Here is a 141553-nt window from a genome sequence, read left to right as displayed (position 1 = left end):
TTAAGAAATCTAGAATGTTTTTATTAAGTATGTTTTTAATGTAATTCAGTGGTGTTTAGTATGTTCACAAAGTTGTACAACCATTACCCCAACTACATAACTCCGGAAACTTTTCATTGCTCCAGTTAGCCGTAACTTCCCATTCTCTCCTCCTCCCAACCCCTAGAAAACACTAATCTACTTTATGGATTTGCCTATTCTAGATATTTCATATAAGTAGAATCATATAATTTTTATCTGATTTCTGTCACTTAGCATAATTAAGGTTCATTCATATTGTAGCAGGTGTGTCTACTTCATTCCTTTTTATGTCCAAATATAATTTCATTATATGGATGAACCATATTTAATTTACCCTTTCATCTACTGATAAGTCTAATAAGTGTTTTTTTACATTTTTGTTGATTTTTAGAGAGAGGAAGGGATAAAGAGAATCATCGATCAGCTGCCTCCTGCATGCCCCCTACTGGGGATTGAGCCTGAAACCCAGGCATGTGCCCTGACTGGGAATAGAACCAGCAACCTTTTGGTACATGGGACAATGCCCAGCCAACTGAGCCATACTGGCCATGGCTCTAATAAGTTTTTAAGAGTCTTGTACTGCTAGAGAAGCCAGAAGCCTGAGCAAACACAAAACAAAACAAGTCTTTGACTATTTAAGATGTAAAACAAATCCTCTAATTTTAATTTCCAATCTTCTAAGGGCAGCTGAGAAAGCTATGTAGACTCAAGGAGCACATCTTTCAATAACTACTTCAGATATGGAAAGGAGCATAATAGAAAAGGAAAAACCTCCAGAGGGCAGATCTAGGGACTATAAAGAACAGTGGACAGTAGAGTTCCTCCCAGAGAGAAAATCAGGAGCAATTCAGAATGTCTTTCACTCTCAGCATAGGGGCCTGGAAACATCTGCAGAACAGGGTTTTAAAATTGCTACATCCGTCCAGCTGGGCGTGGCTCAGCAGTTGAGTGTCGACCTAGGATCCAGGCAATCGGGGTTCGATTCCCTGTCAGGGCACATGCCCAGGTTGCAGGCTTGATCAATGACTCTCTCATCATTGATGTTTCTATCTCTCTCTCCCTCTCCTTTCCTTTCTCTGAAATAAAGATATATTAAAAAATAAATAAATTAAAAAAAATAATAAAATTGCTACGTTCCAGTAACGTGTGTGTCTCCCTTCTTCCCCTTTCTAAGTAGGAGTGTTTCTTTCTGCCATTATATGTTTGGTGTATGTTAGTCTTCTAGACCAAAAATAACCGGGACTGGCCCTGATGTGATTACCATGCATCACCCAGAGATGCAGGATTGTGAGCTGGATTCATTGATTAGATGGGATTTTGATGGTATCCCTCAGAAAAGGGTGGAGGGTATTCTATATGTGGGAATGTTTTAGATCAGATTTCCTAGAAGTAGAGTCTAAGATTCTTGTTCAAGTGATTTGTTGGGGGCATGTTCTCAGGATAAAGAAATTTAGGAAAGGAAAACAGAACAGGGGAGGAAATCTAAGCAAAGATGTGGTATTATGTATAGAATAAATTCAGTCTAATACTATGAATAGTTCTAGAGCACTAGAATTAGTCTCGCCCTGAAGCAAGGGAGATTGGCCTTTGGAGCTCTATGTCAGTCAGTCATTGGCTGAGGTCCACTTCCCAAGGATAGAAGCATCACCTTCTCCTCAAGAAGGCTTCCCTTTGGCTAAGGACAACTTTCCAAGCAGCTGTGAGCTGTTGGCCAACACAGCAGCTGGGGATGTATGCACCTGCTTGATAAAGAAATCAAAGTGGGGCACCAATAGCATCCACTACAGGAAAGATGGAAGCAAAGGGATATTTGGTGAACAGAAGTGTGGACTGTGGAAGAGACATTTACTGCTCATTGAATGTTTCTCTACATTTCCAAGTCTTCTTTAGAGTTAAAGAAAGGACATATGGCCAAAGGGCTTGAGGAAGTAACATTTGTCAATTTTCAGCCAAAGCATTTAAAAGTCATCCTGTTCCTTTCTTTCTTTCTCTCAGCAATCATAAAACACAAGTGTTGAGATGTCAGCATCTCCATTGGCCTGTGTCCTTAAGTGACTACGAGGATCAGAGCCACCTGCAACACCTACCTTATGGACTCACATTGCATATGTGATACGGAATTTGGAATTGATAAGGATTAGACCTTCAGCAATTGTGAAGCTGGTGAGGAACTGTACGAAGAGCTGTTGTCTCTGCGTATTGTGAAGTCACTGTAGGTAGCAGGGCTAGCAGTCAGAAAAGCTGAACATGAAATGCGAGAGAGCAAGGACAAATAGGAACCCATAAGGACAAACAGAAATCCATAAGGATAAGAATCTGTGGACCCAGTTGCTGTCTTGTGCTAACAAGGTAAGCCAACATGTCATCAGCAGTGTGCACACTCTTCAGTATTGCCTAGCACCTAACACTGACCTTCAGAAGACTACCATTCACCTTTACCTTCTAAAATCTCTTGTTGCCATCCAGAAACTAGAACTACACAAGGAAGGAAATTCTGGGAAACAAAGTTCCAGGTTAGCTAAGTTGACACAGTCCGAAGCTAATGTATGTAGCCTAGTTTAATACATATCTCAAAGGAGATGACAATGTGACACCTGGAATAGGACTTACCAATAGACTAAAACAAGATAAAAATGAAGACCATTTTCTTATGCACACTTGGCTAAGAACATCTATCAATTCTTCAGACAGAAAAAAAAAAATGAATGTAGGAAATTAAACAATTACAGTGCTCTACACAATTTGAAGTGTAGTAGTTAAGAGCACAGGCTTTATAAAGTCAGAAATCCCACTAACAAGCTCTGTGTTCTTATGCAAGTTTATTTTCTTTGTGATTCATTTCTACATCTGCAAATAGGAATAATAAATTTTTTTTCATAGGCTTAGTGTGAAGATTAAATGTGTTAATAAAGAGAAAGCATTTAGACCAGTGTGTAATGCATAAATTCTTATTAAATGTTAATGTTACATATAATCATGCTTTAACCTTATAATAAAATATGTACATTTAGGATTCTCAGCAAATGTCTAGGTTGTCTTCATAAAGTTCTGAATGAAATGTTTCCTCCATATGTTATGTGTCTCTGCCTATTGGTTGTAGGCAAGATTCTGGTGTGCAGAATGGGAAAAACCAAGTCTGCTGTTTCTCTTGCTGAATGCTTCTCATTCAAGGAAGTGTCTGAATCAATATACACCTTATTATCATGAATTATTAACACTTCTATTTATTTATACATCTCAACACAGGACATCTGAACTATAAAAATGATATATTCACATTCCATGAATAATCACAGAGAAAGCAAAAACCATCTTTTTAAAAAAACTCTTCTAATTCTTCCCTGTTTAGTGAAGACCTTCTCAGGTAAATAAAGCCAAATGTTCGAGTAAGTGCTACCGTGGCTTATCAGACTTAATTCTGGATCTGGGATGACTTTCAGTAGAATGTGTGCACATTTGTGTGTGTGTGCACGTGTGTACATTTATGTTACCAAATCAGAGTTTGTATTTAGTAGATTTTCACAGCTAATTTGGCTGATTGTATTTGTTACTTTGAAACATTCAATACCTTTTTGGTGGTAGGCCTGGGGAAACTGGTTAAGGACGTTTATAATAGAACCATTTCCTTTTTGTAACCTAGGTGTGGCTGAGCCTTTCTAATTGTTGTTATCCAAATAAAGGGAAGCCTTTAATAACATATAAAAAATTGTAGACTTGCATCCTATAAAATAGATTTTACAGTATATAAAATATTATCCATAGCCATAACATGTGCACCATATGTATTAGCATATATGAGAAATTGGATGTGGTGAGTAGGATGTGGTCAGTGGGATGGACATCACAATGTACTCGAAGAAGCACATACACATGGAATATCATTTTTCCCATGCTTCACTCTCTACTTAAGTGATAGAAAATTATTCTACCCTTAATAATGCTTCAGTTTGAGAGCTACAGATCACACACACACAAAAATCTCAACTTTTAGACTCTAGTCTTTTACATTCTTACTAACTAAAGCATTGTTAATGGGTTGAATTGTGGTTTTTCTAAAAGATATTTTGGCCCGCCGGGTGTGGCTCAGTGGTTGAGCATTGACCTAACATCCTAGGCGATCGGGGTTCGATTCCCGGTCAGGGCACATGCCCGGGTTGCGGGCTGCAGCCTGTAGCCGATCAATGACTCTCTCATCATTGATGTTTCTATCTCTCTCTCTCCCCCTCTCCTTTCCTCTCTCTGAAATCAATAAAGATATATTTTAAAAATAAATAAAATAAAATAAAAGATATTTTGAAGTCCTAACCCCCAGTGCTTCAGAATGTCATGTCATATGGAAATAGCATCTTTAAAGAGGTAATTAAGTTAAAATGAGGTCATCAGAGTGGGTTCTAATCTGACTGGTGTCTTTATAAAAGAAGAAAATTTGGAAATGGAGACAGATATGCACAGAAGGAAGACAATGTGAAGAAACTGAAGGAGAATGACATGTGAGGACATAGGTTGGAGTGATATCATGTATCTATAAGCCAAGGAATGCCTGAGGCTACCAAAAGTTAGAAGAGAGGCATGGAATGTCTTGAGTGCCTTCAGAGGTAGTATGGCCCTGCCAACACCTCTATTTTGGACTTTTGGCCTCCAGAACTGTAAGACAATAAATTTCTATTGTATTTAAGCCTCCCAGTTTATGGTACTCTGATACAGAAGCCCTAGGAAACTAATATAAGCACCTTTTCAGAATTGTAGTTTCTTCTTCACAGGAAGGAGGGTCTTAGTGAGTACCAATATTTCCTTTATCTTTAAAGTTTTCACATGAAATTGAATGCTCTTTCATAATACCTTAAAATCGTATCACTACAAAAAAATCTCAATTTTTAGACTCTAGTTTTTTACATTCTTACTAAATTCTGTAAATTAATATATTTCTAATATTTGATCCATAATAATCTGAACAATATCAATGACCCCCTAATGGTTCAAGTCAAGATATTCTATTTTCAGGTACCAAAAGGTCAGTAAAAAATGTCCAAAGCAATAGTACTATAGAGAGAAAAGAGGAATTAATGGCAAAGATAATAAAGGGGAATAGTTTAGGGATTAAAATAATTATTTCACTTTTTTGTTGTTATTAATCCTCATCCAAGGATACTTTTTCCATTGATTTTTTTAGAGAGAGTGGAAGGGAGGGGGAGAGACAGAGAGAGGGAAACATCGATGTGAGAGAGACACATCAATTAGCTGCCTCCCACACGTGCCCTGACTGGGCCCGGGGATCGAGCCTGCAACCAAGGTACATGCCCTTGACTGGAAATCGAACCCAAGACTGTTCAGTCTGTGAGCTGACACTCTAACCACTTAGCCAAACCAGCTAGGGCAATCATTTCATTTTTTTTTTTTTTTTAAAAGAAGAATGTTTTTATTTATTTCAGAGAAAGGAAGGGAGAGGGAGAGAAACATCAGTAAGAGTCATTGATTGGCTGACTCCTGCACGCCCCCTACTGGGGATCGAGCCTGAAACCTGGGCATTTGCCCTGACCGGGAATCAAACTGTGACCTCCAGGTTCATGGGTCAACACTCAACCACTTGGCCACACTGGCCTGGCTCCTTTCGCCTTTTCAATGAGAAGCCAAATGACTGGTATGGCAAGTAGGCTCTAAGATGGCCCCTGTGATCCTTGCCTCCTGGTCTTCATGTCCTTGTGTCATGCCCTCATTTTGAGTGTGAGTGGGGTTTGTGACTTGCTTCTAACCAGCAGAATATGTCAAAAGTGACAGGATGTCACTTCCATGATTACGTTGTCACCCTTGTCTTGCCATCAGACTCTATTGATTCTGCCTTGTGGGCTTTGATAAAGAAAGCCGCCATATAGAGAGGCCCTTCCTCAGAATAAGACTGGTATTAACTTCTGTGGTTGCATGACAATTACCATAAACTTAGTAAATTAAAACTACATATATTTATTATCTCACAGTCTTCATGGGTTAGGAGCCCGGGCACTGCTTAACTGGGTCCTCTGCTCAAGGCCTCACAAGACTTCAGTTAAGGTATCAGCCAGTGCTGTGGTCTCATCTGAGGATCGAATTCCTCTTCAAGGCTCACTGGTTGCTGACGGAATACAGTACTTTGCAGTTGTAGGATGGAGGCCATCAGATTCTAGAGGCTCCCCACCATTCCCTGGCACATTGCCCTTTCCATAATGTGGCAGTTTGTTTCTTCAAGGCTAATAGGAAAATCATCTCTACTTCTACTTCTTCCATGTCTGAGTTCTAGAGGCTCTTCAAAAGGACTCACCTGATTAGGTCAGGCCCACCTAGGGTTATTTCCCTTTTGCTTAAAGTTAACAGATTAGGAATTTTAATTATATCTGTAAATCCTTTCACCTCTTCCATATAATGTAACCTAAGAAATAAAGTGATATCTCACTATATTTACTGGTCTCACCCACACTCAAGGGTAAAGGATTTTTCAGGGAAAGTACACTAGCAGGCAGGAACCTTGGAGGCCATCTTAGAGTTCTGCTGACCACAACTGGAATGTCCTATTCCTATTTGTGAGTTTATTTCCATTTGGCTCCTATAGTTTATACTTTGGCAAAGTATTTTTGCAATACTGTACTATTACTACAAGGGGCAATAGCAAAACTTTTAATTAAATTTACCTTTAATAAAATTAGAATTCCACTAAATATAATATTTACACAGAAGGTTACTTTGTAAGATTTCAAAATCACATCTACTCTAATCTAACATCCTTACAACCCTTGTGCATAAAGCACAAAGATGGTATTTCTTTTTCTTTGTTGAATTGGGACAATGATCACTGTAATTGAAAAAGAAAATGTTCAGAAGCTAGAATGGGGAAAATGAAGTTAGTCTGCTTCATTAAATAAGCATCATTTGTGAGCACAGGAAAGCAATGTCTCTATCAGTGTAGACTTAACAGCTTCACCCTTTCTATTCCTGTGGCAGAGCATTGTGTGTTACAGCCAACCTTGGTCACCACTGTCAATGCTAGATTCAGTTGAAATAGCAAGACTGGCTATGTTTGGTTCTCCTGTGGTGGTGATCTGTGGTCAAACACTCCAGATCACACCACATAATCTGCAATGTCTTCATGCCAAATCACCTCCCTGAAAAAAGGAGTGGGAGGCAAAGAAATTTCAACACAGTTTCTCTATAAAGATGTACTGTTTACAGTTATACTGAAATTTCCCTTACTCAGAGGTAAAAGCTTTTTATGGCTTTCAATATTTTAAAATTAGACATATTTTTTTGCCCCCGTTTTGTCAACTGATAACTACAAGTACCCCAAAATTTTATTCATAGTCATCCATTTAAACAGTGGAACTGACCAGATATAGTTTATTAAAATATGCTTATTTAAAACAATTTTGACGCAGTTTTTAAAAATTGCAAATACATTAAAAACTGTTACAGTGTCTTGAGGTTGTAAATATTGCCTTATGAAATTACAAGATGTAAAACTGTTTAGTAAAAACTGTGAAATCTTAATTCAACCTTCACATATAAAAATATATTTTTATGAAACACTGAACAGTTAAGGCCACAACACTTAGAGTTTGAGATATACATATTTTGAAATTGCTTGTCAAAAATATTAGCATAAATAAATTATCAAAACTGGTCATACTATTCAAACCAAATAAAGCATATTAACTTATACCTTCAAGTTTGTTATCAGAAACATTCCTTAAGAAGTCATGTTTTTCAAGTATAAACTACAATGTGCTTGGTGACCACATAAATATGTATTTAAAGTATTACACAGGATTTTGATGTTTTCTCAGTATTTGGGGGTGACGTATCCTGATTATTTTGCCCAATGTGGTTCTGTTTGAAATCCTTCTTATTGCTTTTTAAAGCTATTTGATCTCCTACTGATTTTATCTCTGGAAGTGGCTCATTATTATTCAGCATACTTTTCATACTCATCAATGACAGTCTTTTAAAAAGGTAAGTCTAGAAAAAACACAAAAAATTCATTTCAGTAAGTGAAATATTCACTTAATAGTATTTGGGGGGGTGTACAATTTTCAACAAGTCTTAACATTATTTCATCACATCTTTATGGGGCACCATATGTACATTCTTAGTATCTATAAGCCTTTTTTCTTTTACCAATGACAATCATGATTCCTCCTTGAGAAACTAGCTGGAACATGGCAGAGAAAAGGTAGTTGCCAGGAAGGCAAAAATCCACAGGCTTACTTTTGATAGAGAAATTCTCATCTCAGACTTTTATTTATGAGAATGACAATGAATAAGAAATCTATTGACTTCAAAGTGGCACTGGATCTTTAACCTCTGTATCTGCAGCCTCTAGCCTTGTGCCTGGGACATAAGAGATACCCAATTAATATATGCTAAGTAAATACACATATGAACTAATTCCACAATGAAAAGAAATTCTTTTCAATAGCTGAAAAGCATACTGCTTTTTAAATTAGTTTACGTGGGTGGAAGGAAATCAAGCCAATAACATGATCTTCTTAGTAGCTAACTGTGGATCCAAATAAGTATTGACTACAGTTTAGAAAAGCATATTTGGTAATTTCTAGATATAACAATCACCTACCAAAATATCTCTGCTTCCAATTAAAATCATAGGTTCTGACCTGGCTGAGAAATTTTTAAATTATCAAAACAAAATTCAGTGGCAAATGCTGTCTTGTAGACACCAAGAGTGCAATTCTTTTTTCTTTTTCTTTTTTATATTATCCTTAAAGTGTCTATTTAACTAAGGAAAGGGGATACAAAATCTCAAACACATGTTTATTTTGAAATGTGTTAATGAACTACCTTTGTCCAAGTTTTAAAAAGTTTGGTTTGTTTGGCTTGAATAATGTAAAAAGGTTAGAGATACTGTAGACAAAAATGTCACATGAGAATGATTGAAAAAAATCTCATTCAAGTTATCTATTTCCTTTTTAAAATACGTAGAATAACAGTATATTCCTTAAGTCAGGAATATACTTATTACTGCTTGATTTTTAAAATATAATTTTCATTACCTTTTCTTTCCTTTAACCAAGAAAATGTGTATTTACTGAAATATGTTTTTCTACTAGGTATAAATGAGAATTTAAGCAGAATCAAAGTTGAAGACTGAACTCTTCAGCCTGGCCCTTGTCCTGGCTTAACCTTACCTTTGTCCCATCCACTGGCACTTGGGTGCCCTGCTTGGTCTGCTCCTACAGATGCGTGATATTCTGCCTCCTGCACACCATTCCTTCCCAGGCTCAGCCTTCTCTCCTATACTGTATATCTAAGTCCTACCACTTACAGGCAATGCTGAAGACTAGAGAGGTTGAAAGTCCCTAAAACTTGACCATGTATTCTAGAATACACGTTTTCATTTGGTCAAAGGTGTGTTTTCCAATATTCTTTTTTTTTTTTTTTTTTCTGCTTTACTTCAGTTTTCCTCTCCTTAGGTTTTTATGTCTCCTCTTTCACTTTTCATCTTCCACCGTCATATTTGATTTTTTTTTCCAGGTTCTTTCCCTGAGCTTTTATAATTGGAAAAAGTATTCACAGGAATGCTATGATGCATAGTACAGTATATGTTAAACGTTCTGGTCTACTAGACAGAGAATTAAAAAAGCTCCTAAACCTTGGTCAAATGTTCTGATGATATATCTGCTATAATTCTAAAGATAATTCGAAGTGTCCTTTGACCCAGGTCACAATTATCTTTTGGGTATAATCAAATTTATAAGATAATTTTTATCAAGATAAAAACGGTCATAAGTTAATTTTTAATAAAAGATGACAATATGGGGGTCAGGGCCAAATAGCATGTGAAATTTCTAAAGTAATTCTAAAAGGAATTTCAGAGTGGCATATACCTCCAAAGATGGCAAAAGACAGGCTATTTACTACTCTAAGTGCAGCTTCTGGTTTTATACCTTCACCCTATCCTCTTTCTTACTCCCTTACATTATACAACTCATTGTCAACCAAAAATAATTACTGAGTATTTACCACGTACCAGAAACTATGATAAGTGCTGAGCACACACTGGAAAATAAGATTATCATTTCTGTTCCCATGGAGCTGAAGGCCAGTGGGGAGATAGAGGTTATAGGCTAATAGACATACAAATGACAACTATGTAATTGCAAATTGTGATGAATATTAAGAAGGATAAGAAAAGTGTTATGTGAGAGAATAATAATGGAATATAATAATTTATTTAAGTGCTGCTGGTCACAAAAGGCCTGTATATGGAAATGACATTTAAGATGAGACCTGAAGGTTGAATAGGGACTAACAAGGCCTTTCATTTTTCTTTTCTTCCATGTTTCCTCTTCTACCCTGACATATGGTCTCATGATTATAGAAAGCTCTGAAAAGAGTAAGTGAAAAGAGCAACTTACTTTCAAGGAGAAGAAACATATTCCTCACTTTCAACAACTCCAAAGCAGGTATTAGTCATCTCCTAAGAGACTGAAGTAGCATGTTGTAATGTTTTCTAAACACAACCATCTTTTAGTTTTTCATTCATCTTTTCTATTTCATGGCTTTGCCTTACTCATTTCTAGGCTCTCATGATTATTATACTCTTATAATTTAAGCAATAAAGTTCTTTTATGAATCTTTTTTTGTATGATGAATCAGCATGGATGAGATGATTGAAAAAATATGCTATTATATTTTGGAAGAACTACCTGACTAATAATCTAAAGTCCAATAAATAAATATGCATGTTAAACATGTGAAACATCACCTGAAATTCTTCATGTTTTGGGGCATAAAAACTCATATTAAGAGTTAAATTATGTGGATCATCATATAAAAAGTAGAAAGAGCAATTCAATACTCTGGTATTAATATTAAAATGAGAAGTTCATTTCACTTACCTTCTTTGATACTTTCACGTCTTTACCTGGTGTGGATACACTTTCTTCCAGGACTTTTGAAGAACTGCTCTTTGCGAGCTCACGTATGCTGCCTACAATAGAATATATTTAGAAAATTTTTTCCTAACTAATGAGAAAAAGAAAAGTCCTGATGCTTTCAGTGAAACTCTATGAACTCTGAATTATGGAGTAATAATAAAAGACTGTACCACTGGAATAACGGAAAAGATCCACATTGCATATTTCCTGAAAAGTTAAGGCAAAAAGCCGAGAATGACCTGACCAATGCTATGAAAGTTAGGCGGCCAGTACCCAAATATGGCTACAAAATTAACAGTAAATGCTAGGAAAGGTTTCTGTAAAATATAAATTACTTTTAAAAATTAACCTAGTTATAATTAAATTCTTTTTACTCAAATGGACATGTTATTTTTTGTGTTCCAAATTAATCCACGTTATATAGTTAAATAATGATCTTTAAAGTATACTCATGAAGCGTTCTTTTAATTTATATTATCAACTACTTAAATGTTACATTTAACTTCTTTTTAACATTTTAGGCTATACGCTACGAATACTTAGAGATGATAAATATTTTAACATTTTTCTTAAAATAGTCTAAAACTTACTAGTCTTTCCACAGAAGTTAGAAGGGAAAAAGTATTAAGGGAACTATTTCTTCTCTGCTTAAGTTCAGATCAAATATCTACTATTATGACAGGTATTTTTAATGAGAACACAGTAAAAAGCACACTGTGATGTGATGGTGTGGAAACATAATATAGGGGTCGTACAGCAAAAACACAGATGATTTGGGTGTAGAAAATGTTGGTTTCCTCTGTTCTGTGACACTTGTTCTCTGACATCAACAGCTGGATCTGGGAAAGGATTCCTCTTAAATGTCTGTGGTAAGATCAAAGACTCAGGTCTGAGGTCTGAGGGAAATAACTAGATGGCTTGCTGTGGCTCTAGGCCAGCCTGGTCATTGGTAATAGGGTCTGGCAGTGCTCACCAGAGATACGAATTGAAATGTGCGGCAAAAGCTTAATTTAATAATACTGATTTAAAAGGAAAAAAAGTAGTGAAAAGGCTGTCCTAAACCACTTGAAAATGACATATCAGCAGCTAGGAGTAGTGTTAATATTTTTATGTGAAGAAGCTGTGATGGCTATCAATGAGAACAATTAAGTTCCTGTAACATATTGCATAGCTTGTTATGAGTCATGTGATAGTAAAAAGTATAAAATAGAGTTCATGTGTGTAAACTATACTTACTCGTTAAAGGCACATATATGCATATATATATGTAGATATATATGTATGTTATATATCTAGCCTTTCTAAAGGTATACTTTTGAAGTGAAATGTGCTCACACCTTTTGGATTTTCATTGTATTCAGAAATGGCCGGTTCCTCTTGGTTGTTTTTTTTGTCCTATAAACAATAAAGAAACAATATAATAAAAAACATATTTGTGCTGTGCTAGAAAACCTAGTCTTGCTTTTTAAGCAGAGTTCCAGAGTCGGCCTCTAGCTATTAACATAAACGTGACAATTAATTCGCTTTGCTGGGCTCTTGCCTTAGATGCTGAGTGATTGCTAAGGTCACTCCTAGCTTAAAATTGCATGATTCAAAAAAATTTGTATGATTCAAGAATTCTACTAAAAGAATATTCAGGAATATCAATCGGTATATGATTTCGCTCAGCATCTTACAATGTCAAATTGTAGTTTAATGAGTTCTATGTTAAAGAATTTTAGGGACCACCCTAACTGTAACTCATAAATGTTCCTTATAAACAGAATCCTTCCTTCCCTCTTTAAAAAACAACAACAGGGAAAAAAAAGCAGTAACTAATAGAACGTTTTTCTCTCAGTAAGAGTAAGGAGTCTTGGAAAATAAAATCAAGGAAGAAAATGACCTCTATAATACAATACCATCTTGTAAATTAAAAATACATGCACACAAAACAACAAACAACGTGTTTTACAGGTACACATTCATATAAAAGGACAAGCATGTTTCAATGGTTGTCTATGTTAGGGTGAAGGGAAATAGGGCTAAAAGGGGACTGATTTCAATAAAGAGAGAGGAGACTTGCCAAGACCAATGATAACAGTGTGTCATAAATGAGAAGGCATGACTAATTTAGTGTTTTGCACAAGAGGTCCAAAAAATGAAAACAAAAATGAATCAGTACAGGGTCATTCAGTTTGGGTTTCTGAATTCCGTATCTCTGAAATTAATCCAGAGTTAGCAAATGAATGATTTCAAACCTACCAACTATCTCCTAGCAGGGTCACTATTATTCAAAACTGCCAAATGGAAGAGATGTTTTTGACATCCCTAGCTCTGCCTTTAGGATGGCTTACCTCCTCCTCTTTCTCCCATAAATAATTCCTTCTAGACTGCATCTCTCCAGAGCTGATCACCACCTCAAATACTGCCATGAACAACTTTAGCTTGTCCCTATACATGTAAACGCACACATGTATGCAGGAACCCACACATTCCATTTCTGCCACCAGTACAGTGCTCCTAACTTTGTATTCTTCATTATTTCAGGGACCCAGTGCTGAACTTCATTGTTAATTTCCCAACAGTACACTGTGCTATACTGGCCCACATAAGTTGGTTTCCATTCATGCAGGGAACAGAAGCTACCAAGAAGTATGGAAAGAGGGTTAGAAACAAAGTGTACGTCATTCATAAATTTGCATGAAGAAAATTATTCATATAAATATTTTTGTTCCCAAAGGAAGTTGGAATCTGCCCTCTGCAGAGACCAGGGAACCCATGTTTTCTCTTAGGCAGGATCTCAGGATTTAAACACATATCATCATACCTTTTCAATAGTTGTCAATACCTTTTCAACTGAGCTGTCGCTGGTTTCACTCTGGTCATCTGCAGGAACATTTTTATTGTCTCCCACAGCTTTCTTCTCATCTTCCAGATGTTCACTAATTTCATCTTCTTCGTCTTCTGGTTCTTCATTTTCTGAAAGTGTGCGACCCTGTGGCAAATTTGATAATCGGGGAAGAGTTAGATTTTCTATTTTAAAAAAACAGAGATTTGCACTCCTATCATAAATAGCTCATACCATCTCAAAGAACATGTGGATATGAATTCAAATACTGAAGTAAAAAAAAAAAAAATGCTGCATAACCCATGCTGCATATCAAGTTACTATATTACCAAGGATTTTGTGCCTGTTGCTCTACTTCATTTTTAATGACTAGAATTCCCAAAATTCTATTAGCAGCAATGAAAAGGTTAAAACGGAAAAAAAATTAAATATGCTATCAGAGCTGTCTCAAAAGAATGCTTTTAAACTTTAAAGAAGTTAAAAAGCTTCCTATCTACTATCACATTGTAACATAATTATATCTATATATTATTTTCATTTTCCAAAACATAGGGATTTAAAATCATTTCAGAAGTACAATTCATTTACAAGAAGTAAGTATAATTACTTACATTCCAGGAAAAAGATAAAGGGACATAAACAGTTTAAATGATTTGCTCTTAGCTATTTTCAGCAAAGGGAAAATCAAACTGAGGCAGAACTTACTCTGACTCCAGCTAATCCAAATTATAAAACAGCCTATCTATGAATTTGATAGACTGAGAATAAATCATGTGATCCTTATTAAGTACAGGCAGAAAATATTAGGTTTATCTTTATTTCTATATTGAGATCTTAGTTTTTTGTAGTTTCTTATTTGGGGTGGAATACTCTTTATTTTTTGTCATTAAGTGATTATGCTCCTCATTGGATTTTTTTTCCTATGCTTTTTTCATTTTGCACTTCACTAAAGGTAAAATGACCCCTAAAATAGGCAAAGCAGTAAGTAATCAGTGCCATTCACTCCCTCAAAGAACATATTTACAAAGTTCATCTTGGCCCTATTTGTATCAAACCATGTATGTCCTTTATATGCCTTCAACACTAACTACCTTCTCCTGGTCAACTTCCTAGTGGCTGTTTGGCTAAGGATAAGCCTGACACCCAACAGAATCTTTAGTGGGTGGTTTGAAAACAATGCCTCTAATAATTAATTCATCTTTCTTCTGGTAAAAATAAAACCGTGAGAGAATTAAGGCTAGGGAGAGGATATGTGTATATTTGGCACCTTAGTAACAGATCTAAGTGGCATCCCCAGGCCAGCAGCACTACATGGTCTAAAAGCATTCCCACTAAGGACAAGCAATACAGAAGTGAAGCCTTGAGATTTAAAAAAGCTTCAGAAGTTACTCTGGGAAGGCTTGACTTAGGTTAATCAAAAATCATGAGGCAGTGCATACAAGAGGGGAACACAGGAGAGGGGAACAGGGTACCAGGGTAGACATGTTTAGGTTGGATAGGGTTAACTATAAGATAGATACTATTTACCAAGAACGTTTAAGACTTTTTTTTCTGCATGATTTCCCCTCTGAGTGACTTATATTATGTATTAGGCCTAGCCAGGTGCACATTATGGGTAGCTAAAATGGTCAGAGACAGCTTGACTTTGGAAGGGAATAGGAAGCAAGATTACTAGATTTAAGACTTCTGCTGATAAACAGATGTATTCATAAACGTAGATAAATGAAGGCCAACTAGAAATAACAGTGCTCCTGACACCGAGAATTTCAGACTCAGCCCTACTATCTCCCAGTGGGAGAGTCAGTGAGTTGTGTTCCAGCAAAGTCCTCACTGCTTACAGAGTTTGGTAATCTGGCACCTGCGTCAATTCCAATTGTGCTAGTTAACTAAGGCATTGATGTAACCTCAGGATATCATGCTATTATGACAGAAAACATGGAATTTTACATTATTTTAGAAGTACGCAAAAGACTCATTTCTTTAATAATGAACTATAATTTTACTCATTAACTTTATGAAAATCTATAACAATGAAGAACTGTTAGAACTACATCATTTGCTAAATTTGATAAATTTCTTAGAAAATGGCATTTTCACTAAAAATCACATCAATTTTAGCACTTTGCACATATTAAGCACATTTAAAATGAATCTATACACATCTGCTCAACTACTTTAAATCACATACAGCACTTACCTTCAAACTGAAACAACTTAGCAGAGATTGGCAGAATACTGTCATTTTATAAAAGAAAGGATAAAGTTTAAATACATTCTTATCACCAGAACCACATAAGAAGTAAAGAGCTAGTCTTGAGCGGTCAGTGGAAATGCATCTTGTGTTAAGACCACAGTAAAGAAGTGAATGGGCCTGGCTCCCACAAAAGGATCCTTGTTTCATTGTTCAGACAGAGCATCGGGAGCTGCAGCCTTCGGTCTGGCCCAGGGCACTGCTTTTTACATTTCTTATGGGAAATATCAGGAAACCAAACATTCTTCCTAAGGTTTCAGTTTCCTTAAGAATACGATCACATTGCACGCTTTAAAACCTAGATTGCTATCAAAAGTCAGCCTAGTGGTCACCCTGGGAGGGGGGATGGGAAATGGTGGAAGGGGGTTGAAGGGAAGCTGACACTGTCCTTTTCCTTGATCTGAATGTTAACTATATGGCTGTGTTCAGTTTGTGGGATAGACACTGCACTATATGTGTATGACATATAGACTTTCCCATGTATTAACTTCAAAAGAATTGTTTTAAACTTTAAAAAAAACTATAAAGCATAGAATTTTATGCTAATGTCATATAGGATAGAAAACGTTTTCCAAACAGGCTAACAGCATAAAACTTTATATCTAAGTCATATCATGCGGGAAAGTGCATATTTTTTAATCTTAATTTCAAGGTTTCTTTAGGACAAAAAGAGTTAACATGGAAATTCATGTTTTAATTACACTAGAAATCACTGAGGTAGTAGAGAGGGGGAAGGGCATTAAATACAAAGACCTAAGCACTGCTTTCCAAGCCTTTCTCCATTAGTTATGGCCTGAACAAGAGACCTAATTAATGTACTTTACAGTCTACCTGTAAAATGGGAAAATGACATTAGCAATGAAAAACATTATTGACAGAGAAAAAACCATGAGCAAACTATTTGTATGTAAATATAAGAAATTTTGTAAAGGCCCCTCCATAGAAAGATAGGATCCCTAGTGTTGACACTTTTTTGCCCTAATATCCCAGATCTTATCACTAGAAAACAGTTCACTTAAAAGTTCACTCATTTGTTCTACTCCCTTGCACACATCCCTTTATTCTCTGCCAGGAGCCAGAGCAAGCAAGGGAAGAGGGTGCTGTGCCTGTCAGGAGCAACCTAGGAAGGCAGTGAAGTGGAGGAAAGGCCTTGCCTGGGCTGCAGGTCAATGTTGTTATAGGACACGATGCTCCCAGACACTCAGGTTTTCCAACAGAAGTCCACAATACATTTTTAAATGTGAAATCTGTTATTTCCATGTTGGCAACAGAACCACATGCTTAAAAAAAATCATGATGTATACCAAAAATAAATCTGCAGGCCAGATTGTACCTGTGGGCTACCAGTTGTGACTTCTGAATTGTTGGCTTCCAATGACACTACTTTATAATTGCTAAACTTTTCCTTCTATGTACCAATCCCTCACTTCTTTCCTAATCCCATATTTTCACCACCAAATACATTACAGTTTGACTCTCATTAGCAGGACTGTAAAAATAAATGTAATGCTCAGGGTATAGAACATCTTGCTGATATAGTTTTATTCTCATTTTTACTTTTACTCTTTATTATTTCCCCTTTTCCTTAGAAAACTTATTTTCTTCTTCACCTTAAACAAATGTATGAAACCTGTTTACACTTTATGTGTGAATTATTTTTAACAATTTTGATAAAAACATTAGGACACAGAGAACTCTATGGTACCCATAACAGCACTAACATCTAAATTTTAGGCATGTGAGTGAGGTCAGGCTTTGCTCATGCTTCAAATGTTGAGGGGCAGTATTTGATCCATGTATGCTGTGTAATGGTAGAATTCCACTCTACCTCATATTTAAGGGTTATAATTATTGTAATCCATTTCATTTCCGCAGATCTGTTTCCATAAGCCACTTTTTTGGGAGTTGCTATGTTATATCTAAACAAAAATGAGGTTCAACAAAAAAAACTCATGCATATCAGTCAGTGACTTGGAGATTCAGGAGGGTATGTTGCGTACCCCCAACATGTTTCATGTATTGACTAATTATCAAAAGACTCCCCTTCCTTTACTAGATGAGGAAATAAGACTCAGAAAGGTTTAAAAAAAATGTGTCCAAGTGTTCACACGGCTAATCAATGAAGGGCTGAGATTTGAACTTAGGTTTACTGGACTCCAGAGCCCATGCTCTTCCCCAACTCTGCTGAAATAAATTGAAGACCATAATGCCTGCCCTCAAAGTCCATCCCTCTCACACACATACACACTCACACACTGATATTTAAAGCATTGCAGAATCTTATGTTATGACAGCTCACTTCAATAACATCCTACTCTTAATATACCATTGTATATAGTATAACAACTGAACATTTAGGATTTTCTTTTCCCAGAGCACCAAAGTCTCTCAAATATACATCTCCCTTCCTAAATTGAGATATACGCCAGTAGCACTCTTTGATATTTACTTTTCAAAGTCTAGCTCTGATTCTATTTCTCTGCAAACAGACCTCCTGGAGCTCACTCTTTGCTGGCAATGTGGGTTCTGCCCAACTCTCCACTAGGGCTCTCACAGGCCATCTCTACAGCCCCCCACTTCTCCTTCTTCCTTGACTTGGGCAGCAACTCTTTCCTGAAAAGTGTTCCCACCCCACCTCCTTCTCAGACTTCCCTTTCTCACCCTCACCTTACCTACTGACTTTACCCTGAATTTTGTCTTCAGTTCTCTTTTCACACTATGAAAATTCAACTCCACTGTTTTGACTACATATACGTGCTGGTGATACTCAGCAATCTCCCCTGAGCTCCAGATGCAGATGTGCATTTTACTGCTGAACATCTCCTGGGTCAACAAACCCCAAGCGGTCTCTCAAACCTGGCCCTGCTCCTCTGTTCTCAGCCGTGGTGAACGGCACTCTTTCCACCTAGTTCTCCAGGCCAGAAACAAGAAAAGTTTGGTCTTTTCCCATCCTCCAAGCTACATCTCTTTACTAAGCCTTCCAATTCTATCTCTATATCTCTCTCAATAATATGTCCCAAACTATCCATCCCCACTGTTCCAGTCCAGCCACACTTCAGTCTCTGCCTCGTCTATTCTAACTGCCTCCAAACTGGCATCCCTGCCTCTAGTCCTGCTCCCTTCCAATCCACCCTCCATACTGCTGCATAATGATGTTACAAAAGCCCGAGTGTTAGCACTTACTCTTGTTTAACATCTTTTACAAACACATAAGGCCCTTTGCCTCTCTATCCAGAACCAAAGGACACTCTAAGCTGCACTGACACCAAAACACTCTCATGGCTCCCAACAGCCTGGAAAGCCCCCTCTCCACACTCCCCTTTTCCTGGTTAGGTTTTACTTTTCATGACTCAGTTCACATTTCACCACTGCTCCTTGGAAGCCCTTTCCTAGCCTTTCTTTATGGCAGCCACTAGTGCTACTCCTGAAGCACTCTATTATACTTGTAAATTTTCCGGTCAGCCTGTAAAAATAACCAAGAGTTCCCTGAGATCAGGAGCCACATCTTATTCTATGCATAAGCAAGGCACAAAACCATTTTCTTCTTATTAAGGGATTTGATGTAGAAAAGCCATAAATCTCTTTTAAGATCCCATTTTTATCTTTGGGCAATCCTGGCTAAGAACATGGGAGCAAAGGTAAACAAAAGGACACTGTTAAACAATAGTTAAGGGAGAGTCCAGGAACTCCTTTTACCTGCTATTCTTTCAAGAAATCTATACTTACCTAACATCCCTGACAGAGAAGAGGGCCACAGGAAGTTGACTGTAAGCAGCCCTCACTTCTTGAGATCCACCTGATTTGGGGAAGCTACTGTTCTATTTTTGGTGCTTGGTATATAAATATTTGTTGAATGAATAATATGTAACAAATATTAAGTTATGTGTCAGGCACTGGGCATATAGTATCACATTTAATTTTCACAATGGAAAGAATGAAGGAATTACAGCACCTTCCTCCACGGTAGCATTTTCTTTTTAACATGTGTACAGCAAATGTATCTCTATGCGAAATAATAACAAACATTTCAATTGCACTCACCTCAAATGCTGATGTTCAGCAGCAGTAGATCCTTTGTTGTACTCCTTTATAGCTTACCTTACAGTATTTTTCTGCCAGTCATTTTAAACTGTAACTCAATGGATTCTATACACACTACTCACACTTGCCTCAGAAATGATCACTGATAAACTACAGTAAAAGCTTGATTGACCAGCAGATAGGGACCATAAAGAAGGAATCAATTACTCCAATCTATTTAACTAAGTATTAATTCAGGTCTGAAAACGACCAGGCTAGTATCTTAATGAGAACACTATGTCACACAAATTACTGCTTCTAAAACAGCACAAAAAGTTTTTGGCAAAGGAAATGTGAAGAAATGGGTAAGAAGTGATCATTTAAAAATGGTTAGCTAGACCAGTTCAAATACTGAGTTGGACACAGTTTAAAAACATCATTTCATTATTGCTGGCTGATTATCTCTTCAGTAGAAGATGAATGCCTATACTTTTAACTTTAATAACTTGAATTTAAGAGTTTCTCACTGCCCTGGCCAGGTGGCTTGGTTGGCTGGAGCATCATCCCGTACACCAAAAGGTGGCAGGTTCAATTCCTGGTCAGGGCACATACCTAGGTTGTGGGTTTGATCCCTAGTTGAGGCGCTTATGGGAGGCAACCAATTGATGTTTCTTTCACATCAATGTTTCCTCTCTCTCTCTCCCTCTCCCTCCCTCCCTCTCTCTAAAATCAATAAACATATCCTAGGGTGAGGATTTTAAATAGTTTCTCATCTCCATGGAGGTCTTCCTTATGATCTCCACTCTGTCACCCATCTTATTTAATCATCTTAAGTCTAATTTTTAAGTAACCAATTCTAGCTTTTCACTAGAATTAACAGAGCACATACACCTTTATCAAAATATTAATTATATTCTACTAACACTTAGTGAATATGGTAGAATTTGGAAGAACTCTGTAATTCCAAATCAGCACATTTGGTTAGTTAGGGGAAGCTACCAGAGATCCTTGCAGCTAAAACAAAATTTATAGTTGCTCCTAGGAATTTCTTCATTTCATATTCTGGTGTTTCTTCTCATATTCTTTCTCACTCAAGGAGAATCAAATGTGCAAAGAACTCAACTACACAAAATTCAAAGGAAGTTTACCACCCAAAACTCCTTGATAAAAGAATGTATAAGAAATAGTCATGTCCAAGACATAGGAGGGACTGTGGAAGGAAATTAGTTGAAAAGGGAGCTATGAATAAAAGACAATCAAACAAACTAGCTGCATTATATACATTGAAAACGGTAAGGGAAGATTGAAATTACACTAGTAGAAATCTAGCCTCTCTAAAATTCAATATCTAAGATTAGTTTCTCTTTTCACAAACAATTAGTGACTGTATACATTTAAATTTTATTTTACTTGAAACATTTGACAAGCAACAAACAGAATTACAGAACAGTCAATGAAGAATACATTGAGGGTACATAAAAATATATACTGAGAATGAAGTTACTCACAGTATAGTTAAAGCATGGAAATTATAGAAGTTTAGAAATACAGAATTACAGAAGACAAAAGACATTAAACCTGTCATAACTTTTTAAGAGAAAAGAATAGTTTATAGAAAACTAGATTAATTTTAAAGTGCAATTCTTCCTTAAAAATTTCTTATGCAAATAACGAATATGATAGAGTAAACCAGCCTAAGAATGAAAGAATTTAAGAGTTAGAAGTATAGTTATATCATCCAATCCACTCCGTTTTACAGATGAGAAAGCTGAGGCCTAATGAGTAGCTTTGCGAGGCTAAGAAATACTTAAAGTTTTACATACTTCCAAATTACAAGTTTAAGTTAATCTCCATTTCATTATATATGCTGCTATTTGCCTAGACAGTAACTAAAAGAGACTACATTATTAAGATCTGAGCTCTGAATCCAACTGTCACTTGGTAGATTATAGTAAAAAGGACACATAAGAGGTAGAAAAGACAGCAATATTTCTTTAAAATGTAAATTCCTCATGTTAGCTTTCGAATATCATCCATTCTTATAAAATTATTCTATGTGGTAGGTAAACTATAATCAGACTGAACATAACTGTGCTAACATATTTATAAGAAATCAGATGCCTTTATAGCCCTTAAGGATCTGTGCCATTTCTGTATACACAAACAAAATATTCTTATAAGTGTACTCCTATTTCCTAACTCTATCTTTAATGAGGAATATATAATGTTAATTATCTGCTATGACTTTTTGATATTTTCTAGTTATAGAATAATAATTTTGGTGGAGAATACACCAAGATATTAGTTTAAGAGAAGCTAAAATTTACCAGTGCCTGTGTTGTCCTTATCAGTTGTTATTGTACCACATGTAACGTAACCATGACATAAAATCAACTTAATAAAATGTACTGAGTGGCTATTACATGTAAGGCAATCAAATTGTTTGGTTAGACATAATCAGGTTAAATTTAGTTTGTTACTTCAGTTCCAAATATTGTGGTAACACATTATTCCAGAATTTTTTGGAACTTGGTGGCTTCAGAAAAATTTTAGAACCATTTTCTAAAACTTGCTTTGACTGCACTGGCATTCTAAACCTCTGTACTTGATGTTCTTTCCCCTTTCCCTCTGTGTTAGTAATAAACTTTTTTTGATATGTTTTATCTTTGTCATATTTCACAGATCCTTTGATTCTGCTCACTTTTCTGGACTCTTTTCCTTCACCCTGTCTTCCCAGCCTTTCACTCTCTTCATCACCTGTCTCCCGGTATTTCCCCTCCTCTACCTCAATGTCCTCTTCTTCCTCCTCTTTTCTCCTCCTGTTTTCTTCCTCTTCCCTCTTCACTTCCCCCTCCTTCCTTTCCCTTTTCTGGCCTTCATTCTTTCCTTCTTCCCCCTCTCCTTCCTCCCCTTCTCCCTCTCCTTCTTCCCACTCTCCTTCCTTCTCTTCCCCCTCTCCTTCTTCCCCTTCTCCCTCTCCTTCCTCCTCTCCTTCCTCCCCTTCTCCCTCTCCTTCCTCCCCTTCTCCCTCTCCTTCTTCCCACTCTCCTTCCTCCCCTTCTCCCTCTCCTTCTTCCCACTCTCCTTCCTCCCCTTCTCCCTCTCCTTCCTCCTCTCCTTCCTCCCCTTCTCCCTCTCCTTCCTCCCCTTCTCCCTCTCCTTCTTCCCCCTCTCCTTCCTCCCCTTCTCCCTCTCCTTCCTCCTCTCCTTCCTCCCCCTCTCCTTCTTCCCACTCTTCTTCCTCCCCTTCTCCCTCTCCTTCTTCCCACTCTCCTTCCTCCCCTTCTCCCTCTCCTTCTTCCCACTCTCCTTCCTCCCCTTCTCCCTCTCCTTCCTCCTCTCCTTCCTCCCCTTCTCCCTCTCTTTCCTCCCCTTCCCCCTCTCCTTCTTCTCCTTCCCTCTCTACCTCCTCTTCACCTTCCTCCTCTTCCTCCTCCTCTCCCTTCTCCCCCTCTCCCTCTTCTTCCCCTTTTTCCTCCTCTTCTCCCTCTTCTCTGTCTTCCTCCCCTTCCTTATCCTCTTCCTCCTCCTCCTCCCCTTCCCCCTCTCCTTGCTCCTCCCCTTCCCCTTTCTCCATCACTTTGTTCGTTTTCTCCTGATGGCCTAGTTCCCTCTCTTCTAAATCGTTCTCTCTCTTACCCTGGCTCTCAATTTCTCCTTCCCCTTTGTCTTCCTCCTCCTCTGCCTCCTCACTTTGCCCTTGTTCTACTTGTGAATTACCCTCCTTCTGGATTCCCTCACATTCACCTTCAGGCACATCCTCTGTCTCTCCCCCTAACTTTCCATTGCCTTCACTCACCTCTGCTCTGTCTGTAAAGTCATCTGACAGGATCTCTGCTTCCTCATCCTCCTTTCCTCCAGGCATCTCCACATTTTCCTCTACCTCTTGCTCCTCTATTCCACTTCCTTCTAAATCCTCTGCTCCTTCCTCTTCCTCTGGAATTTCTGGCAAGTGGTCAGACTTAAAATCATATTTTGCCATGAATTCGGATATTTTGAGTTCAGTATCTTCATGTTCTTGTTCAATAAATTTTCTGCTATACCATAACTTTTGATAAGTATCCATTTCATCATCATCTTTTTCTCCACTACTACATTCTACTGACTCAGGCAGCTCGAAGCCATCAGTTGTACTGTGCTGACTTGCACTTTCAATTTCCTCTACAGATTCTCTTTCATTGTCAGAGATCCCATCTTGCTTGTTCCTTTTCCTTTCCTTAACAAAATCATTTTCATCAAAATCCTCATCAATAGTCATGACCCTATTTGGTAATTCATCAAAGAATCTGTTAATATCTTTCATATTCTCTTCACTTTTTCTTATATCCTTCAGACCTGACATTTCTGCCAGCTTAGTTTCCTTCTCAGAGACTATTTCTTCTTCTTCTTCTGAATCTTTCTGACTGCATTCTCCATCACTTTTATTTTCTATTTCCTTATCATCAAGTGGATAAGTACTATGTTTATTTTTAAGTCTAGATGTCTTTTTTTGCAAGCCCTTCTCCTTGGTGTTGGCCTGAGGCACAGGTTGGCCTGAATCGTCACCTACATCCTCATCTGAACATGCTTCCACCTTCCCAGCTGTTGGTATCATGTATATTCCTGTAGCCAAAATTTGTTTATATGCTTTCCCTTCTTTCATTTTTTGGGACATCTCTTCACTTTCATATTCACTGCTATCATCATTTTCAGTATGAGCTGTGTGCTGCTTCAGTTTCTCAATTGATTGTTGTTTCTGTAAATTTTTTGAAGTAATCGTCATACTACTATTAGTTAAAAAAGTTAACTTATTTACTATAAAAACTGCCAAAATTTTGCATTGTTATCAGTTTCACTAACAGAACAAAAATGTCCAGTTTTACCATTTTGCCCAGATTTTGTTTTCTTTGGGGATAATTTATGCTTCTCTCTAAGTCTATGGTACATCTAATTTTGATTTAGTAACGTGTCTGTATTTAACTTTCAAATTCTTACTACTTGCCTTAATTTTGCCATTATTCACAGTACCATCAATATCTCTTCTCTGACCCTATTCTAAATCTGAATGAATTCTTAAGTATAATACATTTTCAGAGTGACTTTGCAAAATACTGTTTAAAATGTATACTTCTCTTGCATACAGTGCAGTTCAGTTTTTTCCTACCTTTCTTATCGTTTGAATTGTCAAATTTTGACTGGTCTTTCAATTCCATAAAATTCACAAAATTAAAGAAAATAAATGAAAACGTGAAATTTCTAAAAATTGAAAATTAGAAATAGAAGAAAATAGCTGAAATAAAAACTGAAAATGAAATCTTTATCAATATACTAAATAATAATGAATATATTTTCTTTTCAAAACAAAATCTTGGGTTTTCAAAATTTTGAGCCTCTTACATATTGTATTCTTTAATTACAATAATTTACATACATAAAAAACCTCTACAAGGAAAATACTTAAGGTAAAATATAAGATTTTTATAAAAACTATGAAGTTAAACACTGATATTTGAATGATACATTAAGAATTGAAATTAATTTCCTGCTGGATAACATAAGGCAAAAATTAAATTGTTGACCTAAATTTTATAAGCTAATAGGCCGAAATATTTGATGAATTTGGATCTCTGGGTAGCAAAAACCTCACTAAATCAAGTTTTATAAATTGTGATGAGTGTTAGGCTTAGGAAAAAGTCATTTTTTTTCTTTTCTTTTTTAAGACATTTTAAAAGCACAAGTTAATATATAGAAATACTATAATAAACCTTTTTTTATTCACCAAAGTAGGCCTGGTAGGGCTTCTACTTAAAAGGAGTATGTGAAGTATAAAATATATTATCAGTTCAAAAGGAAATGCTTTCTTTTTCTGTTTGTTCTAGGTCCTATTCTTTAGAAAGTCATAATTCTTTCATAAGCCCTAAGATAGACAAAGGCCCAGGTGCCAGGAATGATTCCTAAATGTGTGTGCCTTTATTTTCCCAGTGCAATAAAGCAGCATAGAAGAGGCAGAGCCCAAAGTCTAAGACACGAGGAAGGAAAGACACAGAAAAGCTGTCTGCTTGGAAGTCAATACTCAGTCAACATTCACCAAGCTTCCACAACTGTGTTAGAACAGCCCTCCCATATTAAAAAAAAAAAAAAAATGCTGTGATTCACCATGCCTCTCTCAGTAAAGACTAATAAGGATTGACATTAAATTTTTATAATTTAACAAGATTCTCTTGCATTTCAGTTACTTTCATTTTAACAATTTTTAGCTTAATGTGTAAAAGGCAATAGAAATATAAATTAAATGTTTTCTATAGCCTTCCTTCAATTTACATTTCTCCAATTTATTCTTCTAATCCCCAAACTCCTTTCAGCCCACTGATCCTTAGAACTAGGAAAAGCAAAGGATTTTAGGGGAGTACTTTATCTCTCCAGCGTGTGAAAACCAGACTATTCCTTCCTCTTGCTATTCATTTGTTATTCATTATAGGTCTGTTTTTATCAATCATGCACAGTTTCTGACTAATGTCCAAATGTATAACCTTGTTTTTATGCAACCAATTCCTTGATAAACTAAGACCCGTTCCAAACATTGGAAAAGCAATTATTAAATATTTTTACTAAAACTACAAAATTTTACAGCTAGAAAAGATGTTAATATAATTCTGTAAGGTCAGCACAGTTACTCATCCAAAGTAATACTCAAGTAAAGTCTGAGAGCCACTCTGATAAACAGTAGGCTCTTCCAATGCTTAAAAACTACAACAATAATCTTTGGTCTTAATGACAACAAACTATGGCTATTCCAACTTTTTAAGTGACTGCAAAGAGCAAATTTCAGCATTGGAATTCTGTTAATCTTGTTGCATCATAGAAAATACACACCAACAGAACAAGCCAAAATTGAGGCGATCTACATTGTATTCTTGTCCTTTCAATTCTGAAGTGAATGCTTACCTTTCTTATGTTCTTCCAGAAACCTTTCAAAGAGAAAAAATGTCAACTGTTCTTACCCACCATAATAAAAATAACTCTGTATATTATACCTTTTGTTTTTGAATTGGTGATAATTTTAAAGACTTTTCATTGGAATTTAGGCTCATCATATGTGTCTGAAATAAATAAAAAAAAGTAAATGTTCTAAAAATAATAAAGGCGACACATATACATATACATAATTATATATTTATACATTCTAAAAATATACATAAATAATGCAAAACAGTTCAGATAGTAATGTAATCAACTCACAATTGCATACTTATAATGTGAGGGTTGGAATTAATTTTATTGCATGTATCCTATACCTCAATAAGCCTGATTTAAAAATAACAAAATGAAACCAAAATAAAAAGAATTCTATGCATGTAACAGCATAGGAAGTACACACATACATACAAATACTTGATGAACTAAAATTCAAACTTATAGCTAGATACATAAATAAGAAAACCATTACCATATTTAAGACATCAGTAGTTTCTCCAAGGCTTTTTGAATCCGCTGATGAAGAACTGTCTGTATCCTTCGCTTTGGTCATTTTATCTTGAAAATAATCTGAATGATTAAAAGGGAAAAGAGAAAAACAGATTTCAAAGGAAAAGTGAAAGGCAGCTGGACAATAAACAGAAATTATTCTGTAATATAAAGTGCAGATATAATTTTATTGACGGTCCTTTAACCACATGTTAAGGGAATTGAACAGCATTCATTCACAGTGATAACAGGTTATAAAATTTATTTTTGAAAATTTGAAGATTTTGACACTGATGAGATAAATGCTTCATTCATATGAACAGGAAAACACTATTCCTTTGGAATAAATACTACCCAGGTATCAAGCACTGTAGGAGCCAGTCCACAAAAAGGGGCCCAATGACCCACATCCTCCTGGTATGTATAACCCAGTGTAGTTTCTTTCCACATTTGACCAGATTGGTATGTATGGGCAATAAAATAAAGCTGACATAATTGTGATGTTATTGTGGTTTGTGTCTTGGTCCCACATGTTCTCTCTCTTTCTTGAATCACTTGCTCTGGGGGAAGCCATGCTGTGAACATCCCTAGGGAGAAGCCCATGTGCTGAGGGAGTGAAGCCCCCTGACAATGGCCATATGAGTGAGCATGGAAAAGGATCCTCCAGGCCCAGTCCAGCCTTCAGATGACTGCAGCCCCATCTTACAGCCTGTCTGCAACTTCATGAAATGCCCTGAGCCAGAACTACTCAGCTAGGCTGCTCCTGGATTCCTAATCCTCAGAAACTGTGTAAAATAATAAATATTTGTTGATTTAACCCTGTCAGTTTTAGGGTCATTTGTTATGTAGCAACAGATAACTAGTACAAGCACCCAGAAAATTTCATGGAAAACTGCAAGGTTATTATATCATAAATAGAAATTATAAGTTTTAATTATCTTTATCTTACAACTTTCTCAATTATTATACCTCCATTTAGCACTTGTATATTTATTTGAGAGGAGCTCCTTAAGGAAGTCTTCACTAAAAATGCCAGTCCACACTGATCTCTCTTGTAAATTCATTCAATTCCAATGATTAAATAATCAGTTTGTGTTTGTTCCATGTGCAGTAATATGCGGAAGATATCAACTTAACTATTCTTTTTTGGGGAGTGCTATACTTTTAATTTTTCAATTACAGTTTACATTCAATATTATTCTGTATTAATTTCAAGTGTACAGCATAGTGGTTAGACGATCATATACTTTACAAAGTGCCCTCCCCCAATATTTCAAGTACCCACCTGACCCCATACTTAATGAACCTGTAGTTTAGAAGGGAATATAAAATATATGACATAGGGGAATGAGAAATTACATCTGAATGTTGGGAATCAGGAAATGTTTCACTAAGGAGGTACAGAGAATGGTGAGTAGAACTGTGAGAGACAGAGATGAAGGTGGACAAGGAAGAAAATGAAGCCTAGTGCTAACAGAAGCAGAGATGCTTGTATTAAAGGGTTACCATGTGCTGGGAACATATGTTTTTATATATGTCGGGTTAATTTCTTGACAACAAGAGAGGTAAGTATTATATGTCCATTTCACAAATGAATAAATGAAGGTTCAGTGACCCTTTTGGAACCAAGTGTCAATCTCAGGTCTGCCTTTCCACTGAGTTTGACTAAAGAGATCAGTTTGATCAAAATCAAGGGTTGGCAAACTTCTGTAAAAGGCCATAAAGTAAACATTTTAGGTTTTGTAGCCATACAGTCTCTGTCCTAACTAATCAAACTCTGCCACAGTAGTGTGAAAGCAGTCATAAACAATACATTAAAGGAATGGACATGACTGAGTTCCAATAAAACTTTACAAAAACGGAGCTGTCCAGATTTGGGTCATGGGCTATAGTTTGTAGACTTGTGACCTCAATTATGGTTATAGAAAAAGACAACTGAGAGATGAATCTAGAAAAGCAGGTGGGAGTCATATGGGAAAATTTACACTTATTTTAAAAAATATTAGGGAACTTTTCAACACACTAGAACAGAAAGGAACTAAACTGCAACTGAGGAAGATTAATATATAAAGTGCCAAGAAGATAGACTGGAGGGCAGAGAATGGGTCTGAAAAATCAACAGTAGGTCATTTGAGCTCATGGCCTTGCCTTACACTTGACTGAGAAACTAGAACTCATCAGACCTGATCGACTTTATCTTCTCACCAGAAAATGTACACATTTACCTATATTTTCCTATTAAAATGTAGGATGTCTTTCTTCTTACCAAAGGCTGTTCTGAATGTCAGTCCCTCCTGTCTTCTCAGGAGCTCTGCACCTTTGGTTATACCCTCTCTCTCATGTGCTACCAATCTCTCTGGGACTACTGGCTTATGTCCATTAGCACACGAAGATGCTCTAATATTTCCCATTGACCCCACATCTCCTTCTAGCTGCCAGTCCACTCCTTTGCTCCTCTTCATTACTCAAATATGCAAAAGAATTTATCTACACACCCTATCTACACTTCACTTCTTCATTTCTCATTCATACCTCAATTCTTAACATTCTGGATTCTGCCCTGATCTTTCCCTGGAACTACTCTTGTCAAGGCTACCAGTAATCTCCATGACATTAAGTCCATGGGATATTCCTTTGAGCTCTGTTTCCTTGACTTTTGCACAGTACTTTGAATTCATGACCTTACTCTATCCTAATTTCCCTCCTCCTACCCAACAGGCAGAGTAGGCTGAGGAAGGCTTCTTTGCTGGCTATTCCTCCTCTACCCTCTAAGTGTTAGATGTCCTCAGGACTAAGCCCTGGCCTCTCTTCTCTTCCTACTCTACCCTCTAACAGGTGATTTCACCAACTTTCATGGGTTGTAAATCCATTCTATGTTGATGGTTTCCAAATTTGTATCTCTAGCCCAGACCTCTTTCCTGAATTTTAGGCTTGCATTTCCAACTGCCTGCTTGATATTTTTGCTTGGATGTCTCACAGATATCTCAAGCTCAATTTTAATTTTTCCATTCAAACTTGTCAACCACCCTCCTGTCTAGGAATCATCCTTGACTCTTCCCTTTCCTTCACATCTATATGTAATCCATTAACAGGTACTTTCAATCTGCCCCCTTCTCTTCATCTCTACTGTAAACACCTTGGTCCATACATCATTATCTCTTACAAAAAGCACCTAAGTATTCTTCCTACCTCCAGTCTGGCTGCCCTACAGTTCACACAGAAGCAAGTGATCCTCTTAAAATTAAATTGGATTGGAACACCTCACTTTACTATTTAAAATCCTTTAATGACTTTCAATTGAACTTAAAAAAAACACTCAAATAAAACTGGCTTGTCATGGCATATAAAACCATGAACAATTTGTCACTGTCTTTCTCCAACATCATTTTGTCCTGCCTTTAAACCTCATTCTCTAGCCCCAATGGCTATCTTTCCTTTCCTTATAACTGCCGCTGAATCTTCATGTATATTATTTTCTTTGCCTGGAATACAAATACCATTTCTCTTTGTGTGGTTATCTTTCCTATCCTTTGTTTTACCTTAATTGTCACCTTCTCAACAAGGTCTTCCATGACCACCTTTCCTCTATGATAAACACTGAAGTCTGCAAATAACTAAGAAAAAGTCGTATATGTTGGATACAACTTTCAAAATACTTTTCATTATGACAGTTTTAGCAAACAGTCACAAAAAGATGAGGAATGGCTTTTCCTTTTGATCTAGCTACAAAATTCTGTATATCTTCACATTCAAATCTTAAAATGGGAAACAACTTCCCCAAACCATAAACTTCTCTTTTCCTTGTCCACACTGTTGTCAGAATCTACTTTTCTTGTGTACAGGACTAAAGAGTGTCAGTGATTTTTTTTTTAATCTTGAAAAGAAACATCCAAAAGTTCTGGGTGAGATGTGGGAAACCGGATCATTATCAAGGTCCTAGATTTAGATAATATCCCATTACCATGGCTCACAAATCTTACCTGAGTTCCTGATCTTTTATTACCTCAACTTTCTGTTAAGGTTCCTGATCCCTAAAATACTAAAAATTTATCTGTGCCATAGTCCTTAATCCCAGATGCTCAGATTATCTTCTTAATTCCAATGCTACTGCTTACTCTGATCTCCTGGTCTTGGCTTTTTGTCCTGCCCCATCATCCAAGCACATGCCCTAAAGTAACATATACATACTCCTAAGATACACAAATGTCTGTAAACAAAATTATTAAGAAGAGGTGTATAATAATTTAAGAGATGGAGTTACAATTTAAAACATGAAAGCTATATCTAATAAGTAGTAAGGTAGAGGTATTAATAATAGCCATGAATATATTTACTAAGGGGTTCCTAGATACAAGGCTCAATGCTAAGTATTTTATATGCCTTATTTAACTGTCACAATCACTCTCTAAAGTAGGTATTATTAAACTCATTTCAAAGATAGGGAAACTGATATTTAGAAAAATTAAGCAACTTTTCTGAAGTTAGTCACATAGTTAATAAATGTCAGTGCTGTCATCTGGTCCCAGATCAATTTAACTCCATACAACAGGCTCTTAACCACTATGCTATACTGGCCAAATGCGGAACTTCACATAGGTCCAGAAGACCTGCATTCAAACCCATTCACTTCATTTATAAGCTGAGCAACCTTGGACAAGACACTCAATCTCTTCAAGCCTTGCTTTTCTCATCTATAAAAATAAAGAATATAACTCCTTCCTGATTCATGGAGTTGCTCCAGGGTTTAAACGAGATAATGTAAGCTAAGGTACTACGTATGCTAAACATTGCTTGCTATTTGTAAGAGCATTCTAGGATTTGAGTTCAAATAAGAGATGTCAATCTTTAGAAAGAAAACAATTTAACTAGAGAAAACATCTTGGGGTTAACATGAAAACAGGAATAAAATGTATATTTTTTCTGAGATCAGGCAGAGTATCTATCAAATATTACCTGGTTCCATGAGCTTCATGGGGTCCTCCCTTTCAGTCATAATTTTCTCTAGCAGATTACTTGTAGATACACAAAAAGGAACTGAACTTGGGGAAAAATCAACAGGTGAACCAAGAGTCCCTCTAATTGGAGGTAGCGACTGTGTCATTTGAAGAGAATCTGGGGATCTCTCCTTTAAAATAAGAAGTTAAATAAACTGTTAAATGATGTTATATATTTAATACAGACATCAAATACCCTGTTGTTGCTAAAAATATTTAAGAGAAAGAGTTCAAAGTTGGCCAACATCCCACACCATTCACTTTATATAATCCCCAATGGCTCAAAACTGTTCTGTTCTTTTGTCCCTGTGTCAAAGTTGCTCTAAATTGTTAATATGAAAGCCTGTTTTTCACATGATGAGGAAAAGTATGTGTTTGTTTTCTCTGCCTTTATTAAGAAACAAAAAATTACTCATGAGACATAAACAACAACTACAAAATGCTTACGGGATATTTCTCAATCTTTCCATAGATACTTTTTCATAACAAAAAGTCAAACTTGCCCAGCTGGTGTTGCTCAGGGGTTGAGCTTTGACCCATTAACCAAGAGGTCACTGGATCAATTCCTGGTCAGGGACAAGCCCAGGTTGCAGGCTCTATCCCAAGTAGGAAGCATGCAGGAGGCAGCCGATCTACATATGCTGTTTCTATCTCTCTCCCTTCCTCCCTCTCTAAAATCAATAAAAACATTAAAAAGATCTAACCCTAAAAAAAGGTCAAACTTAACCTTTTACCTCAAAAGGAATACATTTTGCAACTTAAACAAATTTTTTTAAAAAGGAATGTCTCCTGTAAAAATTATTTGGCATTTTAATTTTTTAAAAATAATACTATCATTGAAATAATTTTAAAGCCCAGAATAAGACACTTTAAATTTAATTGAGAAAAAATATCCCCTCTCTCAAACTGAAGTCCTGATTCTTTGATTTCCATGTTTCATTGTTTACAGGTTATAACCTTCCACTGCTCATGAGGTAAAACTAGAAGATAAAAGCAAAGTAAAAGTCAATCCACATACAGTTGAGAAAACAACACAGTATTCAATCTGAGGTGATTAAGAGAGTGATAAGTATCACTGTCTATAAGCCAAGGTTATTCAGAATTATTTGAATTTTCTAATTTATATGTTTAACAGCTTAACTGAGTTCCCTTTAAAAGCTTATAAGCCCTCAACTCTAATAATTTTATTTAGTAACTGTATCTAACAAGACCCTTCATAGATTAAAAAACGAATTTTTTTCTTCTAGTTTTCTTTGCAGTACTAGAAAATACTATTACATAGATTACGCCACAAGTGTACCCTCTCTCTTCGACGCACTCGTGCTGATAAAGTCCTATGCAGTACATTTCCTGAGGTCAGGTCGCTGATGGGCAAAGAAGTTGCTTCAGGTATGCAGGAATCACTAATTTCCCCAAGTTCAATTCTTTCTAGAACAAGTCGTGGAGTGGCAAAAACTACCATGTGACATCCACCACAGGCAACCTGCAGTATAAATCCACAGATAAATTAATTGACACTGGTTTCTAACACAAATAAGTTTTTAACAGTTTTTAGCTACAAAACATTTACTTTTAGTAGACGACTATACTGAATATCTACAGACATACATACACACACACACACACATATACACATACATATATATGAATTGTAATATACAGTTCACCCTTGAACAACACAGGTTTGAACTACACAGGTCCACTTCTATGTTGATTTTTTAAAATAAATAGACATTAAAACAGTATGTATACATTGACAGTTGGCCCTCCATATCCCTGGGTTTCACATCCATGGATTCAGCCAATTGGGGATTGAAAACAGTATTTCTGATCCACAGCTAGGAATCTGAAGATGGAGAGGGCCAACTGCATGCATTGTTATAGCCATTTTATATAAGGTACTTGAATATTTGTGGATTTTGGTATCTGTGACAGGTACTGGAACCAATCCCCTGCGGATACCAGAGGATGATTGTAGTTAAGTTTTCGGGAAGTCAAAAGTTATACATGGGTTTTCTAATTTGTGGGTTCAGCACCCGTAACCTCTGAGTTGTTCAAGGGTCAAACACATATTCTTTAAACACTATGATTGAAGATTAGAACAAGTTTAACACACCATTTTACTTCCAATTTGATACCAAATAGAGAAAAAACTATTTGATATAGTATAGAGAAATAAACGAAATGTAATGTTACAATTCTCCTTACAAGTTAGAAAATGTTATTTTAATCTGAGAGCAACACGTTAATTACTTGAAAAAATTACTCAGAGAAATTCTACTTGGAAAAAGGTAATCCAAGAATAAATCAGTCTCTTGGGCTAATTATGTCTCCAAGCCTTTTTCTCTATATGAACATTTTTTAAAAGTCCTTAAAACAAAATGCAAGCATGCACAATGATGGAACAATGAAAAATAAAATCAACATTCAAAGAATTTTGAGAAATAACTGATTTCCAATAAAGTCCTTAAAAACCCACTGTGTAGTATTTGAAATATATATATTTTTAGCAACTTTATAGTGTACATGGTAGCATAATCTGAACCTTTCCTTTATAATATTTTCAAAGTTAAAATTTATATATTTTTATAACACTTTAAAAAATGATCTTCTCTATAAGACTATAAGCTTAGTAAATGAGGATTTGATTCTTTTCTTCATCACTATATGCTTTGTACTATTCATAGTCAGTATCTTGTTCAGAGCAGGGGTTCATTAAGTGGGTATCAAATTAAAGAATGGAAATATTCTATAGTATAAGGCACAGAGTTTTTGGAGAACAAATTTCAAATGATATAATCATCACTCAAGAAACAGAATTTTCAAGTCTGTAGTTCTTAATTGGCAAAAGTTTTAGAAACAACAGATACAAAATGCCTGCTGATGATAATACGGAAACAATACCTTCTTATCCAAATAACAGTTAGCCAACAAAACATGCTTTCAAAACTATTAATTATCAGATTTTCTCTTGTGCAGAATTTGAGTCTTAGTAATATCTAATTCAACAAATATTTATAGATGACTACTATGAGTAAGGTACCCTGCTGGAGCTATAGTAGTCACAAAGCTTTCAGGTATGGCACAATCCTGGCTTTAAAGAGACATATGAAAATAAAATAGAAGAGTCAAGACTAGGGCAAAAAGGAAGATGGTAAAGGAAGAAAATTAGACCTAGCCAGTTTTGCTCAGTGGTTAGAGCATTGGCCTGCAGACTGAAGGGTCCCAGGTTTGATTCTGGCCAAGGGCACGTACCTCCGTTGCAGGCTGGATCCCTGGCCCTGGTCAGGGTATATGTGGGAGGCAACCAATTTATGTCTTTGTCTCTCTGTCTCTCTTTCTCTGTGTCTCTTTCTCTCTCCCCTTTCCACTCTCTCTGAAAAGCAATGGAAAAAATATCCTTGTGTAAGGATTTAAAAAAATAATAAAAAGAAGAGAGAGAGAGAGAGAGAGAGAGGAGGAAGAAGGAGGAAGGAGGAAGGAGGAAGGAGGAAGGAGGAAGGAGGAAGGAGGAGGAAGGAGGAGGAAGGAGGAGGAAGGAGGAGGAAGGAGGAGGAAGGAGGAGGAAGGAGGAGGAAGGAGGAGGAAGGAAGGAAGGAAGGAAGGAAGGAAGGAAGGAGGAAGGAGGAAGGAGGAAGGAGGAAGGAGGAAGGAGGAAGGAGGAAGGAGGAAGGAGGAAGGAGGAGGAAGGAGGAGGAAGGAGGAGGAAGGAGGAGGAAGGAGGAGGAAGGAGGAGGAAGGAGGAGGAAGGAGGAGGAAGGAGGAGGAAGGAAGGAAGGAAGGAAGGGAGGAAGGAGGAGGAAGGAAGGAAGGAAGGAAGGAAATTATCAATCAGTGACATGATGTCTGACATTTGCTTATTTAGGAAACAAATATATTTATTAGATATAGCCATGATATTCTTTCATATAAACATAAAAGTAATTATTTTCTATAAAATATTAAAAGGCTCAAATAAAGGAATATGAAAATAGAAACAGCAAAATGCAGTACCCTTACCAAATAAACTTTAAATCTCAAAAAATTAGGGCACAAAGTAGGAACAAACTGATTGGTAAAATTCTCCATTCCAAGTCCTAATTTTCCATATCGACCATCTCCAAAAGTATACATACGGCCTATATCTAAAATGCAAAGAAGAGTTATTTAAGTGTTATTTGTATGAATATATTTGTAGATAGACTAATATATTAATTTGCATTGCAATTTTAATTTTCCCCTCACATTCTGCATTGAATTTATCCTGATCCACTGATGTTTCCATACTGTCTATGGTCTCTGTGGTCCTACATATAACATTAGACAATAGATACTCTGAGAATAAATCACTAAGCCCTTGGGGGTTTATGAAGTTAAAACCCAGTTGTGTGAGCAGCAGCAATCCAGCATGAGATTTCATGATAGACACCATCTTCTCAAGAGGAAGGAGATTTTGTATTCTGACCCCCTACATCCCAATACAATCTATTTTCTTTTTTCCTCAGTTCATTGACAAGATCAGGATTTCTCAACCTTGGCACTGCTGACATTTAGGGCAGGATAATTCTTGATTGTGTGGGTTTGTCCTATGCACTGTAGGATGCTTAGCAGCATCCCTGACCTCTGCTTACGAAATGCCCATAGAATACCCCACCTCTGCAGTTGTGACAATCAAAAATGTCTCTAGACATTGCCATGTGCCCCTAGGGGGACAAAATCACCATTTGTGGAAAACTACTGCTTAGATCAATCCAGCCATCTCTTTTACTAGTTCTGCTCTTGGACTGTGGAATGCTGCTAATGGAAATCCCATAAACCAACCATGTCGACTGATCCCTATACCAATACTGGGTGTCCCCTATATAGGTGGGCCCACAATGATGAAGTAATCTTGTTGCTTCTCCCACTGCCGTAGTAGCTATTCTGAACCTTCACTCCTCAAGCCCTTACTTCATAACCTCCATCTCAAGTGGGGTAAGTGCCATGGAAGCAAAAGTAAAGGAAAAGGTGCCAGTATGGGTGCAGAGGAGGGGGATCTCCCATTAGTCTGGGGATTAGGGAAGGCTTTCAAACTGGAGCATAGAGTTTAGCTGCAAGAAGAAGGGAGCAGAGAATCTTCCAGGCAGAGTCAACAGTATAAAGGCTCTAAATCAAAATTAAAAATGGAACTTCCTTTTGACCCAGTGATCCCACTTCTAGGAATATATCCTAAGAATCCTGAAACAATCAGAAAGAATATATGCACCCCTATATTCACAGCAGCACAATTTACAATAGCTAAGATCTGGAAACAGCCCAAGTGCCCATCAGTAGATGAGTGGATAAAAAAGCTGTGGGACATTTATACCATGGAATACTATGCAGCTGTAAAGAAGAAGGATCTCGTACCCTTTATGACAGCATGGATGGACCTGGAGAATATTATGCTAAGTGAAATAAGTCAGGCAGAGAAAGACAGACATCACATGATCTCACTTATATGTCGAATCTAAAGAACTTAATAAACTGATGAACAAAATAGATTCAATGACATGGAAGTATGGATCAGACTGACGAATTTCAGAGGGAAGGAAGGGGGCTGGGTGGGGGAGGAAATTAACCAAAGAATTTATATGCATTTATGCAAAACCCAAGGATACAGACAATGGTGTGGTGAGGTACTGGGGAGGGGCGTGGGGAGGGGTGGAATGGGTCAATGGGAAGAAAAAAGTACATCTCTAATATTTTGAACAATAAAAATAAATAAATAAAAATAAAATAAATTTAAAAAAGGAAAAAACAGCATAGCCAAGAAGCTGAAAGGCAACCAAAGCACCTGTAGCACAAAGGGAGAGTGGTATGAGATGAAAAGGTAAGAAAGAACCACAACACAGAGGATCCTATTAGTTCATCTTAAGAATTTCTGAACTCTATCCTAAGGGCAATAATAAGCTCAATGAATGGTTTTAAGCTCTAGAATAATAAGATCACATTAGGGACTTCTAGGTTAAGATGGCAAAGTAAAATTGCATACTAAGAAAATCCAAGAGAACTGACTGAAAAATGACTAGAAATAACATAATTCAGTCAAGTTGGAAGTTCAAAAATATACAAAAATAAATAGATTCCCTGCATATCAGCAATAACCAGTGTTTAGACTCTAAATTTACACTCATAATTCTTACTATTATTTATTTCCTTTCTTTATATATATTCCTTATCATCTTTTTGCCTTCCTCATCTTTCCTTTGACCCTGATTTCTTTATCCAAAATATTTTTTAAGGTTTGCCCTTTTAATTTGATTATCTTTAGCCAGGAAAAAAATAAACTCTGATCCAAGCTGCCTGAATCCACTTCCAACCTCAAAGAGCTTTTTAAAACATAAGCCACTGGCTATAATGAGGAACTGGGAACTCACTACATACCTCTCATTAATCCTGGAGAAAAAAATATTTATAACACATGTGCCCTGGGGAGGAGTCATGAGCAAAAAGGCAAACAAAGTTAATGTTCAATCATTTGTGCTATAACTTCTTTCATCAGGAGGAAAGGTATTGTGAAAGTTTAACCAAGTAATCTCATTGTATGTTAGATGATTCATAATGTGTGTATTTACCATCAATGGCAATTTAGAATTGATGAAAAATGGCAGTAAGGGCAGAGAAACTAAGATTAAGATCCTGCAGTAAGGAATATATACATATCAACAACAATCCTAGGACTATGAATGGTGATTCTCTACATTGTATATACATATTCTATTTCATGCTATATTAACAAAGATCAATACTTGAAAATGGGCAGGTAGGTCTCTTTGAAAGGTTCGTTGGGGAAGAAAAGACAGTGAATGGTAGACCTCGTATTTACTGACTCCTAGTTCCCCTAACCAGACACCATTAGATGAGCTCCACTGTAGCAGTAGCTTTTTTGAAAGGAAAAAAATGTAGAAATACTGATATCTGAATTATTCTAAAATACTATATGATTTTTAACTTTTTAATGCTTTACTTCATTTTTAGATAGAAATGTGAGCTGGAAGTAGTGAAATTACAGAGCCTTTTGTTCTAAAGCAATTAAAATTGTGGAGTATATCAACTACCTATAAGTAACTGAGTTAGTCATTTTAGGGAAGGATCTTTATTGAGTCCTACATTAGCAGCACCTAGTTTCTGAAGTTGATAAGTCGGCCCAATGTAGCATCTCCCTGGATAAAGAAGAAAGTACAGAGTGGAAGAACATCTAAAGGATGCAGGTATTCACTTAATCATCTTGGAGGCGCCTTTCTCTCTATCACTGTGGAGCAAGTAGGAAAGGGTCACTCCTGAAAACGCCTCCTAGTAGCAAAAGCATCATAAGAATTTACTGGCAAGGATGTGGAGAAAAAGGAACCCTAGTACCTTCCTGGTGGAAATGCAGACTGGTACAGCCGCTAGGGAACACAGTGTGGAGTTTCCTCAAAAAATTAAAAATGGAATTTCCATTTGACCCAGTGATCATGCACTTCTAGGAATATATCCTAAGAATCCCAAAACAACAATCAGAAAGAATATATGCCCCCCTATGTTCATAGCAGTACTATTTACAATAGCTAGGATCTGGAAACAGCCCAAGTGCCCATCAGTAGATGAGTGGATAAAAAAGCTGTGGGACATTTACACGACGGGATACTATGCAGCTGTAAAAAAGAAGAATCTCGTACCCTTTGAGACAGTATGGAAGCACCTGGAGATTATTATGCTAAGTGAAATAAGTCAGAGAAACACAAATATCACATGATCTCACTTATATATGGGACCTAATGAACAAAAACTGATAAACTAAATAGATCCAGAGGCATGGGAGCATGGAACAGATTGACAAATCTCAGAGGGAAAGGGAAGGGGGAGTGGGAAGAGATTAACCAAAGAATTTATATGCATATACGCATTGCCCATGGTCACAGACAATAGTGCGGTAAAGGTCTGGGCTGGGGTGGGAATCAGGTGGAGGGGGGCAATATGGGAAAAGAGGGGAAAGTTTTACAGGATACTCTCAAAAATAAAGATTAAAAAAAGAATTTACTCAGTCTGAATGTAGCTCTTTCAGACTGAACAGGGAGAATGTTGTTGTTTTTTTACTCCCATTTTATTTTACTTTTTAAATTTATCTTTATTGTTGAAAGTATTACAGATGTCCCCATTTTTCCCCCCATTGACCTTTTCCTTCCCACTCCACCCCTTCCCTAGGATTCACCTCACTATTGTCTGTGTCCATGGGTTATGCATGTACGCATATAAATTCTTTGGTTAACCTCTTGCAGCCTCCTCCTTCCCTCTGAGAATCCTCAGTCTGTTGCATGCTTTCATGTCTCTGGCTCTATTTAATTTGTGAGTTTATTTAAAATAAGTTTTTTTCTAGTGAACAGAGCTGGGAAATGTAAATTATACACCTGAAACCCACATAATTTTATTAATCAATTTCACCCCAAAAATTTAATAAAAATTAAAATAATAATAATAGTAATAGGTATGTGGATACACACAAAATAAGTTTTTTCTTGTAAGACTTTTCCCTCTGGCCTGAGAAGAGTTAAGAACCTCCAGGCTAATACAATTTCAAAACAATTCCAGCTTTCTGCCAAAGTATAATGCTATGGTCTTATCTCTGACACTGTTGACATATTCTGAAGTTCTAAATCTTTCAATCATTTACATTGAAATTAAATTGAATTAAAATCTAAAAGGAGTTTACAACTTTATATTTTGGCATATTAAACAAGGAATTCAATTTCTGTTACTAATTCCTTTGTTTAAGTTAGATACATTAATTCCATATGGTATTTATTTTGTAATAAAATATACCCAGTTCTATAAATATATACCAGAAATCTGATCTTACCTGTTATCAAAGCTGTATGATTTTCTCCACAGGAAATATAAGTTATTTTGTGGTCCTTAACAGATTCAATGATTTTTGGTTCCGCAGTTTCAAACACAAAAGTGCCAAGACCCAGCTGGCCAAACTGTCCCAGCCCAAAGGTGTACACAGCTTTCTCTGAAAGGGAAGGGGAAAATACAAGAAAAGGGTTTGAGGGAAGTGGACACTGTCAACATTAGATCTAGAAAAACTGATATTCAACCTTTCACAATGAAGGTTAAGTATCTCTGAAAGAATGCCCATACAATACCCAATACTTAGGTATACATTTTTCAGTGATGAAGGAAGAAGAAAAACGACAAGGTACAGAATTATAAAAATAAAAATAAAAACAAAAACAAAAAACTCTTTCATTTAAGAACATTACATATAACAACTAATATAATTTTTGGTCATATCACCTTTGTAACATTTAACAATGTAATTCAATGTCAATAAATAATACTATAGCAGAAAAACAGATTTCTTAGTTCACTTCAGGTCAATGCTACTCTAATTTCATAAAATACATTTTGATTTCATGACTAGTAACTTGTTGCCTTGTAGAGATCTTAAGTTTGTCCAAGCATAATCTGTAGAAGTTAAGTTCTTATTTTTCTTGAGATCCAGATTTAACTGAAGAACCCATCATATAATCAGGCCTTTCTTGTCTTTTAGTAACTGACATACAAGATAACATCTATCACGCTGCCTTACTGTCTCCAAGTTCCAGTCTGACACTTTCTCAATAGCAGTCTATTGTTTCTCTGATTCTAAGGAAAAACGAATCATACCATCACTACAACCAGTAGCTGTATTCTCTAATCTACCACACCCACATTTAAATATTATGTTTTTAAAAAAATCATCAGCAATGAACTAATTTAAATTATCTTTGAAGTATTTTAATGAATGATAACTAACTAGATTTTAAGATCAGAGTTATAGACAAAAGGAAAATCAAAGCTGGGGAAGACCCCCATAGAATCACCTAATTCAAGCCCTTTCCTGAAGGGAATAATTTAGAACAAATGGTTTGCTCTTCTTTCCTTAAAGGTCTTGCAAAGTATTCTATAACTGTTGGGTATTCAATTTAGTACTTAGTAAAACTAATGGTCAATATATTCTTCAGGGCCATTTCTTCATTGGGACTAAATATTTAACCTTTCTGTCCACACTGCTCCAGAACACAGGTTTCTCATCAGGGCTATCTCATAATAAAGCTCTCACAGGTCCATGGAGAAATGTCAAAAATAGGTATAGGCAGACTTCAGAGTGCTTTGAGTCTTTGTCTGATCTGCTTCTGGACCTAGGCCTGAAAAAGCAGACTTTAGTGTACATCTAGGTCCTCTCCAAACACACTCAGCCCCAACAGAGGTCACCTCAAGCCATGGATTGTTGATAGCTCCAAATAGGGTACTCAAAGCCAGTCACAAACAGTGTCTGACATTGGCCTGCACCAGAGACCGTCCAAAAATACTGATAGTCCTAACAGGCCTACCTAACACATAAAAACAAACCCAAATAGGGAGGCGAAATGGGGAGATAAAAAACCAAGCCCCAAATGAAAGAACAAGAGAAGTCTCCAGAAAAAGAGCTAAATGAAATGGAGATAAGCAATAACTCAGATACAGACTTCACAATACTGATTGTAAGGATGCTCAACAGAAGGAAAAAAGATATGGAAACTATGAAGGAAATGAAAAATGGCATAGCAGAAATAAAGAATACATTGGGAGGAATAAACAGCAGATTACAGGAAGCTGAGGATTGGATCAGTGAATTAGAAGACTGGGTAGAAAAAAATCATTCAGAGATCCAAAAAGAAGAAACAATTAAAAAACAGGAGGACAGTCTAAGGGAGCTGTGGGACAACATGAAACGTAACAAATTTCGAATCATAGGAATGCCAGAGGAGGTCGAAAGTAAGCAAGGATTAGAGAATCTGTTTAAAGAAATAATGGCAGAAAACTTCCCTAATCTGGTCAAGAAAAAAGTAACACAAGTTCAGGAGGCACAGAGAGTCCCAAGCAAGAAGAATCCAAAGAGGCCCATGACAAGATACATCATAATTAAAATGCAAAAAATTTAAGACAGAGAATATTAAAGGCAGAAAGAGAAAAGCAATCTGTTACCTACAAAGGAGCCCCCATAAGGCTGTCAACTGACTTCTCATCAGAAACTCTACAGGCCAGAAGGGAATGGTATGAAGTATTCAAGGTAATGCAAAACAAGGATCTGAAACCAAGACTACTCTATCCAGCAAGGCTATCATTCGAAATAGATAGTGAAATTAAGAGCTTCCCAGACCAAAAAAAAAAAAAGGCTAAAGGAGTTCATCACCACAAAACCAGCATTGCAAGAAATATTAAAGGGTCTGCTATAATAATAATAATAAATAGAGAAACAGGCATAAAGAATTAAACAGCAATAAAGAAAGACCTATCAATGATAACCTCAAGGATTTTAAGGGAGAGATCAACAGCAATACAGTCATAGTTGGGGACTTTAACACCTCACTGACTTCACTTGATAGATCTTCCAGACAAAAAGTCAACACAGAAACAGTGACTCTAAATGGCACACTAGATCAGATGGATTTAACTGATATTTACAGAACATTACACCCCAAAGCTGCATAATATACATTCCTCTCAAGTGCACATGGGTCACTCTCAAACATAGACCATATGTTAGGACACAAAACCAATCTCTACAAGTTCAAGAAGACTGAAATCATGTCAAGCATCTCAGATCACAATGGTATGAAATTAGAAATCAACTACAGTAAAAACAGTCAAAAACAGTCAAACACATGGAGGCTAAATAACAGGTTATTAAACAATGGAATGGGTTACCAATAAGATCAAGAAATAAATAAAAAACTTCCTGGAAACAAGTGAAAATGAACACACAACAACCCAAAATCTATGGGACACAGTGAAAGCAGTCCTAAGAGGGAAGTTCATAGCACTGCAGGCCTACCTCAAAAAGCAAGAAAAATTTTAATAAACTATCTAACCCTACAACTTAAAGAATTAGAAAGCTCCCCAGTGAAACCGTCCAGACAAGGGTTTTTGTTTGCTGGGAGTTTTTTTTATTGCTGCTTCAATTTCATCACTTGTTATTGGCCTATTCAGGTTTTCTGATTCTTCCTGATTCAGTTTTACGTGATCTCACTCATATGTGGAATCTAATAAAACAAAATAGACTGAGAAACAAAATAGATCCAGAGACACAGAAGCATGCAACAGACTGATGAATCTCAGTGGGAAGGCAGGGGTGGGGGAGTGGGTGCGGAGAGATTAATCAAAGAATTTATATGCATATATGCATAAGCCATGGACACAGACAATAGTGTGGTGAAGGCCTGGGGGGTGGCGGATGCAGGGTGGATGGGATCAATGGGGGGGAAAAGGGGGGTATTTGTAATACTTTCAACAATAAAGATAAATTTTTAAAAATATATTTCTAAATTTAGAGTGAAAGCTTTAAACAAATTATTTCTAACTTTGAAAAAGATTCCATCTGGAAATTGTAATTCTAGTAAATCATAGCTTAATAAGCATGACAGAGGCTAGAAAAAGAAGTTAAGGAAAAGCTATGTAAGAGAGGAAAATCTAAAGATAAAATATTGCTCCATCACCTTGCAATATTAAGCATATCATCTGAGAATTGGATATTATTTAAAACTTGTCTAGAATACTTCTAACTTATGGTTACTGAAGATTAACGGTGATTTCAGAAACTGTGCATTTCTTTTTAACTAAAAAAATGATAATTCACAAATTTAGGAACAGCAATTTAGTAAACATATTATTAAGTAGTAAGCATATCTTAATATATTAACTAGAATCCTGAGAAATGTCATGTCATACCAAATACAAAATTCAGAAGCCCAAAACAATATTACTATGAAGGTTCTAACTTTCTTTTATTATCTGTAATTGAAAATCTTAACACTTTTTAATGAATTACTATAACAGAACATAAAAATCATAAAGAAATCACCAAGTTATACATGGTGTATGCCACAAAGAAAACAAGTATCAATGACTGTAGAAAATAACATGAAAAGGGAGCTTCTCCAAAAGAAAATATTTCAGAAAAAGTATCAATTTTAGAAAAATATGGAATATATATACACGTATATATGCAAAATATATATATTTCCATACACATATGGAAAACAGTTTGTCCTGAAAAATGAGCTAAATACAGTGTCATTTCCTGCCATTAAAGGTGTTAAGACCATGAAAATATCAATTATGTAGGCAAAAACAATTCAACAAGATTCATTTTTTTCTCCTTAAGAAATTCTTCCATAGGCCAGAAATGTATACAGGAATAAAAGGTGAAAATCTTAATAGAAAAAGACTCAAGGTCAATTTATATAAGCTATCTAAAATAGCAGAAACTAGCGTGGTGGTTGCCAGGAGCTGGGAGGGGTGGGAAGAGAGCTGCTAATCAATGGTATAAAAGTTTCAGCCTTGCTGCCCAGCCGGGCATGGCTCAGCAGTTGAGCATTGACCTAGGATACAGGAGATCCAGGTTTGATTCCCAGTCAGGGCACATGCCTGGGTTGTGGGCTCGATCACCAGTCCCCCAGTCCGGAGCAGGCAGGAGGCAGCCGATCAATGATGACTCTATCATCACTGATGTTTCAACTCTCTCTCCCTCTCTCTTCTCTCTGAAACCAATAAAGATACATTAAAAAAAAAAAAGTTTCAGCCATGCAAGGTAAGTTCAAGTGACTCACCATGCAACATTGTGCCTATAGATAATACTGTATTGTACAATTAAAAATCACTTAAGAGGGTAAAACAAATGATAAGTGATCTTACCACAATAAAAAAAGGAATATAATTTTTTTTTTCATTAGCCACCAAAGAAAGCAAGAAACAGAGCAATACGGTCCACACTTACCTGTGAGAACCACTGTGTGCCCTCCACCACAAGCTACTTGGATCACTTTCTCGGGAATTCCAGGCACCAGCTGGGGCACTTTGTGATTTATCAGTAGCTGTTTGGGAAGACCTAACTTCCCATACTCAGGTTCTCCAAATGTATACAGTTCTCCCTCCACTATTAAAGGAAAAGAACAGTGATCAATGATGACATAAATATGGACAAGATACTGGTCTTTTTAGTACATGTTCTCATGTTCAATTAAAAATTTAGAAAATGGCAACTTAATAAATTTGATATTAAATTATGATATTTTTACTATATGGTGAGGAAATAAAGCCAGATTATCCCTTCGATTATTCTAGTCCAAAATCTTCACGAAAAATTCACAACCATCACTCCTAAGAAACAACTAGAAAATTATTTTAGCTGTTTAATAAAAAAAAGACTATCTTGCTTCTATTTCCTTTTAATAAAGCAGGACTAGCCATTAAGCCCCCATAAGAACACAGATTTTGTTTTGCTCATTAAGGTATTCCAAAAACCTAGCAGTGTCTAGTATACTGAGCATTTATTGAATAGTTGTTGAATAAATGAATAACTGCTCTTATGAAATTTGTTTCAGAAAACTCATTTATGTGAGTAAATATGTTGTATGAATCTTAAGATAACAGATTTTACTGTTAGATGGTACTTCCTCCAGACTCTTATCAAGGAGCACCTTACACTTAATCACTGCCTTGTCAATACCAACACTGCTGACGTGCTTCTGTTGTTATACTTACTGCACTATGACTATGAACTTATTGAAAGTAAGAATTTATTTTGTTCATGTCTATGAACTGAACTGAGTTTTATAAAGTAGGAATTTTAAAACCTTAGTAAATATATACTCTAATCTAAAGAATGACACAGGACATATCACCATTTGTGTGAGGAAAGAGGTAATAGCAGGTTTTGTTGCTTATTAATTGCATTTCTCCAAGAAAACCATGATTGACTACTGACCAACCCCCCCCCAGGGAATACAGCCCTTGAAGAGTTCTTTATGTCAGTGATTGATTTGTTATGTACACTGGTCTTGCATGCACATCCTGCTAGCAACTGGCCACAGCATTTGAAACTCAGGTCCCCTGCCTGGCTGGCGTGGCTCAGCAGTTGAGCATCAACCTAGGATCCAGGAGATCGAGATTCGATTCCTGGTCAGGGCACATGCCCAGGTTGCAGGCTCGATCCCCAGTTGGGGGCATGCAGGAGGCAGCCTATCAATGACTCTCTCATCATTGATGTTTCTATCTCTCTCTCTCTCCCTCTCCTTTCCTCTCTCTAAGATCAATAAAGATATATCTTTTTAAAAAAGTTAACAAGTTAGAGAGAGTTTGAAATTATAAATTCTCATTATGGAAATGAAGAAACAGTTTTAAAATGGATCAAGCCCGGCTTGTGTGGCTCAGCGATTGAGCACTGACTTACGATCCAGGAGATTGTGGTTCGATTCCCAGTCAGGGCACATGCCCGGGCTGCCGGCTCAATCCCCAGCAAGGGGGGCATGCAGGAGGCAGCTGATCAATGACTCTCATCATTGATGTTTCTATCTCTCTCCCTCTCCCTTCCTCTCTCTGAAATCAATAAAAATATATTTTAAAATATATATAAAATAAAACAGACCAAAATTATTTCATTACATGGACTACCATGGCATTATTTCTATGGAACTGTAGAATGCTATATCATTTTATTATTAACTATTAACTTAAAAATGGGAGATAACATGAATTCAAAATGTTCTGTCTTACTTGTTACAAAAGCTGAATGGTAATATCCACAAGAGATCCAGGCAATAGGTTTTCCAACAGTCACTTCATGAGGAATATACACATTAGATACATTATTTAAGCCAATCTGCCCTTCAGAATTTTCTCCCCACATAAAAAGTTTTCCATCATCTATAAAGAACACACAAGGAGGAAAAAAGTTTTTAAAAAGTGGCAGGTCTATGAAGTTGTTGTATTTCCAACAGCCCGTTTATTTTTTAATTTAGAAAAATTATGTATCTTGAAATAAAAGTACTCCTAAGACATTTAGACTAGTTAGCTACTTAACAGTTCAATTTCTAGTATACAATGCTCCTATAATGATAAAGGACAGAGAATAACCTGATGTAAATCACTTCAGTCATGTCCATATTTTTATCTTTTTTTTTTTTTTGCAATATGAATAGGCTGAAAATTTTCCAAAATTTTAAGTTCTGTTTCCCTTTTGATTAAGCATTTCATCGTTTATTTTTTAATATTTATATATATATATATATTTATTTTATTTTAAATTTTTATCTTAATAGCAAAGACAGAATGTCCTTTCCTATAATAACCTTTTCTTATTTTAATGTCTCTAAACACAAAATAGTTTCCTTTTGAGCAGCCTACCTACAAGTGAACTAAATGACAGCACGAGTCACACTGGACATCATCTCCTGGGCAAGTCCCAGGTCAAAAAAGCCTAGAAGACCTGGCTCTGAAAACACTGTGGAAATGACACTTTAAAGAAAGAAAAAAATAAAATAAATATATTTCTCTAACTACTTTTTCAATTTACACTTGAAAACATATAATCCAGCTTCAAAGAATCAGGAGATATATTAGCATACATAGCATCTCAAATACAGGTTAACTTACATTCCTTCTGATAAGGGATTTGATGTCAGGAAAAGCTAAACTAGGAACATATTTTATTTTTATTATTATTAATTAATTAATTAATTAATTTTAAATTTTATTATTGTTTAAAATATTACAGATGTCCCTTTTTCTCCCCAATGACCCGCTCCACCCCGTTCCCTCCCCCTCCCCAGTTCCCCTCCCCACCACTGTCCATGTCCCTGGGTTGTGCATATATGCACACAAATTCTTTGGTTACTCTCTCCCCCTCCACCCACCCGCCCTCCTCCATCCCTCTGACATTCATCAGTCTCATCTATGCTTCCATGTCATTGAATCTATTCTGTTCATCAGTTTATTAAGTTCTTTAGATTCCACGTATAAGTGAGATCATGTGATATTTGTCTTTCGCTGCCTGGTTTATTTCACTTAGCATAATATTCTCCAGGTCCATCCATACTGTAGACACTTCTCCAAAGAGGACATACAAATGGCCAAGAGACACATGAGAAAATGCTCAACGTCGCTAATCATCAGGGAGACGCAAATTAAAACCACAATGAGGTATCACTTCACACCTGTCAGAATGGCTCCATCAACAAATCAACAAACGACATGTGCTGGCGAGGGTGTGGAGAAAGGGGAACCCTAGTACACTGCTGGTGGGAATGCAGACTTGTGCAACCACTATGGGAAACAGTATGGATGTTCCTCAAAAAACTAAAAATGGAGCTGCCTTTTGACCCAGTGATTCCACTCCTAGGAATGTATCCTAAGAATCCTGAAACATTCATCAGAAAGGATATATGTACCCCGATGTTCATAGCAGCACAGTGAATAATAGCTAAGATCTGGAAACAGCCCAAGTGCCCATCAGTAGATGAGTGGATAAAAAACCTGTGGGACATTTACACCATGGAATACTATGCAGCTGTAAAGAAGAGGAACATATTTTAGAAAGAAATCATCAAGACTTATTTAACTCTTAATTAATTTAAAAATTAATCTTTGAAGTGATTTAATAATAAGGCAAATAAAAGAAAAATTGAAAATAAGAATCAAGAGAAGGATGTCAAAATGCTAACTGTACTGCTGACAGAACTGAAGAATGGAGCCTCAGGGCTGACTCTGGCTCTCCTGACAGCCAGAGCAACACCATAAGTTACAGAGTTCTCCAGACTGTGACAAAGAAGCACACCAGCAGCTTCTTCAGTGAACCAGGTTTATCTTGGCTCCAAATTTTAAAGAAGTTCCTCATACAGGCTTTTGATAAGGAGGCAGAGATACTATGACCATTACAAACTGTATTTTAACAACATATATCAAACAGACTATGATGTTTCTGATAGCAACTTCATTAAATCTGTAAGTATAATTTTCAGAACCTATAATAAAGATAATATTTAAAAATGTCACATGAATAAAAGGACAACATAGCTAAAATTGTGTTTAACAATTATCTTCAAAATGTATGTTGACATCTAATGCTAAATAAGCATAAAATTGTAACATATGTCAAGGTTTAAAGTTCTATTTTAAATGCCTTCTGAAAACACATCATCAATGAAAGAAAATGTCAACGCTGTCTTCAGTTTACTGAGTTGGTATATCCTAGCCTAAAGGAAAGGGATGTGCCCCAGCTTGAAATGGAAAAACGTCTCACCAGTTAGTGCAGCTGAAGTGTTAGATCCAGCAGAGAGCTGTTTAAGCTGATACTGGGATGTAAAAAACTCAATTAGATGAAAAGTGTTTCTATCTTCAGCGTCACCAAGTCCTAGCTGGCCTTCATTATTTCCTCCAACTGCATATACTTTGCCCCCTTCTGCACATAGAAAAGAAAACATCAGTATACTACAGCCATCATCTTTCTGAAACAGGCTAGTGTATACCAGAGAGTTTCTCGATTAATAGTGAAGAAAACTGAGAGCTGATATTATCCTGTAATTTGGTGCACAACTACATTTCATTGTCAAAAATGAAGCAAAACAAGTAAGGCTATACATTTTTGTGAGATTTTACAAATCATTCCAGAGTCCCAGTAGCAACTGAAATGCATAGAATGTGTGGAATGTATTTTCTTACTAATGCAGGACTTTATTAACTCAGAGCAGAAAAGAGGAATTTCCAAATTAGTTTACAACCTAAATCAAACTATTTAAAAAATATATGGTTCATTAATTTTAACTTCCATACCCATTAAAGCTAAGATTTAATAGGTAACAAATAAGTAAAATGTGGCAAATCCAAGAAGAATATAATTAGAAACCTAAAAAGTCTATGTTGTATATTTCTTTTAATTTTATAGCTAACTAGAAAGGCAGTATATAGCATTGTGTTTAGGAGAAAGGACCCAAGAGCCATATTTCCTGGGTGCAAATTCTGAGTTGCTTATCAGCTGTGAGCCCTTGGGCAAGCTGTACTTAACCTATCCGTGTCTCCTTTTCCTCATCTGTAAAACAGGGATAGTAACAGCGCCTACTTCATAGAGCTGTTATAAAGTTTAAATTAATTAACATTTATAAAATTCTTAGAACAGCATTTGGCTCATCAGAAGCACTATAAACATTTTTTAGTTACTTTATTAATTAAATAAGAAGTATATCATGCCTACATAATAAACATTGCCAATAAGCTCTGAAGTAATAAAGATTTTTTGAAACATATACATATTAAAAATTAGTGATATCCATCATAAAAATGCACATGAAGTTAAAGCCTCACTAAATAATAGGGGAAACTGAGGGCAAAATCAGCCCGAATCAGTAAAAATTGAGACTTTTTAAAATGAAATGTAATTGAGGAGACAAGACTGGCCCTCAAATGGAAGATACTACAAGGCCACATGGAATTAGACCACACAATTTACATGTATGGAGTGAACCAGAGTTGGTGAAATGCTTAGCATAGTTCAGAGAACCACATGAGTAAAAAGTTGAATAGTCACCAAAAGCTCCACGGAAGAAGTAAAACTAATACTGCATCTTAAAAGAATCTGAGAAAGAAAAGACATTTCAGCAAGGGAAAAGTATGAATAGGGCAGAGAGGTGAGCAGCCAAGGTAGTGAGAATAGCCTAAAGACAGAAGCTGTGTGGAAGGGAAAGGAGGTAGGAAGGACTGAATGGCCAAGGCCTGTATGTCTAAGTGTTCCAGCAGCATTTGTTGAGAAGACTACCTTTTCTTCATTGAATTGCCTTGGCACCTCTGGCAAACATTAGTTGGGCATATTCATGTGGATCTATTTCTGGATTATGTTCCATTAATTTTTGTCTATCTTTTGGCTAATAGCACACTCTCTTGATTACTGTAGCTTTGCAGTAGGTCCTGAAATCAGGTAGTGCTAGTCCTCCAATTTTGTTCTTTTCAAAATTGTTTTGACAATTCTAGACACACACACACACACACACACACACACACACACACAGAGTCTGTTTGGATTTTGATAGAAATTGTTCTGACTCACATCAATAGGGGTTGATGTGAGGGTGCGGATGGCTCCCACTCACCTGAGAAAATAATAGGAGCAAGAACAGGAACAAGCAGCCCCTGAGATGTGCACACGGATAAGGAGGTGCTGCCCCTTGACATAATCCAAGGAAACAATCTTTTTCTTCAGCCATTTACCCCTTATTTGCATATTTTCAAAGGCAAACAAGTGTACTAACCACTTACATTTTAAAAAATCCTAATCTTACTGTTTGTTGCCAAGGTATCAATTCTATTAATTTTACAAACTCACAAATGTACTGGAACAAGACCTCATTCCTCAAATTGGGCAGGAAGTCATACAGATTGAATACCATACCTGTTGAAACTAGGGTGTGGTTCCGTCCACAGGCAACAAGTTTCACCTTTTCAGGTTTTAAAGCTAAAAATATGACAATTAAAATATGAAATGATTATGAAAATGATAAATAATATAGGTCAAATGGTAAATAAAGTAGTAGAACAGACATTTAAACCCAGGCCTATCTGATGGCAAGGTCAATGTTCTTAATTACTAAACTAAAAGTTTTCAGAACTAGCTGTGCATCAAAATGACCAGGGGATCTCTGAGAAAAATACACAGAGCTCAGCACTACCCCTGAATACTCTGAGTTAGTAAGTCTGAGCTAAGGTGTAGGCGTCTATATATTTTTAAAAACTCCACAGGTAAGTAATATGTGCTGAGATCCACTGCATTCTGTTATGCTGCCTTGATACCAACCTGATCCTTTACCTAATCTGCCATCACCATCAATTTCACCTTCTACCTCACTCAATGAAACACTGTAAGTCCACTATTCATAGGTATATACCTTTGTTAAAGTTCTTCATTCATTCACACATTCAAAAAAACCTTTATAGAACATATCTTAAATGCAAAATGGCTGCAAAGATCACTAAGATAGAGTCCCTAATATCAAGGATCTAAAAATCTAGATCAGGGGTGGGGACCATCTGGCCGTAGCGCAGTATACAGCCAGGAAAATCATTAGGTCTGGCCATGCCAAGCCAACTGAAGGAGGAACTCTAAATTTAATAAATCTAGGAGCTTTTTTTCATAGCTAATTTTTAAATTGATAATTTTGTATGGCCCGCAAATTATGTTATAAATATCCAAATGGCCCTTGGCAGAAAAAAGGTTCCCCACTCCTGGTCTAGACACTACTGTTAGCTTGTCTATTAGATAGTAAGAGCCATAGGCACCGTGAATATACCCAAAGGTTTAGCAGATTGTGCCCAGTAAATACTTTTTGACCAAGTGGAATACTTTAAAAGTTCTATAACACCATCTATAAATTGCACTGAAATTTTGAGCTAAAATTAAAAATTTGGCTGAGAAGATAAAGAATGCTCCTCCTGTCACATCTCAAGGAATCTCCATCACCATTCAAGTTTAGTTGATGTTCCCAGGTTATACCTCAACAGAAGTTTTGCACATACAGTGAAAAACTTTGTAAAGGTACTATAAGCCCCCTATTTTCTGCAACAGTCCTGATTGAAAATATTTTGTCCTGTTCTTGTAAGAACATTAGTACTAATCAACCCCTAGTCTTGATGTTTTGTTTAGTACATCTGTTCACTAAATACAGCAGAGTAAAGTGTGTTTTATAAAACCAGAAACTACATGATGTCCTCAAATCTAATAAATGAGACAGAGCCCAAAATTCTAACATTACATTTTTGCTCTTTGTATATAAAATAGTAATATTTAAGTACATTTAAAAATAAGTGGGGAAAGGATGTTCAAATGCAATATAGTAGAATCATTACTTTCTTTGTGACATCTGGGTTTAAAATCACTGTCATTTTTAGACCCTAACATATAAAAATGAAGTTAAATGTCAATAATGCTCAAGTAGCTATCAGAAAATAAAGAACTAAAGGCTTTATTATTTATAATATATTAAAGGACTACACAATCAATATAAAAGTACTTTGGTTTGTTAAGTATTTAAAGTGATAAAGAAGAAAAGACCCCAAACCTTTGACACATGTTGGTTTGCAAACAGCTGACTTTGATCCTAATCCTAACTGGCCCCAGTTGTTACTGCCAAACATGTAAAGTTTATTATTTCCTAGTGGAAAGGAAAGAAGAAATAATAAATTGAAGCATTTTCAACATCAAGTAGTGTGAGATGAAGTCATAGCAAATAAATAAAAATGCTACACTTAAAAGGTTGTCATTGTTTTCCATGTTGAAACAGGTTACCTTGTCCATATACGTATAGCCAGATTCTGTTGGGTGTAAAAGAGTTTCTAAGATTACATGCTAACAGTTTTTTATTTTATATAAATAGATTTACTATTTCTTATTCTAAGAAAGTTGTGTGTATTGAAAATCATATTTCAATATACTAAGGGAACTTAAAATTTAAAAGACAATTGATGAATCAACTTGTCAAGAATTATCTGGCAAAATAAAAAAACAACACTTTCTATACAATTTCAAAATATTTAAAACAGCGCATCTATATATAATATTTAGGATTTTAATACTAACCAGTAATAACAGCAGTATGTTCATCTCCACATGCAAGATATGTAGGTATATCATTTTTAAACCAGAATTTGCTGGGAATATTTTCAGCAAACTTAGTTTTTCCAAATGTAAATACAGCACCCGAATCTGCAAATATATGATAGTTTCTATTTTACAACTTTTTCTATGTTGCCTGTTACTAAAATATTTTTTCAATAATTTATTCAAATTCCTTGTCTCATGATAACTTTGCCTCTGCTATAGCACTGTTTACACCCTCCTTCCTCCACCTTAATTCGGTATTACTCCTCAGACTTCATTCTAATTTTACTTATGAAATCTACTAAATTAAATACGTATTATTCATTTACTGGTATAAAGTAAGACATATACTATCACAAGGAGGGCAGTCCTCAATAACGTATAGGCCTGGTGTCACCAGGTGGACCCACTCACTCTGGTTAACACCTCATGGTTTAGCCCTTGACTGAGGGCTTTTCTCCACACAGAAACAGGACAATATTGAGTTCACCATTAGCATCACCAGGATGCAGGATGTTTGATCCAGTACCATTTTGAAGAACAAAAACCTCTACTGGTTACCAATAATCATTTAAAGACACATGGACACCCCAAATAAGAGACCAGATCCAGCTTTTGAGTAAATCTCAAGGAAGATGATCACACATAAAGAAACTAATGGGTACCAGAAAGGAAAACGTAGTAAACATAAGTATTAATAAATATTAATGCACAAGAGACTACACAATTGGAAAACTTGAGAACGATTATGAGGCGTGTCATTTCTAACTGACAATTGAGATGTGGTAGGCCAGTTTCTAGAATAGGCTCTGAGTTTCCCTAGAATGAATAATTTTAGCAGTTTTTTCCTGCTCTGGCTTCCCAGGAAAACTTCCACCATACCCTGGCCCCAAGTCAGAGTTTGGTGGTTCTGCTCTGGCGCCCTGGCCATCTACTGCCAAACAGTATAGCTATTGTCATTTTGTTTACTTTCTTGTATCCCTCACTAAGCTGTGAACCCCGAGAGGACAGGAATCAAATTATATTAGTCAAGAGCATGGCAGAAAACACAATACTTATTTCAGTGAATGCATGATTCTGCTCCAATCCAGTGTGTTTTCCTTCAAACTGTTGGTCATGAATAATTAGTGGTCAGAAAAATCAGTTTATTGGGTCACGATGAGCATTTTAAAAGTATTATAGAAAAGATCTGAGTGCATCACAAGTGGTTAAAGTACTGCTCTTCATGAAATGCCTATTTCTGTTATCCAGTATGTATGAGGTAACGTATGTGTGTCGTCACAATGTCAAACGTGCTTTAAGGCTCAGCGGGAAAAGTCTTAAAAAACACACCACTCGCTAAGGGCTCCCCCTTCACCCCTTTCTAAGTCATTTTCCCATCCTCTTTTACCTCGCGCCCCCTCACCACCTACTCTCCGAGGTATTCAATACATAAACTAGATCCTGGGGACCTAGAAGGAGGTACTCTGGGAAGTTTACAGTGAGGTAAAAACTGCCCTTAACTTCGAGAAACTCACAGAAAGCGTATTTAAACAGAACAAAAAGGACAGACACCCCTAATCCGTGGTTTCCCCTCAGTCCCTCCCTTCCTTTCCTCGCTCCTCTGCCGCTCTAGGGGGCGCGGCTGCAGCTCCGGCCCCAGCCAGGCGGCCGCGGCTCCGAACAGTTGCCAGACTGGGCCGGTCCGGAGGCGGGGCCTAGCCTCCCGCCCGCCCGCGGACCCTCCCCCTGGGCCCGTCGCCACCAAGGCGGACTCGACTCACCGGGCACGACGTCCTCAGGTTCCCCCATGCCGAGAGCGCTTCGGGGAATCCGTGTCTGGGCCGGGAAGATGGCGGGGGCGACTCGGTTGGGCCTAATGTAGTACCCCAGCCTGGACTGAGGCCGCCGAAGCCCCTCGGGCTTCCATGGCGACACTCTGGGCATCAGAGGCTACCGCGTTCCAGGAAGTCAACAAACAGCAACCTAGGGCAACCGAGGAGGAGCGTTGAGGCGCGAGGCGACACGGGGCGGGGCCAGGCGGGGCGGGAGCCGCTTGGAGGGGAGCGGTGGCGGGCGGCGGTTGGGGCGCAGGCGCAGGCGCAGACGCAGGCGCAGGCGCAGCGGCTTGTCAGAAGAGCCCGCGCGCCCTCTGGTGGCCCTGAGGGGAGGGGCGACCACGCTGCGCAGTGATGCCTGGGAGTGCTCACCATGCTCAACTCCGGTTGAGGTCCTGGACTCACAGGGATCATGCCGGGATAGTGACAGAGGTCACAAATATCACGTGCTGTCACTCAAGCTCTGTGGCACAAGCAAACGTGGGCGCACAACTGTAGTAATACCGGTAATGGTGACCATTTCTAACTAAATGAAATAGGCTAAACATCCTGAATCGCATTTGTCCCCAAACCTGACATATACTAGATGCTAATTAAATCTTTCTTGAATAAGTCAGCCCTACCTCAGCCCTGTATCGCAGTTAATGATACTCCTGTTTACAGATATGAAGATCATATGAGGGAGAGCTGGGGTTCAGTTTAGCCAGTCCAGCCTGTATGCTGAATGGCCCCACTGTGTCCTCCAACAGGAGAAGGCTGAAGTGTACAATTTGTGGCAGGAATAGGTTCAAAGAAATTTCACCAACTGCAGAACATCATTGCTCTAGAATTTGTCCAGAGATGTTATATTTTTCTTCAGTCAAACCTTAGTTTCTTGTGCATTAAAACTTGGCCATCATAAAACAGAATAAAAGCCATCTTCCAGGATGGGTAGATTTATGTATTTGTGGTAGTTTTGGGCATGGGCTCTAGAATTAGACAAAGTTGGATTCAAGGATCGTTGAATTCCTGTGGGTACAGAAATGTGTTACTGAATTTTTAAAGGGTGTTTACATGAAAATTGGGAGGGGAGATTAAAAACTATTCAATGTACAAATAACCACTTACTTACCAAAGCAAACTGGGAATTACTATGAAAGTGTTTAACAAGGAGCATTGACTTAGTGTGAGAGGTTAAGAAAAGCTTATCTGAAGGAAGGACTTTAAGTGTAAGAACTGAAGAAGAAAAAGCTGGGAAGTGTGAGACAGCTCTGGGCAGAGAATAAACCAGTAAACCTAAACGTCATGCAAAGGCTCATAAGGAGCTTGGCTCTTTCCAGGATCTGAAATAGGTGACACTGGCTCACGGCAAGGTGGCAGGGTCTTGGGCCTCTTAATCTGAGATTTTTATTCTAAGGACAATGGGAAACCATTGAGGGCTTTCAAGCAGTGGTTTGATAGGATCAGTTATCTGTATTCCTGGAATCATTCTGCTTGACTGCTTTGTGGAGAAAAAAGGAAGCCATTGAGGGCTTTCAAGCAGTGGTTTGATAGAATCAGTTATGTGTATTCCTGGAATCATTCTGCCTGGCTGCTTTGTAGTGAATAAATTGGAGCAGGGAGGAGGGTTCAGAGGCTATTGCAGAAATTCAGAGAAGCAGTCACACTGGCTTGGAATACAGGGGAATTGGCACTAGAGAGTAGCAGTCAGATTTGAAAATATTTAAAGATGTAGATTCAACAGGAAATGGTGTCTTACTATTGACTCCTAGACAGGACAGGACTACCAAATAGCTCTTAGAGCAACAGCAAAGAAGTGGCCCTAAATTATTTTGCAAAGAATTGGATATTCTTTTTAAAAGCATCATTGTAGTCACTATGGGAAAATCAGAATTTTTAAAGACTTACTTTAGTTATGATATGCTTTCATTTGTGTGGTTTATTTTTTAATTTCAAAATATAATTAAGCACATTTTGGTGCCGAGCACTCGGGAAGGTATTGTTGCAGCCCTACTCCATCCACTCCCAGGTTTCTAAGATAAGCAGACAGGGATAGGGTGGTACTATCTACTGAGATGAGGAACACTGAGGAAAGATCAGGAAGGGTTGAAGTTAGGTAGGTCAGGTGGGGAGAACATGACAGTTCATGATATCAAAGAGGAGATACTGAGCTGAGCAGGTGATTGAGCAGAAGCTCCAGGTGGAGGCACATTTTTAGCTGATGCCTTGGTCTAGGTGGTGATAGCAACTTTGGAAAAGACCGGTAGGTGAATGACTGCAAAGTGACTACAGACTGAGAAGAAAAGCAGGGTTAGGATGAGATGTAACAAAGGCCCAAATTTAATGGCCCAGCAACAGACACTGAAGCTGAAAAGGAGATAGTGTGACCAGAGAGGGACAGCCTACAGAATAGGGTTTCAACAAGGAGGCTGTGATTAATTGTATTCACTTGATGCTGAGATATCAAGTAAGGTGAAAACTAAATCCTCACCAAATTTAGGAATGCAGAGATCATTAGTGGTGCTGAAAAGAGCTGTTTGGTAGAGTTCTGGAGGAGGAAACAATATTGGAGTAGTCAGAGAGTGGGAGAACCTGAGATAAAGAAGTGAGGGTGAACATTTTGGAGACAGGAGATGGAGATGGTCTAGGAGAGAGGGGGAGATATTAATTGGAGGAGGAAAGTAAGGGGATGGAGAACTTCTGTTAAACTTGGAAAGACTTGAAAATGCTGGTGGGCAAAGTGAATAGAAGGGGAGAAAACACAGATTCAGGACAGTGAAGTGTAATCAATATAGTAAGGAATAGATGGCATCCAGATCACATGTGGAGGGACTAGCCTTAGAAGGAAAAACACTACTTTTAGTATAACAAGAAGAAAGGAAGAAAGTCTCCCCTCACAATATACTTCTGATATATATGATATCTATATACTATTGATATGTGTGATATAGATATATGTTATATAATATATGATGATGTTATTGTCTATCTCAGAAGATTGTTGTGAGATGCTAGGTAAGACATGTAGAATATTTTAAAAATTTATCTTTATTGTTGAAAGTATTACAGGGGTCCCCCCTCCCCCCCATTGATCCCCTCTACCCCACATCCACCCCCCCCCAGGCCTTCTTCTCCACACTATTGCATATATATATAGAAGTTCTTTGATTAATCTCTCCCCACCCACTCCCCCACCCTACCTTCTCTCTGAGATTTGTCAGTCTGTTCCATGTTTCTATGTCTCTGGATCTATTTTGTTCATCAGTTTATTTTGTTCATTAGATTCCACATATAGTGAGATCAATGCAGGTAGAATTTACAGCTTGGTGCCTGCAGTAGAGTAGCCCTCAACAGTATTAACTATTACTAATAAGGCTGGGTCTGCTAGATTCATTGTATTTGTCAGCAAAACCCAGGCTATGCTGCAATGCAAACAACACCCAAATCTTAGTGCTTAACACAAAGAAAAAGTTTCTTTCTCACGCTACATGTCCAACATGGGTCAGCAAAGGGATCTGCTCCACCTGGTCCTTCAGGACCCAGGCTACTGATGGAGGTTCAACTATCTTGTTGCTGTACCATATGTGATCCTAGCCTCTGATTGCTGTAACAGGGCAGGAGAGGGAGCAGGAAATTCAATGTTTCAGGGCAGAAGTAACATATATCTTCTTCTCACAACCCATTGGCCACATCCAGTGTTCTGTGTCCCTGTGCATTGCACGGAGACTGGGAAATATGGGAGTGCCCATGACATTCAGTGAGTCGTAGATACCTCTGCAACAATCCCTGTAGCCAGATGGTTTCAGGCTGTGGAGTCACCTCCCTTGTGTTGGAGAAGGCAGAGTTCAAAAGGGTATAATTTTATGACTCACTTGATGCCCACTTCATACATGGCCAACCACTAATATACTTCTCAGGAAATCGTGCTGATATACAGAAGTCACCACCCATCTGACAACATGTACAACTCTTGGCAGTTTCCCTTATTAATTCTAGTTGTTATTCATTTCTGGAGCATTTTGTGTCAACTAAAAATAGAAGCATGTATGAACAAAGAAGACGTTTGATGGATTATTCTTTTTAGCTGAACTAGTTCCTTTTTTGACAGTATTCAACAAAATTTACAAGGATTTATTTTTGAGTTGCATTACAATGCAGCTGTCATCAACGTTTATCTCTATTTGGAAGCAGATAAATGGGTATGTCTCCATTTTGAAAACTCCAGTATGAAATCCCATAAGCATCCAAATTTACAAATCAGACTTAATGGCTTCTTTGATTTCTTAATTTTTGTAGTGCAGGTCCAGGATATATGAACTAAGAATGCACAGGTCCAAAGCCATGGAGTTTTATTTAAAAAGAATATTTTCTCCCAGCCTATGGCTTGCCTTCTTCAAATTTTAAAGAAGAGAAAAGGAAGAAAAATAAAAAGAACCCAACCAGAAAAAAATCAATGAACAAAAATAGGGATGTGTACCATAAAAATCCAAATTTTAAACATTCGAAAAGACAACTCTACAATTAAAAGTGAAAATAAAACAATAAAGTTTCTTTATTCATTTTGACTATTAAATTGGCAAGGATTGAAAAGACTGCCCAGTCTAGTTAGCAGGAGACATAAGCACATTCATTCAGTTTGTGGGAATTTTAAAAGGCACGTCTTTTTGAAAAGGCAATTTGGAATTATAAATTATATATATATATATATATATATATATATATATATATATATATATATATATATTTAATTGAATTTATTGGGGTGACATGGGTTAACAAAGCCGTATAGTTTTCAAGAGTACAACTAACAAAACATCATCTGCACACTGCATCATGCTCCCATTGCCCCAAAACAAAGTCTCTTTCCATCCCCATTTATCCCCGCTTTGCCCCGCTCCACCTACCCCCACCTGCCTTTCCCTCTAAAGGCATATAATTCTTACTCATCATAATTACCTATATAGATAAATTCTTCCAGAACGTTTTTCTACAGAAATATACAAATTTGCACCAAAAATATGTGCAAGAATGTTTATTACACCATTGTTTGTTAGAGTGAAAAAAATTAAAAACACCTAAATGACTTCAATAAGCTAATGAATAAGTAAATTATTGGACTTCCATACAATGGAAGTATGATGCAACCATGAAAATCAGTATTATAGTTTTATATGTACTTATATGGAAAGATGTCTAAAATCAAATTTTAATTGATAAAAACAAGTTGCAAAGTAATATGCAGAACATTATCCCATTTCATAAAACGTAAATTAACATACATAGATGGGTGTACTATACACATAGGTAAAAATCCAGACTAATATTTACTATACTGTTTAATAATAGTTCCCTCTGGGGTATGGAATTAGATGGGCCTTCTAATTTCTACATAATTCATGTCTGTGTGTGTTTTTTTTAATTTAACACAATTTGCTTTTTCAGTTAAAAAAAGTTCAAAATGTAAAATAATAAACCAAAAAATTAATAGAAGCTGACAATCATAACAGCTAACATTTAATGAGCATTTACTACATGACAGGCACAATTGTAAGTACTTTACATACATTAGCTTATTGAATTATCGCAAAATTCTCTGGGACATGTTTTACTGAGTGTCTCATTTTTACAGATGAAGACACTGAAGTACAGAGAAGTTAAGTAACTTGCTCAAGGTCAAACAGTTACTAAGAGATTGAGCCAAGATTTGAACTTATGCCTGTCTGACTGCAGAACCCTAGCTCTTAGGACTATGCCATCTACCTATTAAGGAAAAATAAAAATATTTTAGGAAGGAAAAATATGTTAGAAGATCCTAGTTCAAATCAATCCAGAACAAACTAGCTAACCATTGATTTCTACACAAATTTTGAGCATAGAATTGTAATGATTGTGTCCCTTTATGGGTTTTATTATACACTAGATATCTGATTGAGGCCTTTTACCTATATTATTTTTTTAAATATATGTTCAGAAAGATCTAGCTTCAAAATATATCTGCAAACTCATCATGTCCCATTACCTCCATGTCCAAAACACCATCACTTTTTACCTACACAATTTCCACCACTTCTTAATTGGTGTCCCTGCTTCCACCCTAACAGTATTTACAACCCGGGAGTCAGAATGATCCTTTTGACGGCATGACATGCTTTCCTCTTTGTCAAGACCCTCCAATGGCTTTCCTGCTGACTCAAAAGCCAAAGTCCTAACAATAGCCTACAAGATCATGCATAACCTGGCTTTCCAACTCACTGAGCTCATCTCCCACCCCAAACCTGCAAGCAAGGAACTATTAAATCACTTTACAGATATTAATGATATGTAAGTGAGCCTATTAGTAAATATTGAGTCAGTAATCAAACCTAGTTTTATTTGACACTGATGGTTGAATTCCCTACATTACATGATGCTCTAATAAAATGGTTATTTTTGCAGTAATATGAGCATATTTTTGCTAGACATAACTTAGACATTTCCTCTTCTTTGGGCATAACTTAATATAGCATAGCTGAAATTGCTGATAATGAGCTTTGCCTCTTCTTTTTAAAGAGGCTCTGGGGCTTGGGGTTTATTCCTGTAAAAAGTCACAGAAGAGCCCCACTGGTGTGGCTCAGTGATTGAGCATCAACCTATGATCCAGGAGATCACAGTTCAATTCCTGGTCAGGGCACATGCCTGGGTTGCGGGCTTGATCCCCAGTGTGGGGCGTGCAGGAAGCAGCTGATCAATGACTCTCTCATCATTGATGTTTCTATCCCTCTCTCCTTCTCCCTTCCTCTCTCTGAAATCAATAAAGACATTTTTTTTTTTAAAAGTCACATAAGTGAAAATCCTTAGTCTTTGCATATTAGATTTTAGAAAATATATTTATTTTGAAGAATAATAAAAAATTAAAAAATAATTTGAAACAAGTAGATGAAACATATAAAACTTTTTCAAGAAGAAAAATATCCTTCGGGGTGACAAATAAAGGGTTACTATAAAGAAATGGATCTGATGATCTTGAGTAGCTCACACACTAACTCAGGAGATAATTTCAAAACAAGAGTTGTGGGGGTTGGGGGAATGGGTGACAAAGGTGAAGGGGACTAAGAAGTCCAAACTTCCCAATTATAAATAAGTCACAGGGATGTAATGTACAGTATAGGGAAAATAGTCAATAGTATTGTAATAACTTTGTGTAGTAACATGATCACTAGACTTATTGTGGTGATCACATTGTAAGGTGTATGAACGCCAAATCACTGTGTTATTCACCTGAAACTAATACAGCATTGTATGTAACTATACTTTAATAAATAATAAATTTTAAAAAGAGATGTGAGGGATCTATGGCAGTAGTTGTATGACTAGGCAATGCCCAAATGACTGTTTTGAAGGATCATGTAATGTGATGATAATGGCTTAGATAATTATACTCATATTATGTGCCACTTATTGGTCTGAACACTTTATTTATTTAAATTTGCATATTACAGAAGAGAAAACTGAGGTACAGAGAAGTTAAGTTACCCGAGGTCTCTCATCTAAAATGTGGTAGTGCTTTGAGCATGTACAATCTGGCTCCAGAATCCCGGCTCCTAACAACTGCACTATATTGCCTCTTGAAAGAGCACAGAGCAGTGGGCTTTAAGCTTTTCAGATTACACATCCTCATTCATAACCAACCAGCAGCCAGAAGACGTGAGAGTGCATTGATGTAGCCCATGAAATCAGCTTTCCTGGGTAGATATCTAGCAGCTGAGGCTATCAGCTGGTGCATAGAATCAGTGAGAAGACTGAGGAATGAGGCTCAGAAAAAATAAAGGCAGAGATCAAAGAAAACTACCTGCAGAAGCAATACGTGTGTATTTAAGTACTTGTATGCATTTACTGCTGTACTAATACGTTTATAATATAAAACATATACAAAAAGTTTTACAATTATAAGATAAAAAATACACATAGCAAAAAGTTCTAATATTTGGTTGACTCCACCAAGATGGATGTCTTGAGTCTCCCCTTGGGAACACAAGCCTTAATTTAGAAAATAGGCTTGGTGTAGCATGGTTTTGGATTCTGGCTTTACCACTTGTTACCTGAGTAATCTGGGCAAGTTGCTTACTTTTTGCCTCTGATTCCTCATCTGTTAAATCAGGATAATAACTCCTAATTTGCAGATTGTGAGGTTTAAATGAGGTGATGTGTACAAAATCTGTCGTGCCTGGCTTTCAGTAAACTCTTTACATATTGCTTTCCCTTATAATTTTAGTTCCCACTATTTGATTTATGGTCATGTTTTAAAACGTGTAATACTTTGTACATACTTATATAATGATGCTGGAAGCAGCCCTGCAGTTAGACTTGGTGCATCTAGATGGTGCCAGATTAATAGCTTTCTCATGCTCCAGCATTCCAGCATTCCCTGGTGCAACTGTGTCTCTGAGCAAAGAAAACTGTGGAGGAGACATGTGGAAGAACCTATGTGCATTTTACTTTGTGCAAAATGCCATACGAATTGGGAGGGAGTGAGGGAGGACTTAATGACTGTTCAGACACTTAAAAATAAATGGCCCGCCTGGCCAAGCGTGGCTTAGCGGTTGAGCATCCACCTAGGATCCAGGAGATTGTGGTTCGATTCCTGGTCAGGGCACATGCCCAGGTTGTGGGCTCAATCCCCAGTCGGGTGTGCAGGAGGCAGACGATCAATGACTCTCTCATCGTTGATGTTTCAACTCTCTCTCTCCTTCTCCTTTCCTCTCTCTGAAATCAATAAAGATATATTTTAAATAAATAAATAAATAAATAAATAAATAAATAAATATTGCCTGACTGTTCAGCAATTGAGTGTCTGTGAACAGAAGATCCCTGTCACATCAGCTGGTAGCCATCGCCCTTTTGTGATTGGCAATCAGGCTTGAAGACTCTCTAAGTGGATTTTGAGCTATTTTTTATGTGTGACTTCCCATGGGTGACCTTTTCCTAACAGGGTCTCATGGCTGCATTCAGTGTTATTACCATTCACTGAAAATTTCACCTTTGATCACAACTCTGGGATTTGTTTTTTCTTTCTCTTCCTCTTAGAATGTTAAGCTTGTTGGGTTTCTTTGGCACAAAGTTAATCAGAAAATAAATGCACTTGAAGGCATATCAGTACGTTTTCTGACAAACAGATTACACCCTCCTATTAGGGTAATTTGAGAGGGTTTACTTACAAAGGAACTAATTTCAAAGGGTTGGAAGGGGATTGGAACAGCCACAAGGCATAATGCAATGACCCAGGATTAACAACAGTGCAGGGGTCACTGTCCCTTGGCCCAAAGCAATGAAGGGATGGAGAGTTTATTAGAATGCAGAAGGAGAGAGAAGTGTGCAGAGTTGGCCACCTTGGGAGGAACACTGAATTCCTGTTGAGCAACAGCCGACCCAAGGTGACTTCATAGGAAACCATTAGAATAAATATTCTGACTTCACTCTATTCCCTCCCTCCATTCTCCAGCTGGGATTCCAATAGCCAAATACCACCAGAAGTTAGAAGACATGAGAGCTCATTGAAGTAGCCCATACAAATCAGCTTTCCTAGGTAGATATCTAGCACTTGAGACTATCAGCTAGTTCACAGAATCAATAGAAATATTGGCTCAAAAAAATGAAGGCTACCCAGCAGGAGCATTATGGCTAGGACACCACTGCTGGATGCAGCCACTAATTTCACCATGCTTCTAATCTCATTATTTCATCATCTTTCAGTCACATTCTTGACAGCAAAGTCCTGAGGTGGAGGGAACATCCAGTTGGATAAAGCTAGTTCACCTTCTTTACCAAGGGGTGGAGACAGAGAATATTGTCTCCTTTGGCTTCCCTGGTGGGAATTGGACTGCTGCCTTCTTTCAAGACTCACACATTTGAGGATTTGTAAATATTAAGAAAGAACTCAAAAGCAAGGTACGTCAAATATATGGTGATCAATGCAAACTAGACTTTTGGTGTTAAGCATGCAATAGAGTATAGATATACCAAATTATAATGTCGTACACCTGAAAATTATGTAACCACTGTTATATCAACAAAAACAATTTAAGAAACAAGGCAGTTCTCTGTCTCTACCAAAAAAAGACAAATCTCCATTAACAGATGACTTCTTAAATTTCCTTTATTAACCTGCAAAAGTAAGACTACTAGACAAGAGTACAGAGATTTATTTTTTATTTCCAGTTCTCTATCTTCTCTTTCTCATTTCCTTATCGTAGGAAGGTCCCTTTATCTCTCTAGATTTTTATACAAGAGAGCAGGACTAAAATCCTCAAATCTAATTGGGGGTTATAAATTTAAGCCCACCAAACAGAATGCCCTAATCAATGTTTTCCTGACAGAACACCTACCTATTAGGCTGTTAATACCTAAACTGCATTGAACATGTATTTCTATCAGTGCAATGTTGGGGTTTTTTCAGCTGCTATTTATATAGGAAACATCTATATTTATGTTCCTAAAATGTAGTGGAACATTTTTATAATGAATAGAGTAATACATGAGACAGACACAAGAGATTCTTGCACATGGTGTGTCTTTTCGTGTGCCTTCACAAGGGAGATCAATATTCTCACTGAGAAGTTCACTCACATTTTTTTTTAAAAACTCCTTGTCTCCAGTCTTTAATCTTGTTCCTTCTATGTCCCTAATTAGCTGGTCAAGCCACTAACCACTGCTCATGACTTGATATAGATCCATGCTTCAAGGCTTCTTTCTCTCCTGGTAAAAGACCAGTGAGGTGTACTGCTTAAAGTTTTGTCCACTCAGAGCATTTCCCTTCTTCGTCCCTCAGATTCAGCATTACTGCTCAATCCACAGTGAATCTTGAATTGTTGGGTCCAGACCAATCCAAAATTACATTTCTCATTCTTGATCAAGCATCCTTTTACTCTATTCCCATACACACATCCCAGCGTTTTTTTCAATATAAACTAGAAACCCAGGAGTTCTTTGGCCTTCTCTGGCTTTTTTACTTTGTCATTGCTTTCCCCCTTGCAGGGTTATGTGGAAATCTGACAATCTTGGGAATTGGTGGGGGAGGGAGGAGCATGAAGAGAACTGGCTTCATCTTGCAAGATAACTCCCTCAGGTAAAAGAGCATCTTTAATCAAGGGAAGAACAATTTCATCAGACAAGCTAGGAGAGATTTCTTGAGCTGGCAAGGGAGATTCCATGAGAGTTAAGGGTTCAGCATTCTTAGGGTCCTCTGAATCCTCTCATATATTGCCATGTCAGTTTTCCAACTTTCAGTCTAAACCATATAATGCCGCAATATGCACCTAAGAAACCTGTCATGGATGTGAATACCACTGATATTGTAATTCATCAGCACACAGGATCAAACTAAAGTCTGAGTTTATCTTTGACCATCTCAAATCTGCTGAGGTAGATGACTTTTTTTCACCATTAAGCTATTCATTACAAGAAGCAGCCACCTCAGTGGCTGTCATTGAATTCTTCATGCCCTTCACATAATTCTCCTTAAATCATACTCTCAATCAGCATTCCAGGTGACCATAAGCAATTGTTTAATCAGCTATTTTGCCATTAAATATTTTGCCAAATATTTAATCACTATTTCTAAGGGGGAGTTTTAATGTTAGTCAACCAATCCCGGTTTTATCACTTTTCCTTGAAGGTCAGTTGCCTGCAGCTCACTTTGTGGTCAATCAGTCAGAGTTCTTTGAGGGAAAAGGATTTAGTAGGAAATCATCAAGGGACTTAAATAATTAACAGAAGGTCTGGAGAGGAATGCTTGGGCAAAGAGGGAGAAAGTAGGGAGAAAAGGCAGCAGGAGATTGGGCTAGGATATTGCTGCTGACTTAATCCACAGTCATTACTGGGCCTAATAACCATGACAAGAGTGTTCTAGCCACTTGACACAGCCAGAAATGCTGGGAAAAAACAACATTGTAAATCTCCTCTCACTGGCTCTTTTTCTTTAGTCCTTCAAGATTCAAAGGCCCAGGTGAGAGCATGTGCTGGATCATGTGGCCATGACCTGGTTTTGCAGGGGATGAAGAGAGGGAGGGAAGAGTTTTGTACCAAGACACTACACTAAGACACACACAATGAGAACTGGAGGGGATTTTAGACTCTGGGCAGTGAAAACCCCTCCTTTTCTGTCAATAAGTAATGGAAAGAGCTTTCACTAGAAGTCCAGAAGGCTTTTTCTATTTCTTACTCTCTCACTTGCTTTCTTTCTCTCTTTCTCTCTCCCTAATTGATTTTGAGAAAGTCACTGTACTTCCCTGGTCCTCTGGATGAGAGGGTTGGACTAAGATATTCAGGGTCAGTCTGTGTCTAATACTATATGATCTCAGACCTCTCAAGAACCTAGTAAAGAAAGTACTATGCTTATATTAAAAGTTGAATGGCCTGGCCAGCATAGCTCAGTGGTTGAGCATCTACCTATGATCCAGGAGATCACGGTTCTATTCCCTGTCAGGGCACAAGCCTGGGTTTTGGGCTTGATTCCCAGCAGGTGTCATGCAAAAAGCAGCTGATCAATGACTCTCTCTCATTGATGTTTCTGTCTCCCCCTATCCCTTCCTCTCTCTGAAATCAATAAAGATATATATATTTTAAAAGTTTAATAAATGCATAGTCTAAGATATTTCCTTTTATCTAATAAACACTTTTAAATGATTATTTTGACCCAGTTTCTCATTGTATATAAAACTTCTACATATGTCAGCAAGTCATTTGTGGAGTTTCTCCTATAATATTAGATATTGAAGCATTTTACCCTTAATTGCTTTTTGATAGTGCATGTTGACTTCAATAACTTTCTCAGTAACCACCCCGAAAGTTAAAATGCATGTAAAAATCAAGGTGAACCTTAGGAAGAACAGTGATAAAGGAAGTTAATATTCCAAGAGGCATTAGGGTCTTATCAAGGTTGGTGCATCAGTTTTACTTTAAATCTCTTATCTATCTAATTATTTCACTACTTTGATTAAAGGAAGCTAAAATTGGTATTGATGAAAAGAGAAAGCACAATCAAAGAGGCAGATAAGCAAATAATTGAATGCAAATAACTCTTAATTATACTCACTTAATAAAGTTAAGGAATAGTGTCAGGCGCCAACATTACTGTCAAATCAGAGGGCAGTGTCTGAATGAAAAAAATAGCACAGAATGTTCTGAAAATTGTGGTCAATTTCAAAATTGTTAAACACTTTTTATATGAGTTTGGTTTCAAAAAGACCTGAAATCCTGGGTTGTAAATATGTTCAGAACCTCTAAAGGAAGCCTAATATTTTGCATCCCTCCATATGTCTTAATCATTTATAGAATCTTACTAACGTTCTCAGGTTCCCCAAATACAAAGAAATAGGTGGGCTTCCAGGTATGGCAGTTACATCTGGCAAGTTTAAAATGTCACCCCATTTGCAGTTATAATAGAGAAACTAGCAAAAAGCTTTTACTTTAAGTTGATCAAACAAGTTTTTTCTAAACTCCATAATGTTATCATTTATACTTTGCGCCCTACCTAACCCCAAATTACCTGGATTATTTATCCTCTCTGTCCAGCATCATGCTGCTATGATGCATGGTGCATAAAAACAAACACCTGGTAGTGATATAAACTAACTAATACGTGTCGAAGAGATATGAGTAGCACATTCATTGCAGATGAAGAGCTTGCTGGTGAGGGAAGAGTTAGTGATGTCATTAGAAACTGAAGGTGATCATGATGCGTTCTTCTCATATAAATTGCAACATGTATTACTGATGTCTCCAGAGTCATTTTGGAGTCAATTGCTCAGGAGTACCTTACTTTAGAAAATGACCGGATTGTTTTTATGTCTCTCATTGCTTTGAACCAACAGGCTGCAGCTATAAATTTTAACTGGCAAAAAACGTAGTGGCCATGATAGCAAAGAGATTTTATGATCCATTTTTATTATACTGCTTCCTTATACTGGAAGGCAATAACGACCCATGGCATTTATAGAGTCCTTTGTATTTTTAAAGCACTTAGCAATCATTAATTACTTTATCTCGATTCCACCTCAAATGGGATAGTTTGGTTAGCATGGCAGGGTTACAGAAGGAAAATAGTAGCAGACAATAAAAGATTAGAAACTTAAAAAGTTAAGGCAGTTGAAGTACTCAGGGAGAGTGAAGTCCCTGGTTTTCCCATCATTTAGGGGGAAAAGGAAAAGAGAAGAAAATATCATAGGTCCTCATTGAAAAACATTGTTTTCTGTTTTTTTCTTATTTTTATTAGTTTAGAGCAAAGAGTTTCAACCCATGTGCTGCAAGAATTTTTAAAACATGCAATACCTGACTATTTAGTCAGGGGCACTGACCTCTTTTCCCTTAGATTGTCAAATAAAAATATGACAACAGCCAACACAACAATAGCCACCGGGTGTCAATGAATCAAAATTATACCTATTTTTGTCTTATCAGCAAAAAATATATTTTTGGTGTGCCACAGAATTTTAGTAATTAGTTAATGTGTGCCATGAAATGTAAAAGGTTAAAAAAAAAAAAGCAGGGCACTTTTATTTCTGGGACAATAAACTTGCAATAGAGGTGGGGGCTCTCACTATAGGTACTGATGCTAGTAACTAAGAAAAGCCTACATTTATTGGACACTGAGCCAGATACTGTGCTACAGTACTCTATATTCATTATTATGTTCCATCTTCACAACAAAGACATGAGATAGAAGCTGCTATAAGAAAAGCCATAAGAGGAAACTGAGGCTTAGAGAGGTTGAGGAATTTGCTCAAAATAAACAGGCCTTCACCCTTAATTAACTGATTCCCCAAATCCTTGGATTAATTTTCCTTATAGGGCTTCTAGGTGATTTGCTTATTCCTTAATGGTAATACACTGGGTAACAACTGAGGATGATTTGGGAATCCATGAACTCCTTTTTCCCTGGAAGAAAAGATGCTGAACTTCAGTTGAAGAATTCTGGAGGATGAAATTGGTATATTATGAGTTCCCAATCTCCATGACACAGAGTCCAAATAGTCAACAAAGGTCCAGGAAAATGGGCTTGTTCCTCTCTTGTTTTGGGGACACAATTCTCATGGTCTATCTTCTGGGCCCTGGGTAGATCCCATTTTCACAGGCCACAGAATTGTTTGTTTTCAGTGGACAGTCTTAAGAAAAGAAGGCTGTGTTTAGCTAGTAGCTTAAGATGAAGGCAGAACCCTTGCTTAGCAGATGTGGCCTAATAAAGCTATCATAAATAGATCAAGAGGACTACCCAAGTATTGTCTGGACAGAGGCACCAACCACAAAGATGACTGCAGGTTTCTTTTTTTTTTTTAATTTTTAAATTTTATTTTTGTTTAAAATATTACAGATGTCTCTTTTTCTCCCCAATGACCCATTCCACCCAACCCATCCCCCTCCCCAACCCCTCTCCCCACCATTGTCCGTGTCCTTGGGTTGTGCATATATGCTTATGAATTCTTCCGTTACTCTCTCCCCCTCCACCCACCCGCCCTCCTCCATCCCTCTGACATTCATCAGTCTCATCTATGCCTCCATGTCATTGAATCAATTCTGTTCATCAGTTTATTAAGTTCTTTAGATTCCATGTATAAGCGAGATCATGTGATGTTTGTCTTTCTCTGCCTGGTTTATTTCACTTAGCATAGTTTTCTCCAACTCCAACCATACTGTCCCAAAGGGTACGAGATTCTGCTTCTTTACAGCTGCATAGTATTCCATGGTGTATATGTCCCACAGGTTTTTTATCCACTCATCTACTGATGGGCACTTGGGCTGTTTCCAGATCTTAGGTATTGTAAACTGTGCTGCTATGAACATCAGGGTACATATATTCTTTGTGATTAGTGTTTCAGGATTCTTAGGATACATTCTGAGGAGTGGAATCACTGGGTAAAAAGGCAGCTCCATTTTTAATTTTTTGAGGAACCTCCACACTGTTTTCCATAGTGGCTGCACCAGTCTGCATTCCCACCAGCAGTGCATTAGGGTTCCCCTTTCTCCACATCCTCGCCAGCACATGTCGTTTGTTGATTTGTTGATGGTAGCTATTCTTACAGGTGTGAAGAGATACCTTATTGTGGTTTTAATTTGCATCTCTCTGATGGTTAGCAACATTGAGCATTTTCTCACGTGTCTCTTGGCCATCTGTATGTCCTCTTTGGAGAAGTGTCTATTCAGGTCCTTTGCTCATTTCTTAATTGAGTTGTTTGTCTTCCTCTTGCTGAGTACCATGAGTTCTTTGTACACTTTGGAAATTAGCCCCTTATCAGATACATCCTTGGCAAATATGTTTTCCTAGACAGTGGGGTTCTTTTGTATTTCGAGGCTTGATTTCTTTTGCTGTGCAGAAGCTTTTTAGTTTGATGTAGTCCCATATGTTTATTTATTTTTTTTGTTTCTCTTGCCCTAGGAGATGTATCAGTGAAAAGTCCACTACGTGGGATGTCTGTGACTTTACTGCCTATGTTTTCTTCCAGGATTTTTATGGTTTCGTGACTTACATTTAAGTCTTTTATCCATTTTGAGTTTATTTTTGTGTATGGTGGAAGTTGGTGGTCTAGTTTCATTTTTTTTTTTTTTTTTTGCATATATCTGTCCAATTTTCCCAGCACCACTTATTGAAGAGACTGCTTTTACTCCATTGGGTACTCTTGCCTCCTTTGTCAAATATTAACTGACCATAATGGTGTGGGTGCAGGTTTCTTTAAGAATTAGAAATAAGCAGGGGAGGCATTCACCAAGTAATGACTGTAAGGATATCCAAGATATGTGCTCAAGGGGAGAATATTGTCTTGGGAATTATTATTGGAAAAGTGCTTCTAGACAAACCCTGGGGAGTAGGAAGCAATGCCAATAGCCTCACAGGTTTCCCACATCATTCAGATTCTAGAATTATCTGGCAATCTTAACAAGCATCAGGGATGATCTTTGACACAGTGGTGAACTTTGAACCTCTGTGAGTTCCCTGTTTACTTAATGCCTGATAACCTTTGGTCAGTTAATAAATCTCCTTTATGCACAGCTTGATCTCTGTGCTTCCCAGGGGAGGAATTGGAATCAGCCTATGGGGAAAGAGAGTCTCTAGGATTCTGGGCGGGAGGTTGCACAAATAAAAGGGCACTCATGAACAATAACCTTTTTTGCACCTCATCTGCCTCTGACACAAATGTTAGATCATTAACCACATTTGTTTACCCTTTCCTACTTCATAAATTGTGTGTGCATTTCCTAGTCTTGTCTTCTAATGCCAAAATTTACCAGATCACAAAATAAAAAGCACCACGTATGAAAACTTGAGATTTTTGTCCTCAACTAAGCTCTGAAAAATTCTAGACTCTGCTTAACATCAACAACTGCCAGAGTAAATGATTAACAGAAGAGTGACTTCAGCAAAAATGTAGTTTATATGACAAGAGAGAAGAGAAGTTGCCCTTGAACTTGATGATCAGCATTTCATGTTCTCATTCAGAATTTTGGTCTTCATGTAGGATCCTGTTTACCTTCTTTACATGTCTCATTTGAAAAGGTATGGTGGGAAAAGTGGTGTAGAGGGGATCAGAGATAATCTGCACTGATTTCACAATATCCCCTAGGGCCGGCATGTTTGAAGAAATACTTAGCAGTGGTGTAGCAAGAAAACACCCTGACTCAATATTTTGACAAAGTCCCATTCCCATCTGTTAATTAAAAGTACATTTTAGATTATCTATAAAGCTGGAGCTCTGCGGGTGACATAAATACAAGTGGAGGGGAAAGTAGTAGCCAGCTCATGGGTGATTTACTTTAGTATCATAAGTCTAATTTTCCTTTTGCCAAGTTCCATGAAGATCCAAGCCACATAATAATCTTGCAATTGGACACAGGTTTACAGTTTCTGAAGCAGTCCAGAGACATTAACAGAAAAGGATTTTGTGAATTCTTCAGCAAATTGTATATAAGCTAAGACATAAAGGGCTCTTAAGCAAAGGAAAATTAGACATCCAGGTGTCTCCACAAAAAATTCTCTACCTAAAATTATCCTTTGAACAAACTTAACTCAATATGGATTATAGATCTAAATGTAACTTGTAAGGCTATAAAACTTTCAAAAGACATATCAGAAAATCTTTGTGATCTTGGTTAGGCAAAAAGTTCATAGATATAGCATCAATACCGTAATTCATAAAAAGAAAAAATGGTGAATTGAACTTGATTAAAATTTAAAACTTTTGCTCTGCAAAAGACATTATCAAGAGAATGAAAAGGCAAGCTACAGACTGGAAGAAAATATTTTTAAATTACATATATAATAATGGTCTTGTGTCTAGAATATATAAAGAACTCTCAAAATTAAACAATAAGAAACAAATAACTCAATTAAAAAATAAATTTGGCAAACAATTTAACAGACACTTCACCAAAGAAGATATATAGATGGCAAATAAGCACAAAGAAATATGTTTAAAATCATTAGTCTTTAAGGAACTACAAACTAAAACCACAGTTAAAAACAACTACATACCTATCTGAATGGCAACTATGAAAAATATTGATAATTCCAAGTGATGACAAAGATTCAGAGCAACTGGAGCCCTCATGCATTCCTGGGACAACTGTAAAATAATATTGCAGCTCTGGAAAATATCTTGGCTGTTTCTTCTAAAGTTAAACATATACCTACCACATAATCCAGCTTAAAAATTAAAAATAACAAAACATACCAAGTACATTCATTTAACCAAAATATAAAAAATAAAGGAAAGAATAAGAATATTGTTTCCATTTACAGATAAGGAAACTGACTTACTCAAAGTCGTTCAATTAATAAATGATAGGTTCTGAACTAGAACCACATCTTTAAGGACTTCATTTTCTACCTGTTGTTACATGAGAAATAAACCTTCAAAACCCTAAGCCAAATTATGTATCAGCATGCTTTTGGTTGCAAGTAACAAAAGCCCCAATTCAGAGCTACTTAAAGAAAAAGGAAATTTATTATTTTACATAACAAGGTGTCCAGTGGTAAGGAGAGTCAGGCGAGGTTGGTTGATTTTGCAACTAAATGATATCTTAAATCACTAAAGTTTCTTCTTCCTTACACTCTGCCAAACCAATTTCATTCTAAGGCTGCTTCTCTTCATGGTCAGAGTATGGCTACTGGTCTTCGACAGGGATATATGCTTCCTTATTCATATCCAGTGGAAGATAGACAACCAATAACAATCTCATAGAGCTTGTAACTAAAGTGTATATTGCATGTAAATGCTGTGGTTTCTTAGGGTCTTAAAGATCACACACAGCTATAAAAATATTTATGTAATTAGTAACATTTCTGAGATAAACAGCTTCTCACCTTAGTAACAGCCATATGTCTTATTTGTACAGATCTCAAATTTGCAATAGATTTTTTGGCAATAGCTATGTTGAGGCTCTTAGACACTGTACCTCATTTTAGTTAGCATGTTAAAGTTTCCCAAGCTGTGTAATCGCTCATTTTATAAAACCTTTAGTTGAACAGATGAGGACTCTGAGGATCTTAGAGGAGTCAAGTAACTTAGACAAATTCACCATCAGTTAGTGACCCAGCCAGAGGTCATATTTGATCTTCAAACATCTCATAATTCTTTCCTTTACATCACATTGATTCCCTCTTCAGTGCTTAGATTTCACTAGGGAGATACAGTAGCAATTTCAAAGACATATTGCAAGTCCATACATGATGCTCACAAGCTTTAAATGTCAGGAAACTCACATTGTTTATGTCCCCAATTTGGCTATTTGGAATTTTAGACTCAAATGGGATAGCACAAACTTAAAATCCTAGAGTCTCATCAACTTTTCCATCTCCCTTCCCTCAACATCCAATCAACTGTTCTGATAGGTGTATTCTAATCCCTAAATCTCTCAATATGTGCTCAGGCCTTTATAACACAGTAACTTCTGTCTTTTTGTCTCCATTTTCTCCACACTGTACTTCTTACACAATGGTGCTGGATTAGTGTTTTCAAAACACAATGCAGATAATCACATATCTTTGTCTGCCCCAGCTCTAAAACTTTATTAATCTTCCTTTGACTATAGATTAAATTCATAACTCCATAATATGGCTTTCTAAGGCCCTCAACAATGTGACTCCAATATTCCTTTTCAAATCTTGAGAAAATCCTCTCTTCTGGATGGAGGTTATAGTCAGTGATGTACTGGAGCCAGTTCACAATGGCTTGCAAGAGCCAATCTTACACCTCCCTTCCCAACTCTGTGTTCAGTGATGTCACTGTAGTAGCTTAAAGCTGACCATGGCATGGTAGGAACATTTACACCAGACAAATCAGTCAATGCCACAAATCAAAGCCTTCCTCTTTTCCTTTTTTAAAAAAATATATCTTTTTATTGATTTCAGAGAGGGAAAAGGAAAGGGGAACAGAAACATCAATGATGGGAGAGAGTCATTGATCATCTTCCTCCTGGAACCCCCACACTGGGATCGAGCCCACAACCCAGGCATGTGCCCTGACTGGGAACCGAACTGCGATCTCCTGGATCATAGGTTGATGATCAACTGCTGAACCATGCTGGTTGGATGCCATTTTAGTGTTTTGAAGAGGTGGTTATTAAACATTTATCAGCACACCACCAGATGCAGGGTAACCAGGATGATATCTGACAATAAGTGTTCTTTATGATATGGGGACAAAGATGTTGACACTGAAAATCCAAGTACTAAATCAGATATAAGGGGGACTAAGGGAAGAGAGTAGGAAGCAGAACATTGAAAAAATGTTGAGAAAGTAAACCTGGGCAAAGATTGAGTTCTCACAGAAGCAGACATTGAGAAAGGGATTGTAATTCAAGTGGTTTATTTGGAGGATGATCCCAGGAAGCACTGGTAGGGGGTGAGGGAAGTGACACTGAAGGGAAGACAGCTAATACAGGGTACATTGATGAGCAGGTTTCTACTGTGGGCAACTGAGGCTCAGTCCCACTGGAGACATGTTTTACTCCTCACTCACACAGGGTGAGGAGTATGGGGAGTTTATTCTCAGGTAGACAGCTGTCAGTGTTTGCATTAAGAAGTGGCAGGTATGTAGGGGAAGACTATGAACAAAACATAGACACTCATGGTTTTCTGTTTTGTTTTTTTTATAAATAAGTTTTTATTGATTTCAAAGAGAGAAAGGGAGAGGGAGGGAGAGAGAGATAGAAACATCAATGATGAGAGAGTCATTGATTGGCTGCCTTCTGCATGTCCCCTGATGGAGATCAAGCTCACAACCTGGGCATGTGCCCTCACTAGGAATGGCACAGAGATCTCCTGGATCATAAGTCAATGTTCTACTGTTGAGCCATGCCAGCTGGGCTGTTTTTTGTTTTTAATATATATAATTTGCTCGGTGGTGGCATGGCTTCATTTAAATAGTCAATGATGGGGTTGATCCACGCCTCTAATGGTGAATCATTTTTTGCTACTCTGAACACATTATTTGTTACTTCCTCGGGGTCTGCTCACAAGTTCCTTCCTTTGCTGTAATATCCTTTGTAAGTACCTCCAGTCCATTAAGGACTAGTGCCACCTTCTCCAAGAACCCCATCTAACCCTTACTCCCACCCCCAATGGTGGAAGCTGGACGAGGAACAAGCTAAGCTCGAGGTCCCATGGGGATGAAGCAAGGGAGTAGGGAATAAGCCCCTCCTCCTTGGTTAGAATGCATTGGGTCAGAGAACAGATACAGAAGCTGTGCTGTGGAGTCATTTCAAATAATGAACTCCATGTGAGAAGGGACTCGTCATTCCTATTTATCACTATATCCCTTACAGCCCACCCAGCATAGAGACCTAGCCTATGGTGGCTGCACAATTGTTGTTGGCAGCAGAGAAATATGAATAAATGGAGGGATGGATGGACAAAGGGAACTAGGTAGGAAGCCAAACCAGGCAGTTGAAGAGGAATTAGAGGAGCCATGGAGTAAGAGGATGAATGACAAACACTGTAAGGTGTTTTTCCACATGTGACCCAGATTTCAGTTGAGATTTATTGTATTTTGAGATTCAGTGAAATTGCCTTTAACCTCATCCCACGTGTGGGGCAGCTCTACTCTTCCAATATCTCTGAGGATTATGGATGGTTTAGGTTTTCCTTGTGTTTTTTTTTTTAATGCCTCTGGTGAACTGAATGCCTACCTTCATAGAATTATGAGGGTGAGTTGCTTTGACATCTCAGAAGTTCTACCCACATTCTCTACCACAGCACTGCAGACATTTCTTGATTTCTCTCCAAACATTGCTCATAGGAGTTGAGTTGTCTGTGTAGGTAGCACAGTTGACTGAAGATACGGACTTTATGTTAGCATGCAGTTTGACCTCTTCTCTCTCAGTCTTCCTGTAAACATTCTGTTTCCTTCCCTCTATTACGTAGACCAATTTCATTCTCTGAATTCTATCCAGCAATTTGTCCATTTTGCCTCTACAAAGATGCTTGATGGTCTTTTCAAACAAATTATCCATCTGTTCTCCCACTTGGAGCATTCACTCTCTACCTTCTTACCTCCATGCTTTTGCAAACACTTGACTCTGCCTGAAATACTCTTTCTAGAACAGAGGATTTGGCAAAGATTTGGAAATTTTGGTCTTTCTCGCTCTTGATCCCACATCATTCTTCATAAATAGAAGGGAATAGTGTCAGGATTCATTTCCCTGATATTAATTATGACATCACAACCATTCCTGCCCCTGAAGTGGCCATAGTTGGCTTTTAAATAGCATTTTTCTTGTATTACATAAACTTCTAGCAAGTGCTTACCTGGGTTTACAAAAGTTTAATAAATTGACCAGAAGAGGCAGCCCCTACCCCTTTCCCTCTTCCCCTGCCTCCTGCCCTTCCCAGCTTAGAGTATTTCCCCTTTCCTATGATGTGGTAGCACTTCATTTGGACCTCTTCTATGGGCTTGTGTTGTGGATATTTAGTTACAAATCTTATCACCCTTATTGAACTATAAACTCTGCAAAGGTAAGATCATCTTCCTCCCCTGAAATTCTAGCCTAAACCTGTATCTGACACAGAATAGATTTTGAAAACATCCAATTTATAAGTGTAGCTGAATGAATGAATGTGAAACTTTGGAAGGCCCCTTAGTGATCTGGAAAGGCTGTCAGGGGAGAAGCATATGGAACCACCCTCCCACTTCTACTAATTCTGAGTTCTTGCCACAATTAATAGGCAGCCACTGATTTATTGAAGACCTACTATGTACAAGACGCAATGGGAGTTCCAGCTTTTTGCCGCCAAAAAAGAAAAGAAGAAGCTAAAACTAAAAGCTTCCAAGGCAGTTCTTTTTATACTTCTATTTATTTTCGTGTAAAGGCTGGGAATTAGAGATAGGACGGTGATATCTCTGGAAATACTGAGGGGTGTCATGTCTACATCTGGGGTTTGGCACTGCCAGTTCACATTTCCTGAATGAGTTATTTCTATGTGCCTTCACAACAGCTAGCATTGCGGTGTCTTGCATATATTATATTCTCAATGAGTACTTGTCAGTTGATTTTGTACAAGTATGTGACAGCATAAATATATTATGAAAAATGAGGAGTTTGAGCACCAAAAGAGTCAGGATTTTTCTAAAAAAACACACAGTGGTAAAGCTTGGCTTAAAGTTCAAGTACCCCTGAACCCTGCCCTACAGTATCTCTAAACAAGGGAATTTGATAAGGCAGTTAAAAGATAATATTACCTTTGCTCTCTCACTGCAATCAAAAGCATTCTTAGCTTTTAGGTAGACCCCACGGACTACCTTGGTGGGGCATTTTCAAGAGCATAGAATCATCGTTTCTGCTAGCAAAAGAAGATGCTGTTTAATTTGAGAATCTTGTTGAACAATGCAGCTCTTAGAAATGGTCACCGTTTTATGGTTCGAAATTTCCGGTAAGTGACAATGGCCAGAGATTTGAGTCTGATTTAGGAACCGTGGTGATAAATGAAATTTATCTATTCTGCAAAGGAGTGCAGCATCAAAAGTCCTCTTTCTGCAGGGCGTAGTGCCAGACTTGACCCTTAGATACAGCCGTCTCTAATTCCAGCTGAGCTTTCGTGGCTCAGTTCTCTGTAATCAGATTTCACCTTGTGCTGGGGGTTGGGGAGACTAACCGCGGCAGGTACAGCAGACTAAATGTTCTTGATGTCTTCTGTTTGTGTACATTCTAAACGAGCAACAGGCTGAAGAAAATTAGCCTGTAAATTAGTTTTTTACACAGGATCTTCAGCTTGTATTCCGTTTTGCCTGAAAAAAAAAAAAAAAAAATCAGTCAAGGGCGCTGGGATTAATCACTTCTTTATAAGAACAGACTCCAAATTGCAACTAGATTATTATTTACAAAGCTGCTGCAAAGGAGCCTTACGTGTGATGAGGGGCATGATTTTTAAAAAATTAAATCCAAATTTGGTATGTATCTCTGAAATTCTTGGTAGCATGTGCAAAGGAGGCTGTTTCCACTGTATTCGTTATAAAAGCTACATCTAGCTTACAGCCATGGAGCATATGGTTGGAAAATGGTGCTCAGTGTGTCTGCGGGGAAGAGGACGAGGGTGGTGAGCTAGCTATGTAAGCAAGGTCATCAATTGTGGACTTTGTTGCCAGAAAGTTTCTAGGGTAGGACATGTTAACACTCAGAATTTCCCCAGGGTGTCTTTACCACCTGAACCAACCTTAAAACAACTTTACTGACTTCCTAAAGGAGTAAGCTTCTAGTCTGAAGTTTCTTCCCACTGTTAGTGATAGCAGCCCTCATCCTCTGGGCCACCTCACAGTTCTGAGTTCTCTGGACTTCACTTCTTTGGTGAGTAGAAAACTCTCGGAAGACAGAATGTCACTGTAAATGATATTGTAAATTAAGTCCATAGTATTAGATCTAAGTGGGACCTCAGAGCCACAGAATAATGCTCTCATTTAATATATAGATAAAGTAGATGAAGTCCAGAGACATTATGGGGTTTAGCAATTAGACCATATATCAGAATTAGACCACATATCCACTAATCTGGAGGAAAGCTCAGGTTTGGGGGTCTCGAAGCTAGGTTCAAGGCCTGACACCACCACTTGCTGGCTATATGAAGTTGAGCAAGTCACTAAACATTTCTGCGATGTTGATTCACCTATAAAATGGAGAAAAGAGTAATACCTGTTCTGCTTCCACCACAGAGTAGTTCAATCATTCATTTACTAAATACATATTGAGCACCTACTTTGTGCCACACCCTAGCCAAGGTGTTGGAGATATCGCAGTAAATAAAATATTTCACTCCAGACACATGAAGTCATAATCTACTGATAACCGGTGAGATAATGTGTGAGAAAACTATAAAATGACAGACAAATATCCATTATTTTATCCATCTCACTGAGTTATAATGGATAAAAATGTGATGAAATTTTATTCCATAGTTTTTAACAAAGAATCATCACTGAGGTGAACACAATCAACTGAATGAATAACCAAAGCTTGGAACTTAAATTTATATTCTTCTTGGAAAAGTACAGTGATTATTGATTTTTAAAAAATAATTATTACAGGTTAAGTTTTGGCAAAACCTCTTCATAATATTTGGACTTTCTGGTATTTACTAATATTTTATTATTTATATCCAGCTACACCAGACTACAATTCTGAAAATCCTGGCTAGCCATCTCTCACAGTAAATGAGAGCTGAGGCAAAAGTATGGCTAAATCAACCTAAATCCATGCTTGCTATTTGAAAATGTGAAAGCATCAAATCACCCACGTTGTTAGGAACTTAAGAGCATGAATATCTATTGAAAAATGGGATATTGTTAAAATGGTTTCATTCTCATGTGGCATGTGTGTTTTTCTTTCTACTGGTTTAAGCCGCCAGCTAGACAAAAATCAAAATTGTTGATCTCTATTAAGACCTACATCTGTAATGTTTTCAACAGTAAAAATAAATTTTTTAAAAAAGGAGAAAAAAAAGACCTATAGCCTTTGATGGCCCCTCAGCCATGGAGAAAAGCTCCCTGTCAACTCTGCCTCTATTGTACTTTTACTTTGATTTTCAGCCTTCCACAAATATTCGACTCCCCTCATCTCTCTTGGGAAAAGTGAAAGTCCCTTGTTACAAAACCTACCATGTGAGTTTACCACTAGAGAGTAATAGGAAATATGTAGTTAGGGTTTGGCAATGCCACAAAACAGGGGCTGCACAGTTTTGAAGTGAGCAGCCATGTTGCCATAGATATGACAAAATAATAGCTTAAGTGAGGCTGAAGCCATCCACACTGGCTCCTGGATCAATCATTTTTAGTCAATTATTATTTTTTTTAACAAAATCAATAGGATCAGACACCAAGACTGCCAAAAACGCCCAATCTATAGGCTTTTCATCTCACAAACAAGGCTCTAGAGCTTGGCTGTGTTTGGATAATAGTGTCCTATGATTTGTTGCCTATTAGGGAAACCACTTACATCTTTTAAAGAAACCACTAAAAAATCTCTTTCTTTATCAGAGAAGACCAATTTGTAAGTGCAGTTCAATTTCATCTCACAAATAGAAATTTCTTCAGAGAATATTGAGCTAAGCCACCCAATTCTGTGGAGGTTATAGATTGGAGCTGGAGGTGACTGGCTTTCAGGTATTTCATTCCAGACCTCTCTAAGGGCTTACATAACTCATTATGTTTCCTTCATCCAACACTGATGCCCATCTATGCACACATGGACACAGACAAAGCGATTACAGCCCATCCATGTTTTGGGGTAGAGGAGATAAAACAGTCCTCTTTGATTATTTACATTTTCTGCATAACTAAAAATGAATGCCTTTTAAAAAACATAGTTTTTGACTTTAGAAAACTATACAGGGTATGATGCCAGGAATGGAATGCAGTCATAATATTTCCCTTGGTTAACAGTAGAATTTGTGTTTTATTTCTAGTTTGTAATTTTTAATAATTTAGTAATTTAACTAAGATAAAAGTAGAAGAGGTAACCACAGATTTTCATCAGTTTTGTGTTTCCAGCCCTTTAATGGTAGGTCTGCACAGAGCTAACCATCATCTTATTCTTCAATCTTCAGACGAGGAGAAATTTCACAATTTTAGAATATTGACAACCTAAGGTATTTTAGAAACCACCTAGTCACTGGTTATCAATAGTAATTTATACCACATGTGAGTATGTGGCAACAGTGAGAAAGGTTTCAAGTAAATTTTTATTAATAAATTATTGTTGTTATTAATAATAAGAAATTTAGAAATAATTTGTGCTTTTTTTCAAATCAATAGGATCAGATTCAAGAGTTTTGTGAAAGTAAAGTCACTGTCCTTTGCATGCATTGTAAGATGCCTTCTTAAGATATAAAGAAAGGGATAGAATTAAAGTTAAGCCAGTGAGAATTCAATGACTCCAGTATAGTCCATGGGAAATCTTGTGTTGATAAACTTCATGAATGTTGTAGAAGACAAAGACACAAAGGATTACTGACTTTTAGTACATTTTCTTAAATTTCCAGATGAAAAATTGATGCCAAAGATGGGAAATTATCTTCCCAAGGTCATAGTTGAACTAGGACTAGAATTTGAATATTTTAAATCACTGCTCTATTCATTCCACTGCTTTGATTATTTTGATACTTTCAAATTGATTAAGTTGGCCAATGTACTCTTGCACAATATCTTTTTTTAGGTATAGTCAAAATATCTCAGTAACAGAAAAAATAAAAAGACAAGAATATATGCCTTAACTGTTGCATCGATCTGCAACATTAAAGTAATACCAAAATTTCAGCCATAGGGGCCAACCATTGACCCTCTCTTATGCCTCCAGAAGCTAAAGTCTTTATCTTAAATTCTACACAGTGATCAAAATATCATTTAACACTGAATTTTTTCCTACTCTGGCAAAATCTCTTTCTGACTGACCACATTTTACTCAAATCAAGCACTTTTTCTTCCCCAAAAATACAATTATACAAGGGAACACATCCAGGTCTCCCCCTATGCTCCATATAATTTACAGAGTTGGAAAAATGTAGACATTAGCAATAAAAGATCCATTCTTCCAATAGAGAATACTCTTCCATTTTCTAGCTGGGAAGGTATTTGGGTAAAGCTAACACAAGGATCTACTATTACCATGGCTTAACTTCTTAGCATTCAGTAATTTGGGGTTGAGGAATCTCTATAATTATTTTTTCAAAGGATAAAATAAATGTAAGAAAGTAGTCTTGCCTTTTTCAAAATTCTAGCTTTAACCAGGCAGTGATGACAATGACAGTTTTGACAGAAAATCTGGTTTCCATTGGTTTCTCCAATATTATATCCTCCCTATTATGTGTTGGCTTAAGCATGAATGTAGCTTAGGTCTGGCTTAACAAGGAGACACATTTAAGTACAAGGAGACCATACGTTTTATGGGAGCAATAAAATAATGATTCTGGCCCTGGTCTGGGTGCTCCTGAATCAGACTAGATTGTGGCATGGGGTTTCCAGGAGAACTTAATAGCCATTTATGCCAGTGGCTTTAACTGGCTAATGCGAGTGTGGGTTTATCACCAGAAAGCAAGAACTGCTTAATACGGAGTAGAAAAAAAGGGCCTGTGGCAAAGGCATTTCAGCATGGTACAACTGTGGAGCTCTTCTACTTTTCTCTAATTTTTAAGTAGCTTAGAAAAGAGGTGTGGCAGTCTCATTTCTGAGCCAAGGTGGAGTGCTATGAGGAGACAGTAAACAGGATAGGAATTTAAATTGGAACCATTGTGTTTGCTTTCCTTCCAGTGATAAATTTTCCTGGTTAGCTCTTGATATCTATGAAAAACAGCTCTTTTTCCCAAGCGAACATTTCCTGCCCCACCTCCTAGACAGAACTGAGAAAGGTGGTGACTACTTTAATGATTTTTCAGTTGTGTAAACAGTATGACTCCCTTTATTAGTTGAGGTACAATTTTTAAAAAATATTCTGGTTAATCATGGAAGCCCTCACATGCCAGTATGACATATCTACCTCTCCACCTCTTTTGTCCCCAAGGACCCTGAGGACTTTTTCTGTCCAAAAGCAGTTAGTGGAGAGAGGGAACCAAATATCAGTTTAGTTCACTATCACAGTACTTTGGATTTGGCCCTCACACTGCCATAGGCATAAACTTATTCCATCACGTCCTCTCATCAGTTTTTAAAGTTTTTGCACTTGACTCAGACTGCTGTGCTCAGGGTACAAGGTTATAACTTTATTGTTTCACGTGCATATGTCTAGTCATTATTCTCAGTGCTGCAAATACTGTGCTGGAGTGTTTGAGCCCTAGGGGATTTCAGCTTTAGAAACACACTAGGCTACAATCAATTCCTTTCCGTGATTCTTAGGCCTGGGCCACAGCCCATACTTGCTCTTGCCTCAACATTAATTCTGTTTGGGGACTCTTGGTGGTCTTTTTTTGTCCTCAGACCTTGGTCAAGGCATTGAAAAGCCATCATGACAAATCTTTAAATTCACTCCTAAAAATCTGCTGAATTTCATATACGAATTGATTTAATTCTGCCCCAGAGACATTCAATCACCTATTTACTTAAGAAATATTTATTGAATGCCTACTATATCCCAGTCATTTCAATAAACACTGCATAAATATTAATGAATAAAACAGGCAGGATCCCTGACATCATGGATCATATAATCCAATGGGAAGATAAAAAGTAAGCAATAAACAGAAGCCTAAATATATATTAAAATTGTGATGAGTGTTATGAACAAAATGAAGGCAAAGTGAAGACCATTTAGTACAATTAGGGGAAAAAATCTTACAGAAGGTGGTATTTAAGCCTCCAGCCGAAGGAAGAGAAAAAGCCTTGAGAACTCAGAGGAGAGTGTCCTGGACAGAAGGAATGGTATATAAGAGTCTTACAATGGGAAAACATTTGTAGTACAGTCAGTCGTTCCTTTGCATTGTCCCAATATGCAGGAATTTCAATTACCACGTTTTAGTTAAATAAGTCCAGACTTCCAAGTACACAGTTTGAATTTCAATTGTCGTGGTATATTAATTGTGAATAGTTGCATAAAGTAAAAACTTCATTATTAGCTCTTCAGTTCAGAAATCACTATGTAAATAACAGATCTCATCCCTTCTTTTAAAGTCTTTTGGTGATTGCTCATTGTGCATTTGTTATTCAGTTTACATACAGAAAGCAAAAAAGCAGAGCTGTGTTGCCTTCTTTTCTCCCAGTGATAAACCCATGTGACATTTTATAAAAATGGATAAATGAAAGAGGGCATTGTCTGACAGAGATGAAAATGTAGCAGACATATAAAAAATAACATTGGCATTTAAATTTGAATCAAATGTTAATGTATTTATGAAATAAATAGGTGACTGTGGATTATTGTCTCTGCTACTGTTTGAGAGGCTATGGATATACAGCCAGAGGAACTCAGTAAAGACAAACTTAACAATGTAAATAAAGAAAGCACTTGCGACAAAAAGTATGAAGACCTTCCAGAGGAAGTGTTACCAGCAAAACACCTCACATTAAAGGAATTCTCATAGATATTTTACAATCTTGAAAATACAAAGGATAAAATATTGGAAGTTGATTCAAACTTAGAAAAGAATTTGACAATTCACCAAAGCATAGAAAGGATGCTTAAGTTATACTATAAGAAGATGGCATGCACTATTCAAAGTACTATTGACAATTTTTACAAAGAAGTTAAACATTATAACTCTCAATGTTTTTAATGTTTTAAATTGTAGTGTACTAAATGTATATCAGTTTTACTATTTTTAATTTTACCATATATTTATACTGATGATAAGAGACTTTTTAAAGTTTTGACAAAATTTTAAAAGTCACAGAATAATTGTGATTTTCCCCATTGATTATTCAGATTTAATGGTTATTTACAGTCCCCACACTACTGTTCAAAGCCAGAACTGTCTGTATTTATTTAAAAATTGCTTATCTGCTAACACTTATTGGAGGCCCAATTCCAGGGCAATAAAAGTGAGGACATTATCAGTGGCTGCCATGTAGAGACTGGAGTCACAACAGTGGTATTCTCCTGATCATTTGTGGTCTAAGAAAAATAATTTGAAATAAAGTTTCCATTGCTATATAAATTTGAAAATGAAAGGTCTGGACAAAAAGGAAGATTTAAGTAGGATGTTTGTGTCTTCTTTCTACTTTTTAATTCAAATCTGTCAGTGTAGAAATAAAAGAGCAGCAAGTAAAAGAACATTAACCTTAGCCCCAAACTGAACTCTAACCACACCTCCAACTTAGAAATTTTTAAAAGTGTATAAGGACAACTTTGAGAAAACCCCGATTTGTCTTCTGTTTGGATAGTAAGAGCTGGAATTTGGAGGTTTTTTGAAGTAGCTAAAGGTTGTTGGGCTTCCTCTTTCACCATTATTTTCCTTGCAAGGAAAGTAGAGAAAATAGTTTACTTCCCTGCAAAAAATTTTTAATTATTATTTTTAATCCTCACCCAAGGATATTTTTTCCATTGCTTTTCAGAAAGAGTGTAAGGGAGAGAGGGAGAAAAAGAAAGTGAGAGAGACACATCGATTGGTTGCCTCCCACATGCACCCCGACCGGGGACAGGGATAGAGCCTGAAACCGAGGCACATGGCCTTGGCCGGAATTGAACCTGGGACCCTTCAGTTCGCAGGGCCAATGCTCTAACCACTGAGACAAGCCGGCTAGGACTCCCTGCAAAATTTTTATTTCTAATTCTTTTGCTCTGCGACTCAACAACAACACTTCTAAGACCTATAATATTTTCTTAAATGAAACATGTAATTCTGTTTATAAGAGAGTACATACCACAAAACCCTACAGGGGCTGAGATTGGGGCAGGGTATTGAATCCCTTATGTGTAGCAGTTTGGAGGCATTTTGTGGGCTGCAAGATAACCAGGAGTTTCTGTGCTTCCTTGGGCCACACCCACTCAAATCTCCTTTTTGAGTAAATTTTCTTTTTCTTAAACTCGAAGGACCTCCACAAGACTTGCAACCAAGAGAGCAATGGGCAGTGGCAGCTTGTCCCAGGCTAACCCCCTAAGCCCCTTTTCTCTGACTTTCAAGGGAGCTGACAGCAGCCTCGCCTTGTCTCACTTCTTTCCCGTAACGTTTCTAGAGAGCCAAAGCAGCCCCACCTAGGTTCTCTCCTGTTGCTTCTTCTATCCTAGGCCCTTCCTTGTTTCACTGTCCCCAGCTTTAATAAAGGTATTCTGAAAAATCACCTGGACATATGTTGTGAAATCTTTCCTGCACTAAGTAAAAATTAAATAAAAATAAAAATAAAAAATAACCAGGAGTCTATTACTTGAGCTCTAGGCAAAAAATAAGGCCTCAAAATAGCTCATGGGTTGTTTTTCCTATTGTTGATAGATGTGAGCTCTACAGCTATGGTGATGTTTTCCAAATTCCTTGAATCCTAGGGAGCGAGGTTTTCCAGCAAAGTTTTTCCCTACTTTTAGAATAATATTGGAAGAAGTGTTAAACCAAGGAATATTGATGTATTAGTGTAAGACATAGAGGCAAGAGAGTTTATCTTCTGTGACTCTATGCTACTTGAACCTTATTCCAGAAGAAAAAATATTTTCAAAACTGCCTCCATTCCAGGCCAGACAGATTAAATCTGTTTATATATCTTCAGAAAACAAATCCAGTTGACCCTGAAAAATGCATGAATATCAGTCAAATGGTTTACTTCTCAACAATATCAGTACTTGTATATTCCAAGTATTATTTAATATTAACATTAATATAATCAGAACCAAACATAACCAAAATACATATGCAAAAACAAATTTCCTGCCAAATGCCATGTCTCTAAAGTTATTAAATTGCTGACTACTTTTGTCTAGACCTTGGAAACAGTTCTGTAAGCTTTTTACTAGGGTTCCAGTAGAAGGAAGAAAATGAAGGTTTATTCTAGAAACTTTGTTAGCCAGAAAAATATTTTTTATATTTATAATTAATTTTTTAAGTATTTGGTTCTTTAGTCTAAAATTCTATTTTTTTATTTATTTTTCCTTGTGTTTTGTTATGTACATAATCTACTAGGATACTAACACATATATTATAAATAAACTAATACATATTGTAGATCCATTTCAAATTTTTTAACTATTAGGGATCTGTAATAAAAAATTGAGGACTTTTGCTTTAAACAAATTTCCATTTGGAGTATATATGAATCACATATTTTAAAAGTTGAAAAAAGATGGTACATCTTTGAAATAGGAATGTTAAGCAAAATTTTGATTCACATATAAATTGACAACACTACTTTCTATTGGAGTTGAATATGTCATTAGTATTTTTTATTAAATCAATCAACCACTGGCCAACAAACACACAAACCATCGTTATGGAAGTTCCTTTCCTTAATAACTAGAATCTTTGAAGGACTAAATCTCAAAAAGTCTACTGAAAAAATCTACTCACCTACTGAGCACTAAATGAACAAATCAATTCTGCCAGAAAGTTGGATATTTAGTGAACTATTCATTGTTTAAGTTATTTGACATCATGTAGTAGGAACAACAAATTGAGTGAATTTATGATTTTCCTACCTATCATCCTATCATCATTGCAAAAAAATACATACATAAATCCCACCAGAGAATTTACTCTTTATTTCAAGTAGCCCAAGCTCTCTGCTTAGGCTGAAATTTAAGCATGGTCATTTTGTCACAGTTGTTCTACTAATAAAATTAATGATTAATACATGTGGTAAACAACATTTTGCCCTTGGTTCTTCATAATTTCTAATGGTATACAGTGCTAATTATTGTTAAGTAGAGATAACACTGGGAACACTGAAAGAATACACGCTGTCCATTTTACATACTGATCATCTCAAATAACAATTATTGTCATCACAATGTAACAGAATGTTAAAATTGGACTCTTTCTGTCTCAGTTTCTGCCCAGGCCTAATAGATGTTGACTCTTCCCTCATTCCGAAGTGAGATGTCAAACTACTAAAACAGGACTTGCAAAGGATATACATAAGAATTAGTTTTGTAATCCATTGGTAACTTCCTGTGGCTTCTAAAATGTATTGCAGAAACCAAGAAACAGGTAGCAGATTTGAGGAGCATTTTTGAAGTGTACAATGTCCTCACATAGAGGGGTACTCTTTCCTCATTTCATGCCTAGGGTCAGTGGTTCCAATGACACCAATCAATAGGAAATCTTGGGGACACAGTACACTAATCTCAGGCCCATATCTGGGAAACCTAAAGTAAGAGGGACTGGATGGCTAGCTGTTTTTATGGTAGAGCAAGAGAGGAGACTATACTGGGATGGATCTGACTCTTGTAAGAGCAAAGAATATGAAGGGCTTCCCATGAATCAGTATGGAATGAGAAAGAGACATATCATGGTATTGGTTCACATCATAACCAAGAGACCTGCTGAAGGGGTGAGGAGATGTCGGCAAGAAGAGCCTAGTCTCTCGGATGGCAGAGAAGATGTAATTGTCTGTTATCAAGGACTGCTGTGAGAAATTCCCAGTGATGAGAGAGTTCTCCAAAGGACCCTAAAAAGCACCCCATGAGGGAAAGAGTCAGTGTCAAGCACCTATACCAATGCTAGATTGCTGAACAGAACCAGAGTTTGCCTGGCCCTTAACTCCTTCCCTTCCCTTGGCTTTACATAGATGAATCAAAGGCAGGGAATCAGAGGAAACAGCTTATGGTCCCTCTTCTACCTATAGACGAGGCCAGCTTGAATTAAGCATGAGCTGGAAGGCAAAAGGTATTAATTTGCAGTGCATTTCTTAGAGTTAAAAAAATAATTCTTATTATTACACATTATTTTACCGAGACACTTTGAGGTAATAAAGCAAGAAGATGACTTTTCTTTTCCCTGAAGGTTACTACAAAAGCCACAGGGTCCATTGTATTTGACCAGGGACAAGTAAAAAGACAAATCTCTAAGAATAGATTTGAAGGGCAGTAGGGAAAAAAGAATGATATTGTTTTCTATTGTATGCATATTATAAAGTCTTATTGTATAATCTAATGATTTCAATAATAATAGATAAAATTTATCAAATGCTTATTATATGCCAGGCATTGTATGATTTCCATGTATTAAATCATTTCACCCTAGCAACAACCCTATAGGGGAGAGGTTAAGTAATTTGCCCAGAGTTGCACAACTAGTAAGTGGCAAAGCCACTCATATGGCTATTTTCAACAAAAAAGAATTCAATTTCTTTCTTCAAATTCTTTTCTCTCAACAATCAAAATACAGGATATCTAAAATGCCAACCACAGCCATCTCAATTTCAATGCATTAGCACTTTGCAGAGACACATGAGGTTACATGTGATTTACCGTTTTGTTTCAAGAATAAAACAATGAGTCACCACAGAACTTTTTTTTTTCTTAAATACATATTTTTATTTCTTTTTCTCATTTTTTTTTTTTTTTTTTGTAGATGTGGACAACCACTACAAAATAAAATACAGCTGAAGGGTCGTGACCTCCTCACTCTAAAGGACTTTACAGGAGAAGAAATTAAGTATATGCTCTGGCTATCAGCGGACCTGAAATATAGAATAAAGCAGAAAGGAGAGGTATGTAGCATTTTCATCTCATCTTCCATTAGTACCAATCAGCTTTTGTAAAGACAGCCTTACAAAGAAAGAGGGAACAGAAAACACATTAAAATTCCTAAACAGTAGCAAGTAATAAAACCACACAGTCAAGGTAATTGATTATCACTGAATGTATAAGCATATAAAAAGGATAAAAATCAGTTATTCAATGACAAGTCATTGCACTTCTTTCATGTGGAATGTTGAAATTCATTATTAACTGGATCAGAAACTAAAGAATCATTCTCTGGAAAGATTTTATTTTTATATCTCCTTTCTTTTCTCTGTGTGTTTTCTATCAAGTTAAAAATAAGGATGGCCCGGCCAGGCGTGGCTCAGTGGTTGAGCATCAACCTAGGATCCAGGAGATCATAGTTCGATTCCCGGTTAAGGCACATGCCTGGGTTGCGGGCTTGATCCCTAGTTGGGGCGTGCAGGAGGTGGCCAATCAATGACTCTCTCATCACTGATGTTTCTATCTTTCTCTCCCTCTCCCTTCCTCTCTCTGAAACCAATAAAGATATATATATTTTTAAAAAGATGATATATTTTTTTTTAGCCACAAATTTCAAATGAGAATGCATATCAGATATACAATCATTAGGATAATGTTAAACATTTGCAATGATGTGACTGACGTTGATTGAAAAATTTAGCAAAGAAACAATTAAATGTTAACCAAGTAGGGGGGAGAATGGGACATGGTGCTTAGCTGTAATTATTATTCTGTGTTTAGAGCAATTTTCATTTGCCACACACTTAATACAGTAGCTTCACTTAGACTGCTTAATTGTGAAAGCATTTTCGTATTCCAAACTTGTTTAAAAGCTTTTGTAAAGAGTTGGTTTCAGGTTGAGAAAGTTTTATACAACTTTGATTTTCTTACCTTGCTCTGCAAGTTACTTAAAAACAAACTGAAAACAGAGTGACTCCAACTTTTATGGGATGCTATTCCTATAGAAGATCTGAAATAAGGAGAAAAGGTCCCCCCAAATCCCAAGCCTTTGTTCTTTACATTGTGTGTGAAGATGTTTAGCTGGCAGAAATCTATTTTTCCAGAGTGCATCCAATCTCCAGATGGTTTCCACGTGACTTTCAGAAACAAAACCGTTGCACTCCCATGAGGATACATAATGAAAGTGTAGCAGACACTCTGAGGACTCATCTTTAGGAGTCTTAGTGTCCCATGTTGTGACAGGGTAGCATGTTCCTAGCTGAGAAAACATGTCCAAACTAAGCATCTTCAGCATCATTGAATATTGATGGCAATTTCCATGGATTTAAGTAAGAAGATGGTCCCAGTGTGAAATATTAATATGCTTTGAAGCAACTGTTCAGACTGAACCCAAAGCAAGTAATAGTGCTTTCTAATTATGTCAACAATCTGTGGAAGTTGTTATTCCCTTCCTGCATTTGTATAGAAAAGGGAAAAAACACAACACTTTTAATTCATTTTTAAGTAATACTTTGAATATTTATTTGGAAGTAGTGATTAATTATGCTACAGTTTTTGATAATATAAAGAATAAGTTTTGAAACATAATCCTTGATATTGGATATAAATATATTTTTCATCTTAATTATATTCTTGTCCTTGATTTTCAGTATTTGCCTTTATTGCAAGGGAAGTCTTTAGGCATGATTTTTGAAAAGAGAAGTACTCGAACAAGGTTGTCCACAGAAACAGGTGAGTCCACTGACAAACTCACCCTTGTGTTGAAGAGGGGGGCCAGAGGATGAGGACCTGGGAGGAAGGAGTAGCCCAGTGAGGGCGATCTGTCTTTCTTTTAGCAACCATAAAGGGGAAATACTGTATCTGGGAGCAGCAGTACAAGCTTCTAAATGCCCTTTCCAATTATCACAAAAGCTGCAAGCACAAAGATTAGCTTCATCTGTAGGAACTCAATGAGGACTTGAGTAGATGTCCCAAATAGAAAGCACTTCATGTTAAGTACAAAATGTAAGTGGACACAAATTCTCAGGCCTCAAACTCATGTGGTCAAGAAATGTGTATTTTTCTAATATATAAAGAACTTTTTCTTATTTTTACCAATTCTGCTGGATGGTGGAAACTTAATCTCTTCAACATTACAAAATCCTCAGTGATTTCGGGGTTTGCTTTGTCAATGGTTAAGTCCTAGAGAGTATGTGAATGTCAAGACATCTAGGACTATGGGTATCTGGTTATTCGTAATCAAGACATCATCATCAAAGGCCCATGCTGGAGTTTTCTGGGACTTCTGTATCCCCATTGGGCTTTGGCTCTCTCCCATTCACTGTGGAATTTGCTTCACTCTGATCACAAGACCTGAAATATATCTTAGTTTGACTCTCTCAGCCTCTTGGCAGCTTTCCACACCACACTGAGCACAGAAATACTGCAAGGCTTTTTCTACTCTATTGTTCCTTCTTCATGCTGGGTGCCAGGGAGTTCTATAACATTTGCTGCCTCCTAGAGCTCTGTCTTAAAAGCATTAAACAGGTGTTCTCAGCTCTGGAGTTCCCCAAACTCTTCTAAAATTTCCATCATGCTCTCCAACCTGAAGTACTTGGCCTGGAGGACAGACAAGAGTTAACAGTGTCAAAGATCCATCAATTTCTATTTCTGTTGCTTCTCTCTTGCTCCTCTTCTTCCCCTTCCAGTTCCCAGTATTGGGGGCCCAGTGATAAAGTAGGAGGAAAAACTCACTATGACTATCCATATATTCTTTCAAATCTATTGTTTGTAGCTGGAATCCTAGGCTGTTGAAACAAAAATTTCTTTTTTTCTCAAACGATTACCTCTGCACTGTTTCAAAAAGTCTCTTTTGTAATTTATAAGTCTCACATTAGCTCTTTTCTTTCTCTCTATATTTCTGTTATACAAGACCTCCCTTGAATCAACAATATGACTGTCTAAATGGGCAAATGGATAGGATTAGGGAGGAGGTAACACAAAGCAACAACAACAAAATCCTCATTGGTTGATTCTTCAAATACCTTGTCCCACTTACAAGCATCAGAGCTTTCTAGAGCTTAGAAGCACACATCTACTTCGTGCCATTCTTGCCTTGTAATGATCAGTAATGAAGTTATCAAATACATGACAAAATGAAGTTCAGGAGGATTAAGTGACTTCTTAAATTCACTCAATTAATACAAATAGCACCAAGATTCAGAGGCTAAGTTCACTGTTCTTATTAATGCACTTGCATTGTCCCCTGAAATAAGGAAGGAGGAAAGAGCGGAAATATATAAGGTGTCACCTAATCTTTAAAGTCATAGAAAGAAAACAGATGAGAACATTTTGCTCTTTAAAAGCTGCCCCTTAAAGAGATCACATGGACACCTGCCATATAGTAAAGAAAAAATGAATATTGCAAAAACCAGTCAGTATTTCTCAAATTCTGCTTCATTTCAACACTGGTCTTCCCTGAGTTGGACAGAATTTTATTTTATTTTGTCATTTTTTATCATTAGTACAGGAGTGTTCTTTTTTGAAGTTATCAAAATAATTAAGACATAGAAATTTCTCAATTTTAAAATTTTAAAGCTAATTCTTAGTTGATGTTTTCTACAATTTTTCTCTTTTCAAATGTTATTTTTGATATCAAATATCCCTGAATAAATGATCAGTTTTATTAATCACATATAATGTAGTTATTAAGCTATTAATAAAACCAAGAGTGAATATTTAGCCTTTGGGTACAGATCCTGTGTCAAGTACTCTACATTAATTACATGGATTATCTCATTTAATCCTCATGACAACTCTATAGGGGTGAGATCAATGAAGGACACAGGCTTAAACAGGTTCAACAAATAGCCCAGAAACACATAGCTAATAAATGGCAGACTAGGATTGGAAGCTGTTATTAACTGTACTTTTTAAGAATCTAATTTAATTTAGACATGTGATGGTCATGTTTTATTCTAGTAAAATTGTTCCTAAAAGTGGTATTAAGCATTTTGTTAAATTATTGCTTTCTATAAAGAAGAGCTCAGAAACCTGCACAAAATCGCACACTGTAACAACAAATACATGAGAAAAGGAACATAAGACCATAAAAAGTTAGTTCACAGAGTATTCATCATTATCCTCAATAAATACCCTTGGTTCTAATTGCATATGGCATTCTGCCAAGTTCAGCAGTAAAAGAATCAGTCAGAGTAGCTGCTTTAAATGCTTACAGAAATGGTAAACCTCAACCAAGAACATGGTAGAGCTTTTCTATTATGTATATGTTCATCTTAATAGTTGTCCCTTGGCACAATTTTTCATCAAAACCTTTTATCTTGGTGCTGAGAATGAAAATAATGTGTAATTAAAACTACCTATTGGGGCCCTGGATTTGTGCAAGCCTCTGGGATGAGGTGACCCTCACAGGACAATCCATGAGAACTCCATCCCAAGCCTGAGTCATAGAGATATAGCAGTATTTCTACTTATCCCAGGGAACAGAATAAAATTTTCCACCCAATTTAAGTCATATTAATTGCTCATGTAATATTTTTTATTAAAGTGTAACACACCTATAAAAGTACACAAATCATCAATCATATAGTTCAATGAATTTTTACAGTGAAAACATCCTTGTAACTAATATCCAGATAGATAAACAGGACATTAATAGCAATCAGAAGCCCTTCCTTGTATCTCCTTCCAGTTGCTACTTCCCCCACCCTAGGGTTACCATTATCCTGGCTTTGAACATCGCAGATTATTTTTGCCTGGTTTTGAACATTATATAAATGGAATCATTCAGCATATGCTCTTTTGTGTCTGGCTTATTTTGCTCAGCATTATGTTTGTGAGATGTATCAATGTCACTGTGTATAGTTGTAGATCATTTATTCCTCGCCCACTCTTTGTGTATACCTGCCTGGTAAAATGTGTAATTCTCCTGCATGTTTACTCATGATTATATTATTTTATTGCAAGTTAATTGAGCAGATAGACAGATACATTTGTTAATCTTAGTAAGCGCAGTAGCTGATAGAAAACTAACAGGGCATCCTAAGAGATGACTCTTTTCATTAGTTAACATTGGTATTTGACTTTCAAGGTGGAACAGAAGCTGGTGTTTTCCAAGCTGTTTCAAATTCATCACCTTTACAAAGGTGGCAATATAAAAGTCATGATACTATTCTGCAGGTAGGAAAGTGAAAAACAAAGAGAGGTTAATAAGTGCCTTTGTTCTACCTGCAAGAGCCTTCGGAGCCCTCAGATTTCTAGTGCATGAACTCCTTTATACTTCTTCTTTCAAAGTTTCCAGGGGTCTGTGAGGAAAAGAAAGAGCAAAATAAGATTTACTATTACGTTCTCAGACATAAATTAAGATACTGACAGAAGAAACTTTGTCAGCAATGGCAGCTCCTGGTGGCTTCTCAGAACCTCTGACACCATCCTAAAGCAGTTACTGCCACCCAGGTCTCATAAACTGGTGAATGCTTGACTTGTGCTTTTGGAATGGGGTCTGAGGCTTCTTTCTGATCAGTGACCAAATTGCAGAGGCAATTCCTTCTCAGAGGCAATGTCCCCCATTTTATCTCCTTTAAGAACTACTGAAGGCTTTGACTCCTACCTCTTAACACTTTCTGTAACCTCTCTCCCTCCCCCTACCTCTGAAGTCCAGGCTTGATGTAACTCTTCTTTATAGCACACAGAGGAAAATGAAAAGGTAACTAATCCTGGGTTATTACAGCAAAATAACTTCTAGTCAAAGTAAGAGTATGATGTGGAGCAGACCTACTAGGAGGTCTTAAACTTTGTGTGAAATGTTCCTCCATAGTCCCTAACCCTCAGTGACATTCATCCCCTTGCTAGGCACATAGCAGGCACACAATAAATACTTTCTTGATGAATTTGCAGTATTCATATTTATTTAGGTGACTAATTTTGTTTATAAACAGATTAAATGCTCAAGAGTGATTAGTGATTATAATCATCACTAAATCCCATTAGCTCACTTCACACATAATAGGACATTCTGTTCTTTCTGTTAACAAAATTAGAAGTTTGCAAGTGAAGAGAATGGGTCCTCTGTTCAGAGTCAAAATCCCTCTTTAATTCATTCAACAAGTATTTGTTGAGCAATTCCTATGCACCAGAATTTATTCTATCCTGGACTTGAGAGTGATACAGCAGTGAACAAAATAAAGGAAAACCCCTTTCTCCATGGAGTTTATATTCTAGTGGGTACACAGACAAATAATAGACAACCATTAAGTGAATAATAATACAATATCAGTGGAAGGTGACAAATCCTTTCAACAAGGAGAAAAATGTCCCTGGAACTGGGGGAAAAACAAGTACTCCATTATTTGGATTTTGGCTTTACTCTGAGTGAAATAGGAAATTTTGGATGGCTTTGAACAAAGGAGGGACATGATCTAATTTGCATTTTAAAAGAATCTCTCTGATTGCTCTATTGAGAATAAAGTGTTGGGGTGGGGATGGAGGCAAGACAGAACCAGTGAACATGTTAATAGGTTGCTATAGTACATAGAGGTTGGGGGCAGGGTGGTAGCAATGAAAGGGGTAAGAAAGACAGATTCTGGGTACGTTTGAAGGGTGAGCCAACAAGATTCCTCATGTATCGGGTAAGAGAGAGATACCAAGGATGATTCTAAAGTTTTTGTCTGAGCAACTGCGAAGAGAATGGAGCTGAAAGATCAGGAGTTCACTTTTGGAAGTATTGAGTTTGAGATGTCTATAAGACACAAAAGCAAAGATGTTGAAAAGGCAGTTATTAGCTTTGAGTAAGGGAGTGAGGTCTGGCCTAGAAAATTTGAAATCATCAGCATAAAGATGGTATTTAAGGCCATGGGAGTGGATACGATTATAAAGGGAATGAGGGTAGATGGAGGGAAGAGGACCAAGGGCTAGCCCTGGGGCACATCAACATTAAGAGGTCAAGGAAAACAAAAGGAACCAGCAATGGAGACTGAGGAGGATGAACTATCAAGTAGATGTAAAAGGAAGAAGGTGTGGTGTCCCAGGCAGTGTGGCAAGGAAGTTTATCAAGGAGGGGGTGGTGACCAACTTTGTTAAATGCTGCTACATCAAGAAAAGAGAGACATGGCCACTAGATGTAGCAATGTGAAGGTAACTGGTGACTTTGGTGAGAGGAGTTTTGGTTCAGTGTTGGGAGGCCAAAGCTTTATGGGAACAGGTTTGAAAGAAATAAGAAAAGAAGAACTGAAGAAAGAAAGAAAAAAACAGAGTTTTGCTGCAAAGGGAGCAAATAATTAAATGGATACCTGCTATGTCATTCTTCATTTCTGACTGGTCATTTTTCATAGTTTCCAAATATTTTTTCATGCTGTTGCAATCAGTATTCTAAACTCTATATCTGAGAGATTGCTTATCTCTGTTTCATTTGGCTCTTTTTCTGGAGACTTCTCTTGTTCTTTCATTTGGGGCTTGTTTTTTGGTCTCCCCATTTTGGCTAAATGTAAGGTAGATCTGCTAGGATTCTCAGTCTTTTTGAAGGGTCTCTGGTACAGGCCAATATGAGATGCAGTTAGTGACTATCCCTGAGTACTCTGTTTGGGCTATCAACAACCCCAGGCTTGAGGTCTCCACTGCCGGGGCTGGGTATGGTTGGACAGGACCAAGATGCACACCAAAGTCTGCTTTTCTAAGGCCTGGGTCCCAAAACAGGTCAGGCAAAAACTCAGAGCACCCTGAGATCTGCCTTAGTCTGCAGACTTGTTAATCTGATTCTCTTCGTGAGCCTCAGGCTGTAGAATCTCCACAGGGTTGGGTGGCTGGTTGTTATCAGTCTCTTAACAAGCCTCAGGCTGTAGAAACTGCTCTGGGCAGGGCAGAGGCTCTCCAGCAGGGTGGGGCAATTGCTTCCCCCCTCAGGCAAAAGCCGAAAGTTCGCCTCCCAAGAAAGATGTCCCCCACAGTCTGGGGGAATGACTCTCCCCTGACTCTCCCCACACAGCTCCAGTCCACTCCATTCCCCCTCAACCACAGCCCAAGGCGAGTGGCTGCACAGGAAACTTTGTGCGTTGGCTCTTTTAAGACGGTTCCTGCAGTTCCAGCCATCCCTCCCTGGCAGACAGAAACCCGGCTGCTTTTCACAGCCAGATGTTACGTGGGCACCTTTCTCAGTTCTGGGGCTCTTGGCTGGGAAGCCCAGCCTGGGGTTTAGGCCCAGAGTCCTCAGTGGGAACCCCCCCAGCTGAGATCTCCCTCCAGACCTTCAGCTGCCGCCTGTGGGAGCCCAGCCAGCCCTCTTGCATCTGCCCTTCCTACCCGTCTCTGTGCGGTCTCCAGTTTTCCTCTGGTTATGAGTGTGCTCTCCAGCTCGTCTTCAGTTGGTTTTCAGGATGGTTTTTCTATGTTTTAGATGTAAATCCAGATTAGTCCAGGGAGTGTCAGTCTAGCTTCCACTCAGTCTGCAGCCATCTTGGATCTCTCCCAAATGATCTATAATTCCTATTCTTTACCTTCCCTATCCCCCCTCCCTGATCTATTTTTCTTATAGAACTTATCAACAGCTATCATACAAGATATTTACAGTAGTCTCCCTTATCCTCAGCAGATATGTTCCACGATCCTCAGTAGATGCCTGAAGTGTCCGATAATACTGAACCCTATATATACTATGTTTTTCCTATACATGTACCTGTGATAGTTTAATTTATAAGTTAGGCATAGTAGATTAACAACAACTAATAATAACATAGAAAATTATAATAATATACTGTAATAAAAGTTATGTGAATGTGTCATCATTATGGAAAAGAAGGGTTACTTGAACACAAGCCCTGCAAGACCTCAACGGTCATTCTGATAACAGATGGCTACCAAGTGACTAATGGGCAGAGTCCCTGTAGCATGGAGATGCTGGACAAAGGGATGATTCACATCCCAGAGAGACAGAGCAGGAGGGTGCAAGATTTCATCATGCTACTCAGAACAGCGTGTAATTTAAAACTTATAAAATTATTTATTTCTGAAATTTTCTATTTAATATTTCGGGCTGTGGTGGACTATGGGTAACTGAAACCTCAGAAAGCAAAACTACAGATAAGACAGGCTATTGTAATTTACGAATGCAGTTTAGTATCCGTTTTTTCCCAGTAGAATTTAAGTTCCATGTAGGCAAGGATTTGTACCATGTTATTTACAATGCTTTTCCCAGTGTCTAGAATTGCACCAGGCTCATAATTTTAGAATTATTAAGTAAATTTCAGAACCATGCTGTGAGGCCAGGAAACTGTTATGGTCACTCCATAGAGAAAAGATTGCCTACTGCCAAAATGTAGTTTGATTGTTGATAGTGAGGGCACCACATATGCATCAAGAAGGTATGAAAAGGTTTATTACTCACATTATGTGGCTTTCTAGAGAGAGTAGGGCTGTTTCCCAAGCTGTTAGAGACTGAGGAAATGATACTGGCCTGCACTTTTTTTGCGGTTAGGATGTGGGGCTGGTTGAGGATTCCCATGCATAGGCCTTGTGTAGTCTGAACCTCATGCTAGTGCCAAAGGGGGGACAGTCTGCACTTACTTATAAGCTTGCCCAGATATAGGGCTGAAAGAGAAGGGAAAGTGATGGTGGCCCTGAAAGTCTGTAGCAGTCAAGCATCACAAATGGAGTGAGACTTTATTACAGGACCCTTAGCAAGTAGAACTATTAGTGTGTTTCATGCTCTCTGATTTTACCTGGGGCATAGCACGTCTGATTTGCAAGGAGTCTTAGAGGTCTGGGCAAACTGCCTGATTTTTCAGATGAAGAACATTGTGTCCAGTTCCACGATGTGTCCTGTAGATCTCACTGATAGTTGGTTCAGGGGCTGGCTTCCCTATGCACAGTTCAATCAGTGTTGAAGAATACATACGCCTATGTAACCTACAAACTCTATCAAGGTATAAAACATTCCCATTACCCCAGAAACTTCACCAGTGCTCCTTCCCAGGCAATCACCCTCTCCCGAAGCAACTACTGTTTTGACTACTGCCATTCTATGTTAGTTTTGCCTGATCCAGAACTTCATATGAATGAAATACTAATGAAATTATCTATTCTTTGTGTCTAGCTTCTTTCATTCAGTATAATGTTTGTGAGATTTATCCATGTTGTCTGTATTTGTAGTTCATTCCTTTTTATTACTGAGTAGTATTCCATTGTAATCCATGTTATCCCATACTACAGTTTATTTTCCCATTTTCCTGGATAGAATCATTATATATTTAAAGAATCAAAATTAGGCATAGTCTCCAAAAGGGAACAATGTCCCATTATTGCCAGATTTTGCACAAGAGGGTGGAGAAATGGGCACACATCTGAAGGAGAGTTCAGTGCTTATACAGAAAATTCCCTTATTTTGCTTTGCCTGGGAATTCCCTATCAGAGGTTGAAAAGCTTTAAAGAGTTTGACTTTTCAATTGAAATGGTGACAGTTCTTAATAATCATGTTTCCCACTTTAGTTCTTTTGTTCAAAATGCTTTTTTCCCCCCTCTTTCTTTTATTGTAGGCTTTGCACTTCTGGGAGGACACCCTTGTTTTCTGACCACACAAGATATTCACTTGGGTGTGAATGAAAGTCTCAAGGACACAGCTCGGTTTGTAAATCTTCTCTTCAAAGCTTACTTCAAAATTGATGGATACATTTCAGAAAGAAAATATGCTTTTCTTTAATAATACTTTTCCCTCAAAGTGTCCTCTGTACTGTCGTCTCTTTTACTTCTTTCCCTCTTTACTTGATGTTCTGAATGCCTCTACCTCATTGTCTGGCTACTTTCTGTGGGATAATGTTTTTCTTAGCAGTTTGAAGAGGTTTCTGATTATGAAATTTGAAATTTAGGGAAACTTAGGAATCACCGAGCATGATCCTCACATTTTACAATTGTAGAAATGGAGGACCGGGGAAATGGACACTTTCAATGACTCATAACTAGTTAGTATTAAAGCAGGTAGTAATATTAATAGCTAACATTTATTGAGCATTTATTATGTGTCAGCGTTGTTCTAACTCATTTAATTCCTTATAACAACCCAAAGAGATTTGCATAAAGAGGTGAAAAAACTTAATTAGGGACATACTAGCTACTGTAACACAAGATCTCAAAATGTCAATGGCTTAACATAGTGCAGATGTTCATGATTGGTAAGAGGAAAGGGATGATTATTTATGTGGCCATTGAGAGACTCTGGATGAGAGTGGCTCTACAATATTCAACATGTGGCCTCTAAGGTCACCCTGGGTGTCAACATCCAGCCAGGAGCTAGGGGAAGAGAGCATGGAGACAGAATACTTGCTTCAAGCCACCTTAGGAGGGAAGTGGCACAATCACTTCTACTCACATTCTATTGGCAAGTTCTACTAGCTCACTCCTACCCAGATGAAAGCAGAAGCGGGAAAGGCTCATAATAACTATACTGAAGATTGAAACATAAGCCCCCGGATTCCCTATGCTGTACTCTTACCATTATATCACATCTGATTGAGAAATACAGAGCAAATGTCTTTGTTTAGGTATTTTACCCTTGATATGAAAGACTAATGATTTTTTTTTTTCTTTCTGAAAATGATGTGCCATAAAGCAACTCCTTGCAGACATTGCCCGCTTTTTGTGGCAGCTTCCTAGTATATACTAAAGAAACAACTTCATTTGAATTGCTGACGAGATTTGAAATCACTCAACTTTAAATCTTTTTGTTACATTATTTCAGATGACACAATGGTAGTTTTAAGAACTGTTGGATAAAAAGAATAAACACAAATGAATTTTTCTTCCAAATATGCTGCCACTGACTGGGATTATATTTGCCTAATAATTCTTCTTTCACAAAAGTGAGGTATACTTTATTCAAGAGCAAATATTACAAACTGGTCAAGAGGTGAAGCCAGGGACCCAGCCAGGATAGAGTTTCACTGGGGATCCTCCATATAGGACTGAGTGAATGATGGTGAATGAATCATGTGTGAGCTAGTGGTTGAAAAAAGGGTACTGCTGGAGGAATAGCTGAGCACCCAATAAATAGTTAAGGAGTGCAGATTGGCAGCCAGAAAGAGGTCAGGGCCTAGAAATCAGTGGAGTGGGCAGGACCCCAAAAGCAAGCAATGAATAGCTAAGCATGACTTGAAAGCTGAGGATGAGTATAAACATGCTCTTTTTGTGTTTGCTCTCCACACAATTTCCATTGCAAGTCCTTAGTCAGAGGAGCTCTACACAGATCCTTAGAAAAACAATCCGCTCACAAGTTCCAACATGATTGAGACCTTTTAGTCCACATATGTAATTAGATCTATTGCTACATGTATATATGGATACATAAAATTTGATCCATAGAATTCCTTCTGATCATTCCATCATATCCAAAAGACTGAATGAAAATAACAGCTCCTCCTTAAAGGGTGTATAATATGGACCTCTTGTACTATTATCTCTAAATCTTTGTAAAAACCTTAAAAACTAAGTATTATTGGTCCAGTTTTATAGATAATGAAACCAGGATTCAGATGTAGTAGCTAAGTCGACATTTAAATAATGCTGTGTTTTTAAGGCTATGCTGTTTTGCCTACTCCTACTGCCTTTTCTAAACATCCCATGAGAGGGTCAGTGAAATACATTATGAAAATCATTGGCTTCTGTGTCATGACGTCCCCAAGACCGCCTCCATGTTTGATGATTCACCAGTAGGATTCACAGGACTCAGCATGTAGTCATACTTGTGGCTATGATTTATTACAGTGAAAGTATACAAATCACAAGCATCAAAGGGAAAAGGCACATGTAGCAAAGTTCAAAGGAAACCAGATGCAAGCTTCCAAGAGTCCTCTCCCAGTGGAGTCACTCAGGACATGGCTAATTCCCTTGGTAATGTGTTGTTACAACATGTATGAAATGTTGCCAACCAGAGGAGCTCCTTAGAGACTAAGTGCCCAGGGTTTTTAGTGGGGGGATGGTCATGTAACATCTTCTGTTTGACATGTACCCAAATCCCAGACTCCCAAAAGGAAAGCAGGTGTTTACTTTAAACCATATTGTTTGTAAGAACATTTTAGGCACATCAAGCAACTCTTATCAGTCCTGGGAATGGTGGAAACACTGACCAAATCAAAGTTCCCAGATGCCATCCACAGGCATCTTTGAAAGCAAGACTTTCCAAAGATAGCAGTCAGGTCTGCATTGTTAACCCTTTTCTGCATGGCTTGAAAATAACAAGACATGAGATGTAGTCCAGGCTTTGCCACTTACCTACTCTGTAACCTCCATAGGTGAAAATTTCTCTTTTCTAAAATGTGAGGGTGTTCTGATCCTTAAGTTTAACTTTATACTCTCAATGCATGCAAATATATTAGATACAAAGGGGTAGTCCTTAAACAGAGGTGTGTCCCAATGTAAGCCATGTGTAGACGGTTGCAGAGTAATTTGGATTGAGGTGGAGATAGGAGGTAGAAAGATAATTTATAATTCTGCAGGTTAGGGTTCAGATGGTGTCTGAGCATCTATATTTTAACACTCAAAGGATTCTGCTGCAAGGGTGGCTGGACCACACTTGGAGAGACCCTGAATTGAAAGGTTGTATTGTAATTCTGGGCTCTTGTGCTATCAATCTATGCTAGTGCATTAGTGAAGGGAATGGTAAATAAGAGACAGCTAATAAGCTATTTATATGGTTTAATGATAACTGATTATGAAGGGTACATTAATAGTGGGACAAAATGATTTCAGATAAGTTATTAAAATATGTATGTATATATTAGAAAAAAGAAAATGAAAGAAGTTTCTTCTTTGAGGAGAAGGTGGTAGATTAGGTGTTGGACATATTTCATTAAAGGTTGAACCTCCAAATACAAATAAATGGCAACAGGCCATTGGAGATAAAGACCTTGGGTGAAAGTGAAAGCTAGAGAGAAGTATAAGCTCAGTGGTATAAAATGAGCTACAGAGTCTCATTGTGGGAGAATTGCAGAAGGCTGAATCTTGAGCACAGATGCAGTTAAGGAGGGGTAGGAGGAAATCATCAGGGTACAAGGAGAATAAGGTTAGTGCAATTTCAGACGAGGCTGCAATGGGAGATGGGAATGTCAAAAATGGGGAAGAGTAACCACTGTGGAAATCTGACTTTCTTTTGTGTACCCCATTACTACTTAATCTGCCAAAATATCTGACAAACAAGATATGGCTGAGATTCAGAAATTCAATAAATCTAAATTGAAGAAGACAAGAGAAACCTACTGCCTTTCACGGAAGCAACTGAACAGAAGATGGAAGGAAGTAAATCTTAATGACATCTATCTGCCAATATGCACTATTCGGTCCATAGCAATTGCCTCCTTGCTTTCTGTAGAAGTTAAACTTTGTAAGATGCTAAGATATTGGATGATGTTTAAATAACAGTGCTGGCCCTTTCAAAGAAAGAGGACAGTGCCTACCTGATAATGATTGATGGCATTGTTTCTCCATTTGCCTATCTAGCTGTTTTGGGGGCCTGGTGCAATAAAAAAAAGTGGCTGCCCATGGGGAAAGAACCTGAGGGGGAATACAATGAATGTGGCAACAGGGGAAAAAAAAAAAGGCAAAATTGGGCTAGTCCCCTGAAAACTGTTAAATGCAATTTCTGAAGTGTCTCTCTTATTTAGTCAAATGACTAAATTATTCATTTATTAAAAATATTTATTAAATGCCTAGATTTTCTTCCAGGAATTGTTTTAGCACCGAGAATAAATGCTTATCAAATTAAACAAAAGCCTTGTTTGAGTGGAAATTATATTCTAGGGGGAAGAGGCCTTCACCAAACAAATAAATTAAGCATGAATAGACTAGCAGGTTGAAATAAGAGCTTTTATGAAGCTAAAACAACGTGATCTGTGAGTGGGGTGAGGGCTACTTTAGATTGGATGATTAGGGAAGGCCTCTGTGAGGAGGTGACAGTTAAATTGAGAACTTACTGAAGAGACAGAGCCAGGTATGCAAAGCTGTGGGAAGAGCACAGCAGACAGAAAGAACTGCTGGTACAAAAGGTTAAGGCAAGCTTGATGTATTCAGGAGCAGAAGAAGAGCTAACAATGTTTTAAAGTCTGAAAATAAAAATTTTAAATCCACAGATAAAAATAGTACCCTTAAAAGTTGGTCCTGTCTCAGCCACCAAAGGAAGGGGAAATAAAATCAGATCAAGGAGTCAAAAACCTAAAACACATTCAAAATAGAATGTGTTGCCCTTTTCTTTTTTGATTAAAATAATAAAACCTGTTTACTCTTCAAAATATTGTGGGCAAATTCTCCTTAGCTAAGTCTAAGTTGAGTATTATATAATCTGAGGATGCTAGTGGGGAGAGGGGGGAGCACTGAGATGAAGCTGTGGACTTATCAGTGCAGAAACTGGTGTGTCAGGGCTCCCCAAGACCACCCCCAGGTTCAACGATTCATTAGGACTCACAAGACCAAGCATATGGTCATACTCATGACTAAGATTCATTACATAAAAAAGAATACAAAGCAAAGTCAGCAAAGGGAAAAGGCACATGGGACCAAGTCCAGAGGAGACCAGGCACAAACTTCCAAGGGCCTTTTCCAAGTGGAGACACGCAGGACATTCTTAATTCCCCCAGTAACCAGTTGTGGCAACAAGTGTGAAATCAGTGAGTCTTTACTCAGTCCTCAAGATTTTTATTGAAGGCTGGTCACATAGGCACCTTCTGCCTAGCATAAACCCAAATTCTACACTCCCAAAAGGAGAGCAGGTGTTCAGCATAATCCATACTGTTTTATACAAACAGTTTAGGTTGTGAGCCATCCTTATTATTTCTAGGAATGATGGAAACCCTCCCGAAGTCCAAGTTTCCAGATACTAGCCAAGGGCCATCCTGGTAAGCAGGCCCTTTGAAGATAGCCATGTTAGGATTGTTATGTTAACGCTTTTTTTTTTTTTTTCTCCTTTTTTTCACAACAGGGCTCTCATTTCTCTTCTGGATTTTTCTAACTGTCTTTTACCTCAATATACTTTAACTGGTAAGGGAGTGTATGCTACACCCATGGGAGGACAGCCTTAATATTTGAATTGTATCCTTAGTTCAGTGTGGGTCCCTATAGCGCCAGACTCCCATTGGACAGAATCAACCATTGTTTACTTCCCTCTTTTGAAAAGTATCTCTTAACAACTCTTTTCTACCCCCTAACATATCAGAAGACACAAAACATATACATATGTTCAGTTAATTTTTTTTCAGATTCTATAGTATTTTCAGATATTGTCAATTCTCTGGTGCTCTGGTGCTCTGCTGGGGTTGAGTTGGATATTTTCTTTTCTTTTTCCTTGCTTTGGGCTTGTTCTTTTAAATGTGGCACCAAAAATGACACCTTAGCATGACTCAGATCACTGATATTTTAGAAGTTTAAAATCCGTTGGAACTTAGGAACAGCAGAAAGACATTATCACTCTAATTTCAAGGCTTTCTGTTTCTTCTATAATGACAGCTCTTCATGCCTAATGCTCTGAGTCTACTATTGAAAGCTGCATAATAGCTTCACAGTCACTTTCACTTTAATACAGTACTTCATAATGCAGCTTCAGGAACCATGTGTATGAAAAGCTCCATATAAAACCAAATAATGTAACGTTGTTCTACTCTAATTACTTTTCTTATAAATGTAATTTACTTATGGTGGTGATTGCTAAAGTATGGTCTGTCGATGTAAAATTAGTAGAAAGGAAAATCAGCACAAACCACCATATTAGTTTCTTAGGACTACAAATTATCACAAACTTGGTGACTTAAAACAACAGAAACTTATTCTCTCACAGTTCTGGAGGATAGAAGTCTAAATTCAAGGTGTCAGCAAGGCCATGCTCACTTGAAAGGCCCTAGGGAAGAATCCTTCCTTGCCTCCATCTTCACTTGGGCTTTTAAAAAATGTCCTTATATATCCTCTCCTCTTATCAAGACATCTGTCATTGGATTTAAGGCCCACACTACTCCAGTATGACCTCATCTTAACTAATTATATCTGCAAAGATCCTATTTCCAAACAAGGTCACATTCTGAGTTTCCAGGTGGACAAGAATTTGGGGGATACCATTCACACACTATAAAGCACATATGCACATGCCCCTGCAACAACATGAAAAGGTTTCAAATCATTGTCATTCTAGTAACTCAAATAATGGAAATTATAGAGAAATTTGTGGATGAGTCATGGTCCTCAACAGAAAGAGTGAACCACTGTCACATTGAAAGATTGTTTTAAAAAGCTATAATACTATTATTAAGCTATTTATAGCAATGATATTAAGACAAAAAAGCAATCTTTCTTAGGTTTCTTAGTAAAATGCTTTAAAATATTAGCATCTAATGGGAAATATGTACCTAATTAGGTACTAATAATTGGTATCTAATAGGAAATATATCTCCATGAATCTTTACAGAGGTCACTAAGAAGCTAGCAGGCATGGCAGTTATATGATTTTTGGTAAATGGTAACAAAAAGCAGTCCCTTCCAACATGAAATATGATATATTCATAGTTTAGAGGCAGTTTGCAATAGTGTAAAGGGTGGGGGCTTTCAAGCAGGGTCAGGCTTCAGTTTAATTAACAGCTCATATCATGTTGACTCTGTGGTTTAGACCACTTGCTTCTGAGTCTTAGGTTCCTCATCTGTGAAATGGAGATACGAATACTTATCTCAGTGAGTTATATGAGGATAAATGACATCATGCTTGTGAAGGACAAGCACAGGGAATAAATTCAAGTAATGTTGGTTGAATCAAGTGATGGCCTAACTCAATCTCAGAATAAGCTCTGACCCAATTCTAACCATCTCAGACTGACACTAAACTAAAATGTCTAAAGTACATTTTGAGGAGGTCATTCTGAATGCCATTATGCCCTACCCATGTATCTCTGAGGTCCTCAAAGCTAGGAACTAACATCTAAGTCAAAATAATCTAGCTATTATAGAAACCTTCGTGAATAAATTGCATATGGCAATTTCATTCAGTATCCCTGGCCTTCTTCCAATACTAGCGCATTTGAAAGGAGCCCATCTAGGTTTGCTGAAGGTATTATCTTGTTTCCTCATAATTCCTATATTGATATAACTAAAATTTTAACCTGGGTAGAGATACCACAGTGCTGGAATATTCTCCTCCTAGAAGGAGACTCAGTCGGCAAGTTTATTACTTTACCAATTTACGTTAAGGATAAAGTCTATGTCTACTCTAGGGCGGTGGTCTGCTTTAATAGAAAATAAAAATAGGAAACATATTTTAATGCTTTTTTTTATGATTACAGGGTTCTCAGTGGTATCATTATGAGCAACCAAAAGTTCCTCCTACTGTTTGCATCAACTATTCTACTGATAGGAGATAGCATTGATAACAAACTAGAATTTAAGGGGCATGCAGTTTTATTTAAGGCAGGATGGGGACAAAGGGAAGAGTGCATGGCAGGACCCTATGAGAATAAAACATGTGTTTGCCTTTGCCTTTTGAAACATATTCACTATATTCCAATAGTTTAGGAATAACCCAACTTCCTCTAAGAGCATCAAGATTGCTATGTGATTGTCCATCTCATCAATATCCACATTTGCTGTTATGATCTGGTCCAGCATATGATTTTTGTTGTTCTTGCTGTTTTTTTAGTATCTGTTCAGTCAACCACAGAGACTCTGCAGCAGGCCTTCCTGGGTCCATGGGGTGTTTTTGTTTTGTTTTTATTTATTTATTTATTTATTTATTTATTTATTTATTTATTTATTTATTTATTTATTGGCCTTCTGGGTGTTTTAGTTGATTCCTAAACAAGTTTTGATCTTAATAAAGCACAAACTATCAAAGAATAATAGAAACTTGAAGTTGGGAAGGTCTTCATAGGTTACTTAGATCAACCATCCTTTTCATGACTCCACACCATTCCTTAGAAATTGTCCTTGAGCATGAGTGAAAAAATAAAGTATAGGACACTCTTTACATATTGAACTATCTTGTTCCATTTTATACAATCTGACTGTTCTGCTGAGAGTTTATACAAACTGATTCAGAATTCACTTTTAAATTGAGTTGAAAGTGGTCTTGCTATGACTCTTCTTAATGTTCTTCTTTTTTTAGTATCTTTAAAATTCATGCATTTTAAATATTTTAACATATTTTAAGGTTTCAGTTCATTGTAGTTACTATTATTGATGCTCAGATTGTCCCATATTTAGCCATATTGCTCTGTCTTCAAGTTTGCTACTGAGTCATTTTGACATAATTCTATTAGTCTTTGATTGTTCCCTTGCCTTTTGATATGGCAAGATATTCCAAGCCCATCTTGCACATATCTTTACCAAGGCCAAGAATTAGCCATTGCTCTAAGAAGCCTTAGTTCATTTTCAGTTATTATCAAAAGTGTATTTTTTGAATAACACGATTTTTCTGGTTATTACAATAATACTCCTTTTGGTGGACACTACTAAAAGATATTTTAAAAATATAGATAGAACCAGCAATACTGCCATCATCTAGAAATAATCAATGTTAACATTTTATCTCCTGAGCCATCTTTCCACTTGAAGTCCTATGCCATGCTTCTCTTTTTTCTAAACAGCAGCAAAAGAGATAAGGGGGGGGGGACCTAACACATTTTAAACATTTAGGCAAAATTAGTTGAATAAGTTTTTAACTTGTCAATTATTTTAAATCCTAATATTAGCTATTAAACATCCAGAGGAAACTGCTATGTGTGAGAAACTTTAAATTTAGGTAATTTGGATTTTGCAAAAGCGGTTTTGCTACTATTGTGGACAGATACCTAAGATTGCAAAGTTTCAGGAATCCACTGGAAGGCAAACAGAATTCTATATATTCAATGGGAATGAAAAGAGACCAAATGAAAAGTCATTACTGAGCCAGAGTATGTTTAACTTGTCAACCTTTCATTTGTAGCACATATAACACAGCTCTTACAATGTTTAAAGCAGGGGTTTAAAATTGATGTAGAGCTATAGAAAGCCTAAATTACAGTTAATGTGCCTATAAGCCCAGCTCTATTTACAGGTTTGTCACTTTTTTCCAGTGGAAAAGGCTTTTTATATTTAAAGATGTTTAGTAGCCTGGAAGAAGAAAGAATCATGGTGATTTCTCCATGATTTATATAAACTTTAAACAAAAGGTAGAAAGCAACATCACTGACAAAATAATATGAACTAATAATCTACTTAAAGGTCTTTGATATCTCTGTTTTCCCCAGTGATTACAATGTGAAAACAACCTGGGACCCGTCCTCCCCTCCCACATCACCGATCCCACTTCACCTTCACATTCTGTGGCTGAAGGAGGATTGCAGTGGTATTTTCTATCAAGTTTTACTGTGGTCCCTTTTGCCCATAGGTGCTTTAATGTCCAAGGGCTTTTTGTGTCTGTAGGAATATTACCTACTCTGTAGTGTTTTGGGTTTTTTTTTTTTTACAGTCCAATCTGTTCATCTTATTAATTTATCAAACATTTAACATTCCTTTAAACATAAAATAGCAAACATTCCTCAGTGGTTTTTAAAGTGTGCTCCCCAAAGCAGCAGCAGAAGCAGCACTTGTTAGAAATGCAAATTCTTTTGGGCCCCAAACCAGACCCACTGAATCAGACCATGACTGGCTGTATTCTAACAAACCCTCCTGGTGATTCTGATGCAGGTTCAAGTTTTAGAATGATTGCTTTAAACTTATCCAACCAATAAATCAAATACATATTAAATGCACACAAGTTTCCTCAGCCATTTAAATAGATTGCAGACTTAATCAAATGCTTAATATTTAACTCAATCACAAGCTTAGCATTTCAGAATACCTTGAATGCTCTGAACATTTTTAAAAAATATGTTTTTATTGGTTTTAGAGAGAGGAAAGGAGAGGGAGAGATAGATAGAAACATCAATGATGAGAGAGAATCATCCACCGGTTGCCTCTGGCTCACCCCCTACTGGGAATAGAGCCCACAACCTGGGCATGTGCCCTGACCTGGAATTGAACAGTGACCTCCTCACCCATCGACACAACCACTAAGCCACACTGGTTGGGCTGCCCTAAACATTTTAAAAAGGAAAAGATACATATAAAATGTCATTTTGATTACAGAGATGATTAATATTTAACAACAAAACTAGGCATAATACTATTAATATCATAGATTTAATATTGTTTTACTTTCTTATCCTTACTTTTATTCATATCCTTACATGGTTATGGAATTTAAACTTCTATACACTGCTGGATTGTTTGGAATTCTACAAGAGACTATTTTATACACTTTCAGGGTTTATGTATGTAATTTTAGCAGACTGGAAGAAAAAAATCATCTTTGTAGGCAAGGAATGCAAGTTAAGTGTATTGCTGACCACTTAAGTTTGACTGGGTTTTGAGAACTATTTCTTAAATTCAAGATGAATTAAATTCAAACTGCTGGCCACTAGGCTGAATATATTTTTATCACATAGTTTTCACTTTTTATCATGGGCCCTTTATTGATTTTCAATTGCTGCTTTAACAAATTACCTGAAAATTAGTGACTTGAAACAACACAAATATATTATCTTACAAACTTCTGGAGGACAGAAGTATAAAATGAACCCACAGCTACTAAATTACAGAGCCAGATTTATAATCCAGAGCCAGATTTATAATCATGACTCTATCTTTTAATATAACTACTATCATGAGAGGATTTCCAAATTTTTTTTGCTACTAAGAATAGTTCCTTAAAACTGAAATGATTAGAAGCCTCTGTTGTGAGGGTTTCCCTTAAATAACAAAAAAATAAGATTTTAACCAAAATCATCATCAAATTTGAGGTCATGTGTTATAATGGTAAGAATATGGACTTTTGTGTTAAACTGACTTTGATTTGAATCTGAGCTCCTCCAACTTAATTAGCTATGTGATTCAGGGCAAGTTACTTAAACTCCCTGTGTCTCAGGTCCTTTGGCTATAAAATGATAATAATAATATCCATCTTCCTATGAATTGTTTGAATTTGTGGCCACAATTTGATTTGTGTTGCTTTCTTGATAGATTTTGTGTGTGTATGCGTGTGTGTGTGTGTGTGTGTGTGTTGTATGATGTTGAATACTTTCTGCCTTTTGCAGAGATGCTGATAACTATACAGAGTGCAGGGCCAAGGGCTAAATGCCTTCTCAGGCTCAGCCCCTGCAAGAATTCATTGCTGGCTGTGTCAGTTCAAGTTCACTGGATGGAATTAGAGATGCAAGAGTTGTATTTGGGGAAACAACTGTAAAGGATTAAGGATAGAAGAAGGAGGAGTAGCTAGGGAGAGGCTTCAGAGGGGTGATTCAGGTCTGACCCCAGTGAAAGGAGAGGAGGAAGGAAAGAGTAGGATAGAAAGAACCTCAGACACAGTGCAGCCCTGGGAAATTCTCATCCAGGCTGATGAGGAGCCTCACCACACTGCCCATCAGAAAAGTCTCATGTGTGGCAGAATGGCCCAGCTCTGGTGCCCCCACCATGCTCAGTCGTTGGTGGGAGCAGCCTGGGGAAACTGGGGCCTCAACAGGAATGCTGCAGTGGATTCTGAAGGTAAACAGCTGGGGGCTATGAGCTCATGGTAATCTGTGTGTGCGCCTCTGCCGGCTACCACATTGGTATTTTCAATTTTATAGTGAAAATGTATATTTGTCTATGGGATGGTGCAAAAGAAAATTAGCCACATGCCAGGTCATTAATGTTTCTCTGTGTATCTTGTTTTTAGTCTTGCCTCTTTTAACTTTACCAACTGCTACTTATTAATTATAATTCATCATTATGACTGCTAGTCCCACAATTGATTTCTTATCTCTGTAAAAAAAATAGTAAAATCAGCAGTCACTGCTTAAGACGTCAGTGGAACAACATCTGGCTTCGCAATGACTACATGTTTAATATTAGCTTTTAAATCTGTTATGGTGATCAGTAGATGTAACTTAGTAAAAATTCTAATTTATTAGCATTTATTATTACTGTTTAAGATTCTATATTAAAGAAGGAATTATTAGGCATAATTAACTTAGGTTATCTTTTCTTGGTTTGCTGCAGTGTGTTATCTAGCATGACAGATGCAGTGTTGGCTCGAGTGTATAAACAATCAGATCTGGACACCCTGGCTAAAGAAGCATCCATCCCCATCGTCAATGGGCTGTCAGATTTGTACCATCCTATCCAGATCCTGGCTGACTACCTCACGCTCCAGGTTGGCTTATTTCCTTGCCTTATACAAGAGCAAAATCAATAAATAGTTCTTGACTAGCTCTAAATGGAACCATTTCAATCATGGCATTAATGTTTTGTTTTCAAATATCATCTTAGCAAAGAATTATAGCATATGTTTGTATATTAAATATTCAAGGAACAGGGCATTGTTAAAAACATACTGTAAGAGCCTTTTGTTCTCAACCGGATTCACAACCTCTTTAGACTCTCTCTCATCCCATGATCTTTCAATCCTTTTGCTTTTTGGTGCCATATCTAACACAATGGATGAATACAGAATGCTGGAACATACAGAATGGAAAAGCTTTATGTAATCCTCCATACATCAGGCTCTGTGGCTCAGGAGTGAAAACTGGTGGAGTGTGCTTTGAATATTCAAAATGGTGAATTACGAAATCACTTTCTGAAAAGAAGGCTGTTTTCTATCATTTTAATAAACCGATTATTTAAGGCTTGACTTAAGGACATGCACAATACATAGAATTGAGACTCAAATTTAGGCATGTACCCCCAATTTAGGAACTTGAATAACTTTGAAAGATTTATCTCATTTGTTTTGCCACAGCCAATCTGCATAGTTTTGCAACTGGGAATCCTGAAAACCATGGTTTCCGTGTCTATGGACTATTCTGGGGAGGCAGGGAAAACTGGATAGGTCCATATTCCTCCTCATTTGAATAAGCTATGCGCATATAAATGTGAAGTTAAACTCAAAATGAAACTTGTTGGTGATGAGGATAAGATTCATGCAGAGAGGATGATACAACGATGTTAGATACCAAGTGGCTATTTGTTCATGGGGTTTTACATATATACCAGATAATTCAATGCTTAGCCCTAGGGCATTGTCATTACTAGATTATAAATTCACTGAGGGACAGTGAAATGCCCTATTCATCATATTGTCCCCTGCAGGACCTGGTGCAATGACTTCATATAGGAGACCCTCAAAGTGAGAGTTGAATAAATAAATAGCAGCTTATGAGGAGCGTGGAATCTAAATCAGATGGACCTGGATTTAAATCCTAGCTTAGTCACCTAATAGTTCAGTGATCTCCAAATTGCTTAGCCTTTATTTTTTTTTAATCTTATCTTTATAAACATAAAAATATATAAAACCTATAGATACCTCAAGAAAAGAAAAGAAACACCCATATACCCATCATACAGCTTTGTCAAATCTTACTTTAGAATTTTTTGCTGTTTTTGAATAAAATATTATTACAGATAGAGTTGAAGCTGACTGTGTAACTCTTCCTGATCTCATTTCCTCCCACCACACAAGGGAATTATTATACTGATGTCTATATTTATAATTCCAAGGCATGTGTTTAGCTACACATGTCTATACATGTAGCAGCTAAGAGTATTAATAGACATGTTTTTCAACTTTATATACATGAAAACATATTCAACTACCAGGCTACACTGTTCTAGGTGCATTGTATTTCCCCTTTCTTATACCAACAAATGTAAACTCCATAAAGTCAGTGATTTTTTTTTTCTTTGTTCTTTGCTATATCTACAGGGCCAAGGAAAGTGGACATGGATGGTGCTTAAGTTGTTGAATGAATGAATGAATGAATGAATATGACAAAGATTCAGATTTGAAAAGTTTGAAGATATGAGTGTTCATATGAGTTCATAAGATGTATTGGTTTAAGATATTAGGACATTTTGCTATTTTTGTGATTGTACATTCATATTATTTAATTTCTCTGTATAATGCAAAACAATAGTTTAATCATTCCAACAAAGCATTAAAATTGGGGTAAAGACTGTTTTTTGTTTTTTTAAATTTTAACTCTAATAATTGTTTCACATAGTGGAATTCCTCCTGGATATAATCTCCTCCATCCCTTGCCTTTTAGGAACACTATGGCTCTCTGAAAGGCCTTACCCTCAGCTGGATTGGGGATGGGAACAACATTCTGCACTCCATCATGATGAGTGCAGCAAAATTTGGAATGCACATTCAAGCAGCTACTCCAAAGGTAGGGAAACTTTCTACCTTGAATCTACCGCCCCCCCCCCCCCCCCCAAATCATCCCCAGATGGAATAACCCAGTGAAAACAAACTTCTCTTCCGTTCAAGAGCACAGGTGAGGCCATAAAATTTAGGTTATGTTACCAATCCTACTGTTTGGCCTCTTGAGTACCCAATTTCCCATCTCTACAATAAGAAAGTCTTGGCTGATGCTTATGAGTCCATGTAAAAGTATATCTGAATTATTCTCTCGAATGGCCTGAAATCAGCCATTCTGATGATTGGCATCCTTGTGCATTGCTGCCACAAAGGCTGAAGAAAGCAATAAAATCCAGACAGCATAGAATTCACAAGGCATGGCTAGGATGCTGACATTTTTCTAATATAGTAGTCCCCACTTGTCTATGGGAGATATGTTCCAAGATCCTCAGTGGATGCTTGACACCACAGAAAGAACTGAACTTTATATATATGATTTTCCCTATACATACATACCTATGGTAATGTTTAATTTATAAATTAGGCCTGGTAAGAGATTAACAGTAACTAATGATAGAATAGGACAATTATAACAATATATTGTAATAAAAGTTATGTGAATGTTCTCTTTCTGTCTGTCTGCCTCTCTCTCTCTAAATATCTTACTGTACTGCACTACCCTTCTTCTTATGATGATATGAGATGGTAAAATGCCTACATGATGAGATGAAGTGATTTATTAAGGAAGCACTCAGGAGGGAAACCTGTAGGGGAACAGGGGGAGCAGAACAGAGAAAGGGAAGAATCTAAACAAAAATGCTATTTACAGTGACCAAGCATCCTGGTTTGCCCAGGAGTGGGGATTTCTGGGGACATGGGACTATTGGTGCTAAAAACTGGGAGAGTACCATGCAAACCAGGATAATTTGGTCATGTAAGGCACAGTCTCACAGAAGGGAGCCTCAGCTTGATTCCATAGGTACTTTGGAGTATAAGTTATGCCCCAGAGTTATCCCAGCATGGGAAAAGGAAGGCAGGATTTCATTCTTTTTTATTGTTGTTAATCCTCACCCAAGGATGTTTTTTCTAGAGAGAATGGAATGGAGGCAGGGGGAGAGAGAGAAACATCAATGTGAGAGAGACGCATCAATTGGTTGCCTCCTGCACATGCCCTCACCAGGGCCAGGAACGAACCTGCAACCTAGGTATGTACCGTTGACCTGGAATCAAACCTGAGACCGTCTACTGTGCAGGCCAATGCTCTACCGCTGAGCCACACTGGCCAGGGCAGGATTTCATTCTTTGAACCAGTCCTTGGTCAAGGGCAGCAAGGGGAGGTGGGGTTGCAAATTACCTGGTACTTTTGGCAGGAAAAGCAGCTGGTATTCAGAGGATCATCTTCTGAAGACAAGTGAGTATTCTGTGTGACAAGCACACTGAAATGGATAGAGGGATCAAAAGTTGTAAAAAGGGACATCTGATGGCATTTGGGTAGAGCATCAACATTATCTGCTACATCCTGCCAGAACAAAACAAAACCAAACAAGACAAAACAAAACAAAACAAAACAAAAGTGCTTTTCCTCACTGTTGTTGCTGGACCAGTTTGAGTCAATGCAACTTGCTGCCTTAATTTGCAGGGGCTAACAAATTACCACAAACTGAATGGCTTAAAACAACAGAAATTTATTGTTTCACTGTTCATTCTAGAGACTAGAAGTCCAAAATCAAGGTGTTCATAGGGCCACACTCCCTTTGAAGCCTCTAGAAAAGGATCGTTCTTTGTCTCTTCCCACTTCTGGTGGCCCCAGGTCTTCCTTTCTTTGTGATTGCATCACTTCAATCTTTGCCTCCATCTTATCTTCTTCCCTTTTGTCGGTGTTTCTGTTTACAAATGTCCCTGTTTTATGAAGGCAGCATTCATTAAATTTACACCCACCCTGATCCAGTATGACCTCATCTTAACTAATAACATCTGAAAAGACCCTTCTTCTAAATAAGGTCACTTTCTGAGATTCTGGGTGGGAATGAGTTTTTTGGAGGACACTATTCTTCCTAATATACTTGACATAGAACAAAATGCAGGCCCAGGCAACAGCATGTATTGGAAGCCACCCTATTATAGTAAACTTTGGGGACTCAGAGAGATAACTTTCATAACAGATAATTCTCTTTTGTTCAGCATGAACTGAAATAAAGGGTCAGATATGACATGTGCTTAAGGTGGTGCTTCTTTACTTTATGGGAAGAGTTAGCACTCTCACTACAAATCTAGTTTGAAGAAAACTGCTGTATTAATGAGAACTATTACTGCATTTAGTTTTTACAGATAAAACATACATTAACAATAATTGTTCCCTGCTATAAGGTGTTTTTGGAAAGAATTTATTCTGTTGGAGAAATATGAGTTACACATTTTATTGCATGTCCAATGTTTTATTAGCATCAAAGGAAAAAATTCCAATATTAGAGAGTAATTTCAGTATTGTTCTTATACGGAAACTCATTTAAATGATAAAGAGTACTAAAGCCTGGTTAATTATTGGGGGTATAAGAGTTTTAAAATGTCTTCTGGAAAGTCAGATAGTATAGAAGTTGTTCCATCAATTTATAAGTAGACCTATTTCCTTTAAAGATAGAGCTAGGAGATTTATTGTAAATTTAAGAAGCACTAAAAAGTTTCCAGGGCCATAATTAATCTATTTCCCCATTCTTCAACCAAGAATAACTTACATGTTCAAGAAAACATAATTTTGTCCTTGATCGTAAAATTGCTCCATAAACTATTGATGGTAATGATTTTAACATCGTTCTAAGTGAATATTTAGACTGAACTGGGTTTGTTAATCACCTTCTTCCTCTGGTTTTAAGATTTATATAAAAGCCAATGAGTGATTTACTATTGAAAGCTGAGCTGTGAATAAAGAATTCCACTTTGTATTCTCAGTCATAGACCAGTGCATGCAAGGTTGGGTGATTTTCTAATTTCCAAACCTCTCTGTTGGTTCTCTAAGTACTTATTGATTCCTTCTCTAAGAATGATTATATTTAAGGAGTATAAAATCCTGCTCTTCAAAGGGAAGGCTAAATTTTCAGGGCAGGAGGCACATGAAGTAATAGCCAAGTCTCTTCATTTATGTTTACCAGTATGAATGGTCACAACATTTGTTGCTAAATTAGCAAACCTTTATAATTATCTTCCCCAAACCTTGATAAACAAAGCACCAAAATGCATGGCTAGTTGAAGGGTAGTAAAGCTGCTAAAATGTCTGTAGCCATCATCATCAACATTTGAATAGTTTCTTTCCTCGAGAATTTTGTAATGAGAGAAGGAATTACAGTAGACAAGCAAGTGCAAATGAACACAATTTCAAATGAATAAACTTGAACATACCTGTTGTGGGTTGAGATTCTTGGGAAGCAGACTCTGAGACACAGTTTATAATGCAAGATGCTTACTATGGCATGCCCTTGAGATCAACACCTGTGGAAGGGAGGAAAAAGAAGTGAGAGTGAGCACAGAGAGAAACCAAGGTGTGGTGCAGGCCTAACAATCACCTCTGCTGACCTTGTGGAGAATTCTAGATCTGAGATAGCCATTCAGAGCTGTCCTGAGTTGGGAAGAGGAATGAGGTTTTCATACCCTTCTGTCAACCAGGATTGAAATGTAGGTTTCCCTGGAAAGGTATGTGACCTTGGATGCACCAGCTCTCTGCAGCTGATGCAGTGCCCAAAGAGGAATGACGGCTGAAAGTCATGTTTTGGTAACATGCCCAGCAGCTGGGGGAACGAGTCCCTTATTCATAAAGGGGAATCTGGATGGCACATCACAGTGTCGACCACAGTGCCACACTGAGATTTTATAAAAAGCAACTCATAATGCTAAGAATTTAGGAAAATGAGAAGCATGAAGGAAGTCGAGAATAATTATGGGTTTTGTACTGACAAGACTTCCATATGGACGGTGTAGAGGTGAGGCTGGACTAGAGTTTTGACAAAGGAGGAGCTGACATGTTCCTTTGAAGGTGCCCAGGAGGGAAGGGGGAGGTATTCAAGGGTAAAAGGCTGTGATGGCAGAAAAGGGCAATGCATATGCAGGGATGTCAATAAGATTGGCTTCCCTGCAGCAAGATGTTGAGAATTAAAACAGACAGAAGCAGGGGGTGTCAGTGGGGAGCCTTGACACTCTTAATAAGATTTGACATAATAAACAAATAGTAAACATTGAGGGCTTCAGAGAAAACAATTCTTACTATAATGTACAGAACAGATTGGAAGGAGAGGATAGAGGCAGAGGGGCTATCTGTGAGGTCTGGAATAGCATGGCGGACTTTAGCTGCTCCCATAATGTCCCCTCATCTAGAGTTGAGACTAGGATGTGCAACTGGGACACCTTATGGTGCAAAATTTGTGCTTGCATGACTCTCACAGTGAGCTCCTCCTTAGATTTTGTGCCTTAGGCACCTTGCTTGCCTCACTCAAGTCCTGATCCTTCTCTCACCAAACCATCCCAAACAAATAAATTTTAGCAAAAACAAGGTGCCTGCTGTGTAAGTGCCATTTCAGAGCAAGTGCCTGACACTCAGAACACTTCTTGGCGAATGCAAAGGAATAAGGCGTGCATGTAAGCTGTTAGTATTTAGCTGGGGTGGTAAGGGAAGGTTTTCCTGAGTAGGAAATAATTGAGCTAAGATCTGAAAGTGTTATCCACATGGAGTGGGTGTGGAAAAGCATTTCAGACAAAAGAGCATTAAAAAATAACAGCTCATGGAAAGACTCTGAGACAAAAATGCATATGGTTGTAGAATTATGTATATGATCCTCTTAAGCTATTAGAGGAAAAAGAAGCAGTGATACCAAGAGCTAAAAAGCACCCTACTCTGTTTGTCATTATGACTAAAGAGGTCAAGACAATAAAAGAAAAATGGGGCAATTGGTTATCTTTTTAAATTTCAAAAAGGTATATTAAGGTTTGATCAAGATGTAAAAATCATATACTACTGAACATGGTTGCACTACAACTTAAAGCAAAAAAAAAAAGGGAAAGTGGGAATATTGTTGAAAGGAATATAATGTATGTAAGAAAGTATATATAATAAAATTACCTAAATAACAGTTACATTTTTGCCCTTGCAGGGTTATGAGCCGGATCCCAGTATAATCAAGTTGGCAGAGCAGTATGCCAAGGAGGTATGTTCCTTACATATAAAGTTATTATTGCCTTTTTCTGTCCCATGAAGTTGTTGAATTGGCATGCTATGTATTCTAGAACAATACCAAGCTGTCACTGACGAATAATCCATTGGAAGCTGCTCGTGGAGGCAACGTATTAATTACGGACACTTGGATAAGCATGGGGCAAGAAGAGGAGAAGAAAAAGCGGCTCCAGGCTTTCAAAGGTTACCAGGTTACAATGAAGGTACAAACTGATATCTCTCTGAAGGTTCATTAATTCCATTCATACCGGCCAGAACCATCTAATCACTCATTCACTTTGGGGACAGCACACTGATCTTTCATTCCCTATGAAGGACTCAGTGACTGTATCTCCTAGGGATTTTTCTTCTCTCGAAGATTAGCTATGTCCTTTAGAAAGACTCTTTTGTCCTGGATGAAGGAATTTGAAACCCAGCAGCAGAAGAAAACTAACTTTTCCCTCTTACAGCAACGGAGGCATCAGAATGCTTTACACTTCATGTGCTTAGAGACATAAGGTTACTTCTGTTGCATGCAGTTTCTTCTGCTTTCATCTCTAAGAAAGGCCCCATAGTTATGTTCTTCAGGCTAGTCCTTGACTCTGTTTTCTAAGTACTCAAGTCCAGTTAAATTCTGCTAACTGCCTCCAGGGCATTCCCAGCGGAATCCCATCGAATGTGATGCCTTTCATGAATATCTGAAGCAATGCTTCTCAATCTTTATTTTTTAAAAATATATCTTTATTGATTTCAGAGAGAGGAAAGGAGAGGGAGAGAGAGAGAGATAGAAACATCAATGATGAGAGAGTCATTGATCGAGCCCACAGCCTGGGCCTGTGCCCTGACCGGGAATCAAACCCTGGATCCTAGGTCGATGCTCAACCGCTGAGCCACGCCCAGCTGGGCTAATGCTTCTCAATCTTGAGCATGCCTTAGAGTTGCTGGGAGGGGATGTTTATACACAGCTGGTAGGACCCCACTCCCACAGGGATGCTGAATCAGTAGGTCAGGAGTGGGACCCAAGAATTTGCGTGTCTACCAGGTTCCCAGGTGATGCAATGCTGCTGCTCTAGAGTCACACTTTGAGAACAACTATTCTGGAGGAAACCCTAAAAGTCAGGTGGACATTGGGATTTTGTCAGCAGAACAACTAATCTGTTTTTGTACAGAGAGGGATTAAGCCATTACAGTAGATATTTTATTGATAAAGTAATATATAACTATATACTCCTTATTTATATGTGTCACTAGAATGAAGTTTGAAAAATAAATATTGAAAATGTCTTTCCCCTCTCCCCTTAATGTAACTATTCCCACAGGTAGCCAGCGTTTATCAATTTGATGTGTCTCTTTGCAGAACTTTTCTGTTTATTTGCATATGTATATACACACAACTATTGATTTATAATAAATGGTATAGTACACATATTATTCTGACTTACTTTTTTCACTTAACAAATCTTAGATTTTCTTATCTATTCATTTAGATATTTTTCATTCTTTTTAATGGCTGCATAGAATTCCAAAGTATGAGTGTACTATAATTCACTTAAAATATTTCCTATTAATAAATTAGGCTATTTTCAACTAACCCAATTCCAAACAATACTGCAATGAACATCCTTATACATATTTCTTTGTGAAAGTATTACTGGAGAATAGATCACTAGATGAAGAACTTCTGGGTGAAATGTCAGATACTTTTTAAAAAATTTATCTTTATTGTTGCAAGTATTATAGATGTCCCCCTTTCCCTCCCATTAACCCCCTTCCTCCCTACTTCTGTCTGCTCCCCAGGATTGACAACTTAGAGTCCCTTCACACTTTCTCTATCTTTAGTTATTTACATTTTTAATTTTAAAAATGTATATCTCATGCTTTTTAAAATTTGCATTTCTCTGATTACTAATGAAGTTAAACATCTTTTTGTGTTTATTTGCTATTTCTATGTTTTTTTCTATAAACCACTATCATATCCTTTGTCCATTTTCTATTGTTTTTTTCTCCTTTTATTATTATTATTTTTAATTGGTATTTATTGTTGAAAGTATTACAGGTATCCTCATTTCCCCCCCATTGACCCCCTCCACTACACTCTTGCCCCGCCCCCCAAAAGGAGTTATTTATATATTGTGGCCAATCCCTTGTCATATATGTGGCAAACGTTTTCATGGAGAATTTTTATTTTATTCTTTACTGAATTTATTCGGGTGATATTGGTTAATAAAATTATATAGATTTCAGGGGTACAATTCTATACTACATCATCTGTATATTGTGTTGTGTGATCACCACCCCAAGCCAAGTCTCCTTCCATCAACATTTATCTCCCCTTTACCCTCTTCTACCTCCCCCCACCACCTTTTCCTTCTGGCAAGCACCAAACTGTTGTCAGGGCCTATGAAGCTTTTTTTTTTCCTTAATCCCTTCACCTTTCCCTCCCATCCCTCCTACACCCTCCCCTCTGATAGCTGTCAGTCTGCTCTCTTACCCACGGAGAATTTTCAGTTTCCCTGTGGTTTACCTCATACTCATCTTGACCAAACTTAGACATTTTTCTGGTGCTGGAACTGTAGACATGAAGAGCAGTAATGTCACTGATGTATGACAGGTTCAAATGTCTTTCTTCTCCTTTGTCACTTTTCCAGTATTTAGAAACTCAGAAGGTTGTAAACCTAGACCTAGAGTGGAGGTAAAACAAAATTTAAGTACGAAAGTAGTAATTCTGAGGTAAGAAATTATGATGGAATGTAGTTTTGAATTTATAAGTGAACAATGGAAATGGATGGGAAAATATAACTTGCAGGAATTAACTGTTGGAGAAAACTAAAACTGTTAGGACATTTGCATTAAGAATGAAACATCTAGTGCATAGTGCCCATAATCCTGTTTAATGTACTTCTATCTCAGCACTCTTTTTCAAAATTGTTTTAAGTGGTAATAAAGTATGCTTCAGGTGCTAAAAACCATAATTTGGAGATAAGCTCAAAATATAATACAATCACTTAAAAGCAACTGCTAAAATATATTGGGGGATAATTGGTCACTTTTGCTAGTAGCCACATATTTCACTAGTACAGTTTTTCACTGAAATGTCCACTATCCCCCTAGACAGAGCACCAGAAAACTGAGGTAGTGGTTTTAATTTGGAGTGATGATCTCTCAAACAAAAAAATTACTTTAAAGTTCCATAAGTTGAAAGTACCATATACATTTCCCTTGGTTGCCTTGAGCTTAACCCCTTCTTTGTCTCTTTGCATGCCCCTTCATCTCTCCCTTTGCAATAATCCCTGACTCCAGGCCATATGTGTTTTTAAATACGGAAGAAAACAAATGTGATAGCCACATATAATAGTCAAAACACAATCTTATCCTCATCTCTTCCTTAGACTGCTCAAGTTGCTGCCTCTGACTGGACATTTTTACACTGCTTGCCCAGAAAGCCAGAAGAAGTGGATGATGAAGTGTTTTATTCTCCGAAATCACTAGTATTCCCAGAGGCTGAAAACAGAAAGTGGACAATCATGGTAAGCAAGAAATGGGGAATGGAGAATAAGGAGTTCTCTCTGTAGCCTTAACATGGTCATTCATACTTTTTGGCAAATAATAAGCAACTGAGATTATCCACCTACTTTACTTGTTTATATGGCATCTATTTATTCCAGAAAGTTCTTAATAGATTATTATTGCTTATTATTATTTATAGTGTATTTTAATTGAGTAAACTAATTTCACTCCAAATATATCTATTTTAATTGAAATTCTTACTCCTCTTGATCAGTCTGAGCACCAGCCACATTGCCTGCCAACCATTATAATTTGTATAATTCTTTTATTATAATCTCCTTGTCAATGTGTATAGAGGTCCTTATTCAGTGCCTGATATAAAATGGACATTTAAAGTGGTCTTATTTCCTTCATCCTGTCTTCCTTCCTTTCATAACTTGCCTAGATAATTATTTTGGCTCTCTACTTGACTTGGGCCATACAGACACATTTGTTTTTAGGTATGGTACTTTTCCAGAATTGCAGCAAAACTAACTTAAGAATTATTAGTCCCTTTAACATAATGCTACTAGTTTAATCATCATTACTGCTATTCTAGGAAATATTAACCTCAAGTCTCTGCTTTACAATATCTCAAACATCACATTCTTTTCTGGAAAACTAGATAGTCAAGTGCCATAATTTAGGAACATCATTTTTTTTAGCCTTTAATGATTTCACTATCTCAATTACTATACAAGCCATCGTTTTACTGGCAAACAACAGACTCTACTCTAGGTAGGTAAATGGAAAGGAATTTATTAAAAGACATTAAGCAGCTCCCAGAATATCTGGGAAAAAAGGGTATAGCTAATAATTCTTGGATATTCACATTCAGAAACAACACAGGCAGAAATTGTCCAAAAACACTGTGGTACTTTTTTAGCCCAAACAGCACTGACCCAGCCACCCATAACCTTGTAACTAAGGCCTTTGAAACTAAATGCTAGATACTGCATTATAGCTGCCCCAGCTAAACCAGATGTATCTACCTGCATGTGGACCAGAAGATCCAGTCTCCCAGAGAATGGCTTCCACTGCATTTAGTTCATTTATGGCTCCATGTCTTGACTCGATGGAGCTAAGTAGCAGGTCTGTACCCTAGTTGCAATGTAGTCTGGGAAATGTAGTTTATACCTTTTGACCTTTGGGTAGCAAAAAACAAAGCTGAAAAGGACTGTCTACTAATTATTTATCTATTCTATAAATTAGGATTGATAAAGTTATTGTGAGTATTAAAATAATACAAGTAAAGCCCTTAGTATGGTATCTAATACACTGTAAATATTGTTATTATAATTATCAGGCCGACACTCTAACCACTGAGCAAAACCAGCTAGGGCAGCATCTTTATTATTGATCCAACACAGTGACCAGCAGAAATTCAAGCTTCACTATGGCTGCTTGAAAGCCAGCCTTGACTTTCTTTGTAATGGAAAGTTGTATATCAGTTCTTAATTTGTCATATCTAATAAGAGGGATTTTTTTTTTTTTTTTTTTTTACTGTACCTTCTAGCTTGCCACTGCAGGATGCTAACTGTGGCCAGATGGCAATTGCCATATCACATAGACCAGTGCTTCTGAAACTTTAATGTTCATTTGAATCACCTAGAGATCTTGGTAAAGTGCACGTTTGGATTCAGTAGGTCTGAGATGGACCCCGAGATTTAGCATTTCTTTTTAAAAAATTTTTAAAAGTATATATTTATTGATTTCAGAGAGAGGAAGGGAGAGGAAGAGAGAGATAGAATGATAGAGATAGAATGATGATGATGAGAGAGTTGTCATTGGTTGGCTGCCGGCTGCCTCCTGCACCACCCCCCCCCCCACCCCCCCCCCCCGCTGGGGATCAAGCCAGTAACCTGGGCATGTGCCCTGACTGGGAATCAAACCAGGATCTCCTGGTTCTTAGGTCGATGCTCAACAACTGAGCCACCCCCGGCCGGGCAGATTTAGCATTTCTCACAAGTAACAAGGTAATGCAGATACTGTTGTTCTGTGGACCACATTTTGAGGAGCAAAGATCTAGGTGATAAAAAGAAAATCTGTGGGCAAATAGAAGAACAGAAAAGGTAGACTCACACATAAACCAGACAAGAGCAAGCATCCACAGGGAATATTAAAAAATGAAGAAAAAAAAGTGATGCTCTGATCATCCTTCAGACAATATGCCTACTCAGCAAATGCTTAAGAAAAGAAAATGTGAGCTGTCCAACCATATACCTCCAGAAGAAACAGCAAAAAATATTCTTCAAGCTCTATTCTTTATCAGAAGATGATTGAAGTTACAAAGATAAATCAACCCAAATCTGTTAAAATAGTTCCTTTTAGAAATTCAGGGGAAGGGAGAAAACTAAAAGAAAGCTTTCTAAAACATCATTTATGGTGAAGCTCTGCACTTCTCAATTTTTAAAGAACTTATTAAACAACACCTTTGGATTTACTTTAAAAATTAAATGCATAATATATTCACATGGTTGAAATGTTTATAAGGATAAATATAAGAGTATAAATATATACATATATATACATACACACAACAAAATCTTATGCCCACCCATTTCCCATCTTTCTATGTTCTAACACTATTTCTCCATCCCCCAAATACCTGAGGTACTCACTGTTATTAGGGAAAATTATATTTTTAAGTAAACAAGCATAACTATGTTAAAATGAAGGTGGAAAGTCTAAAATACAAAGAATATTTAACTGGGAGTGAGGAGACTTGAATTCTATAACCATCTTTAATACTAGTCAGCTGTGTCATCTTAGTTAAATATTACCTCTCTAGGTCACAGTTTCCTCATATATAAAGTGAGCAGATCAAGCTATATAAATGGCAAATAATTTTTAATCTTAGGACCTTGATATCATCAATAGGTTACTTGGAGTCCTATGTTCAGAAGATTGCAAACTTGCCTGTGGTATAGGAAAGAAAGGGTGGCATAGTGACATTTCCATCATTGCAGAAAGTTCTAATGTAGAGAATGATTTCCATGCGAACAGTTTCATATAAAATCAGGATGGAAGGAGGAAGGAAATCTAGAACCTACCTTCAAGCTCTGAGATGCCCATAATGATGGGTATATAATAAGGTATATAACTAAATAGGGTGAAGGGCTTGTTCTAAAAGCATATAACTTTTTAAAAGTGTACTCTTTCAACACTCAGAGTAGCTTTTTAATGGCCTATGCTGGCTGATTTCCTGCAGTGTTGGTCAGTACACTACAGTAATCACATCATTCTCTCCATAGTGCACAGGCCTTTGAAACTTTTTAAAAAAAATACACCCTCTCCTCCACCAAAAACTTGCTTTTGTGTTTTTCAATAATCAGTAAGGCTATAGGACTCACAAAATCAGGGGTGTTTCTTCCTCTGCCTACAAATTTTACTGTGGAGCTAAAGTAACCTAAAGGGACCCAGCCAAAAATGCTGACACTTCAAAGCACTGCTATCAGAATTACACTCAGATACACAACACCACTGCAAATATAATTCACAGTATTTTATAGTCTCTTTCTTCTCTCCATGTTAGGTGTGCCAGATAAAATACAGGACATCCAGTTAAATTGAAATTTCATATAAACAAATAATTGTTTAGTATAGCTAATGTACCATGCAACATTTGGAACATACTTATAGTTAAAAAAAAAAATGTTGTTTATCCGATATGTCAGTTTAACTGTCTGTCTGTATTTATTTGTTTAGCTAAACCTGGAAACTCTACTCCAAGTTGACTTTCTAAGATTTTACTTTTAAAAATAAATTTGACATATGCAATGACAAGAACAAAACAAAACCTGATACGTGGTCAAGGGAACCTATAAAAAAGCTTAAAATATTTTACCTGGAAAATGTTTTTATCCCAGAGTTTTGCCTTTCCACTTTCCTCTTGTCATTCAGATCTCAACTCAAATGTCATTCCTTTAACAAGGTTTGCCCTGGCCACTTACTCTTAAGTGGTTCCGTAGGCCCCTTTATATCATTTTTATTTTATTTCCCAATGACTTTTATCACTACCTGATATTTTCTTATTTGTTTGTTGCCTGACCTCCCCCTACTATAATGAAAACTCCATTAAAGCATTGATCTTGGCTATAATGTTCTTTGTTATACCTAGAATGGTGCCTGACAAATACCCTAAATATATGCACAATACATTTTTATAGCCTGAAGGCAATATAGGGTACTTGTTCTAGGACATAGGCTTTGGAAATCAGGTTAAAATCTTGGCTCTCTGTAATCTCAATTAGGTACCGTAACTTCTCTAAGCCCAGTTTATTCACATAAAAACAGGGATAAAAATAGAAACAATGTCATAAAATTGTGAGGATTAAGTGAGGTAAGAGTAATCTGAGCATTTTGGTCAAGGTTTAGGGACAAGCAGGTGCAGATCCATCCCTTACTACCACCGCTCAGGAAAATACCTATGCCTCAGTTTCCTCATCTGTACTTTATATCTTTTAATGCCTCACACAGTAGGAAAGGATATTAAATGGTAGGATGCACATAAAGCACTCAGCATAGGGCCCAGCACATGGTAACTGCTCAACAAATATACTCAATGAACACCTTTTAAATATAAGACCTACACTTTTGATATAGGCTAGGAACATATATGAAGTATGGTGGAAAAGAAGGAGCAAGTACCTGAATGGTAGTAAAACTACCTCTTAAGAGTGGAGTCAGAGAAACCTGAGTCTAAACCCAGTTCTGTATTATCTGTCATTACCAGGAAAGATCTCCCCATCTATAAATGATAATAACAGAAGCTACCTAAGAAGGTTGTTGCATTATGTGAGATAATGCATAAACATTTCTCTCTAGCTTACCACAGTGCCTAGCACAGAGCTTGGCAAATATTTCTGAATTTACTAACACATGATAAGGCACTTAGCCTGGCACATAGTAAGCATTCAATAAACATTTGGCATTGTTGTTTGATGCTATTACTATTGCCATTATAGTGTAAATTGGGAAGAGTGAAAGTGAAAATTACCATTTTTAGCTGACAGCCTAATGGGAAGCTGTACTCTTGGTTATAAATATTTTTTCATGAGGACTCAGATTCAGATAGACATTATTTGTTATCCCAGATGATTTACTTTTATTATTTTACACCTGATGTAGATTACAAGTGCCCAAACCACAATATAAGCATGAGGATGGTAGGGATCATATTTCTCTAAAACCAGCCAATACCTAGGTTTCACTTAATGACTGGAAAATCTAATCATGGCTGCCACCGTGATATCTCATTTCAACTAGTCCTGGAATGAGGCCTAAGTAGGCATGGTGTTTGTGCATATATTTGGGTCAGTCTGATCCCTCTTGACCTTCCTTTATGTAAATAAAAATTATTAGATTGGAACTGTCTCCTTATCATTTTCTTGGGACAACATATTTTAACCACAGGCCTTCAAAGCTGCAACCCAGTTTCCCTTCCTTAGGTCCTTAAGCAGACTCTTGCTAATGCCCATTTTTCCTTTCTCTTTCTTTGTTGTGTGTCATCCTAGGCTGTCATGGTGTCCCTGCTTACCGATTATTCACCTCAGCTCCAGAAGCCAAAGTTTTAATGCTGTGATGCTGGTCAAGAGAGAAACGATGTTCTTCAGTGACAGAATGAGTCAGTTTATGGGGCAAGGAGAAGAGAATCTAAGAGAAATAAACAAATGGAATAAGTGAACAATATGATATTTCTTTGCCATTGTGAATCTTTCCTAAAGCCCTTAATTTAAGTATTGATGCACTGTAATACATTGCTTGACTTAGTTTCAACTCTTAATTCACAATTTCTGAGTTACATTTAGGTATCATATTAATAATCATATACATTTGCCTCAACTAAACATAAAATACTGTGTTTATAATGCATAATGTCTAAGCTATTAGATGTAATCTATGCTTATTACCTTAATAAATTATCACCCATGCTAATTTATAAGTAAACATTTGCCAGGCAGTCAGCTGCTGGTAGATCTGTGGGCTGTGTTCATATCCCCCAGGACCAACAAAGAAGCCAAATGATCCATTTTACTGATATATTGCAATTTTCAGGCAAATGAGGTAGACAGATATTCGCTTACAAAGGCAAATGATGAAATTCTTAGAAAATGGCTATAACTATGCCCAAACTCTGGAGTTTTTTCCAGTGATTTGTGGGACAGAGGGTCTTCTAGAGCACACATCTCTTTTCTGTAATGAATACTTAATGTTACAACACTAAGGAAACATTTGTGAACAGTGGTAAAACCACGGATACCTAGCTAGGAATGTACAATCCATTAGAGAATGACATTTTCATAGGTTCAAATTGTTCAGTAGGAGCAATTTAATTTTTCATGTTTGTGCTTATCATGTATCTACTCACACCACACACTGGTTATTTCCATAAATCCACTACTTGCCATATTTTAGCCCAGTTTTCCTCCAGTTTTTCTTCAGGATAATAAAATTTGCATTACTGGATTATTATAATGTAATTAAAGCTAAGTGTCTCTTGTGGATGACTAAAATTTAAAATGTTGAATTATTATGATATAATTTGAAATTTTTTTCTTAAAAATTTAAGTAACATAAATGGAATTTAAAAAATAATGTGTTTTTACAGAGGACAAAATAGTAATTACCTTTACATTCCACCTCCCCTATTAGAAGAATATTTTCAGGCTGGTTGACTGCTATTTTCAGTAGATATCTATGACTTAAATAAGTGAGTAAGAATTGAATTACAAATAAGATTTTCAATGAAGATGCAATAAAACATATTTTGTAGGAGAAAGGGCTCATAATGTTACAGGGGAAAAATCATTTTTTCTAGTAAATATCAAAGGTGACTTTTGTATCTGTGGTAATTTATAAGGAGCACTTAAGAAAGAAATAGTAGAGTTTAGTGGACTGTCTTCTTTCAGCAGAGGGTATAGGAATGATTTAACCAGAAGGTGTTATGTGGATTGTTGAGGCTCTCCCTCAAACTGCCTACATGTAAGGGACATAATCCTGAGTTTCCTTCCGCTTTCTAAATGGTTCCCCATGGGTATGAGCTCTCATCTCTTTACTAGTCTTTCTTTGAATTCTCTGAACCAAATGGAAGGTATGATCTTCGTCCCTCAGTAAGAAAGAACTTATAAACATTTTCTTGCCAACATGTAGCCACTTTACTTCAAAAAGCCCCAAAGCTTCCTCTTTATGTACACACAATTTAATATCTTTCTCAACCCAAATCTATAGAAATTTATTTGCTTTCTTAGTTTTTCATTTTAAGAAGATTTTATTTATATTATCAGGAATAAAGAAAATAGTAAAGGAAAAAATAGCCTTAATTTTTCCCAAACTATTTTTATCTCTTGTTTCTTTTTACTCTTTCCTTACTCATTCCCTTTTCTATGTAAGTACTGCAACAACAAAGATTAACAAAAACTCCAGCAATGACTCTTGGGTCTCTGGTATATAGAAGAGATCCTACTGATTTTAATAATAAAACTAGCCAAAGAGTTCCTTTCTTCCAGACTTCCTCTACTGTAACATTGGAAGTAAAAACATCAAGTGATCAAAATGCAATGATTTCAATGCCAGGGAAGAATTATCAGTTGTTTGGTTTTTTTTTTCAGGGATAAGTTTCTAATAAGATATTTCTAATGGATATTGTGCTAATGATTTGACTATTTTAAGATCCTCAGGCAGAAAGATCTGTACAGACTAGCATGGCAATGCCACATTAGACCTCATTTGCAAGCAACACTAAAACCTCAGTTAAAATGGCAGGACCCCTTGATCTAATGTAAAAGTTCCAAGTCAAGTCTTCTCATATGATAAAAATGAATAATGAATACACACAGAGAGGGTATCCATAACACATTCTTTTTTTGGCCTTTTTGTCTTGAATTCTCTCATCAATGTCTAGATTATGGAGATGGTTGAGGCATGTCTTGAGACATGGTGCCACTCAGCAATTTTGTAGGATTGATGTCTTTTGACAAATATGAGAGGCCATATCAAAGAATTAAAAAATAGTCAAATCACAATGATCAGACTCCTACAACCAGGAACACTATATACTGACATACAAGTTGTGCTCTATGTAAAGGTCTCAGATGAAAAGTGTGAGTAAGGGTTGAAACCTGGTCTGTACTTCAGCTACCAAGTCTTGTCCCACCTTACAGGCATTATAGCCAGGAGGAAGGGGTGACTTTTTTGTAAGTTGTCTACCCAGAGGGAACAATTTTCAGTATTTCATAAGCCTGAATAGATGCTTTAAGTCACACAAAGGGCCAGTATCTGGTAGGGCTGGCCCTACCATCAACTATTTACATCAAGAATTTTTGTCAATATCACCTTTTATTTGATTAAAATGAGACACGTATGGACACTTCAGCGATGGTTTTGGTGTCTTGCCTCGGTTTCTGCCATAGTTTCATTAAGACTCCAAAATGGAAATGAGAGTATCTGTCCACATTTATGTGGCAAATACATGACACAGATCATTGAAGCAGGAATTTGAGGTAACCTCTGCAGTTCTCCAGCATTTTAAAGAAATTTATCCCTAATGTCCAGAAAATTTAATATCAATTATTGATAAAAGATCTTGGTCAGAACATGTGGAAGTGAATTCCCTGGTATGGAGTAAATCTTTCCACAGTTTTAATAGTGTCTGAATTATATTCATGACACCCGACTCAGTTTCTAATCAATGTTTTTGTGAAACTCACTCCCAGAGGAAATGCACGCACAACTGCCTTCTGGAGCAAAATCATTAGGCAAATGAATTTTTAAAAAAGAATGAGGTTTAGAAACAATCCAGACCACTCCCTCATTTTACAAAAGAAGAAAATAGGAAATAACAAAATGTTCCTAGGATAGAAATATATTCTACAGGGAGGGATAATGCATCTGTTCAACAACCCCCTGCAATCTATATGGGATCCTACAAATGTAACCACATGATTTGATTTACCTCATAAGCTGAGTGAGGAATAGGAAGCTGGCTGGTCTAGGACTATGGTTCTGTGAGCCCAAGGGATAGAGAGGAGAGTTCACACCCGAGGCAGGTATGGGTACAGATATCCAGGGATATGAACAGAAATCCAAAAAACATTCATGTAGTAGACGCTGTTGTACCCCTCCAGATCCCTTTTACCTGGGTTCACCCATCTCCCAGTGTCTGTCAGAGTTAGCTGCTAATGGCTCACTGCCACATCTTTCTCTAAAGAGTTACCATCAGCCACCAGGAACCACTCAGGACGCAAAGTTGGACTCTCACCCTCATCTCATCACTGGAAGTCCACAGTCAATGAAGACTAATAGAGAGGTGTACCAAAACTTGGCTTGCTTTCTTCCAGGCAGGACCAACTTTGTGGTGAAAGTCATGCATCAGAGCTCCCCATGGGATCAGGCTGAAGCTAGGATCTGTTTGAGACCACATCCTTGGTTAGCTTTCCATGCTGCTAACCTGCTTCCCCTCTCCTAAGGGTGCTTCCTCAATAAATTATTTGCACAATCCCCATCTCAGGCTCTGTATCTAGAGAATTTGATCTAAGATGAACCATAACAAGATATTTCAGGGTTCTGTACTATACTATTTATCTTTTAGGCATCGAGGGCAGAGTAGGGAGACAAATGCCAAATGATAACAAATGGTAAAAAGCTTGTGTTTAGCAAGCAACAACTTTTCTGGTTACCAGGATCAGCCCTTAGAAGGAAGTAGAACACTATACATAACAAATATTATTTTTCTATCACATGTTCAAATTCATAACAAGGAATGTATTAGCTCCATGGAATAAGAGACCAATTTGCTTTGCCCAGAGAAGAGTAGATCTGAGTTAACTGACGCAATGTTTCAGATTTATTTCTATGATATTTTAGTACCTTTCTAGATTGGCAACTCTGGCAGCTGTTTAGTTGGTCTGTCCTTTTTGTTGGCTTCCTGTTCTCCCCCAAATCTTCTTACTCATCAGTTCTGAATTGGAGCCTGAAAATCTGTTTTCATCATGTTCCTAGGGATGTTGATGCTGCTGGTCCAGGGACCACACTTTGAGAATCATTAGCCTGAGATAATTCTAAAGACTTATTTGAGATATTTTCATCCCCATATCCATAAAGTACCATCATAAAGCACTTGACACAACCCAGATTCTTTGAGTATTAATCTGTCTTTGGAGCAGCCAAAGCCTGGGTTTCATCCCTCCTCTGCTACATAAGAGCAACCTAACCCTGTTCTCCTGACTTGCAAAATAGAAATCACAATGCCCATCTTATAGCTTGTCTCCTGAAGTTGGCAGAACCCAGCAGTTGACACTTCAGTGGGGACATCTTTTTCTGTGAGCTGGTTTGTAAATATGCTACCCAGGTGAGTAACCTGGCTCTTTGCCAAATTGCATCATGGAAGCCAACAAGTCTGAAACTCTAATCAAGCTGACTAAATTCTTTGCTTACCAAAGCATGGCAGGAATGTACATTTATATGAAATAAATCAAAGGCATTGGCAATTGTTGGACTTGGGGTCTAGCAGATAAAAGGGGAACAGGATAAGAAAACAACTCTCATCAGGGTTTATCCATCTTTGTTTGAGGCTAGAACTGCTCAAAGGAAGTTTTCAAACTGTTCTTAAAGCAGCAGTTCTCAAACATTTTGGTCTCATAGCCTCTTTACACACCCATAAATTATGAAGATTTCAAAGAGCTTTTGTTTCTGTGGGATATATCTGAGGGATAAAACAGAAATTTCAGAAATATTTGCGAATTGGTTAATTCTAAAATAACAAAAACTCAGAGCACCCTGATGAACAAAGTGGATCCAGTAACATAGAAGCTCGGAACAAACTGAGGGACCTCAGAGTGAAGGCGGAGAGGGGTGTGTGGGCGGGGAGAGATTAATCAGGGAACTTGTATGTTTATGGGCATGGCCCATGGATGTGGACATTGATGTGGAGAGGGCCTGGGGGTGGGATGGATGTGGGGTGGAGGGGATCAGTATGATTAAAAGGGGGACATCTGTAATTGTCTCAACAATAAAGATAAAGTAAAATACAGTAAAATAAAATAATAAAATAAAATAAATAAAATAACAATAGTGAACCTATTATAGGTCAACATAAATAATATATTTTTATGAAAAATAACTATATTTTCCAAAACAAATAAAGTTAATGAATAGAGTGGCTGACACTGTTTTATATTTTTGCACATTTCTTTGATGCCAGCCTTAGTAGAAGGCAGCTGAATTGTCATATCTACTTCTGCATTCCATCTGGAGCACTATGTTTGAAGTATAGGAAGAATATTCAACCTCACACAGACAAGTATTTGAAAAGGGAGATCTATTTTAATAGCTTTTTCAAATAATCATGTATATTCTTTGATGTTACACTGAAACTCCACAAATGATAGCTCCTTAAAGATTTGTTGCAATGTGAAATCTGAAACCTCATCTCTGAACTTTTCTACAAAATTAAACTTAATGTCTACCTTGCACTTTGAATAGATATTTTACCCATGTGTGATTCCATATTGGTCATTTGGAAAATATTAATCCAATGGATTATGCAGATATTCCAAGTGATTTACATTATATAAAATTAAAAAATCACATTTGTTAATATCACCACTGCTATGATCTGTTTGTGTCCCCCCAAATTCATATGTTAAAATCCTAATCCCCCAATATTATATTAGGATGTGGGGCCTTTGGTCATAAGGGTAGAGCCCTCATAAATGGGATTAGTGCCTTATAAAAGGGACCCTACAGAGCTCCTTAGTCACTTCCATCATGTGAGGACATGGTGAGATGGTACTAACAATGAACCAGGAAGAGGGTCCTCACCAGAATATGATCATATTAGCACCTGGATCTTGGACTTCCCAACCTCTAAGCCTGAGAAGTAAATGTCTGCTGTTTACAAGCTACCCAGAATTTTGTTATAACAGTTCAAATGGACTAATACAACCACCTATCTCATTAGAAAAATCTTTAAGTATTGTGAAGCAGATACAAATTCTACACAATTCTGATTTTCTTTTGACAGCTGTCAGTTAATTTTTTTGAAGTGACAGGTTCACCTCATTAATTTTCAAGAAGATTTCTGCCAAATACCCAAGTCCTAATGACCATAGTATGTGAGTGTTTTTTTGTTTTCTTGTTTTTTTCAGTTAAAACTGATGTACCATACAAAAGGTGGCTAGTTGAACAAGTTAAAGAATTGCACAGGGCTTTTCAATCATCACATTCCCTTATGCAACAGAAAGGCTTAATGCTTACATCTCATGTTATCACACAGAATATTAAAGGGATGTGTAATCAAGGGTTGAAATTTAATATTAATAATTTTTTACTGCTTTGTCAGTGACATCCATAAGTGAATCTGGCTTTTAAAAACTGCCTGTATGTGATAGTGAAGAATAAAATGACTTGGTTGTACAGCCTTAATTCCTGCTAATGTGTCAGCAGTTTTACCTACTAACCCTTCTGTATCAACCCTTTTGAACTAGCTGAACCAGGGACCACCCATTGTGAAGCAAGGTCCTAAAATGCCTCCAAGGACCCAAGGAAGACCAAGAGGGAAGAACTCTGGAACACCCATTCCAGATTAAACCAGAATAGTTTATTCTACTCTGATTTCATCTGTAATATTGAGAAGCACTCCCCCAAAATATTCTGGTGGGGAAAAAAAAAGTTTATGACTTACTTCTATAAATCAAGTCTTGCCTGCACTAAATATGGATAAAATCCATACTGAAATCTTTTTATTCACCCTATGCATACCAAGCCATCTATTGTTTTGAGTGCCAGCTTTATGCCAGATACTGTGTTGGGCACTGGGAGATATAGTAATTAACAGGGAAGACATGATCCCTTCCTTCATGGTGCTTATAGTATAATAGGGGAGACAGACAACCACATATAATAAGAGCTGTGAGGGAAACAGATAGGACATTCTAATAAAAAATAAAGGGACAAAAGAAAAGGTACACATCTGAATCAATTGTTCTCAAACTTCAGTGAAGATCAGAATCACCTGTAGAGCTAACAAATAATACAGAGGCCCTGGCTCTGGCTTACTGAAGTAGGGAGGGCCTGGGCCTCTGTAGTTTTACCAAGTTATTTTCTAAAATTTCAGTAGTATTGCTTTAAATACAGTACTCAGAGAAAGCCTTCCAGAGGTGACCTTAAAACTGAGTCCTGACTGATGAGAATAGACCCAAGCTTTTCATTGGATTTGGATCTGATTTGTCTGAGGTGATGCCAATTCTTTTACAGCTATAGGTTGAACTCTAGAACTATTAAGTATTGCTAAAGTGAGCTCACTCCATTTCTTATTACAAAAATAATTTACCACTTAAGTGAGCAACTACAACTTCCCATAATAAACATGTTTTATGAGCAGAAGTTACACTAGACATTTTGTATTTATAAGTCTTATCATAAAACTCACTGAAGATCTGTTATCTTCCTGAGACTTGTACAACCATCATGACACTTTGAATTAATTCTCAAAGTGCTTATGCTAACAAGATTATCTCCCCTCAAGGCTTTTCATTAAATATAATTGTAAAAATTATATTTCTTTAACTAAGGTCAGTAAGAGAAATTGAGGTATTTAATTTCTGACCTCCATATAATTAAATGAAGAATGAAAAAAAGAATATTTCAGTTAGAGGACTAGTGTACAGGTTGGCCTTGATGTGAAAAAGGGCTTGGCTTCTTCAAGAACTAGAGGAAAATGAGTATAGCTAGAATGTAGTGAGCAAGAAAGAGAAGAGCACAAAATAAGCCTGGAAAGTTTAACAGGGGTTAGCCAATGTAGGCCTTTGAGCTCAAGGCAAGAATTTAGGTTTTTATTGTAAATGAAATGGGAAGCCATTGATAGGACATATCTATTAGGAGTATTCTGAGAAGGCAGCTATGAGTGAGCTGTATTGTAAAATAAGCATCAGTGTGTATGAAAACACTGTTATCTGGTTTATCCATTGATCTTTTAGATATTTTGTTAGTACGAGTTAGTCTTTAAAGTCTACTGAACTGTTGACAAACCAATACAAAACCACAGCTTTAAAGCTAAGAAACAAATATTTGACTGAATTTGAGCCACTTAAGAATCTACAACAGATCTGTTTGTAAAAGGAGGACCCTGGAAGACAAAAGATGACAGGTCAAGCTTCAGAATCCTAAACCCCATTTTATGGATTCATGCTTCACTCCATCGTTTGATTTCTCCATTGTTAATTTTTGCCCTCCTCTGCTTATTTGTATTCCTTTTCCTATTAGTCTTTCAATGTGTTATATCCCCCCAGTATCCCTGTATTCCTCCTGGACAACTGGAACTTGAGATCACATTTAAGTAAACTATAGCCTAAGGGATAAAAATGTGGGCTATTTAAATCTCACCTCTCCTCTTAATAGCTGAATGACCTTGGCTAAACCCTATAACATCTCCAAGCCTCAGATTCCTCATCTGTAGAGGATAATAAAACTGCCTACTTATGGAAATAAGTGTGCAAGTCAAGGAAAAATAGTGCATGGCCTTTTACATAGTACATGCTTAAAAATGTTACTAACATACCTTTAATTTCCTAATTAAAATTTCCATTTATATTATCATCTCACATTTTGAGCTCTCTCAGTCCAAGGAGTATATAGTTTATTTTCAAATTTACCATTCCACCTTTCATTCCATTGTTGCTCAGTAAATAATTTGCAGTCTGCTTAATACAACTATGAAATGCCACAGGACTTCAGAGAGGGGAGAAAATACCTCCTGCAAAGCTGAGAAGGAAACCTTTCAGGTCAGTGGATGCATATGACTCCATCATTGAAGGACTGGTAACATCTGGATGGGCAATGAAAAAAGGAGAAGGGCATTCATGTTGTCAGTACTATGAGCAAGTATGTGAAATGGGAATGTGGGAGAGGGGAATTCTTGTGTGATGATCAGTGAGTAGTTCATATTGTTTGAAATGGAGGATTTGTGTTTACAAGTATTTGGAAAAGTATGTTGGTTCAAAGCGGAGGAGCACCTTCATTAATAAGCTACTAAATTTGGAATTTATCCTGTAGGCTCTGGGGAGCCACTGAACAGTTTAGCATGAGAGAGGGACATAATGAAAGCAGTATTTCATCAATATTGCTCCAGTGATACTGTATAAATTTATTTGAGAAACCAGTCTCATGGCTAATTTGTTCATTGAACTAGAGTAGCAGTTGTGGAAATGGAAGACTTGATCCTAGAGAAAATTGACAGGACTCAGAACACAATGGAATACTATGCAGCTGTAAAAAAGAAGAACCTCTTACCCTTTGAGACAGCATGGAGGGACCTAGAGAGTATTATGCTAAGTGAAATAAACCAGTCGGAGAAAGGCAAGAATCACATGATCTCACTTATA

General features: G+C 37.2%; 3 protein-coding genes across 5 annotated transcripts; 1 reads left to right on the top strand and 2 right to left on the bottom strand.

Annotated features, from left to right (window-relative positions):
- Nucleotides 1–1091: 1091 nt before the first annotated feature.
- Nucleotides 1092–56870, bottom strand: LOC107524954 (X-linked retinitis pigmentosa GTPase regulator). 3 transcript variants are annotated; one of them, XM_087829469.1, is made up of 18 exons: nucleotides 56662–56870; nucleotides 54878–55003; nucleotides 54360–54452; nucleotides 52697–52759; nucleotides 50558–50716; nucleotides 48034–48183; nucleotides 46256–46414; nucleotides 41312–41467; nucleotides 36475–36599; nucleotides 33776–33958; nucleotides 32435–32606; nucleotides 27465–27562; nucleotides 27052–27117; nucleotides 23838–24773; nucleotides 13768–13914; nucleotides 12278–12335; nucleotides 10902–10993; nucleotides 1092–8001 (listed from the first exon to the last, which is right to left on the bottom strand). In XM_087829469.1, the coding sequence occupies exons 1-18, from the start codon at nucleotides 56822–56824 to the stop codon at nucleotides 7795–7797; spliced, it is 3153 nt and encodes a 1050-aa protein (XP_087685595.1). In that variant the 5' UTR covers nucleotides 56825–56870; the 3' UTR covers nucleotides 1092–7794. The 3 variants fall into 3 exon arrangements, with proteins under 3 accessions (XP_087685595.1, XP_016052508.2, XP_016052509.2); XM_016197022.2 differs by lacking the exon at nucleotides 23838–24773; XM_016197023.2 differs by lacking the exon at nucleotides 23838–24773 and having other exon boundaries at nucleotides 33794–33958.
- On the bottom strand, nucleotides 20709–23477 carry LOC148090595 (uncharacterized; the record flags this gene model as incomplete). The annotated part of the gene is made up of 1 exon (XM_087829431.1): nucleotides 20709–23477. A coding segment is annotated over one exon (963 nt), but the record flags the coding sequence as incomplete, so codon positions are not given.
- Nucleotides 56871–80510: 23640 nt separating the features above from the next.
- On the top strand, nucleotides 80511–131749 carry OTC (ornithine transcarbamylase). Its single transcript, XM_016197049.2, has 10 exons — nucleotides 80511–80587; nucleotides 92123–92261; nucleotides 93888–93969; nucleotides 102759–102846; nucleotides 115294–115447; nucleotides 117339–117461; nucleotides 122569–122622; nucleotides 122702–122851; nucleotides 126017–126154; nucleotides 131690–131749. The coding sequence occupies exons 1-10, from the start codon at nucleotides 80511–80513 to the stop codon at nucleotides 131747–131749; spliced, it is 1065 nt and encodes a 354-aa protein (XP_016052535.2).
- The last annotated feature ends 9804 nt before the right edge of the window (nucleotides 131750–141553 follow it).

The sequence above is a fragment of the Miniopterus natalensis genome, chromosome X (genome assembly GCF_054644295.1).
Source record: "Miniopterus natalensis isolate mMinNat1 chromosome X, mMinNat1.hap1, whole genome shotgun sequence".
Lineage (NCBI taxonomy): Eukaryota > Metazoa > Chordata > Mammalia > Chiroptera > Miniopteridae > Miniopterus > Miniopterus natalensis.
Note: the sequence above shows the minus strand (reverse complement) of the source record. Positions and strands in the feature narration are given on the sequence as shown.

Bases quoted from the DNA above. Each gene is read 5' to 3' on its own strand.
- LOC107524954 (XM_087829469.1), bottom strand. From the start codon at position 56,824: ATGCCCAGAGTGTCGCCATGGAAGCCCGAGGGGCTTCGGCGGCCTCAG. The intron at 55,004-56,661 runs GTGAGTCGAGTC...ATATATTTGCAG, and splicing joins ACCTGAGGACGTCGTGCCCG to ATTCGGGTGCTGTATTTACA. The intron at 27,563-32,434 runs GTAATATTTGAT...TTAATCATTCAG, and splicing joins CATGAAGCTCATGGAACCAG to ATTATTTTCAAGATAAAATG.
- OTC (XM_016197049.2), top strand. From the start codon at position 80,511: ATGCTGTTTAATTTGAGAATCTTGTTGAACAATGCAGCTCTTAGAAAT. The intron at 115,448-117,338 runs GTTGGCTTATTT...CTTGCCTTTTAG, and splicing joins CTGACTACCTCACGCTCCAG to GAACACTATGGCTCTCTGAA. The intron at 122,623-122,701 runs GTATGTTCCTTA...TATGTATTCTAG, and splicing joins CAGAGCAGTATGCCAAGGAG to AACAATACCAAGCTGTCACT.